General features: G+C 36.4%; 3 protein-coding genes across 4 annotated transcripts; 2 read left to right on the top strand and 1 right to left on the bottom strand.

The window, feature by feature from the left end:
* On the top strand, window positions 27,555–81,007 carry LOC109823752 (eIF-2-alpha kinase GCN2). Its single transcript, XM_020390121.1, has 30 exons — window positions 27,555–27,928; window positions 34,773–34,844; window positions 34,949–35,008; window positions 35,080–35,185; window positions 35,695–35,826; window positions 37,114–37,581; window positions 38,021–38,143; window positions 38,222–38,308; window positions 38,382–38,477; window positions 38,585–38,699; window positions 40,993–41,110; window positions 41,657–41,711; window positions 41,987–42,156; window positions 56,459–56,652; window positions 57,823–57,971; window positions 58,228–58,477; window positions 59,833–60,115; window positions 60,208–60,301; window positions 62,886–62,966; window positions 63,074–63,130; window positions 64,132–64,263; window positions 64,341–64,424; window positions 71,060–71,168; window positions 71,244–71,380; window positions 76,960–77,061; window positions 78,384–78,469; window positions 78,562–78,664; window positions 78,786–78,908; window positions 79,504–79,655; window positions 80,555–81,007. The coding sequence occupies exons 1-29, from the start codon at window positions 27,813–27,815 to the stop codon at window positions 79,615–79,617; spliced, it is 3,816 nt and encodes a 1,271-aa protein (XP_020245710.1). The 5' UTR covers window positions 27,555–27,812; the 3' UTR covers window positions 79,618–79,655; window positions 80,555–81,007.
* On the bottom strand, window positions 95,708–99,284 carry LOC109824466 (serine/threonine-protein kinase-like protein CR4). Of its 2 annotated transcripts, none has more exons than XR_002242652.1 (2): window positions 95,911–99,284; window positions 95,708–95,816 (listed from the first exon to the last, which is right to left on the bottom strand). XR_002242652.1 is itself a non-coding variant. In XM_020391070.1 (2 exons), exon 2 carries the CDS (start codon window positions 98,594–98,596, stop codon window positions 95,966–95,968), a length of 2,631 nt encoding a protein of 876 aa, XP_020246659.1. In that variant the 5' UTR covers window positions 98,597–98,771; window positions 98,861–99,284; the 3' UTR covers window positions 95,708–95,965. The 2 variants fall into 2 exon arrangements, 1 of the variants encoding a protein (XP_020246659.1); XM_020391070.1 differs by having other exon boundaries at window positions 95,708–98,771; window positions 98,861–99,284.
* On the top strand, window positions 128,993–129,451 carry LOC109823176 (glucosamine 6-phosphate N-acetyltransferase-like). The gene has a single exon (XM_020389462.1). The coding sequence runs from the start codon at window positions 128,993–128,995 to the stop codon at window positions 129,449–129,451; it is 459 nt and encodes a 152-aa protein (XP_020245051.1).

Below are 144,179 nucleotides of genomic sequence, written 5' to 3'. Positions count from 1 at the left end.
ACAAAATACCGAGGCAAGATCCCTATTCTTACTCAGTACAATTTTAGATTGATCACAGATTAACTATGCATAAGAACTCGTTACCCGAATAATTACTCGTTATAAATATAGAACTGTCGTGAACATATTGAACTGAGAACTATAACGTATAGAACTATTATGAACGAAATGGACTGTGAACAATAACATATGACCATTCACATTGTAATACATATACCGTGATGACCTGCACGGATTTATTTGACGAATGATATTGAAAAGTACTAAAAATAATATTTTGATAATAGATACTATAAAGATAAAATTATTTTAGATTAATTTATAATTTTAAAGAATTTATTAACAAAATATTCAATTTAAAATAATTACTATTTTGGTAAAAAATCATTTTTGAGTAATTATAATAAATTAATAGAATTTATTTGACAAAAGAATTATTTTAGAATAATTATAAATAATTTAAAAGAATTTATTTTAGAATAAGTATTAATTTAGAATAATTTCAATAATTTAAGGAAGTTTTATAAAAGGAATTATTTTAGGACATTTATAAATAATTGTAAAGGATTTATTTTAGAAAAGGGATTATTATGAATTTTTTATGATTTATGTTTCTTAATTTTAATTATTTAAAGGATTTATTTTAGAAAAGGGATTATTATGAATTTTTTATGATTTATGTTTCTTAATTTTAATTATGTGATATGCTATGATCTTGTTGTATATGATTAGTTGTATTTATTACTCTTTGTTATGTTTGAGAACCGTTAGAAATTCATGACTAGTGTGGCCTGGTGTGTCCTGTTTAAGACTTAGAAACTTATGCATATAGAAAACAAGAGAGTTGGGATGGGGAAGTTAATGTTCATGTGGTCGGATAAGACTGTTGATGTATCTTCCAGGCTCGCTCCCGTGGTTGGTGTCGCCATCGGGGTTGGTTTGTATGGCTAAAGTGAAGTGTGTACATCACTTTGGTCAGTGGGAATTTATTTCGTCACCCGAGTTCTGTTTGAAGTTCGGACCAGGCAGAAACAGATTGCGTGCGGTCCTCTAGGCTGCATGTGTAGCGGGATTGGATGCATGTAGAGGATTTGTGAACAGTCAGTTATCCGATGACAGGAGCGTTGACTCTGTGTGAGATGTGACCAGTGACCTGTTATAGAATGGCTAGTTACATGACCTTGTTTCTTGGCTAGGTATGATTTCTTGTGAGATACGGACCAGTTATATTTCTTTTCATACATAGATCAGGATTAATATTTAATTATTTATAATTCGAGACATATGGTATATACATGAGGGTTTTCTTGTTTGGATTATTTCGATCGACGTACTACGTCTCTTGTTGTAGATTTTTAAGTATTAATTCCATCTAGTGTATAACCCTGTACTTGGATGATTAGTCTGATCGCTAGCTGCATGACCTCGTTACCCGGTCGATTTTGGATTCTTCTGATTATTATATTCTAGTGGTGGATTTTATTTAGATTATTACTATTATTGTTATTATCATTATTGTGTTGGTCGCACGACCGTTCTATTCTTCCTTTTAGGATCTTGTCGTGTGCCATACACGCTGACGTACACCTGTTTCCTCTGGTGTACGTCAGATTTAGATGACGGACAGCTACAGTTCGGAGTAGTACATGAGCCAGAGGATCCTCCACATGAAGGCTTTGCAGATGGAGCAGAAGAACAAGACGAAGCTTAGTCACCTCTTTAGTTAGCTGATGATCCTAGTTTACCCTCCAGTACTTTTATTTCTGTTGGTCGATGTACTATTTTTATATTCCCCAGTATTCAGATAGTTTTGTATAAGGGCATGCTTGGCCCGAATATTATGTCTGGATGATCATTTCAGTTATGATATGTATCTTTTGGTTCTGAGTTGTTTATTATATTTTCGCCACGGTGATCGGGGATATGTGCCTTCGCTTTATATTTGCTTGACGCTTAGCGTATTAGATTGAGCAGAATGGGTTTAGTACTTATTTCTCCTCAGTCTAATACGTCGCGGGCTTGTTCACGTTCCAATTCCCTGGTATTTTGGAAAGCGGGACGTGACAGGTTTTATGTTACTTGGAGGAAAAAAATTAGATATTTAATTTATCCCTATGCAATATAAATTTTATTTAAATTTTTGTAGTATCTTATTGGTTTTAATTGTTATCAAAAAAATATTATTTTGTTAGGATCTTGATTTTTAACTCAGAGAAAAAATTCTCTAATATTTTACTTACAATCCAAGACGCTCCTACTTGGAGAAAGATTATTCTGTTATTTATTATACAACCCTCAAATAATTATTTTTAATTTAATATGTTTAATATTATTTATATTTAATTTATCTCGTGTAAATATTACTGTAGAAAAACAAATCGGTGATTTTTTATCTTAAACCCACGGCAGATTTTGTACTTGGAGAAAATAATTTAGTTATTTAACAGACCTTTATCATGATTATTTCTTTTTATTTTAATATGTTTAATATTTTTTATATCTAATAGTTATTTTCAATCTTAATTCAATCCATATTTTGATTCAATTTTCTATAATTGATTTATTGAATATGTTAGAATAAAAATATTAATTTTTAAAAAAATAACAATTATAAAATATTTTTTTGATATTAATTTTGAATTTTGGATTTATTTAATTTTATAAATTTATGAAAGTTCATTAAATTCAAAATTATTCATATAAATCAAGAGTTCATGAATTCAAATATATGAGAATTTTTCGTGTTTTTAAATATGATGACTAAAAGTAAATTTTTTGTAAAGATAATTTTGTTTCCTAATTTTTAAATATTGTGAGAAATATATTTTTAGTTTTTAAAAATATTTCTGCAATTAAAAACTTTTGCCAAGTAAATTAGTTTCCAAATTAGCATATTAAATTGAAATTTTTATTTTTTATTTTTAGATAGTTGTGAAATTTTATTTTCTTACCAAACAAACTGTGTTAAAAATAAAACCAATTTCAGTAAAGAGTGAGTTAAATACTACCAAAATTTAAGTAAATTTTAAATTACCAAATTGATCTTACTAAATATAAGTTAGGGATTGCAACTATCAAATCTTACTTTAATTTAACCGCCTAATTTTAATCATATTCATATTTTTAAAAATTATTTTAAATTATTTTCATTCAAAATATTTCTAAAATAGAACCAAAATTTAGTAAATTTTAATTATCAAACTAATCTCACTAAATACAAATTACTAATTTAAACTACCAAATTTTACTTTAATTTAACTACCTAATTTAGATCTTGTTCAAAAAAATTTAAATTATTTCAAATTATGATAATTTAAAATAATAATACCAAAAACTTTAGTATATTTCAAATTATCATATTAATCTTACCAGATACAAAGTTACTAATTTAAACTATCCAATCTTACTTTAATTTTACCACCTAATTTAGATTGTGTTCAAAAATTTTCACAAAAATTTTCAAATTATTTCAAGTAATTATATTTAGAAACATTTATTAAATAATACCAAAATTAAAATAAATTTTAAATTACCAAATTAATATTACCAAACACAATTTACCAATTTAAACCATAAATCTTACTTTAATTTAACTACCTAATTTAGATTGTCGGCTCAGTTTTGAGAAAACTTCACCGAGGTGGAGAATTGTGAATGCGTGAAATGATAGGGACGTGACATGAAGAGATAAAGTTGTGGTGTGGTCCACCTCTCACGTGAAGAGATAAAAACTGAGTGAAAGTTTTTCGCGTGGGGATTTGTTCAGCAGACGCGTTTTCAGCGTGTGGGGGCCACGCGGTTTATGAGCCCGTGAGGATCCCAACCCCGGTTTTTGAGCCTGAAGCTATAGCCTATAAATAGCTCTTTTAATTGTTCCTAGGGCTTTTGTGCAAGAGGATGCTTGGTGAAAAAGTACAGAGGGGAATTGCGGCTATCTCTCTCCATTGGGTTCGGTAGCAGTGCAAGATTGAGTAGAGGCGGGTACAAGGAAAAACAAAGCGGCGGCTGCAGCAAAGAAAGAAAAATCTTAGGGATTTGTGAAGAGAGTTTTGTGCAGTCTCTTGTGTTTTCTTTTGTGAGAGATTAGAGAGTTAGTTTGAGGGTTTATTTTGTGAGATTGTAAAACTATTGTATTTTCTCTCTAATAGTAGATCCCCCTCCTTGCCCTGTGGACGTAGGCAGTTTGCCGAACCACGTAAAATTGATTGTTTGAGTTTGTGGCCATTGTAATAGTTTTTAGGATCCCTCGACAGGTCAGTCCTAGAACTGATGAGAGGAAGAGCCGATATCTCACTTTGTTGAGATATCCGCTTTAGATTCTTGTTTCCTTGGTGAGACGGGAATTCTTTTTGATCTTTCTCTCTTATTGTGCACCAGAAACTCTGCCGAAATTTTCGCTACGCACAACAAGTGGTATCAGAGCCCAGATTTCAGATCTAGGGTTTGGTTGGAGAAGTAGATCAATTTGGAGGCTCGTTTAGGGCTTCGTTGGTGATAAAGGTGGGATCTTTTGGTAAAGACTCTATCTTTTTAGTTTTGGATCTATTCTTCGTTCGTTGGTGCGTAAGATGTCGGGGAAAGAAGGTGCTTCGGGTGTCGAGGGCGGTGCTTCTGGCGCGAAGACCATTCAAAGTCTGAATATCCATTCTATGAAGATAGATGTGGAGAAATTTAATGGCACAAACAACTTTGGATTATGGAGATGCGAGGTTTTGGATGCGCTGAACGCGCAGAATTTGGAGGATACATTGGAGTTAGATGGCAAGCCAGATGAGATTGAAGAGAAGGTTTGGAAAAAGATGAATCGAACGGCGTGTGGTGTGATTAGGTCTTGTTTGACTCAAGATCTAAAATATGATGTGATGAATGAGACTTCTGCGAAGAAGATTTGGGAGATTCTCGAAAGCAAGTATCTGACAAAGAGTGTTGAGAACTACTTGCATTTGAAGAGGAGACTTTATCGTTTCCAGTTGAAGAAGGGAACCTCCATTAGAGATCACATGAACCACTACACAAAGCTTCTTGCGGATTTGGCGAATGTGGATGTCAAGATTGAAGATGAGGACAAGGCATTGTTGTTGTTGAGTTACTTGCCTGACGAGGAATATGAGACCTTCGTTCTTACTCTGATTAATGGGAAGGCATCACTTTCGTATAGTGAGGTCACTGCTGCATTGGTGAATTATCAGCTTCGGAAGAAGGATAAGGAGGCTTCAGTTGAGCCGGTAGCAGAGGCGTTGGTCGCAAGAGGGAAGAATCCGAACCGGAAGAATTAGAAGTCACAGTCTAGAGTAGGGCATCCTACAATTGGAAAAGATCAGTATGCTTGGTGCAAGGAGACTGGTCATTGGAAGAAAGATTGCCCAAAGCTCGACGAATGGATGAAGAATAAACAGAAGGGAAAAGAGAAGCAACCATTATCAGAAGCAAACATCGTATCGGATGGTAATAATTCTGACTCTTCTATTTATTCGCTTTCTATCAGTTCTACAGATAACTATTCGGAGGAATCTGAATGGATGTTAGATAGTGGTGCGACCTATCATGTGTGCCCTAGAAGGGAATGGTTCTCCAGTTTTGAGAAGCTGGTGGATAGTGGTGTGGTGTACATGGCTGATAACCGTGCATGCCAGATCCTTGGGATAGGAAGAATTCGCATCAAAATGTTTGACGGGACTGTTAGGGAGTTAAATGATGTGAGATATGTTCCTTCTTTGAGGAAGAACTTGATCTCGATTGGAGCTTTGGTTGGAGAGGGTCTGAAGGTTCGTGTTGAGGACATGGTTCTCGAGATTGTGAGAGACTCTCGTATTTTGATGAAGGGCGTCAGGAGGAATAACCTGTATTACTTGACTGAAGGTATAGTGACAGGTGGAGAGCTGACGACTTCTGTTGATTCGACTAGACTGCGGCATTTAAGGCTTGGCCATTCCAGTATTGATTCCTCGCATAGATTGAAAGAGGGTGTAAAGACCTGCAATTTAAAGTCCAGTGAACGTGTTGATGTGAGCAAGAAGACCGAGGTGAAGTTTGACATCTCTATTCACCGAGTTAAGGGTCGTTCTGGAGGAGTTCACGTGGATGTTTGGGGGCCTTCCAAGGGGGCATCATTGGGAGGTAATAGGCGTTTGGTTTTCTTTGTTGGTGGCTGTTCTAGGCGTGTTTGGGTTGCAACCAAATCCCCTTTGGAGAAAGTCCTAGTAGTTTCCAACAGATTGAAGAAGTGTGTAATAGATAGAAAGGTGAAGGTATTCCATTCTGGTGGGAGGTACAAGATAGACCTATTTCTGTATTGGAGCCGAGCTCACGGCATTTCGAGATACTTCGTTAGAAAGGAAATCTTAGGGCAACTAGATAGGGTGGCAAATTTTGAGAACCGTGCCTTACTGGAGGAGGATCGGTGTTTGTGGTCGAGCAATGGTTTGCAGAAGAGTTTCTGGATCGAGGCTTCGACATATTTGGGTCATCCTATTAAAGAGTTGTCAACTGCTGTGATTGGAGGTAAAACTCCATTGGAAGATAGGTCTGGTAGTGTCACTTTGGTTGAGGCTTCGATGAGGAAGCCAATTGACTCTCAGCAGGTGGAGAGTTTTGGACAGACCTTAGATGTATCGCAGCGGGTGGAGAGTGATGCTACTCCATATTAGGTGAAGATTACTCCACATACTCCAGGTCATTCTGCATTGGTTGGGATTCCAGCTGAGGTGACACAGCGTGGAAGTCATTTGGATTCGGATGCAAATGATGAGTTGAGTTTTGATTCGAGTGTAGCTGATAGATGCAGATTGGATATGACCATTGGTTCGCCTCAGGTAGAGGTGTTTGAGGCCATTAGAGGTGCTATTAGCCGCAGAGTTGATGATATTGGAGAAGGGTTGCGAACTCTTCTATTGAATTGAGGTCATTTGCGGCCATTTGGGTGAACTACGTTCGGCTTGATTCCTTGGGCAAGAGGATACGTAGGCAGTCTTTACGATGCAGCCAGGTTGGATTTTGACGGGGTGAGATCGATTTGATGAGTTGATACTAACATTTGGAGAGTATTCGCACTCTCATTTGGGTCTCGACTTGTTGTGGATTGAGTCTGTTGTCGTGAATCATTTCACGGCGTCCTGGACGCAACGAATGGGACATTTGTTTTGGTTAGTGTCGGCTCAGTTTTGAGAAAACTTCACCGAGGTGGAGAATTGTGAATGCGTGAAATGATAGGGACGTGACATGAAGAGATAAAGTTGTGGTGTGGTCCACCTCTCACGTGAAGAGATAAAAACTGAGTGAAAGTTTTTCGCGTGGGGATTTGTTCAGCAGACGCGTTTTCAGCGTATGGGGGCCACGCGGTTTATGAGCCCATGAGGATCCCAACCCCGGTTTTTGAGCCTAAAGCTATAGCCTATAAATAGCTCTTTTAATTGTTCCTAGGGCTTTTGTGCAAGAGAAGGCTTGGTGAAAAAGTACAGAGGGGAATTGCGGCTATCTCTCTCCATTGGGTTCGGTAGCAGTGCAAGATTGAGCAGAGGCGGGTACAAGGAAAAACAAAGCGGCGGCTGCAGCAAAGAAAGAAAAATCTTAGGGATTTGTGAAGAGAGTTTTGTGCAGTCTCTTGTGTTTTCTTTTGTGAGAGATTAGAGAGTTAGTTTGAGGGTTTATTTTGTGAGATTGTAAACCTATTGTATTTTCTCTCTAATAGTAGATCCCCCTCCTTGCCCCGTGGACGTAGGCAGTTTGCCGAACCATGTAAAATTGATTGTTTGAGTTTGTGGCCATTGTAATAGTTTTTAGGATCCCTCGACAGGTCAGTCCTAGAACTGATGAGAGGAAGAGCCGATATCTCACTTTGTTGAGATATCCGCTTTAGATTCTTGTTTCCTTGGTGAGACGGGAATTCTTTTTGATCTTTCTCTCTTATTGTGCACCAAAAACTCTGCCGAAATTTCCGCTGCGCACAACAGATAGAATTTATTATACTAAGGTAATTTTTATAATTAGGTTAGATCATAATTCAATATATAATATCAATAATAATATACCGAAAGTAAATTGAGAGTATGTAAACTAAAAACTAGATACTAATCATGAAAAAAATCACAACTTACTTTAATAGAAAAACTCTAAAATTAAGGACTAGATATTTGATACTACAAGTTTTTTTGACTTATGATGCTAATTAAATGGTTGTCTACGATTATAATAACAACTTATATTTAGATATTACACAAAATCATATAAATAAAAACACAAAATCATAACTTACTTTATATAGATGAAAATGAAATTTGAGGAGTTAAGATTTGATACTACACAAGTGTTGTTGATTTGGATAGAGAGATGAGTTTTTTAAGAAAAATATTGGCAGGTAGGAAATAATATTCTAACTTGGTGGTAAGTGGCATATATTTTATAAGACTAGTATGCCACACGTGCGTTGCACGTGCCATAATTTGGCTTAAGAAGTATTAGTAAATAATATATTCTACGTTATTGATTCTCAAATATGTACTTACAATAGGATATTTACTTTTGGAATATTGATTCTCAATATATCATGCACGAAAGTTACAAACGCCATTAAATAAAAAAATTAATATCAAATATCTAGTATCTTGTTGGAATAGCGATAATTGTTATTAGATGTAAAATTACAAAAGCTATAGTAGTAAGACGGAATCACAACCGATATAGGCATTGTTTGGCAACAAGAGATTGTGTCTTATCTAAGAGATTGTGTCTTATTGACTTGGTCAATAAGCTAGTAGAGCTGTTTGGTGATCAAAAATAGGAGGAGATTATTTTGGAGATTGTGTCTTTTACAAGTAGCTTTTGGAAAGCTACCTCAAGTAGTGTTTGTCTTTGGGAATGAGCTGCCAATTTTTTTCTTCCATTTTTGCCCCTAATAATTCTAATTTTATATCAACAATATTGCATTTCCTTTTTAGTCATTTAACAAATTTAAGCTAGTTATACAACTACTTTTTCCAAACAGCTCTAGTCAATCGGCTAGCTATACAGCTATCAGCTTTCAGCTAGTTTTGCCAAACAGAGCCATAAATATATTGTTTGAATAGCTCGGTTAATGAAAATTTTATATAATTCAAATTAAAGAATCTCAATCAAGAGACAAATAATTTGGATTTCATATAAGAAATCAAAATATTTATGCAATTCAATCAAATATATCATATATAGGTTTTTGTATTTTGATTTACTTAATGAGGAGAAGAAAGATAGCCATTATGTTTTATTAGTTAATCTTTGTAGATAAAGTTGATAGGAATAAATAACTTATTGGTAATTAATAAAAAAGAAGACAAAGTTTTATGATTCAACATAATTATTAATGAAAGACCATAAAAGATGCTTAATAAATGTAAGAAGATCAAAATGACAAGAGATAGTGAAAGCATTGGATAAGTTGATAGCATCTCTGAACTTAAAGTGCATATGAACCAAGTAATTAGTTAAGAATTAAACCATGAGTAAATCTAATGAACAAGAAAGCACAACTTATGATCTATATTCAAAATAAAAAGCACAACTTATGATAAATAGCACGAAAATCTCCTTATAACATTGTGCAAGGAGGAAAAATATTTAAATAGTTTTTCATAAACTCTAAAAATAAGAGTATACATTCTTTCAATTCTAAGAATTAAAAGATCAATAAAAATTTTACCTAATCCACAGTAAAAAAACACACACATACACACACTAAAAACAAACTCTGGCTCCCAAATCAGATTTATGCATGCTCTTAAATATCAATACTTCAAAATAATAATCTTTCTATAGTCTATTATCCTCTCTTTTTCAAGGATCCAAGAGACAAAATACAAATCAAGAGCTAAATTAAACATGAGACATAGTCTTCAACTCCATAAAAAATAAATCTTTAAGTCTGCAAACTATGTAACAAATATTATCCAATGTATTCACGTGCACATACATATAAAAGCCACATACACTATCAATCATTTGGTAAACTTTTCATATAACATATTCCATAAACCATTACGTTGGTGTAGGAATTTGGCTTAGTAGGTGATGTGGTAGATTGAAAAGAATGGATGACCATAATTTATAGTGTAGAGATGAAAAAAGAGGTTATGTAAAGGAAAATGAAAGAGTGGTTAATTAATTAGATCCATAACATATGCATTTAATAAAGTTATGGAATCTCTAAGAGCCTAAGAAACTAATTAAATCTTGTTATTATGATGATTTTTAATTTAATTAATTTAAGACTTAATGAGAGATAAATTAAATAAAGAAAATAATTAAAGTAAAGTTGAAATTATCAAATTTAAGAGGGGTAAAAGGGGAAATCAAAAGTTTTAGCACCCCAATCCTCTTTTATATGTAGTATAGATATGTGTTAGAAGGTGTGGTGGTAGGTGTGTATATTTCCAATAAATTTTTTATTTTTTATTTTAAAATTTAGAATTTTTAAATAGAAATAATTAATTATTATTTCAAAATTTTTAATGTATTTATTAAAAAAACTAACCAATTATTCATTAAAATTACATAAATGACTATTTATAAATTCAAATATCCATATCTATTATCAAATATAAGATATTTTGAAATTTTAAAAACAATAGGAATGGTATGTTTTATTATTAAAATAAAATATTAAAGATATCTATTGTCAATAAAAATATTATTAAAATATAATTCTAAATGTAAAATTCATTTTAAATATTAAATAAGAGCTGTCTAAAATAATATAATATGATTTTGTTAAACAATCATCAATCAATTGAATATTTGATTAGTTGTCACATTACATGTAATTTCTAAATTTTTTAATTTATATTTACACAAAAATAGAATTTGTTATATTAAGGTAATTTTTATATTATGATTAGATCATAATTCAATTATTTAATATATAGTATCTATAATATCATACCAAAAATAAATTTGGCATATAATTTAATTACCATATAAATTAAAACTTCAAAAAAGTGGGAAATGAAAATATAAAGTCATGCAAAATATCTTGAAAATAATAATAATAATATTCAAAATATCTTGAATATAATAATTATTATTTACTTTTAATTTAAATACTATATAATTATATAATTATTAAATGATATAAATTCAAACAATAATGGTAAAATCTAAGATAATACAAATTTTGGTTTTATCATCCTTTATTAGTTAAGGTTATCTTATAATTTATATGTCATATGTGGTACAAAATTATATTTTGACTAGAGAATAATATATTATAAGAGGTATAAAATCAAATTCTAATGAGAGAATAAAATCTGAAACAAATATATAATATCCAATAATTTAAATTTAGTAATAATTTACATATAATATGTAAATATGTAAACACACAATACAATTATCTTAATCATATATTATTCAAGGAGATAAATAGCTTCTTCAACAAAGGATCTGCGTTTACTGTTTCTACCTGGCGTCAAAGGTATTTTTATTAATTAATTAATTTATTTGCTATTTAATTATTGCTATATGTGATGTCCCTGGGTTCACACAAGGCTGCAGTCCGAGGTGAAACCAGAAATGTTAAACCTACCATGCACCACACCGTGTAATAACATGTTTCACCATCACAATTACTATCTCTCTAGTGGAATCAACAACAGGTGTAGTACAAAGCAAGTAAAAGATCTTACAACAAATGCTTGATGAAATGATAGGACTCAAATTAATACATCTCATCAATCAAATAAGCTGAAGTACATAGTCAAAGTCTGAAATGAACAATAAGATCTGGAGACCTCAACATGTCTCAAAGTACATAATGTCTGATACAGGAAATAAGGCACACAGCCTTTATAACTCTAGAACATAAACCTCTCAAGTCTAAAATGTCTCAAGTGGAGTACAAAAATAAATACATCTAAAAAGAGGATAATGGACACTAGTATGGGTCGCCCTCAACCTGCGACTCTCCGAGCTCCTGGCTCGTTACCTAAAAGGGGGAGGGACAACGAGCGTCAAAGCGCTAGCGAGCAACATCACAACCAACCCCAAGGGATAGGGCTCGTTGTATATGAAAATACAGTTAATACATAATAAAATAAATCATTTACACAAACATTAATGGGTTTTAGTACTTAGGGAAATACAACACGAGCATAGGTACGTCGAGCGAAATAATCCAAACAAGGAAACCCTCATGTATATACCTTGTATCTCAAATTGTAAATCCCTAAATATTAAACCCGAGTTTTGTCACAAGCAAAAATAAAGAAATGAATACAACCCTATCTCTACCAATAAAAATATAAACCTGTCAAAGCTACAATAGGTGACATGTCTAGCCTAGGTAGCTATTATGTCCCAGCCTCATACAATATGTCGTGTACCCAAACTTGATTTAGTAACATGCTCAAGGTTTAGCAAAAGTCTAAAACATGGCAGTAATGGATTATAGTCCAACACGAGGACTGTGTATAAGAAGGTATGCATGTCTTATTCCTGTACGTACCTTGCTGTACTGACTTAAGCTTGTGTCCGAAATGTCATCTTACATGTACATGTGAAATCATAATCACTGCAATTAAATACTCCATAAACAAGGCACTCAGTCATGGGTCGACTCATGACTCATGGGTCGACTCATGATATAATGAGTCGACTCAGCAGAGACTAAATAACAACAGGACTCGATTTCGTGAGTCGACTCATGACAGTCCTGGGTCGACTCAACCTGATGAGTCGACTCATGATGAGTCGTGAGTCGACTCGCGGGCTGAACAAAGCATTTCTCACAACCGTAATTTGTTCAATTCGATCCACACTTCCATTTACTGATCTACACTTCTATAGCCATCGATTCTCGACTATGATACAGTGAGAAAAACATATTTATCATGAGAAACGATTTTCTTGTAGGTTAAATCTAACATTTAACTCCTATACATGAAAGAAAGCATTTAATCAATATAAAACTCATATTTTTATTCTTTAAATAAAATTCCAGATCTGGGTTTTCATCAAAAACTTGTTGGTGGGGATTTAAAATCTGAAACACATGATTTCTAGCATTAACCCTAACAAGGATATTGATTTATACTTGAAAATAAGTCTTAGGCTCAATAAAACTCATAGAAAAATAGTTGTAAACTCTTAAAAACATGGGAGAAAGATTGGACGAGATGTTACTCGCCTCAGATGTGATGAAGAACAATCCCCTTTGTTGCAGTCCACAAGAAGCTGCTGAAATCCCCCAAAAATCGCTCAAGAATGCCCCAAAACGAGCTAGGGTTTTGAGGGGGAGAGGGGGCTAGGGTTTCTCTGGGGTTAGCTGATGAAATGAGGTGTTTTCGGGTAGAGGAGAATATATACGAGTGGATAAAACCCGACCCGAAACCCAAACAAACCCGACCCAGAAAACCAGAAAAACCCCGATGAGTCGACTCATGCTCTGATATGAGTCGACTCATGACTCATGGGTCGACTCATAAGGTGATGAGTCGACTCATAAGGTGATGAGTCGACTCAGCAGAGCCATTTGACAACAGGGGTTGATATCATTAGTCGACTCATTGCAGTCATGGGTCGACTCATGAGCTAAAATCTGGGTTCTTTGACCCTGCTGTTCGCCGACTTGTTCGACGCTACTCCTGCGCTGGTTGACTTCCATAACTCATCAAAATCACGGGGTTTTACACTATAGATGATATTTATCCTTATTTTATAGGTTATTACATATTGTTAATAAAATGGATTAAATCAGTAAATTTGTATGTTATTTTTTCTTTTTTTAAACATATATTTTCTACCAAATTTTTTCTTTTACAATGGACACTATTTATTTTGAAATCAAAACTTTTTAAAAATTATTAGATCATTAAATTATTGCCTATAATAATGTGTACGTAATTTTTAGAAATTCAGATTAAAAGTGCTCAATTAACTATTTAATACATTTAACCTTAAATACGCAATTTTAGTGAAATAAATGAATAATCATGATTTTTTGTGGATAAAGTAATACTTATTTACTGATTTTCATATTAATATTAATTTACTTATTTAATATATAATTATGAAATTAAAATTATATTATTATTTATTCATTGATTTATTAAAAAATCTTTTACATCAATATTTTTTAGAATTTTTATAGAATTTATATATATTATTAGTTGTTATTCGGCAACATTATTTATATATTTAAAGATTAAAAATATTAATTTTTTAATATTTGTGTTTGAAGCATAATATTTTTGATAATGAAAAATTTGATGAAAAAATAGCTACTATTCAGTAAAATAATATAATTAATATTTTTTACATAATTAACTAATTAATATCGTAAGATTTAAAGTTAACTATGTATTTAATGTTTATTATCTTCATAATGATTTTGTTATGTAATATATTATTATGAAAATACATTATATTATTTATTACTTATTTATAGATTTGTTTAATGTTTCATGAAAATGTAATATACAGTATTTAAAATTAAATATTTTTATGGATTTATTATATTTTTATTTATTTATTTAAATTATTACTATGAAACTGAAATTAACTATTTAGTTACTGATTTATTGAATTGTTATTTATTTATTGTTTAATATATTGTTATATAACTGAATTTAAGAGGTTTAAATTTAAGTATTTATTTTTAGTTTTTTTATAATAATATTTATTTAATTATTTTAAATAATTAAATAAAATATATGTTACTTAGATTTTATAAAGAATAATTACGTATAATAATATGGATTATTATTGTAAAATTAAGTCAATAACTATTTTATATTTTCTAACTATTAAAATTAATATTTAAATCATATTTCATTAAATTATTATTATTATATTAAACTTATATTAAATAAATCTTATATTGTTTGAAAACTATATTAACCAAAAAAATGTACATTGTATGTGAACAATTTTGAAGGTAATCAAGATTTGTTTAGATAATATTTTTTTTCAAAATGTAATTAATTGATTACATATTTTCAATTATCATAATTGCAGATAATATCATTGTATAAATTAAGCTATGTTTAGGCGGTATTATAAATTATTTATTATTTTGTTTGTTATCATTTATCAATTGTTAATATGGGAAAAAACTAAATCTGTTATTGACATGGAATTTTTATAATTTTAGTAATTGAATACTATTTTTGCTAATTATTAATAAGCAATAAGATTTTATAAATTTATATTATGATATCTTATTAGTTATATACACTAATTTTATTAGTTCTCATTATCCAGTTGATGTAAAATTATATACGCATTAAATTAATTTGTGGATATATTATTAGGATATCGGGACAAAATAATAAAATTATAGCATATATGCCACTAAATAAGCTTTGAGTAGATGAAAGTAATGCCATCTTGAAAAGAAGAATCACTTGAACATGGGAAGGACAAAACACAAACATTGGAATCTCATGTGGTATTAACTTTATTCTCCTTGATAACAAGGTATATTTAAAAAATTTATATATACTGATAATTGTAATTTTAAATAATAAAAATTTACTTTTATAATTAATATGTATTTTATTTATTTTTTTAACAGAACACTCATGTACATGATTTTTACTGTAAAAATGATGCATTATGACTGAGAAATTAATACAATAAGAGAAATTTTATATTTTCTCAAACGTAAATATTGTCACTGCAAATACGATGTACAAACCAGTAAGCACTCTAGTATATATCCAGTTGTGTTGTCATACAAACATCAAGGTTTTAGAGGAGGATGATGATGATATAGAAAAATACAAATTTGAATTTCTTCCTTACAGAGAGATTGCAATAATCGATTCAAAAGAATTTCTTATAGGTATATATTAGTTTTATATTTCTCGTGGATTATCATGTATGTCAAATTATACTAAAGTTCAATTATTTTATTATATCAATCTCCCTTTAAAAGAGGGAGTACTAGAAAAAACCTTCCTTACCCCAGAATACCCTTCATCTATTGTAAATATAACAAAGTTATCCTTTTTTTTTCCGTTACACAGAAATCAGAAATCACGAGCCCTAAACCTTCGTTCGTTTCATTCTCCATTCTGTCGGTTACGACTTCACTCCGGTAACCATTCCATCAGTTACACTTTCGCTCCGGCAACGCCATCCCACTATCTTAATTCATCAATTGCCAAAGATAATTATTATTCTCCTCATCATCACCGCACCCCCTCTGCCATCATCTCCTCAATTCTCAGATTTTAGGTACCGGGAAGGATCACAAAGAAAATTCATTGACGAAGCTTTTTATCAGAGAAAATATTCAGGTATGATTTGATACTATTCTAAATTTTGCTTATGATTTTTAAATTTCTTTCTTTGTGCGCTTTATTTCTTGATTATTAGATTTCAAATAACATTAGCTATGATATTTGCATATGTGAATATTGTTACATTTCCTAAATTTCTTAATTTCGATCTGAAATTTTCGCATACATCCCCATTAAGGATCCAAAAGCATAGGGTTAGTTAATGCTTAATTTTAGTTAGGGTTAGGCTTAATTAGGCTAGGGGTTAGAGTTAATTAGGCTTCATCAGGCTTAATTAGGTTTAATTATCATTAGATTTGGATTTTGATCATATATGTTCTTATTGTATATGTCGGGGACATATAGGAAGGTTATGGGTTTGTTTTTGCTCACATGTTTCAGGATAAAGTTTCTATATTTTCTCTATTTTATACATTCATAGCTCTGCTTTCAACTTTTCTCGGCACATTTATAAATAGAAAAGGAAGAACTTATGTTAATAAGTATGCAAATGTTTCATAATTTCATTTAAAGATGATCAGAACACAAAAATCCCCAAGACTAGAAAGTGAAGGATAAAAAGAAGAACAAGGAGGGAGAGAAAACACAGATTTTTGATTTAAAAGTAACTATGTTTTTACCTTAGGTATTTATGTGACAATCATGACAATACCCACCACTAAAATCCATAAGTAAAAAAAAGGGGGTGATGGAGGACAATTACAAAGATTTTTGATGTTTTAAATTTAAATTGTGTTGTATCTAAGGTATTTATATGTCAGCTGTGACATATGCATGGGTTTTGAGAAGCTAGGAAGTATATAAGTTTAACTATGTCATACTATTCTTTCTTTAACACAGGACCTCTTCTACAACGTAAAATCCACATGTTCGTGTCAACAACGCACTCACAACATATAGTATTATGTTAAACGTTATTCATTCCAGTGAAGATGTTATAGTTGTGCAAAGAGAATTTCAGGTCATGGCTAGGATATTGGATAATAATAATTTACTGGGAAATTCTTGATGATGGATAATAACCTTGCGAAGGTATTATTTGCGGCTGCAACCATGAAAGAAGACTCAACCAAATAAGTTTCTATGTATGATTTCAATAATGCTTATGATTGTTAATAATATAATCCGTATACAATTCACTACAATTGCTTATTTGTCCTCCAAATTGTTTTGTTCCCCTAATATTTTTTTGTAACTTAACTAATAAAGAATCTATTAGGGATATTCTGTTGAATTAATTTAAGTTTTTAAATGGTTAAAGTAAATGTTATGGATAATGAACTTGAATGAGAGGATAACTATGAAAATTCAAATAAATACTAACTTAGGTATTCGAACTGATGCTTGTATATGTGTCAGACTAACTGCCTACTTGTTTTGAGCTTTGGAAATAAAAAAATATTTATATTTTATTATGTTTTATAAGATACAGTAAATGAGAGCATAATAACTATATAATCACACAATATGAACTCATGATAAGATTCAGTGCTTGAAGCTACAACTACACAATTTACTGTTGGAATTTGAAAAATTGCAGAGGTTATAGAAAAGGGCATTTAGGAGCTTGTAGCTTTCTCAAGTCTTCCCTTTATATACTGCACAACCATCCTAATATTTTCACCCAACTCTATTTGTGTTACTTTGTTCAATTAAATTTCATGAACACAAGCCGCTTTTATTTTCTTGATGTTTAGTAAAGAATTTATGATATTAGCTTTGAGATCCAAGTGCCATGATTGTTATGCAACAGATATAGAAACATTAAAAGTGCTTCTACCTTAATAATTACACGTACATACATATAAACTTGCATGAAAACACACACACACACACACACACACACATTCATATCTGCATATATACATACGTAGAAACACAAGCGTGCACACACGGATACATTTACGCATGCCAAATTACAATGGGTGTGGTTGGCATAAGTCTAGGAAGCAAATAATGGAGGAGTTTGGAGGACCGAAGATGTCCTATTATATGGATCCACAGCCACTGAACAACTGCGAATGACATCTCTTTGAGCATGAGATCAACATGTGTGATGTCTGTGCTTTATAGATATTAGAACTAAAGTTTGTTGACTCAAAAAAGAGTTCAAAGACAAAGGTAGCAAGTGTGTGCTTTATAGATATTAGAACTAAAGTTTGTTGACTCAAAAAAGAGTTCAAAGACAAAGGTAGCAAGTGATTCTCTTGTGGATCTTCAGCGTCAAATTTGTTGACTCAAAAAAGAGTTCAAAGACAAAGGTAGCAAGTGATTCTCTTGTGGATCTTCAGCGTCAAATGGGGCGGCTTAATACAGAGAATGCTAAAGATAGCACTCGATATTCAAAAGGAAGGACAAATGCTAAATAGAAGGTTGTTAGTGAAAATTTTTATTGAGTAGCTGACTTAGATAGAAAGGGTTCTTGGATTTAAAATTACAAGGAAAAAATTGAGATTGTCTTCTTACATTGCTGTGAAAAAAAAATTAGCCATGCACCAACTTTGGATTATGGAAATGATGTGTTTGAAGCTTGTGAAGTCTTAGTTTGTTGAATCCTTTATGAATGTTTTAGATTTTATATTGGATTGTGAAATTTTCATGGGTGAATATATGTACTCACACATTAGGTATTGCAAAGGCTTAGTCAAGGTTCTAATACCATGAGCTTGGATTCATATCCACATCATCAAACATTACTTTTAGGTATATTCTTATGACAATATTTGATTGATCGATCACGTTATAGATGTAACCAATGTACTATCGCCCAATCAATCACTAAATGTAATTTCATTGTTCAAATGTGAATTTTTAGTTTGTGTCTATATGTTTGATCAATTGTTTACATTCAATAATTTTATATCAAAATTTTCCCTAAATAAATTTATAAATTTAAAATAAATAATAAAAATTTTACCATGTGCATTGCACGATGCAATCCAAGTAGTAGATATAAAAACCCCACCTACAACCAGTGTAAAAACAAGGACACAAATCATGTTTTCTTATTTATACATTAATTAATTTTAATGTATAATTTTTTAAATATATTTTTATTTTGCAAAAATAGATAAAAAACAAGCTCTTTCAACTTTGAATAAGAGGATTAAGATAGATAAAAAATAATTAAAAATTATTAGAGCTTTTTTTAATATTTTTATTTATTACATCCTATGATTGGTTGATTGATTTAGAACTTTTTTTATGATGCATCATTTGTAAATAATATTTTTTGAACATTTAATTATTTTATATCTTAATTTCATTTAAATTTAAATTTCATTTATTATGAAAAATTTAGTTTAAATAATCTTAATTTTAATTATAGTTTTATATAAGTTGTTCAGTATCATTATTTCCATGCAAGGACATGTTATCTAACCTTAATAGAGGTGGGGGAGGGTGTGCTTTGAAGGGGGTTGAGTCATTAGATCTTTTAAATTATATCCGAATAAAAATAATTAAAACACGACAAAATATAGTTAAATTGCGATAAGACCATGCTTAGTAAGGCCAAAATACTAGTTATGAACAGTAACAGAGAACATATTGATTACTGAAAATCATCCCCCTAATAGCACAAAGAGAGACAATGAATAAGCGGCTCCATCATTTGATTGCATGAAAGAAATATGTTTTCCTTTTAACACATTCAAATTAGGAGTTAAAATATGAATAGGGAGATGGGAATTACAATGCTATTATGCAGATTTATCGATCTTTCATGTCTTAGTTCCATCTATCGTGATGTCTTCTATTTACTTAATGTTTCAGCATCGTACCCTGACATTTGCTATTAGAATTGGATGATTGTGTGCTGATTATTCAAACCAAGATTCTGAACTCCATAGCTATTCAAGATCTAACATTATGATTGCACTATTTGATACAATTGTGTATAAATTGGATCCGAAGATTGCCCGTGATTTTTACTAAATATTATTGAAAGTTAATTTCTAAAATAATTGTATATAAATTAAATTGAAAGATTGCATGTGATCTTCATGCAAGAAATTAAGAATCTTTTTTGAAAATAGAAATGTCATCTTCATCTAAAGTTCAACTAACCCATGAGAGAATCAAAAGAAATAATCATAATTCATAAGAAATTAAGATATATTATCGCATAATTCTAATTCTGGCATGCACGTTGTAACATTTACAAGATCTAACTCTGTTAGTGATTGTATCTCTTCTCATTGAAGACCGAGGAGATCTAAAAGATTTAAGCCATAATAAATAGAAAGATATAACATAAGAGAATTCTACATATTTCAGTTTTGTTTTTCATGTTGAAGAATTTGAGGGTTAGAGATGAGCTATAACATTAAAAAAAAAAAAATTACAACTCTCTCGAGAGTCGAGGACATATCACAAACTTCCTCCTTTGTCACAGTCCATGCCCCCAACCAGCAGAAATCTTCTGTGACTTTGTTGGATCAAGAAAATTTATCGAGTACAAACTAAACAATGTATTGATCATTTACCTTGTTTAACAATCAATGAAAAATTAATATGAACCAGATTTAATCCGTCAAGAATCTCTGTAGGAGACGTGTAGGCATGGAAGGAGGAGGAGGGTCCAAGCTGATTTTTTTTTCCCGCCACAGAAGGAAATCGATAGAAATGAGGCGTTCATGTTTCCATAGTAGAGGAGATTAAAAAAAATATTTATTAGGGCCCCTTTCAATTGCCATTCTGTTGCCCAGCAAGCAAAGAACATTTATAAGAGAGGAAATCAGAAGGGCATGAAGTCAACGAGATAGGAAGGCACTTCTGTTCAAATTTGGACCCCTTTAGTTTGAAGAAACAATGAGAAAAATTACATATGTATATAATTGACATGAAGGGGTGTAGTTCTATTGTAATTATTATATTAGGGGCAAAATGGAAAATCAAAAGTTTTGACATCCATATTCTCTTTTATTAGATTAGATTAGATTAGATAGATTAGATTAGATTACATAGAAAATAGACGCTAGGATCGGGAGGCTCACATGTTCCAAAGCGCAAAACGATCAAGTTAGGACTTCTACAAAATTAGTCGCTTTCTCCATCTCTAACAGAAGATGCATGAGGAGGAGAGGAGGCGAGGATTGACAGGAGATGAGGAGCATGCCAACAAAGGACCATTTTTATTCTTTGTCTTCTTTTCATCACCTTACCGATATAACAACAGATAAAGAGGACGTATTGATAAACGAAAGACAAATGGTCAAGGATGTGAGAAGTCAGTTCAAAATATTCTGAGGTTCGACTTGAGAGAGAGAGAGAGATGGATTAGAATTGGGATTGATTACTTTACTTTAAATTAATTAATTAATTAAAGTAAAATTAGAATTATCAATTTTGATAGGAGTAAAATTGGCGATCAAAAGTTTTCATACTCTCCAATCCTCTTTATATGTAGTATATTTATGTACTTTAATCCAGACTCCAGAACCACTTAGGATTGATCACGAACGAACAACTATCTGGATTTCTTTGATGTATCGTCCTATGGACGTACTAAACAGTTCAAAGATCTGTTCTTGGTATGAAATTTTGTGTTTGATATGCCAGTCCACTCTGCAAGTGGGCCTATATTTCTAATGTATATGAAGTACACAAGGATTTGTTTGTTTGCCTGCATTTCCTAGCCAAATACATGAGCATTTGTTAATTATGCTGCATAGAAAATTTTGTGTTTGAAATTTTCTCCTTCCCCTCACTTCACTAACCCCCTTCCGAACTATGCCTACCAGTTGTTAGACAATGACTTAAATTCTATAATATAATTATTTATCTCACAATCCACTTTCTTCTTTTCTTTCACTTTCATTGATTACAATGAGTTCCAAATAATATGTTATTAAAAATAATATTTCTAATTTATAGTGTCATTCTTAGAGTGAAATCAATATGCAAGATATCAAAATGACGATATCGCAAATATGTATAACGCAGCAACATTGTAATACTAGTTTCATGTATCGCGTGAGGTAAAACTAATTATAGGTACGACTTGATAAGGAGAATTTTTCCTCAGAAGTGGGGTTTCAGAGTTTAAACAATATACAAGCTATCAAAATGATGATGTTACAAATATGTTTCACACATCAACATTGTACTACTAGGTTCCATGTATCACACGATGTAAAACTAGCTATATATACAACTTGATAAGGAAATATTTTCCTCATAAAGGGTTTATTTTCATTTAGCCCCTTGAAGTTTGAATATTTTTAAAATAGTCCCTCAAATCATTGAAATTATTATTACGTTCTCAACTCTTATAAATTGTTTCAAAATCAGTCCCTCAAACCATTAAAATTACTAATATGTCCTTCAAACCTTATAAATAGCTTCAAATTAATCCCTCCAATCTAGTATTATTGATTGAAGGGGCTAATTTAAAAATAAATTCGGAATTGAGGGAACTCATAGCAATTCCATAGTTTTAAATGTTGGATTTAATCTAATAAATCTATTTGTGGGCACATATGATTAATCAATATGTATTGCTATCCTTTTAGGATAACCCACTAAAGTGATCAATTAAGTTGGGTTAATTTGGTATTTAAATAAGTCATGGGGTTATATGTGCAGATACCAGGTTGTAATTGTAATTTATTGAGGGGCTAAATTACAAAAGTATAACATCTATAAATAAGGGGTTATGGTCCCTAACCTAGGGTTACATTCTCTAATTCTCTTCACCCCCATCTAAGAGAGAAATTCGGCTATAGAGAACCCTAAGGTTAGAAGATCAAAACCCATCTCAAGATCAAGCAATGGATTCAGGTATAAGCTTCCGCTCTTTAGATTTTTGTTAATCTCTTTGAATTAATCATGGCTATATGGTTTTAGATCTCAAGTTTTATGATGTAGATCTAACAAGTGGTATCAGAGCCACCTTGATTAATTCTTAGGGATTTAAGTTTTATTGGGTTTTTGATCTTAAATCTCTGGTTAAAGATTCATTTTTTGGGTTCGGATGAACAGTAATGTTCGGTGAACAGTAGCGAAATTTTTTTTCGGATGAACAGTAAGGTTTTTTCCGGATGAACAGTAACTGAAAAAATCGCCGGTGAACAGTGACTTTTTGGAATTTTTTTGGGTTTTTCTTTGATTTTTTCTTCAATTTTTCCAATTCTGGATCTGTTTTGAAAATAAAAATCAAAGGTTTTTTGGGTTTGTCGGTGGCGGTTTCAGTTTGAAACCCTAAGGGTTCATGGCGAAAATTAAGGAGGTGATTACCTCAAACGAACCTCACGTTCGTTCAATTTTAACCGAACTTCGCGTTCAAACGAACTTCGCGTTCATTATCAAGTGAGCCTCGCGCTCAACGAACTTCGCGTTCGTTCTAAGGTGAACCTCGCGTTCAACTCAGGTGAGCGTCAAACTCAATTTTAAACGAACTTCGCGTTCGTTATCAAGTGAGCCTCGCGCTCAACGAACTTCGCGTTCGTTCTAAGGTGAACCTCGCGTTCAACTCAGGTGAGCGTCAAGCTCAATTTTAACGAACTTTGCGTTCGTTCTAAGGTGAACCTCGCGTTCAACTCAGGTGAGCGTCAAGCTCAATTTTAACAAACTTCGCGTTCATTCTAAGGTGAACCTCGCGTTCGAACTTCAGACGAACCTAGCGTTCGTACTTCAGACGAACCTCGCGTTCGTACTTCAGACGAACCTCGCGTTCGAACTTCAGACGAACCTCGCGTTCGTACTTCAGACGAACCTCGCGTTCGTACTTCAGACGAACCTCGCGTTCGTACTTCAGACGAACCTCGCGTTCGTACTTCAGACGAACCTCGCGTTCGTACTTCAGACGAACCTCGCGTTCGTACTTCAGACGAACCTCGCGTTCGTACTTCAGACGAACCTCGCGTTCGTACTTCAGACGAACCTCGCGTTCGTACTTCAGACGAACCTCGCGTTCGTACTTCAGTTGAACCTCGCGTTTATTTTTTTTAACGAACCTCGCGTTCGTTCCCAAGTTGAACCTCGCGTTCTTTTATCAAACGAACCTCGCGTTCGTTCATTTTCAGACGAACCTCGCGTTCGTGCTTAAGTGAGTCTCGTACTCAATACAGTCGAACCTCGCGTTCGAAGTCAAGCGAACTTCGTGTTCATTATGGTTAAGTCTCGGCTTTTCATGGGTCCACTTTGGTATACTTAATTTATTCAATTAAGTTATGGGCCCTAATTAAGCTGTAAGACCCCAATTAAGTTTTTGGAAATTCAGTTGATTTAAATTAAAATTTAAATCTAATTCGGTTTTTTAATCAATTATTTAATTCAAATATTATGACATTAAGGTATTAAGGTTGTCTCTCACTCCAATTGATTAATTGAAACAAGAAGTTGCCAAAGTAACCTCTCTTGTGTAGATTGTTCATGAGGAATGTGAGATGTTTGTGTGTATGCTTTCGTGTAAATATTTAATCGGCCCAAAGGAAGGTTAATATTTATTTAGACTGTATACACATCTGCGATGATAAGCGTGTGACAATTATAAGGTTTACATGTGAATAATGAATCGATCCAAAGATAGTTTCATTATTTGACATGAGTTATTGTCAATGTTTGATCATTGCAACAAGGTATCACTTACAAGTTAATATTACTGTCCAAAGACTTGATATTAATGTTGTGCCGGTATCTTGGATGGGGATTGTCATTATTTGAATTTTATTGATTATGGTTATTGATGTGAGCATTCTTTTGTTTTATTTCAGCTAATGCATCTGCTGCAACAATTTCTGCTAACATCAACTCAATTCCCATGCTAAATGGGACAAACTTCAAGGTTTGGAAAGAGAACATATTAATTGTTCTTGGCTGCATGGATCTTGACTATGCATTAAGAACTGAACAACCCCAACCTCTCAATGCGGATAGCACTCCTGATGCAAAGAAGGAGCATGAGAAGTGGGAGCGTTCAAATCGCATGAGTCTTATGATCATTAAGCGCGGCGTTCCGGAAGCCTTCAGGGGCATAGAATCCGAGTGCAGATACCAGGTTGTAATTGTAATTTATTGAGGGGTTAAATTACAAAAGTACAACATCTATAAATAAGGGGTTATGGTCCCTAACCTAGGGTTACATTCTTTAATTCTCTTCACCCCCATCTAAGAGAGAAATTCGGCTATAGAGAACCCTAAGGTTAGAAGATCAAAACCCATCTCAAGATCAAGCAATGGATTCAGGTATAAGCTTCCGCTCTTTAGATTTTTGTTAATCTCTTTGAATTAATCATGGCTATATGGTTTTAGATCTCAAGTTTTATGATGTAGATCTAACATTAAAGACTAATACTGGATAAATCCTTTTTATATATTACTCCCTTGCATCGTTAATAATTTGAAATTAGTCCCTCATGTTATTAAAATTGCTATTGGATCCATCAATTCTTACATCTTACTATTGTTGCTAGAACCCTAAAAAAATACTAGACTCGTAAGGGGGTTAGTCAAGTGGAACTATAATTAGAACTGAGATAATTTGTAGGATAAATTTATATGTTGCTAGTCAGTTAGAACTTTTACCGGGATAAAATTTTAAGGTGTTAGAACCACTACAAAAGTAGAACGGGGATAACTGTAAAAAATTATCCCATTTTTTATCCACCATATATAGTAAAGGTCAATTCTAGCCTCTGAATTTATCTCACTTTTCAAGAGTTGAACTAGACAGGAGCAATTTTACCCCTGTGTATATTACAAAAGTTTTTTTTTTGAAAAGACATTTTTTGCTAAATAATTAGCAAAACAGACCATTTTGCTAATTATTTAGCAAAAACGACATCTTTTTTACCAACATGCCAAAAAGAGGTCGGTTTTGCTAAACCGGGTGTTCGAAACATACGAGACTACTAGTCCCGTATGTTTAGTCCCCATTAATCTCCTACTAAATTACCCCAAAATCTACGGGACTAGTAGTCCAGTAGATTCTACTAAATCACATCCGCCCGCACATTCCACGACAACATCTCCCAGTTAATAAACAAGAGAGGGAGTAATCAATATTCCCCAGGAAGTTCCCGCTGCCTCCTCCCCTTTCCTTTCCTTATCAAACAAACCATAAACCCTCTCTCCCTCTCCCTCTCAATGGGAAATTCAAAACGTAGAAATCGCAGGCGCCAGCGAGGCGACAAGGATGCCACCTCCGACTCCGACTTCCCGCATAATCCATAACAACATCAAATCCTCCAACATCCTCCTCCGTTCCGATCCCGACTCCGCCGCCCTCTCTGACATCACCCTCTACCCTCTTTTCTCCACCTCCTCCCATCCCAATTGCGTCGCCGTATATCGTGCCCTCGAGGTCCTCGAAACCCGTCGACCGACCCTCAAGTTCGACATCTACAGCTTCGGCGTTGTGTTGCTAGAGCTATTGACCGGTAAGGCCCCGAACCAGGCCTCATTGGGGGAGGAAGGGATCGATTTGCCGAGATGGGTGCAGTCGGTGGTGAGGGAGGAGTGTACAGCGGAGGTGTTAGATGTTGAATTGATGAGGTTTCAGAATATTGATGAGGAGATGGTGGAGTTGTTGCAGGTGGCGATGATGTGTGTGCCGAACCAGAATCTACGGGACTACTAGTCCTATAGAATTTTTTAGGGTGATTTTGTAGGAGATTAATGGTGACTAAACATACGAGACTAGTAATCCTGTATGTTTCGAACACCCAATTTAGCAAAACCAATCTCTTTTTTGCCCATTGGCCAAAAAGAACAGGCCAAAAAGATGTCGTTTTTGCTAAATAATTAGCGAAAACGATTTATTTTGCTAATTATTTAGGAAAATAGGTCTTTAAAAAAAACCCATTACAAAATTATGCTTGTTTAAAATTGTTAAGTATAATGCTATTTGGTCCCACAATCCTGACATCTTGCTATTGTCGCTGGAAGCCAATAAAAAAATTCCAGAACCGTAGAAAGAAGGACAAAACTTCAAAACTGCCCTATTTACAAACTTAATCTAAAAAACCGACCTGTTTCTTCTTTATTTGCAAAAACCGATCTAGTTTCAGAAAAAGTTTACAAACTTCACGGGAGTTGAAGTCCCGTGAAGTTTTTTTCATAACAAAACTTCACGGGAGTTGAAGTTCCACGAAGTTTGTTATGTAAAAAACTTCACGGGACTTCAACTCCCGTAAAGTTTGTGAACTTTTTTTTTTCAAAAACCGATTTTTGCAAATAAAGGTGAAAGTTTTTGGGATTAAGTTTGCAAATAGGGCTGTTTTGAAGTTTTGTCCGTGTAGAAAGGAAACTCTGAACCGTATCTGAACCGCTACATCGAGCACGCCAGCGTTTTCAGCCGCCACTGTAGAAATCAGAATTTAGACCTCTTTGCTGTCAGATACACTGCTGAAATTATCCAGTAAAATCCAGAGAGACCCTCCGTCTAAAAAAATACCCTCACCAATCTCATCTCGCTAACGACTTCACATTCAAACTCAAGATCCATCGATCCGCGATCAAAACTTCGAGGGTTTCCTTTTCTTTTTTTTCCTATTCGAGAGGGTTTAGGGTTTTAGTCGATGCGTGGCGAGATTGAGATCGATGGGGCATAACTCGAAGAAGAAGAAGAAGAAGAGCAGAGGGAGGGCTGCTCCCAAGGACCACTCCTCTCTTTCTGCCGAGGATCAAGAGCTTCTCTCTGAAGAGCTCACTGCACTGTGAGTTTCGATTCTTGTTGCGGTTGATTGGATTAAATTCATTTCGGTTGATTCGCCTGCGTAATGATTAGGAGATGCGACATTTTGATAGCTGCTTGGGCATTGTGTGAGTTGGGTTTATTTGCACTTTAGCACGAAGTTTCACCCTTTTTTAGCTTCGAATACCCTGAAGTTCTATTTTGACATTTCGATATCCGAAGTTCTCAAATTTACGTTAATTTGATGAATTGATATTCCAAATCACTAACTTTGCTCTTCACCTTCCCCATATTCAAAAACTGGAATTTGGTATGAAATTTTGTTTCTGGTTCACTTTTCAACTTAAGGAAGGGTAAAACTTTGGGGTGTTGAAGGTCGTTTACTACCTGATGATCTTAACCCTGGCATGCCTTGAAAATGATAAAAATGGCACGACTTTGAAGGAAACTTAATTGGTATAGAACACAAACTATGAAGGTACATCACACTCTCTTTTACGGTAATTAAGAAAAATTGCCGTTGAAGAAGATGTGCCTTAATGGAGTCGATTGGAGAAAGCTTTGACGTAAAGAACCTGGAAATTGAGGATAAAGGCCTTCCTCTCATTGTAATTGGTTTCCATCATCTTAAAGGGGAGAACAACAACTTTATCCCAAAGAGGGTTATTCAGGTCTTATTTGTAGGTGAATAAATAGGATACAGTTACATAATCTTTCACAGTGGGACTAAACAACTAACTTACTATACTGGCTCATTCTGGTAGGATCAATAGCTTGTGTAATTAAAAGGAACAAACAAGCTATGAGATTTACCAATGATGTACCTCTGTTATTTGTTATTGAATTGAATTCATTCACTCCCTTGAGCTTCTATATCTTCAATGTGAACACTTTACTTGCACTAACTCTGTTATGTTGTCTATGGATCATGCTTAGTGATCATGGTCTCTTGGCACCATGTAAAGTGTCTTTACAAAATTGCTATAGAAATCATATGAAGCAGGAGACAATATCTCTCCTCCTCATCTTCTTTTTCTTTCCTCTTCTTTTTTTTTCTTTATTTACAAATTCTAATTTTTCTTCATTTTTTACATGATATCTAGCCATATTGAAATGTGAATTTTGCGGCATTTTGATTCAAGCATCAATACACTATTGTTTTTCTCATAAATTTTACCTATGGGTGTTTTGCAAATCACTCAAAACAGGGAAGAACTAATCCTAGCCTAGTTCTATCCTGAACTAGTTCTAGGTTGAACTAGGGGAGGGTTGGTCCAAACTAGAATTGGTTTAGTGGCCACCTTTTGGCCCACAAAAACTGGACCAATTCTGGTCCATTTATTTTTTTGCCAAAAACAAAAATGCTCAAAACCGGGCCAAGTTTAGTCCTGGCCCAATTTTGAATGGTTGCCAAACACATCCTAAGTTTCATAAATTATTCATATTTTAGGAGATAAAATTGCTAACTTGCCTAATTTGGATTGCATATTTTGTTTAAGTATAGAAGTTTGTATCCCTAGGTGACATATGCATAAATTTAACTTGAATAATGCCTGAAACTACTGGAAATTATTTCTATAACATAAGGCTTTGGATAACAGATCTAAACTATTGTTGAAAATAGGAGAGTGGAAAGGGTAATATAGCATGTACAAAAACTAGAAAGTCTATAACGGTAAATTTGTTCAAATTTCAAATATGTCACATATAAACACATGGCAATTTATCGTAGCTGCCATCAGGCTTGGTAGTTTAGTGAAAAGTGCATGATTGTTTTCTTTAATAAAAATGTCCGTAGTAGTTTTGTGCAAAATCTCCCAAAGTTCATAGTACTTTTGGAAATTTACCCATATTGCTAATAACGTCTTTTCACTTACACCCCCTAAATCTATCTTGTTTGCAGATACCCTTTGAATCTAATTATTTGCTAATCATCCCACATTATCTCATATTGGATTAAAATACCCCTCCTATTTCATACCATGACTTTTCAATCATAGAATAGTGTAATAATAATTTTACCTTTGCTCTCTATTACCCCTCTTTTTCACTGTCTTCATAACTTGGACAAAGACCAGTGATCTCGTCGGAAGCATAAGCTTTGACCTCTTGCCTCAGCGGAGTTGAACTCACTCACTCTTCTCCCCCCCAAACTAAATCCGCCGCTGTTGGATCGTGTCAATGACACAATGTGGGCCTTCTTGCTTCATCAGACTTTATCTTTACTCTTTTCTCTCACTCTTAACCTAAATTTGTCGCCACCTATCTCACTGACAATGACGGAATTGACCCCTATGCCTAGTTGGAGTTGAAGCACCCCCTCCCCCTTCCCCCCCAAAAAACACCCTCTCTCTCTCTCCCCCCTTATTCTAGATTTTCCATCCTGGGTCTTGCCGATAAAGACAAAGGCGACGCTCCTCCAGCCACTCTTTTTTCGTTTTCCCCTAGCCCCATCCCTTACCTGCCCTTTCCATGCCAATGACGACTGGGATCACGTCAAAATTTGTCGTCTCTTTCTCTCTCTTCCTTAACATAATTGTGTATTGACTTAATTTAGTTAATCAGAGATAGATTCGTCCCCTTTTAAATTTGTAATCCTTCCTACAAGACATAATATGGAGAAATATATTATATTACATAACTATAATTTGGGGGAAGGGGGCAGTAATCCAACCTCAGCAAATATAGAGGTAAATTTACAAATAGTTAGAAATCTTGGGATGAGTCTGCAAATAGGATTTGTTTGAGAGATATGTATGCAGATACTTCTATTAATATTATTATGAACTAAGGACCTTTGGTACATCGTTAGATTGTAGTGTAAGTTATTTACTAGCAGAAAGAGGTAATTGTGATGAAAAGCTATCACTTTCATGAGTTGATTTAATGCATCCCAACACTGATGTCAAGTAGAGTGGTCTCAACCTAATAGAATTTTATATTTTATGCTATGTACATTTACGTGTCTATACACAGTTGTTATGACATTGTAGGTTATTGATCACACTGCATAGGGCCTCATTATTTAACAATATCTAGTCATACTATTTCCATGCTATAGTCCAGGCTAGCTATGCTCATGCATAGGGACCCGTATGATTTTCCTTTATGCAAGGCTTTGGATGTGCATCCTATTTTTTAGATTATGATAGTTATACAAGGCTTTGAATACCTTGAAGTTCTATTTGACAATTTGATACCTCAAAGCTTTCAAATTGACGTTAGTTTGACAACTTGATACTCCAAACCCCTAACTTTGCCCCTCACTCTCCCCAAACGCAAAAACTAGAATTTGGTATGAAAATTTGTTTCCAGTTCACTTTTCAAGTTAAGAAATGGTGAAACTTTGGGGTGTTTAAGATCATTTACTACCTGATGATCTAACCTTAGGATGCCTTGTATTGATAAAAATGGCATGATTTCAATTGAAAATTTTAGTTGGTACAGAACACAAACTATGAAGGTGCATCGCTCTCTCTTTTACAGTAATTAAGAAAGATTGCATTGAAGAAGGTGCTAGGATTGAAGCTAGAGCAAAGTGAATCTGATATACTTGTGATAAGATTGGACCTAATGGTGCCGATTGGAGAACGCTTCATGTAAAGAACCCGGAAATTCAGGATAGAGGCTTTGCTCTCCTTGTAATTGGTTTCCATCATCTTAAAGGAGGGAACAATGCCTTATAACAAAGTGCTATATTTAGGTTTTATTTGTAGGTAAATAAATAGAATACAATAAAGATAATCTTCCAATATGGGACTAAACAACTAACTTAATATCCTAGCTCTTCTGGCAGGATCAATTGCTTGTATAGTGGTTAAAAGGAACACATGCTATGAGATTTACGAGTGATGTAGCTCCATTATTTGTTACTGAATCTGTTCATTCCATTGAACTACTATATCTTTAACGCGAACACTTGCACTTACTCCAGTATGTTGTCTATGGATCTTGCTTAGTGATCATGGTCTCATGGCACCATGTAAATGTCTTCACAAAGTTGCTAAAGAAATTATGTGAAGCAGGAGACAATGTTTCTCCTCCTTATCTTCTTTTCTTTCCTTGTCTTTCTTTTCTTATTTATAAATTCTAATTTCTAATTTCTTCATTTTCTACATAATATTTAGCTGTATTGGAAGTGATTTTTGTAGCATTTTGATTCAAGTATTAGATACACTATTGCTTCGCTCATAAATCTTACGTAAGTTTCATAAATCATTCACATTTTAGGAGCTAAAATTAATAACTTGCCTAGCTTGGGTTGCGTACTTTGTTTAAGGGTAATAGTTTGTATCTGACGTATGCATACATTTAACTTGAATAATGCTTATAACCATTGGCAGTTGTTGATACGATGTTAAGGGTTTGAATAACAGATATAAACTATCCTTGAAAATAGGAGAGTGGAAAATAGTAATGTAGCATGTATAGAAAGTGTCTAATGGTAAGTTGGTCCAATATATGTTATATATAAACACATAATCACTTACCCTAGCCGCCGTTAGGCAAGGTAGTTTGGTGAAAAGAGCATGATTATTTTCTCTAATAAAAACCTTCGTGTTAGTTTTGTGCAAATCTCCCCAAGTTCATTGTACTTTTAGAAATTTACTCATATTACTGATACTCTTTTCAACTACATCCTCCCTAAATCTATTCTATTTGCAGATACCCTTATAATCTACCTATTTGCTAATTCATCCCACATTATCTCATATTGGATTAAAATACCCCTCCTATCTCACACCGTGACTTTTCAATCATAAATAGCGTAATAATAATTTTACCCTGACTCTCTATCCCCCCTCTTCTTCTTCATGACTTGGACAAAGGGTAGTGGGTCTCGCTGGAAGTGCAAGCTTTGACCCCATGCCTCGGCAGAGTTGAACTCGCTCTCCCCCTACATTATCTACCTATTTGCTAATCATCCCACATTATCTCATATTGGATTAAAATACCCCTCCTATTTCATATCGTGGCTTTTCAATCATAGAATATTGTAATAATGATTTGACCTTTGCTCTCTATTACCCCTCTTTTTCTCTGTCTCCATAACTTGGACAAAGGGTAGTGGGTCTCGTTGGAAGTGCAAGCTTTGACCCCATTCCTCGGCGGACTTGAACTCGCTCTCTTCCCCACCCTAAACTAAATCCGTCGCTGTTGGACCGTGTCAATGACACAATGCGGGTCATCCTGCATCATTATTCTCTACCTTCGCCCTTTTTTGTCACTCTTAACCTAAATTTCTCGCCCCCTATCTCACCGATAATGAGGGAATTGACCCTATGCCTTGTTAGAGTTGAACCCCCCCAAATACCAAAAAAAAAAAGAGAAAAAACTCTCTCCCTCTTCTCCTTATCCTTGGGTCTTACTGACAAAGACATGCGACTCTCCTCCAGCCACTCTTTTTTCCTTTTCCCCTACCCCTGGCCCTATCCCCTGCCCACCCTTTCCATGCTAATGACGATTGGGATTGTCGTTGGCGTCAAAATCCATCGTCTATTTCTCTCTCTCCCTTAATATAATTTTGGATTAGCTTATTTTAATTGCTTAATTAGAGGTAGATTCGTCCCATTTTAAATTTCTAATCCTTCCTACAGGACAAGATATGTAGAAATATATTATATTACATAACAGGAATCTAAGGGGGATATTAACCCAACCTTGTTAAATATAGGGGTAAATTAGCAAATAGTTTAGAATCTTGGGATGACTTTGCAAATAGGATTGGTTTGAGAGGTATGTATGCAGATACCTTTGTTAATATTATTGTGAACTAGTGACCTTTGATACATCATTAGATTGTAGTATAAGTTACTTACCAACAGAAAGAGGGGATTGTGATGAAAACTATCACTTCCATTAGTTGATTTAATGCATCATCAACACTAATGTCAAGTAGAGTGGTCTCAACTTCATAGAAAATTTGGATTTTATGCTATGTACATTGTCGCGTCTATACACTATTTTGCTACAACCTTGCAAGTTATTAATCACACTGCATAGGACCTCATTATTTAACAATATTTGGTCATATTATTTCCATGTCATAGTCCAGGCTAGCTATGCTCATGGATAGGGACCCATATGATTTCCCTTTATATAAGGCTTTTGAACTGCAATCTATTTTTAAATTATGATAGTTATGTGCATACCTATGTTACCTTGGTACTTCTAATCTTAAGCCATTCAACTCGTACCAGTACTTGTACCCAAACTCTTTAGACACTCCTTGCATATATGCATACATTTATTCTGGCATGTACTCAATTATACAATACATGTTTTAATTTAAAACACTTGTCACACATTTTTTAGAATATATTCTACATTTCACATCCACTTCTTGAAACTCATTAGACATAGGTCAGGTTTCAAATTACAATTTCGAAGGGTAGTTTGGATATCTACTTCAAAAACTAGTGATTTTCTATAATCCACATAATAAAAAAAACATAAAAATAGGAATTACAATTCACATCCTTGTTCTCATATAAATGATTAATATTGACATGTATATAAATATTTATATAGCCATGCCCCCCACCCTACCTTTTAGAAATTTGCCGTGTTCTGTGCCCGTACTGGTACCCATACCTGTATTCCCTACCCATTCAACATAGATGCATACCTAGTTATAGATCGTCTGGTTTTAGTGCAAATCTTCTATAGGCAAGACATAATGCAAGCATTTCCAAACTTTTGTCCTGAAATTCATTAGTGTTTAAATATTGCACATGAAATGATTATCATCACAGAAGTCTGATCTTAGCATGTCTGCTTTGCCAAATATAAATAGACCTGCTTATGCCACCATAAGTTTGTATGCGCTTAGCAGGTTGGATGACTACATATTACTTCTTTTTCAGTGCTGCGATATTTCAAGATGACATCAAGATTGTTACAGAATCATCTTATACTCGGTTTGACATAAATCTCAGGTACTCTGGTAGGACCTCACTTTTTTGCTTGAGGTGTTTTATTTAATGCTTATGAGCATGGAGATGAATGCTTTTTTACTTGACATGATATGCTATTGTCGCAGGCCTTACTCAAATGACATGGTTGATGAAGATCTCAATGTTTCAGCCCGTCTTTCAATAAGGTAACAGTATGTTTGCACTCCTGATGTTCATTGCATTTTCCAAATATTGATCTGTCTGTTGTATATCTCAGATGCCTACCTGGCTATCCTCACAAGTGTCCCAAGATACAGATTGTCCCACAGAAAGGGTTGCCAAAGATGGATGCTGATAGGCTCCTCTCTTTGCTTGTTGATCAGGTCTGAGGTTAATAATTTCAACTTGCTTATATGATAGGATTTTCTTGTGTCCTATTTCTTTTCCAGCACTCCTGATGGAAATGAGGTGACATGCATTGTTTCAAATATTCTGCAAGTCTGGATTTCATTGTTAAATTCTGAGTTTTATAGTTTATCATTGGGTTATATTTTCAAGTGCTGGATTCAATCAATGTCTTGAGAGTATAATTTGGATAACAAATACTCATCTGACCAGGCATAATGTGGGTTTTACGTGGTAATGATATCCAACTTGCTTATGTAGTAGCATTTCTTGTGTGGTATTTCTTTTCAAACACTCGGGATGTTAATTTCCGTCGAGCAGAGTTTTTTTCCTTTCCTTTTTTCTTTGATATTGTTCTGCGCTGGTCATCAAACTTTTGATTAGAAACTTGCATTGATTGATTTCAAATGAATGCCTACTTTAGCACCATCCCAACGTTCTCACCTTGACACTAGATCTTTTTTAACTGTGTTCTTCTGTTCATCAGGCAACTATTAATGCACGAGAAGGACGGGTGATGATCTTCAATCTGGTGGAGGCTGCTCAAGAGTTTCTATCAGGGATTGTGCCTACTGAACAGTCACTTGAGAATGTAAGTTCTTTCAATATCGTGCAGACTGTAATTGTACTCAACTTTGGTTACTATTAGAACTTTTATTGGGATAACATTTTAAGGTATTATTCAATTAGTACTGGCACAAAAGTAGAACTGGGATAATTGAAAAAAGTTATCCCACTTTTCATTCATCTTATATAGAAAAAGTCCGTTCTAGTTTCTGATTATCCCACTTCTCAAACTAGAACTAAAGTAGAACTATTATGTTCTCTTGTATATTACAAAGCTATGCTTATTTACAATTGTTAAATGCATGCTTATTTTTTACTGCGAATATTTGATTTAAATCTGGACGACACACGTCACATTTGAGTTAACTATTGAATTAATTATATAATATATGTGGTCTTAATGTAGTATTTTGCTTTCTTAATTTTTTTCCATGTAATAATGCACTTCTTACATCTTCATACTATATCCTTAAGACTTGAACTGTCATTTGTTTTTCATTTTTGCTACTAAAAAATATATAAATTAAGGTATTACATCATAAAAATACACACATTATAACTTTTTTATTCTATCAAGTTATCCCATGCTATTCTACCAAGTTTATCCAAAAAATTATCCTTCATTATCCTACTAAAATATCCCACTTTCATAAAGTTATCCCACTTCAATATTTATCCTAATTCTACTTGACAAGCTCAAATTGACTAACACCCCCTATGACTGCTGATTCGCTGAAACAATCAAATGGTAAAATAATATTGTGCTTTTTTTTATCCATTTGTCGGCTCCGGTTTCTATGCAGTAGTAGTGAGTAGTTTGACCACTTGATTGGTATATTCTCCATCTTGAAAATTTGCTATTTTTGTGAGAATTGTTTATATGCAGAGATGTTGAGATGGCATTGCCTATCAAACCTCTATAACTTTAGTTTCATGTTCCAAATATGACTGAAGGTGAGTAGATTATCTAAAAGTGGGATGATATAAACCTGGGAATATAGGTTGGCGTCCTGCTATAGCCAAATTTTTGAACAGAGAAAGTAACTCGGCTTTTAAATCAGGCAAAAGCCGCAAAACTGTCAACATGTTGCCAGTAATCATGTTCAGAGTATGTTTCTTCAATTATTTTCTTCTATCCGAGTCATGTGCATTATGTGGGCTCACCCAGCAGAAAATTATCATTATGAGTCATGACACATGCACACACGGCACAAACCAGAGCTCATAGGTTCTCCAATTGATCTAATTAATTTGATTAAATCTATATCAGCTTTCGTGCATCTTCGAGATTTAATATGATTATTGATTATTTTCTGTGTTATGCTTCCTTACCTGACAGAATCCTGGTTTGGCCTCTACAAGGAAGGAACACTTAAATTATAAGGATCCTGCAGGGAGATGCTTTTCTGAAGGACCATATGTTTATGTATCTGTCGATCTTTACAATGATTTAAGTGGTGATGGAGCATCCTGGAGCAGTTGTGTTCCAAAAGCTACAAATACGAACTCTGGTATAGTAATCAGAGAAGAAACTCGATTCAGCCAAGTGGGAAGAAAGAATAACTTGTCAGATTCCTATGATGTGGGCAATTCTGTAAATATTGTCAAAGATGGTCAATTGTTTCAGCATACCAAAGCTGAAGTGTCGACTCCTGTAATACATGGTGCAATGCCACGGGTAACTAAAAACTTAAATGTTCTGAAAGAAGAAACTGAAAATGATGATAACAGTGTATCTCCCAGGAAACATAACCTTCAAGCAGCACTGGATAGTTTCAAGGGGGTTTATGAGAGCACATTGGAAGAGGTAGTCCTAATGTTTATTAATTCAGTATTTTGTTTCTTGGTGAAATTTAAAAAACCATGCGTGCCAATTCTTGTTACTTTAGCTTCCCCTTGAGTTGAAGTGATGGTGCTTGTGATGTCATTCTTTATTATCTTACAACTATCATTGCCAATTTTTCCATGCTAGGCTTGGTTGACAATGTTTTTCTTTTTAGTTTTTTGCATCCTTGATGACTAGATTGCTGACCATATGGTTTGTTGCCCTAGCATTAACAATGACAGTGACGACAACAACTATAATGTCCCTTTTTTTCTGGGTTGTCTAGCATGCATTCTTTTTTCCCCCATTCGTCTCTGGGGGCTGTTCTCACAGTATCAGCATGCATTACTCTTTTTATTAGTTGTCAGCTATTGATTCCTCATGCTTGAGCCGTAAGGATCTTTTTTTTGTTTGGTTGCAGCAAGGGTTCGATCTGGAGGAAGCAGCAGACGTTGGTAGTTGTGAGACAGAACATGAATATCTGACTTCATCTTCTTTTACATTTGATAGTGAATCACAGATCAGGAAAAAAGATATATTTATGGTATGTTAGTGTCTCAGTCTATTTTCACCTGTAGATATGTCATTGCTCTGAGATAATGTATTTTGATTTTCTTTCTAGATACATTTGCTTCGCCTGGCTTGCGCTTCCAAAGGATCACTGTCTCTTTCTTTCCCAGAAATATTATCTGAACTTTACAAATTAGGGGTATGTTTGCACCCTTCTCTCTCTCTCTCTCTGTGCATGTCTGTGGTGTTGAGATCCTTGTGTTCTTCAACAGTTATACTGTTTGACTGCGTACTTATTTCGGAACAAATCAGATGCTTTCAGAGCAAGCTATCGCGAAGCTTTTGCTCATGCTTTTGAAGAGCGTATGGTGAGCTTATTTTTTATTTATATTTATTTGCTTATCAGCTTGTCTTCTGCTGGGTTTATTAGAAACTGTTCTGATCTTTTACATTGCCTCTTGGATTTATCATGTAGACTTCTTCTAGAATTTCACAGTTCTGGAAAGCCATTAGCAACTTCAATGAGGACAGTGCTTCTTCTCCTCCAAACTCCCGTTATTTAAATGACTTTGAGGAAATCCGTTCACTTGGTAAGGAACTCTCCTTATTATTGTTTGCTCATTTTCATCGAGCCTGTCATGTTTCTCAAGTTTTTAACTTTCTGCATGCATGTATCTCCTGCTACTGAGGTCAACCTTTCTTGCTTGCTGGGTCATGTGTGTGTACTACACATAGCTACGTACAGAAACTATGAACTAATGATCCATATTTTCTTTTGTAACACACTTTTTATGTAGTCCACCATCTCAAAATGCATATGTTCAAGCAAGATTAAAATGATGTAAGTTATGGGTATATAATAAAAATTCTACATGTTACTCTACTCGAATGCTTGAAGATCATTCTTCTCCTTTGGCAGAGCGAAGGTCTATGGCCTGAAAATTCCTAGCTAATGAGCTACGTTATAAAGACACAGGTATGAGTACAGACACGGGACATTAAAGAAGAAAATAACTTTAAAATGAACTATATATAAAATTTACTTGCACGTATATAAGGTTCTAACTGCTAATATGAACTTGTGCAAAAGAATTACACTTTATGACATTGAAATACACGACAATAAAAATCCTAACAGAAACGATAATGTTCTTGTATGCGAGTGAGGTGCTAGGTATCCAGTGGATTCCATAAATCAAAATGTAAAAATTTTTCTCTGAGTGAAACTTGCCGAAGATCAAGCTTTAATCTAGAAAATCTCACAGCTCTCATTCATGGACAATAAGGAATCAACACAATCAATTGCTTACAATATTTTTCATAGAGGCCAAGCCTCTCCACATCACCTTATACTCATCACAGCTTGTCAAATCTCTTGAGTGTCAATGAAGCTTGAAGTTTATCAAAGTTGCTGTGGTGCATGGATGAAGTTATCGAGTTCTTATCATTGCTGCCAGAGCCTGTTTGCAGATGGCATGGCAGAGTCATCGATGTCTTAGCAACAAAAAAGGTCGAAGTTAGATCAGCTCAGGGTCAAGGGACTTTTGGTTCAGTAATAGAGGGGGAGATGAGAGGAAGTCATGATGGTGTGGGAGTCTCAATTCCTTATTGATATTTTGTAGTAGGTTTGAAACTACTTGATCTTGAACACAATACGTACCCAGGTCCATGTTCTAAACCATTTTGCGCTGGACACAGCTGGAATAAGTCCTACACTGTCCAGACATGTTGTGTGTCCCCATGTCTGAAACGTGTGGGACAGGAGTGTGGGGCACAAATTGGCGGCCATGCTTCATAGCTAATGAGTACTGCAGTGCTAAGCTCAGAACTTACAACTAGCTGGTTTTGACAAGTCATCACTTAGAGATTTTCTGAAAGGAGGAAAGCAACTCCTGTTCATTTACAATGCTACTATATCGAGTAAATGGCTTTCAAATCACTCAGTCAGGGAGGGCAAGTGATAGCTTGAGACTGCAAGTAACATGCAATAGCCTTGGCTTGTTCTACTGATGCGAACTCATGCAAGACTGAGCGAGAAACAATAAAGTTGAACACCTAGTAAGACAACAATATTTTCCATAAAAAAATACATGTCTGATGACTGTCACAAATGGGAATCATGAGATCTTCAAGAAAGAAGATAGCATGATAAACATGATGAAAGATAAACCTTGTTTCGTTAATCAAGATTTTCTTCTTTTTATGTGCCTCTTTTTATAGCTGATGATCTAAAACAAATTCTGATGTTCTCATGGTTCATGATTCGCAAGTAAACAACTATCTGGTAAGTTGTAACCCACATTCCCCATGTAGAGAACTGAGTTACCTAAGAATTCTGAGATTATTACTTCATGCGCTTTCACATGATGTTAAGTAATTGTGTTTTAGTCATTCATCTGCTCCGTCGACTGCTTATCCCTTCGTTTTAACAGTTCCATTCATTTCGAATTTGTTTTAAGGCCTTCAGTGACATTGCCTGCATAAGAATGATTCTTTTGCCTTTGTCAAAGAGGTTGCAAGAGAATAAATATCTTGAAGGACTCCCAAGTAGAAGTGTTTCAGATAACTCTTTCGACTTCTCAAGATATTTCTAAACTGAATTTCTTTGATGGCGAATGTCATTGCACGAGTGGTAGATTTTCTAACAGCAGCTTTACCCACGTATTTTAATTTCATGGAGCATGTTTTGGGCTAGGTTTTGTCACCTGCTGTTTGTGTTCTGTTGTGAGAGCAAACAATGACAATGATGGGCAAACTTGGAATTCATATAATTATAGTGGCTTTTCTCAATTTTCTCTAATTATAGTCTTCCTAGTTTTGTATGTATAATGTTAAGACATTTGTCATTAAGATCACAGCTGTCCTTTATGTCTTTACTTGCAGGTCGTGGAGGTTTTGGACATGTGGTATTGTGCAAAAATAAGCTAGACGGACGACAGTATGCAGTTAAAAAGATTCGACTTAAGGATAAAGATGTCCATGTCAATGAAAAGATTTTGAGGTGTGATTATTATTGTTACTATGCAAAAGGATTCTTTGACTACTAATATACTGAGAATTTTTTTAATAGGAAAGCCCGTTATGTAACTAAAAGTGGTGGTAGTTCTGTGGAGTTCTACTCTTCAACTTCACCTTTATGATTACTTAGATATTTGTGTAATAGGATGTCCTGTGATCATTTATTGGTTTTTCACTCTTGAGGCCGGTCTTTGGTTCAAATTAATAATCTTAATCTTTCTGTATATATCTCTTATTAACATATTTTCATAATCATTCTACTCAATTACTTTATTACATAGTTACAAATAAGTGTAAAATTCTTTCTTTGTTTCCTTTTCATTTTAGTAACAAGAGGCTTTTTGCTTATTCACTCGTTATTGTACTGTACAATACTTTTGTCAATGTCTTGTTTCAGTTTACTATTAATATTCGATTTCATCTGTGGTTTAGCTTGAAATTTTTGTTCTGAATCTTCTGAATTGTTTTCTGCTAAATTTGAATATATTGATTAGACTATTTATGTGCGTCATTATGTTTGAGTTCTCAGGGAGGTAGCCACGCTCTCGCGTTTACAGCATCAACATGTCGTCCGATATTATCAGGTGAACTCCTGCTGTTCTTTTCTTGCCATGTATGTTCTTTTTAATTTTTTGTTTTTTAAGTGTAGATGGTTAAGATGTGGATACCACACACAACCATTTGGGTTCGTTGTGGCTTGGGTCTGTCATGAATATTTGAGTATTTACTCTTAAACAGCTGAGAATTTCTATTATTCCCTTGCCTATGAGATTTTACTTGATTTGTTTCATAGAGTGACTTCAATATTATCAAGTATGATTTGTCTGCTTAACTGATTTACCAGAGATGATACATCTAGGCATGGTTTGAAACTGAATGTGGTAACTATCATGGAGGCACTATTTGTGATTCAAGAACTGCAGAGAGTTGCAGTTGGAGCTTCATGAGTAGCAGCATACCAAATGATATTGTGTCAGATAACTCGCATGAATCCACATATTTATACATACAAATGGAGTATTGTCCAAGGTATTAGCCTTTTCCATTTTCTACCTTGCCTTTTCAGGTTGTCTGTCTATGTCCCTTTTTGTTTGTTTTGAAATATTCTATAGTATATTCCAGTTTTTTAATTATGTATTTTGTATTATCAGGAACTGCTCACACTTAATTATTTTCTAGGAAGGCCTAATATGTGCCTAAAAATATTTAGAAAATTTATGTAATGTCTAATGTTATATAAAACCTATCCAGATTGAAGATGCTTTCCTCGAGTGCCTTAACATGTCCAGTGATTCAAATGAAAATCAATTAATCAGTGAATTTATGTAATACAAGCTCTAGCATTTCTTTACATAAATCCTGTGCTCAGAAACTGCATGGCACTGGTATAGTATTCTTATCTTATTCTGAGGTTTATTATCTTTCCTTATTCTAGTTGTAGCTTATGAAATGCATCTCCTGGCACATAGGTGCTTGCCATATTTTTTTGGTTTAATGATTTTTTGGGTGTAGTATTCTCTACAAAGCTTTCTTTATGCGAGCAAAAAAAAAAGTTTTAGTTTTCCTAGAAATAAAAATGTTGAATTTCTAAATCACATGAGATAGATGTATTCGATGTGCTATTCATTATTTTCTCACGCATATTCAAGAAACAATATCCTGTGCCTATTAAACTATTAACCTTTGAGATATTTCTTCATGTAAAAAAAAGCTATGATTTAATTATTATCTTTATTGTTTTTTTCAATTTGTGTTAAACTTGCATGTGACACCTCATCTTTTGTTATGCGTCTTGGTTGAAAATTTAAAAATCATAATACAATGTGCATAAATCATGCACACAGAATAAAAATATTTGGGAAGTTATGTTGCCTGGGTACTTCTTCTATTAAGCCTGATCTATACCTGACATGTATCCTACATGTACCTTGCACGTACCGCACTTTATCAGTATCCGCACTGACACTTCCTTGAACGCTCCTTAAATATTTGCATGCAACAGACATACACAATTAAATAACACAAAATAAGTTTAGGGAGCGTTTGGTAACTGAGGTGTTTTTGTTGTTTCTTAAAAAAAAAAAAAAATGCGTTTGGCAACTGGGGTGTTTTTTGACCTGACCTATTAAAAAGCCCACAAATAAACGCTTTTCTCAAAACATCAAAAATGTGTTTTGAGTTCTCGTTCTTTTTTTTCACCCAAGCCGTAACAGCTCGTCGCCAGCTCCTCTTCTCCCCCCCAGCTCTCTCTCCTCCCCAAACAATACCCGAGCCCAAAGCTACCGACGAGATCTTTGGCCGGAGGTTTCTTAGGTTGCGACTCGAGATGTATGTGATCCTTCATCGGCCTCTCCTCGACGTCGATCTCGCCGGAATCTGGGCCGTCACGAAGGAATCTTCGACGGTTGCGATCCTATCTTCGACGATCTCGATCTCGCCGGCTCCAATGACGACCGACGCAGTGGGCCCTAATACCGCCACCGCCATGATTGAAGAGGGCCCAGAGGGTGTTGCGCCCCCTGACATCGCAGGACTTGCGCTGAGGTTCGAAGGAAGCGGAGAGGCGGGGGCCGGAGAAGGAGAAGGACCTGCAGCGCCGAAGCTCAGGCTGATGAGGAATCGAAGAGGAGGGGGGTTAGTAGGCTTGAAGAAGATGGACTTGAGGGAGGAGGAAATGGTGGAAGTGGAGTTGCGGTGGGTAGTGGAGGTGGCTTCCAGGCCCTAACTTGTTTGTCCTCCCTAAATCCTCTCATTCGGGCACCTTCAATTCATGTAAATTTATTGTATTTTTTAGTTTTTTAGTTTAATTTCTGTTATTAAATCTCTATTTTATCAATTTTTATAATAATTTCAAATTTTATAGTTCCCATGAACAAAATGTTGTTTTCAAAACACTTTTGAAAAAAACACCATGGCATGGTGTTTTTTTACAAAAACACAACATGAAAATCACCTTGATTACCAAACACACCATTAGTGTTTCAAAAAATAAAGAAAAATTGGGTTCCCGCTTGGACCTAGCAATGGATATAGAGTGAGAAGAAGGGGATAACATGGGAGGTATTTTTAATCAAAAAAGTTGAAATTAAAATGGAACATCACGGTAAAATTTTTAATATTTTAGGGATAATATGATCATTTTAAATCATGTATTCCTTTGTCTTTAATTTTTTTAGTTTAGGGAGTTAAGTGAGAAAAATTAAGGGGGGATATGTTATATTTTGGAAGTTAATGGGTTTATGTGCAGCAACCCCAAAATTGAGGAGGGTTTTGCAAAGTTAAAATAGTTGAGAGGGCTTTCTGAGACAATCCTTTTAGTTGAGAGGAGTTTTCTAAAATTAAGCATTATTTATTTCAATATGATTCTCCAAAGTATTTCTTAACACATTGATACCTCAAAGTTTCAATTTTATTTCACTTTAATACCCTCATTTGATTTTATGCTACATTTGGATTATATTTATGACAAATTTATCCAATTGCTAGGGATCTAAACAACCAAATATGGCTACATAATCAGCAATAACTAATAGAATACAACTAAGCATAATCAATAATAAATAACAATTAAGAAAACCCAACTAAACTAAGATATCATGGCCTAATTACATAACAATTAACAAACAACATATATGCTTAAACTAATTAACAAATAACTAACAGAAACCAACTAAAACATAGTCAATAACAATTAGGAAAACCCATCATAAGTTTAAGGTGCACAAGCTTAAGAACTAAACTATTGTTGCATTATCATTCAGTTAGGCAAATGGATCATATGGATTAATTTAATTGATGGTATATGGATGTGCTCGTAGAAGCCGCATCCCTGGATGACCCATCTATCCTCGCGACATCCAACGATGATAGCTGGAAGTGTGGCAGCAGGATCCCATAAGCTCTGTCCCTCGAAAAGTATAACCTAATTTCTTTTAAAATTTTACCCCTAGGCTGATGAGGGTTATTCTGCGCCTTGATTATGACATGGTATTCTAGAAGGCCACTGATATATTCTTGCGGAAAATCTGCTCTAATTTTAGTGTGGAAGTAGGGTAGAATAACTTCAAGAAGAAACAGACTATATTCTTAGTGAAGATCTAGGGCTTTATTAATGTACTCATCTGCACCTCCCATCCAACAGTGAATACTAGCTCTCCTATTGTTTATCATCTAGTCATCCCACAGATCTATTATTAGGAGGTGGTAGAGGCTTCGCCGGCTTTAATTCAGACGATGTCACATCTAAGGATAAACGAAGTCGTGAATGTGAAGTGAGGGTGGGAAAATGGTGGCTATAATAGATGAGGCAATAAAACAACTTGGGAACCTAAGCGGCTGTTGATTAGGCTGGTTGATGTCATTTCATAGATCATGAACATATCCTTTAGTATCTGGAACCCCTGTTGGCCTGTGAATGCCACTCCTTCTGGTATGTAGGTGACCCACTATGTAAGAAGTAATAAATTAAAACATGATTCGAACATAAACTTAATGAGAGCGAGAAGTTTATCGTGAAGTTCAAAAAATAGCCAAAAACATCTCCATCACTCCAAAATATCCTTCCCTTGTACTGATCAGAGGTAACCAAATGCTGATATAAGCTCAGTTGGCCTTCAATGAGGTTGTCGCCGTTCCACATTAGTAGGGCAGGAGCAAGGTATCGGGTTAGGGTTTTTGGGAACGAGGTGAGGAGAGGAGAAAGGAAAGGGGTTGATCCGACCCTTAACTCAATCAAGCGATAATTTCTCAAACGGGTCAACCCGAACCGACCACCCCCCCTAAATTTGGGTAAATTGCATGAGAGGACGATCTAAGATTTAGATCCAATGGTCAAGATCTATACGAGGGCCTATAAGTATAACTATCTCTTATATTCATTTTTACATGCTTTTGTGGAAGAATTAGCCATGATTTTGATTTGAAGCTTTGTGGGGAAATAATACAGAAGCTTGGAGGACAAAGAGCAAGTAGAAATGGTGGGAGTGACAATTATTTTCACTCCAAAAAATGATTTCAATTTAATTTTTTTGCAGAAAATTTTGATTATGATGGTATTTTATGATGGTGATTGTGGTGTCGAACCACTATAGGAGCGAAATAGAATCGAAACAAAATTGAATTTGAGTTTGTATTTCTTAAGATTCGTGAGATATTCCTGCATATGATGTACAAGCTGAATACTATGTGACGCCTCTCGGATCCAACCGTTGTTTAACCTTGAGGTTGTGAGACATAGTGCAGTTAGTCATCAGTTTTCAGCTACCAATTTTAGAGCAGTATTCTTATTTTCAAACTCGTCCAAAGTAATACATATATCAAATGTAGTACTCAAGATCTTTCTTCCTCAATTCATAGAGTTACTACTATTCCAAAATTTATACATAATGTAGTTGCACCAACCCCATTAATGCACGCACACACATATAGAGAAAAATGATAAAATGAGATATTGAGATGCGATTCTTATCGCGAGTTAGCCCATTAGGCTACCCGATATGGTGATCGACATTGTCCATTCTGATTTACACACTACATGATCTGTATGTAGAAAAACTTTATCGTTTAGAAAATTTTAATCATTATTTTATCTATGTGCAAAAGGGACGCCTATTACGCTATCTCATACTTATTGTACTATATATAGATGTTCAGTACAATACAAATAGAAAATTGAAGCACCTTTTATTGGGTTCAACTCCTAATAAATATATTCAATCCTAATTATATTCTAAATACCAGATTATTAGTGTTCGATTAAATAGAGGTATTACATACTAATCCAGGTCAAGTATGATTCCCTTGAGGGGTAATAGAAGAATGTATATAGTGTTTGGAGTATCTTGTTAGAATTTTACTCATGAAAGAGTTCATGATGGAAAGTAAAACTATTGAAGTAGGGGATTAAAACATTCCACAAAGCAAGTACTCCTAGGGGATGCCAATTGCGGCTAGGGATAGATGAGACATGTTATGTGCAGTTTAACCTTCTTTTAATGCTATTAACTCTAATATCTCTTCTTGCAACACTCATGTCTAGATAACAGTTCAAAGCACGCGATACAGCTACATGGTAACACATAAGCTCCAAAAGTAAATCACAATTCCAAATAACCTTTGCATCATAGTTTATATGATAAAATTCAAACAAGATGATAAAAAACCACAAAGCAAATTCTTCATGAAAAGGATGCCCCACATAAATTCGACACAAGCTTCTTCAAACGACATCACATCTACGACTCCAAAGAGCAAGCCTTCTATTTGGAAGGAGATAACCTACAAAATTGATTGAAGAGAATATATGAGGAATTTGTCCCAGACTATATTAGCTTTCTTTTTACAGTGAGAAACGCAAACAAAAACTAAAAATCACATCCCAAATGCTCCTACTTGATCACATTAAATTTTGAACGTTTACCCTGGCTCAGATCAATGCATATAGACAAATTGTTCCGACATAAACAAATTGTTCTTCGGTCCAAGTATTCACTAATCGTACATCTCTTCCTTCTAAGGTGGGATGACACTTCTGCATTTAACTTCCAAAATTGAAGGTTGTATTTATGACTGTCAGAAAAACAAAAAAGAAAACTAAAATTAATTATCACTTATGCCCTCAATAGTGCTTTTCTTAGAAAATGTGCAAAAGAGCATGAAAAAGAACCAATAGTTTGCCAATGACCAATAAATCTCTTCTTCAACATCGTTTTTTGCAGGAGGAACTGTTTTCACCTTCACCTCTTCCTCTTCTTCATTGTCATCTTTCATGCATAACCTGAGTTGCTCGGAAGGGCTACTTCCCCTAAGCTTGAACTCCCGAAGCTAGGTACACGTTCACCTAGAATAGTTGTAAGCATAGGGTCAAGTATTTTTCATTGATCTTCATAGTTTTTTCTATTTGCAAGTTACACGAAAAAGGAAAGGCCAGTCAAGATAGTAGAAAAATGTTTTTCTTTTTGTTTTCTTATCTTAAAATTGCAGATAGATGCCTACTATCGCCAATTTGAACTTACTACCCTGTGCTTCTATTGTTGCAAATATGTACCCCACACCACCCCACCCAACCCCCATAATAATAATAATAATCATGGATATCTCTACAAGAATTGAACTTACGGATTGTAAGTTCAATTTGCCGATAATATAAGGAGCTTATCTGCAATTAAACCTTTTTTCCCTCTTTATAGGTAATGCCTGACGATAATAGAACTTCATGGATTGTATTCATTTCAATGAATACAACAAATGATAGAATACTATATCACTGTTATAAATAGATGAGAAATACGCCGCAATAACAGTGCTGCTAGTGTTAGCGCCCTATTCCGTAACGCTATCGCCCAATAGCGATGCATATTGCGGAGTATGCGCTTTCCGCTTGCAGAAGCGGTCAATAGTGCACCATAGAGGCAAATATCAGGCAATTGTAGGTAAAATATACCTTTTGACCACTATTTAAAAGAAGTTTTAGGTTTATTTTTTTAAATTAAATGCGATTAGCACCCACAAGACCCAATGTTTTAAGTCATTACCTGTCGTGGTTTTTTCTCTTCAGTCTCCCCCTTGCGATCCAACTCTAAAGAAAACCCTAACCCCAAGAACGATTGCTGCCTCCCACCACATCCCGTATTCCCGCTGCCTCCTGCGACTTTTGGTGTCTTCCCGCCGCCTCTCACAGCCTTCGGCCCCTCCCTCAGCACCTCCACAACATCTCTCACCTCTTGCAGTGAGCTCTTACTACAATCCTCTCTGCTCAGCTCATCTTCTCGAAAATGACAACTCTTAGACTCCTCCAATTGTCTTTGGTATTATATGATGGTTACATTAGGGGTGGTTAACGGGCCGTACTGACTCATCTGGTGGGCCGGCTCATGCGTCATGTGGGCTCAGTGACGAGGCGAGCCAACCTACGACGCGCAACGAGTTGAGCGAGATGTATTTTGGCTCTTGTTCCGGGGCCTAGAGCTCAGCCCGACCCACTCGCGGGCTCGAGAACATGCGGGCCAAGTCATGACACGGGTCGGCCCACTTAGCCCACTTAATTATTTTTTACTATTTTTTTAATATTTAATCTTTTATTCTTATGTTTTTTACTGGAATAATATTATGTTACTCATTGATGTAAAACGTACTCCAAACTGCATTAGATCTCTAAGTTTATGGTGTTTCTCTGTAATTGTATGCAAATATACATTTTACTTAATAAAATTATTTTTCAATTTTTGTAATCATGTCATTGTTAGTTTGCTATTACATATAATTCTCAAGTGTTAAACAATATTGAAAAAAACCTATTAACTTGTCATTGTTAGTTTGCTATTTACATATAATTCTTAAGTGTTAAACAATATTGAAAAAACCACGGGCCGGGACAAGCGAGCTATCCCGATCACATGTAGGCCAGCCTGCTTGTTAGGCCTTGTGGGCTGAGCGGGTTGTTGGCTCGCATTTAGCTTTGGCCAACCGAGCATGGTCCCGCGACCTGTTATTATAGCGGGCCGAATCAGGCCCGTCCTGCGTCGAGCTGAGCTCAAGAGCGAGCTGACAGAGCGGGCTTGTGGGCTAATCCGGCCCCGTGCCCGCCCTTAATAACATGTTTATTCATGCTTAGGATCCCTTCAAATAATCAAATATCCACTTTTAGATTTTCTATATTTTTCTTTTTTTTGAATATTTATACATATCTAAATTTGACCGCTATTTTTGCGCTTTTTGTCACTATTTTGTCATAATAGCCCCATATAGTCTTAGCAGTGTCTCATCGCTGCTTGATGTTATCTGCTAACAATGACCTTGTACTATATATTAATGCATGTTACTGAATAAAATAAAACCAACTCTTGCCTTAAGCAATGCCTGTTGAGCTGCTCCTTGCTCGAGTTCATGTTTGTGCTTAGCTGCTGCTGTAGCTTCTACCTCTCACGCTTACGAGCAGCATCTCTAGCTTTAGCTTCTGCTTGCAGCTGTTCTTTCTCTGCGTACAGCAAATAAAAGAGATTTGTAAATAAACACAACATCAGAGTTGTCATGATACTAAATTGGGTAAATTTCATAAAACCTCCCATCACTTTCAAAATAATACAAAACCACCCAGAACTATTGGACTTATTAATGTAAAGGGTAAAAGCACCAAACTAGCATTGAAAATAGGAGAGAGAAACAGGGTACTATGGTAGATATATCAAGTACATAGAGGTAAATTTGTACAGATGTGTGAGACATAAACTAACTGCTAAAGAGAACAATTTACCCATTAGATTTTCTGAAATGTCGAACACATCTTGAGAAAACTTTCGAGGCACTTGTAGAATACATCAATTTTCAGCAAAGTACGCGTGGAATACATCTATTTTCAGCAGTCTTATGATAAATCAAGTGATTATGTACAAGTTCTCCATGTGAAAGGTGATGCTTCATATGAATGATCTCAAGCCAAAACCATGTCAAGCTCAGTTCGAAATCGCTTCAGTCAGACATACAGTCTATTGGTCAAGTTGATTTATGAGTATATATACAAATTCACACATACACATATAAACCGTGCCATGTCAAGTTTATGGAAGGTTACTATGACCGCCAACAAAAAAAATGCTTCTACAAAAGAATAAAAATAAAAGGTTGTTGCTTTCTCTTTCAAGTTCCTATTGCTCCTGTCGCAGCCTTTCCGGATCCCCTTTTCACCCTAATCTTATAACAGATTAGACCAGTTTAGAGTCCAATTGTTGGCTTAAAACAAATAACAAGCAAACAATAAAAACATTAAAATGGTTACAACCAACCTGGAGGAGAGCCTTCTCTTGAGCTTTAAGAATTGTATCAGCAAATGGCTCCTTGACAGAGCTGCTTGATAGAGGTTTTCTAGGAAGATTCGTTTCTCAGGTGCAACATTATCCACTCAAATTTTATAGTGAAAAGATAAGCTGATTCGTGTTATTTGTATCAGCAAATGGCTCCTTGAGCCTTTTCTTGAGCCTTCTCTTGAGCTTTAAGAATTGTATCAGCAAATGGCTCATTGACAGAGCTGCTTGATAGAGGTTTTCTAGGAAGATTCGTTTCTCAGGTGCAACATTATCCACTCAAATGTTATAACCATATCCAGATGATATAAATAATGGAAACAAAATTATATTTCAACTGATTTTGATGCATATTCATAGGAACACCTCCGACAAATAATAAAACATTTATCTTATTCAAGCAATTGACACAACAAAAGGTAGATGATGTTAAATACATGTAAGGTGAAACTGTGCAACTCAAACAGTCAATAAATGATTGGTTGCGAGGTCCAAAATATTGACAATTCCATCTTGGATGTTAAGCACAGTTTATCCAATCCAATTAAAGCCACAAATAACGACATTGGTTGATAATGACCAATGCAGACCAATATTTGATAGTACAGAGTACATAACAGGGTTTTAGGCTTGAGATACCAAGACTTGGTTTGACAGTGCTGTTTGCGAATGAAAAATGGAATCAGTTGATATTAATCTTGTGATTAAATTAACTATATTGTCGCACTGTTATTTCCAACCAAAAACTACCAAAATGGACCTATACCAGGATTTCAAATATTTGTGGTTAGCACATTTTTAGACGGCCAATAAAATTTATGGAGGGCCCTCCTTGGGGGATCTCACTTCAAGAAGTACTTTGACCTTTTTCCTTTGTCCCTACACCAAAGGATTAAAGGACTTATTAGAAGATGATACATGAGACATGAGCTTATTATCACAATTAGACTAGGTTTCTTCAACTATATGACACACGCATGCACACACGAGCATGTGCAAACATGCGCTCACACACGTAATCTGATAGTATCAGGCTTGGTGAACTCAAAATACAATTGAAACAAGCAAAGGCATGGCACTTTTGAGGCGGGTTCCTAAGGTAGCCCCATTCTGAATGCGGGGAAACACATGGATGATGATTGAATAATTATTATGACCTATGTTCTACCCTTTTAATTATTTATGTTATGTGTACTTGGATTTGTGAGTTTATATTGTTTCTACTTATGCTTTCGCGTCATTTTGTCTGTGCACATTCTCCACCTCAGGTTCGAATACAATTTGTAATCAATCAGTTATGTAACTAGTTGGGCAAAGCAATTGTTAGGTTAGTTGAGCAGTAATGGAGAAAAACAAGAACACTTGAGGTATCCGGTTTGGTTAGTATTGATGCTTTGTTCAACATTAGACTGATAATGGTAACCAAAATCCATAATCAGATCTAACGATGTAGACATAATAGCATTCATAGTTCAATGAACCTAGAAACTTCTTTAGTCTTGGTTTGAATCTAGAAACCTTCTTTAGTCTTGGTTTGGCAATGCTTCTTCCCGAACAGGAATACCTAATAAGGATTAAGGACCTGATACAATACATGCAATAATTGCAATTCCCTGCTGTACTAGAAACATCGACGCAGTTAGAATTAGGTCGATCAAATTATAAAATCAAAACTCGATGCTAGTAGCACACAGAAAGTTAACTTATTTTCAGGCCCATGTAGACCAAATAAATAGCAAGCAAAGAATGTTGGTATGAGAGCAAAGTGTGAATTCTGACAATGTCATTCGATAAGATTATGAGTGTCACCATGGGAATTGTTTCCGTTCTTAAAATTGATAATCTTACAAATAAGAGTTACAATTTCATGAAATAAGAAACAATAAAATGTTATAAAGATTTGGGTTATTTACTGCCGATGGAAAATCGTTCTTATTTTTCATTGATGGTCTGACTTAAGGACGGTAGGTCTTTAGCTGATTGACGATCTCTGAGTAAATAGATGACTATTTATCTTGAAGAGATTCTAATAAATTCTCTCTTAAAGATTGTTGGTTAAGTTAGATGACTGGCTGATGAGGATGATATATGAAGATCAGTGTTGTCAATGCGCAAAACGCAATGCGAGGGGGGGGGGCGCAAAGCATCTTTATGCGCACATGCGCAAGGCGCAACGCGATGCGCGCGCCCAAGTGATGCGAGGCGCACACCGCACACATAATTTTTTAATATATGTAATCAAACGCGAAAAAACATGTTTTTAGAATTTACATGAAAAATATCATGATAAATAATATATTACTACAAAATCACAATATAATGCCTTAATTTCTAATGCTAACACCCAACGTAGTAGCAAAATTCATAAAATTTTAAATCAAATGTTAAATCAAGATTAATATCCAAGCAAATGATTAGTAATTGTCCTCAATTGAAGGCTATTAAAAAGGCCTAATGGATTTATTTTACTTTTTGGGATATGGAATATCAAGTATAAAGACTAGATTGAAATGTTAACAAATAAAACTATATGAGGATATGTACTATATGCACCCTACACAAAGTAAGGATGTACGCGAGGCGCAAAAGGCGCTGCTACATCAGATGTGGGGCGTTTCGACACCGCCCCGCATCGTAAGGCGCATGAGGCACAATGAGGCGCGCGCCCTTAAAAACACTGATGAAGATCAATAAGAATAGTCAACATTGCTCGTGCACGAATCGCTTTCTCTTCTCAAATGACAAAAAGCCTTGCCAAGAATAATGCAAGCTGTCCAAGATTAATCCCCTTCAAAATGAGCAATTCCCTCTATTTATCTAGGAGAGTGGGTTAATGGCCATTAAATCGGAGTTAGTGGGTTAACCCACATTTTCTTGAAAATAGCTCGTGAAACTGACTTGGGTGAAGTTCGCTGAATGAACTTCACCAAAAAGGGTAGTAATGGCTATGGGCGAACTTCGAACGTGGGTAGCCCACATTCTTGTATGGGATGGAACCGTGGCTGCGCGGCATGGATTTGAGTACACTTGGGTAAACTTTGCTTAGAGCCTCATATGGGCTTGGTTCAGATTGGTTTGGGCTTGGGCTCAGAGTGAAGCTCGCATGAGACTTGAGTGAACTTCGCTGTGGCTTGGGCGAACTTCGCTATGGACTTGTATTTAAGCAAGGCACTTTGAAAGTTACTAGTTTGACAATTTGTATTTTTTATTTGGCATAATATTCCACTGCTTCCCTTTAAGAAATGGAAAACAACTTATGTCTTAATGTTGAATATTCAACTTAAGTTGGATAAGCTATAATAAGACAAGTGTGTTCCATCTTGGTGACCAAAATTGAGTAGATATCCATCTGATATGACAATTCGACATTTAATACATGTCCCCCGATATATCATCGATTTTTGCTATCTGACATGAATTTTAGCCGTCTTACATGAACCTGACATCTGACATTTAAAAGCTTGCCTCTGCCACCTACACCCATTTCCATGCAACATAGCTGGGAAGCAATGGAAATAATGTGCCTACTTGAATGCATGTGCTAATGCTTTATTATAGAAGATGTGTTAGTTTATTTATTTTTCATCACATGCTTATTTAAGGAATCTGAAAATTATCATCTACCTTTATGATCTAGTGTCTTCATATATCGCAACCTATGTGGACTCTGCCATGTTCCAAGCATCATCTGTAGGGCATGTTATGTAATTTGTTACTTTGACAAGGTTATTTTCTACCATGTTGAAATTCGAGATAATGTGTATGTGTTTGCATTCTTCAACATTTTATATGATGTTTGCCAGTCGACTTTTCCTTCCTCGTGTGATCTATGTCTACAAAGATGATGTTTTTTTGCATTATCAGGGTTTCAGATCTATCTAGGGATTTGAAGGTGGAAAAGTTGGAAATGAATTTAGTAAATTGTGGGTTGCCTAGTTATATGCTATATGCTTATTTGTACGAGTATCATGAATACATAACAGATGAATCAATTAAGATAACAGCCACTTGATCATGTAATGTTTTCCTACATTTTTTGAACATGTAATATGTGTGCATTGTCAGAGGAGAACTTGTCCATACTTCAAACAACTCTTTGAAGCCTGCTTTTGGCCCTCTGCTCCTCTGAGAACTTCCATTCTCAAATGTTTTCGACTCTGTTGCCCATCTATTGAAATGGGAGACAATATGGCTGTTTTTCGCAAGCCTTACAGAACTGGCCAGGCTCAATCCTGGCCCCATTTTATCCTGAACCACACTAGGTTTAGACTAAGGGAGAGGTGGCCCGACAATGATCTGGTTTAACAGCCACCTTTTTCCCAAACAAAGTTTTTCCCCAATTTGGGGCCAACATCAATCCTGATCCTGGAGTGGTTGCCAAACACAGCCTATGTATTTATGCCCATGTGTATTCACATGGTCACTTTGGTATCTGTATTCTTCATAGAGTTGTTTATGTTGGTCTTTCACTTTGTCTCAACCTCCATTTTACAATCCTCCTTGAGGTAACTGTAACCATTTAGGAGGGGCCAATATGCGGGATTTATATCCATGTAGGCCTGGGCATATGAATTTCTTTTTAACCTAACGGACAGAAGAGTTTGGGCTGGGCTTTAACCTTAGTCTACAAGGAAACATTTGCTGGTCAAAACTTGAATCTATTATTAATTATTTATATTTGCATACCTTTTCATTTTAACACCAAAATAGAGTAGTGTAGTGGTAACATAATCTTTTGGCTTTCTCGGAAGGTCACTAGTTTAAATCCTGCTGGCTGCATGTTTTAAAAGCTAGAACATAACATTCACCTCAACACGTGTGAGAGCACTATTGTATTTTCAGTTAACTTTATAGTACAATTTACAAGAACTGTAGCCAGGGGCCAGCCTTAAACTTGCATTATCTACACATACAGGATAAATAGCTATGCCCATCAGGTCCAATTACTTAGTCTGAGCCTGGACTGTATTTCCCTCGGGATTGACAGCCCAAGTACATAAAGGGTTCATAGCTTACTGCTAGCAGGCTGAGGTTGGTGAGACCTGGTCCAGGATAGGGCCACATTGACTGTTACATGTCCACTTCAACTTCAACTGTGATTTCATGGGATTTTAAGATAGCAGCAGGATTTGATTGCAGCAAAGTGCATGCAGGAAACATGGAGTAGAGGTTAAGGGAGCTCTGTTGTAGACTTAACATGCGTAAGATTATAGGGCTATGCTGCTAGATTATGTATTGGCTGCTCCCTGTGTTGATGCTCTACTGACAGGTGATTGGATTCAAATTTGTGCCAAAATTTGGACTTCCATATCATAATCGATGTCGAAAAAGTTTTATTGTTGAATCTCTAAGTTTGTTTCGGAATCTAGGCCTTTCATATCATAGTGGACGTTAAAGTGTTCTATTGGATTTTACATCATCTTTACGAATATAATATTTGATTGACTTGTTTGTTACATATTTTATCCGCAACTATTTCAAATAATTAATTTAATTTTTCTTGCTATTCCACTCTATTTTTGGGTGTTTTGCAGAACTTTACGCCACGATTTTGAATCATTCAATGCATCTTTCGACAAGGACCAAACATACACTTGGCTTTTGTTTCGGCAAATTGTAGAAGGCCTAGCACATATACATGGTCATGGAATCATACATCGGGATTTGACTCCTAGTAATATATTTTTTGATGCTCGTAATGAAATTAAGATTGGGGATTTTGGCCTTGGTAAGTTCCATACGGTGGTTTATGCTTGATTTAACTACTACTAGCAAGCGAGTGCTTAATCTCTTCAAAGCTGGGATATGCAACAACCTAAGCTTATATAAATGCTGTCTTCAAATGAGAAAACTCCTTTACATGTTATTGTGTTTTAGGGTCAAAGTATATTAAGTCTGAGCATTTTAAATTGGGGTTCATGTTGTTAAATATCATCTCGCTTTTTGTGCAGGTCTTATAAATAGGACATTCTAAGGAAACATAAATTCTGTTAATTGTCCCACCCCCACCACCCCGCCTCTGCACCATGTCTTAGAAGTAGTTACACCCACCTTATGTCCTGGTTTGATTTTTAATTTTATTTATTTGCTTTTTGTTGCTGTTGTTGTTGTGTGTGTGAGCACTTAAGTAGTTATGGTTCTATTTTCCATGCAACTTATCTGTATGCGTACAGGTGTATTAATCAAGACACAAACAAAGTGCTTAGTAGTTTTCTTTCTACTTGTTTCCTTTTCTTTATGTAGGTAATTGCTTGATCATTGAAATTGAATTTTATTATAATTTTTATATGTTTGCATTAAGAGTCCTGCTTGTATATCTTTGGTTGGGACGTGACGAGCATGATTGTAACCAATAACTATAAAATCCAATGTACTAGTAAGAAAGTAAAAAAGTTCCAATAATTAAGCCTTATTAGCTTGCCAATTGCATGCTTGTCTTTCCTCTCTAGGCTGGGAATGTAGATCCTGACAGTGGCTTTGGTGCCATATCAACAGCTGGTGATAAATTTTGCTGTTTTTTTTATAGGGAAATTCTCATTTCCAAGTTATTCTCCGTTGCTTAATGCATTTTTTGTGAGAAATTCTAAAGAAAATGATGCCGTATGTAGGAAGCTCAATGAAATTTTTTCCTTTGATAATATATAGTTTTGCACTGGTAACAGATTAGAACTGGTTTCCAATGACATATTTATCATCTGATATTATATTCATGTTAGGAGTCATATCTAATTAAGAACTTTCATTTTCCTTACCGGGGAGCAATATGTTATATCTAGAGTTGTTCTCTCATTCTCAGTTTATATTTAAAGATAAAGATTAATTTATCACAAGAGCTATTCGTATCAAGCTTTTGTGTATTTGAAAAAAATCAATAGTAAATTTGTGGCATGACTTTCAGCCAAGTTCCTAAAGCTAGAGCAATTGGATCCTGATCAGTATTTCCCAACTGAAGCCACTGAAGTTTCAACAGACGGAACTGGTCAAGTGGGTACCTTTTTTTATACAGCACCTGAAATTGAGCAGAAGTGGCCACAGATAAATGAGAAGGTTAGGTTTTGTACCTTTTAATTCTTTTTCGCATTCAGTTCACAAGTGCCTTTGATTTTAATCTTTTCTTTTTAGCCCATAGCCCCATACATTTATATTGCCAAGTGAAATGAGCATCAAGTTGATTTTTTCATGAGCCAGAACTTATAAGTTTAGCTGGATGGCACTCATAATGTTCTTAATGAGATTTTCTCTCGTTGTCTACTCTTGATTGAGTCTGATTGTGTTATGGAACTTGCTGTTTTTAAATTTACAGGTTGACATGTACAGCCTAGGAGTTGTATTCTTTGAGCTGTGGCACCCTTTTGCAACAGCAATGGAAAGACATATCATTCTTTCTGATCTTAAACAGAAGGGTGCACTTCCTTCATCCTGGGTTTCAAAATTTCCAAAGCAGTCGGCAATTCTTAAGCGTTTAATGTCCCCGAGCCCATCAGATCGTCCCTCTGCTACTGAGCTTCTGCAGTTTGATTTGCCTCCTAGAATGGAAGATGAGTGGCTCAATGGTAAGTTCTCGTGTTGAAGGTTATGTCCGTTTTTGCTAACCTTAATATAAGAGTGGGGGATTGATTTTAAATGAATTAGAACTAAATTCTTTCTTAAATCTGGTAGCTCCTAAAACCAAATCTTTTCTTGAGGCCTATAGCTCCCTAGTGATCCTCTGAAACATGAAAAGCGACCTCTTCTTATATCTTCGGCTAGACCAATTCTCTAGTCCTATTAGGATGGAAGTCCGACATAGTTTCTACAGCTGCCATCTTTGACAGCATATGAACCAGCATTTGCCTAATTTTATGTCCAGCAGGTGCATAGACCTTTTCTAGAAGACTAGTGCTCTGTCTAGGTTCCAATCAGAGTGTATCTTTTCTTTATGTTGCACATCTAGGTTACTCAGACACAGCTTTTTGGATGCCGTGTCTGTGTCCGACACGTGTTGGACACAGATTCGCACGTGTTGGACACGAATTCTCTGCGGACACACTGTGCATACGCGTGGTTCAAAGTAAAATCCGATTTTCCTATTACTTATACCCTAAATTAGTTTCTTTGGTAATATTAGGTTCAAAACCAATCGGTTTTTGAATCCGAAAACTGAAACCCATTACTTAAATATTTGAAAAATACCCATCATGTTATCACATGTGATCAAAACTAAACTTTTGTTGTTAAACCTTATTCTTAGTTTGATTTAACTTCATTCTTAATTGTTATATATAATAGAAAGAAACATGCAAATGTTATATACTTGAATTCAATTATATATATATAATATCATTGTGTCCCGTGTCCTACATTTTACAAATTTGCCATGTCCCATGTCCCATGTCCGTAACTGTGTTCAGGTACATGTCTGCACCCGTCTCCATGCTACCTAGTCACACATTTTCTCATTTAAACTGATGTTTGCTTTTAATAAGCTTTGTCTCAAGCTTGTGTGTAACAATTTCTAGCAGCTTCTTTCCCTTCATCATTTGAGCTTGGATTCCTTGCTTCTGTAACTTCGTATTTTTCAATAAACCCTTTAGTTAAGAAAGTTGGATAGAGAGAGATTGATAGGTGCAGAGCTGGTAAATCGAAAAGGAACTTGGAAATTTTTTTTTTAATTTATATAAATCACTTGTTACTCAAAAGTCATATTTTTTTGTTATGGAAGTTGGAAAATAATACAAATGCAAACAAAAATCAAGATATTATTCGCGCGTTATAATTTTTCTTATCCTTTTCTTAGTTATAATAAGTAATATCATCCGTGGTACTGTTTACTTTCTGGCGTATATACTCTATGTTATTTGCATACATTGAGTCATTGGAGTGTTCTATGGAGGAAACAACCATTTACTTCATAAATGTTGCTGTGCAGATATCTTGCGAACTATTCAGTCTCCAGATGACACATATGTGTATGACCGGGTTGTTTCTACAATATTTGATATGAATAGACTAATTGCAAAAGATCATCATGAACAAGATGGCAGTACAATGATGACTGCAAATGAGTCTTCCTTTATACAATATTCAGAACTAGATACTGAACTTCGAGACAATGCAATTGAGGTTGTCAAGGCAGTATTTAGACAGCATGGGGCAAAGCGGTTGGAGATATCGCCAATGCGCGTGTTGGATGGCTATCGTCCCATTGACAGGTTAGCCTTATCTTCCCTCTTAGAATAATGGCATTATCATTTGTTAAAATTTACATGCCACGGCTGCTGACTTTTTAACTTCCTTCAAGAAGGAGGTCTGTAAAGGTTTTGACTTCTGGAGGGGATATGCTAGAGCTTTGTCGCGAGCTAAGATCACCTTTTGTTAATTGGGTTGCTAGAAATCAGGTATTTGTTGCAAGATCTCTGTCATCAACTGCTACAATGATTTCATTTTCTTTGACAGACTTCAGACCTTTTTGAATTGTTTCTATAGCAACCTTCTCCTCTGTGCAAATGATATGGACTGCTTTATGTTGACAATATGTTGTGCTTTATTTTAGAAGCATTGAAATTTACAAGAAATTTCATATTATTGTCAATTTCTTCATCAATTAATCGAAGGCATAACGTAAGAAAAGGCGTGCTGTGCGAGTTTTTTTTTCTGGTGAAGAGACTCGTTTGGTAGAGATGTGGTTAATGGGAAAAAAGATTGGATGCCCAAATGGGTTTATAGATACGAAGCTTATGCAACTTAGGATTACTAGTTAGTGGACTGGCATTTGATCATTATGTTTGTGCATATTTGAAGAATTTTGAACTTATTTTGCTTTTTTACTCATCTGCAAAGGAAAAGGCAGAAGAATGAGAAGAGAGGGAACTGAGATATACTAGGCTGCAGCCTCAAAATCAAAATCATTTAAAATCTGTTTCACTCTGATATTTCATCAATCTTCAGCTTTTATGTAGACTATTACATGATAAAAACTTGACCTGCCTCTTGGAATTGTATGACTGAACTTAGTTATTGCTTACTGATTTCATTCCACGGTAGTAACCAAATTTTACTCTTGGTTTCACTACCATCATATCAATATTGGTCCTCGGTAAGCAAAGCAGCTATTAATTAACCCTACCTTAAAAAGGGTTCAGCTCACTAAATTAAATGACCTAGTTAATAAAAACAGTGCAAGCACGGAAAAAAATGGAAATAATTTTTGAGTGTACATTGTGATGTGGAACAGAAATGATGGATTCTGGTTTAAGTCTGATTGGATCCAAGGTTTTAAATATCGGTTATTAGGGATTTATCAGACGATCAAAATCCTTATCGGATAGCGAAAATCGAGGATATATCTGGGATAAGTAGTATTTATCAGAGTGATATACTGGATGGTGTGTATATATATAAGATAATAACCAAAAAATGTAATCTAACCATGCTTAATGAAATATAAACGTCAATAGAGGTGAGCTTTGAGGTCGGGGAGGCGAGCGACGTCGGCGGATGTGAGCTTTGAGGTCGGGGAGGCGAGCGACGAGGTCAACGGAGTTAGAGGGGAACATATATCTTGAGCTCGATGGAGTTCGAAGAGGCTCGGAGGCTCAGAGAACGGCCGCACAGAGAGGGAGAGAGATTCACGAAGGATTAGGACTGAACTTGAAGTTAGAAACTTCATTTTATTGTCAAAAGTGGGTGGGGTCGGGTTTAAGAACTCACTAAGTAACAGCCCATTACCCAACAATTCAACTCAAAACTCACGCCAATAAAACCGATATTTCCTGCCTCCCTTATCGGCCGATAAATGCATTTATCGCCGATAACTCGCCGATAAACCCATAAAAACGATAACCGATTAAAAATCCTACTTATCCTCGCGGAAAGCCCTCAAATCTGATAACTCGGCGATAATACCGGATTATCGGCCGATATTTAAAACCATGATTGGATCGAATCTGATTGTTTCTGAATCTTAAATTAAACTCTTGAGGGATCACTGGAGAGTCAGAGTTGAACAAGGTTAGGGAAGCAATGAAACCGCTGCTTGAAATTTGGTGTTTTAACTTTCTGTTGAGGTTGGAAAGGAAAAAAACCAAGGGCAAGGACTTTGCTGATGTCAGCAATGAAGCTTTGCTGATGTCATCAAGCACTTGGAGATAAATTATGATGGCGATGGCTGTTGTTGGGCAACGGGGTCTGCTTGATTCTTTTCCTTGAACAAGATGCATTTGCTGGTTGTTTGGAGAAGGTTTGGGGATTTCTGATATTGTTTTTTTTATTGGATGAAAAGCTAGGATCTCCATGAGGGAGGAGATTCTAATTTAATAAAATAAAAAATACAGATAATTTGTCTCTAGGCCGGATTCACATACAACACCTAACCGGTTTGGTTTCACACTATGACACATCACACGCGCACTATACTCGCAAATGACGTGCTAAACTGTCTAATTACAATGAAAATCATAAGCCCGTATATATAAAGTTATAAATCTTATCTTTACTAAACTATTGAAATTCAAAACAAATCTTGTTCCCACACAATCTAAATTTCAAACTAGATTAAATCAAATACTCTAAAAGATGAAGTTAAATCTGTTTGAAAGCTAAATCTAAAACTTTTTAACAACTTCATCTATCCTAACGAGTTTTCCATTGAATCCAGACTCTTCAACCAAATCTTTATTTGAACTTCAAATGGTCCTACATCACAATGTCTTGTTATGTTTGCTACGGTCAAATCTACCTCCCTCCCTTTTTCCACAACCTGCAAGGCTGCTCTGTTGTTCTCATCTGCTCATTTTCCCACTTAGCTAGCTGTCTTCACCTATTGATAGTGGACGTTACAATTATTCTGGTAAAAATACCTACTTTTTGCCGAACTTCAGTTTCTTAGGTGGACTACACAGCTGTCTCATATGCTCAATTTACTTTCTATTGTTTTATTAAATATTTTTCCAATCTTTTTTATTAATTTTCCACTAACTGCAGAAATCGTCTTTCAAACGTTATGAAATATCTTGGGTATACAGGAGAGCTGTTGGCCACTCCACTCCTAACCGTTTCCTTCAGGTTATTTCATTATTGACTTGCATGCTAATTATGTCATTTTGCACTGTCTGGACATTGTTCCTTCTGTTTTTTTTCCTTCAGTGCTAACTGTGGATATTGTGTCTCAGGGAGATTTTGATATTATTGGAGGTGCCACAGCATTAACTGAGGCAGAGGCTATTAAGGTTTTTCCCCCTTTTATGCTACTTGTTTAGTTCTAAGTTTCCAAGATTCTCCCTCCTCCCTTCCATCCCCTCCCTCCCTCCTCCCTCCCTGTGTGTGTGATGTATTTTAAACTAGTTGGAGAGGATCAGACACACCCAGTAGTTTAATCCCTGCTCATTTGGTATTATGCACATTGGAGTCCAGTTGCAGGTGCGAGTCTTCTTCAGGATTGTATGATGTATCCTTCATTGATGCTCTGCTTTAGCCGCAAAACCAGTTATATTATATTCTCTTATGATCAACATGCGTTATAATATAAAATGTAGGCTGCGGACACCTCCCAACCCACCCAAATATATATAAATAATTAATCATGGCTGTTTTGATTTCCTGAATTTTTCTTGCTGATAATTTATGTACATGAGGGTTCTTTTCAGTGTTGCATTGTCTTTACTATTGATAGTTTATGTTCGTGAGTTATTCGAGTGTTGGAATTGATGTTAAAATTTTCTTTTGGAGCCATCAGATAAATGCAGTAAACCAGCCTCGATATTCTTGGAGGGTCTATTGTTTTTGAATGTACAAGATACTCTTTGATGCTCTTACTAATTCGATGCTGTACTTATAAATTAAGAAATTAAAGATCTGTTTCCTCACGGCGATGTTTCATTTAGTGTTATGTTTAGTTTTGAGTTTTTGGAATGCAGGTAAATGTTTCCCTGGAAGTTTGCTTACCAATTTGGTTTATACTCATAAATTTAGAGTTTCCTGCTGCAATTTATGTAACAATATTGAACTTCTAGCATCTCTAAAGAAATAGCTAGACACTCTTACTTGTTACTCATATCCAACTAAACACAATTTGACTCAGGAATCATGATCACATGTGCACTTATTTAATGATTGTGTCTAGAAGCTGTGGTAATTCCTTCCATGTACTTTGTCATAAGAGAATGGATGTAGCCTTTGTATATTTTAGATATCTTTCCAGATGATACTGAATCCATATGGGGAAAATCAGGTAGTAATGGACATCACAAACCGGTTTTCTCATCTAGATTCAATTGATATCCGTCTCAATCATGGCCAAATTTTGGAAGCAATATGGTCGTGGGTAGGAATTGCGAGTGAGGCCCGACAAGTTGTAGCCGAGGTATGCTTATGACTGACCATTAGATAGCATGTGCTTTCCGCTATGGATGATTATTTATTTGTTTATTTGGAGTTCAGCTTCTGTCTTCAATTGGGTCATCTCATCCACAGTCCACTAGACATAAATCAAACTGGGGATTTATCCGGAGGCAGCTCTTGCAGGTTAGGAAATAACCTTATGAATCATTTATGAATATCTTCTTACTGTCTTAGCCGATCCTCTACAATATCGCTGTACTTCAGATTTAGATTATGCTATCATTGCTACACTTTTCTTAATTCTACATTTATCTGACTTGTCTAATATGGAATTGCAGAAGGATGTTTTTTGCCTTTAAAACCTGAAAAATAAAATCTTTATTTATTCTTCTCCTCTCATCTAATCTACATCAGACTTCAACGATATGGGTTAAGGTTATGATGATGTTTGATTGTTAGGAGAGACTTTGGCTAGGTACAGTCTGCAAGACCTTCAAGCTAGGAGATCATGAGATTATGATTGTGCCTTCAAAGATCTATAAATTTAGACTAAAGGACAAGAGTTTCTCGGTGACTGAATTTTTCATGAAACCTGTAGAATGGAGGATGTGTTTGGCACTTGCCTATCTTGACTCTTTCACATTTTAGAATTAAAAACAAAACTACAATAATTCAGCTTACCCTCTGTTCTGGCCTCCAAAAAATTTAGAGTGGTGTGGTGTACATATATTTTTTGGACTTCTTGTTATTTCTCTTTGGCTCAGTGCAGTGCTTATATTGAAATAAAATATTAGTGTAGATCTAAGTTACCCCGACACCTCCTCTGGGCTCCCGTATCTGTGTCCAACATGTGTCAAACTCCGACACCCCTTGGACACTCTTTGATTATGCATACATTTATTCAGATATGTACTCAGTTATATAATACATGTATTAGTTTAAAACACTCATCTTACATTTCTTGGAAGAGTATATCTTTCACTTAACTTCCACTTCTTGCCACTCGCTAAACAGGATTGGGCTTATTTCTGCCCATACGCAATTCAAAAGTATGATTTTAAAGTGTCATTAGGCAGCGGTGGATCCATAAATATTATCTTTTTTTTTGGCGGGGGTGGGGGAGACGATAAGTATCCATGTTCCTAAAAATAAAAGATAATTATAAAACTATAGTACATGACGGGAACACACTCAGTACACCTTATCTACTTCATTGCATCATATTTTATCTGATTGTTTGAGTTTTTAGGGTGTGAATTATTTCAATTAAGAGGCGGTAGATTGTAGTTTTACAATAGTTTAAATATAATTATCAGATTTTTAGGGGTGAAATCCCCCACCCTCCCCACCCCCCAAAAAAACCCCCCAACCAACCCCCCCCCCTCCCCCCCCCCCAAAAAACCCCCCCAACCACAACAACAACAAAAAGGCACTATATTCATCCTTCCCCGTCGTTAGGTATCTTCTTTAAAAAAATGATTTTTCAATTTATAATCTCCTTAATAAATGAAGCATAAATGTTATAGAAATTTTAGTTTTTATAACATGTGAATGAAAAAAACAAAACCAATTTCTGAAAATTATTAATTTCAATGTGTATATATAACCATGTTCCTGAGTCGGCGAGTCCTGCCTTTAATGTTATAGAAATTTTAGTTTTTATAACATGTGAATGAAAAAACAAAACCAATTCCTGAAAATTATTAATTTCAATGTGTATATATAGCCATGTTTCTGAGTCGGTGAGTCCTGCCTTTTATAAACTTGTCGTGTCCGGTTCTCGTATCAGTAGCTGCACCTACACACATACCCGTATCACGTAAGGTGGATATAGGGGTGAAAATGAACCAAATACTAACAAGTAGTTCATTTATTATTTGTCTATTTATTCTGTTCATTTAATAGTAAACAAATAGTTTTTAGTATTTGGTTCATAAACGAATAGAGTTTGACCAGATGTACATTTACTCATTTGATTATCAAATGTTCATTTAAAATTTTATCTCTTATAAATTGTACTGTTACAGATGATGTTTTGTTTTTTACCCATTCATATTTTGTGATTTAGGTTCTATACTAAATTTGATAAACTAAAAGAGCTCTATATTAGTTTTTAAACCTAATTTCGTTAACCAAATAAAGTATCTTCTTTCTCACATAAGTACTTTAATATTCATAAAGTATGAATTATTAGTCAAATACACATACCATAATATTCGATAAATATTTGTGAGTATTTGAGAAAAAAATTGTATTTGATTTTGACTGCAATGAAATTCAGAGAATTATATTCGGATTCGAATCGTTTAAACGAATGTGATTATGAACACCTCAGTATTCGATTCAATTCGTTTCTAGCCCCATGTGGAGATAATAGGATTTGCTATCGTTGGTAGGTGATGTAATGATATTGCATGATATATTAGTGTTGAACTAAAGTCAATGATATCAATTATAGTGTATTTGACTTAACATAAGATTTTGTGTCCCTTCTGCATCCAACAAGATACTCAGGATTAGTATCACGGAATGTTGGCCTTTTCTTATTCACTCACTGGCTTTGACTTCTCCTGAGTATTTATCGTGTCTCTAGTGGAACATAATTTATTTAGTACATAACTCTGTCATTAGCTTTAAAAATCGATATGGTGAGGACGAGTGTAAGTTGCCCTTGCCATAGTAATGACGAGCTAAGCTCATATCTTAAGAGTACTTGGGGGGTAATTGGTTGGGACAAGTTTGAGTCAAGTAGGATAATTATTCCAATGGAACAATTTTATCCCTTTGAGATATTTTGTATGCGGTAAAATGAGATACGTTGGGATATTAGGATAATTTGAAGATTTGATTTGATAATCATGTGTGATAATTGATGATGTTGCACCTTATTAAAATATAGGGAAAATTTTTAAAAAAGATCATAAAATCGATCATTTTGCTAATTATTTAGCAAAATCGACATTTTTTTGGGCAACAAACCAAAAAGATGTTGATTTTAAAAAACGTCCAGCTCAGAACATACGAGACTACTAGTCTCGTATGTTTTAGGTGAACTAATCACCGATTAGTTCACCCAGAAAAATATACAGGACTAGTAGTCCCGTATGTTTTGTGCGCTCATTTGTTCTGCCCAACAAACCTACGAGACTACTAGTCTCGTGGGTTTACTGGGCACAACAAATAAGTGCCTGATAAATCTACGGGACTAGTAGTGCCGTAGAATTGTCGGGCTATATAAGAGCCAAGTTGTGTCCCAAATTAGGGCACAACTATTCTCTCTCACTCACTCACTCTCTCCCCCGATCTCTCTCTCTCTTGATCTCTCTCTCCCTATCTCACTCTCTCCCAAACCTGAACTCAACCTCTCCCAAACTCATCTCCCTTCCAAACCCGATCTCCATCTCTCCCGACCCCTCCATCTCTCCCAAACCCGATCTATCTCTCCCCCAAACCCAACTCACCTCTACCTCCCTCAAATCTGACGCCGTCGATTCTCTCTGACGCCGACGCCGTCGATTCTCTTCGACGCTGACGAGATCCGAAAGTTCATCAAGGTATAAATTTTTAATTTTTTCATAAATTTCTCAATATTTTAATTATGATTATCAATATGGAAATATTTTAATTATGATTATCAATATGAAAAAAAAATCTAATTTGTATATGATGAATTTTAATTTTTCAGTTATGACGAATGGAATACCGATTATTTGCTTATTCAATGAAAAACTGAGTGTTGGAATGAATAATATGCCTATATATGATGAGGGCTCTAGAAAAATGTTTCTGTTATGTAGAAATTATAATTTCGATAGAATGATGGAGCAAGTATACAAAGTTATTGGAATTAATCATGCCGAAAATGTCATTAAGGTCTTTTATAATTGTCTGATAAATAAAAATAGAACAATTGTTGTAGAGATCACCAATGATGAAGAATTGAATGACATAATCGGACTTGTGGAAAAACAAATCTCAATCGAGTTCATTGAAAATATTCTAATGTCTAAGGTTGCCGAAATTTCATATGCTCACGGAGAGTTCTCCCGCATGCTTGAAAATCAAATCTTGTTATCTCAAAGTGTCTTGCACTTAAAAAATAACTCGGGTGCAATGTCAAGTGACATGTTCCACAACGCGCCGGGTCATGTTTCAGTTAATTTACCGGGTGGTTCTATAATAAAAGAGGATGAGGACGTAGATGCCGATGATGATAATGAAGTAGTTAAAAGAGGAGGAACATCTTGATAGTATGCAGTGTGCAATTGGAGAGACTAATGATGACGTGTAGTCCCGTGCATTAAGCAGAGACTTATTTGCCTCTGCCCAACAAACCCACGAGACTAGTAGTCCTGTGGGTTTGCTGGGCACAAAGTTTGGGTGCTCAAAACATACGGGACTACTATTTCCGTATGTTTTCTGGGTGAACTAATTGGTGATTAGTTCATCTAAAACATACGGGACTAGTAGTCCTGTATGTTCTGAGCTGAGCGTTTTTTAAAATCGACCTCTTTTTGGCCCGTTGGCCAAAAAGAGGTCGATTTTGCTAAATAATTAGCAAAATCGACCATTTTGTTAATTATTTAGCAAAATTGGTCTTTTTAAAAAATTCTCCTAAAATATAATATTTATTTATCAATTAAGTCTAAATTAATTTATCCAGTTGGTTTAGTATATTATTTGGTATGTTATTATAATATAATACATTTATTTTACTTTATAGTGAAATATAATATGTTATACTTACTAATTAACTATAACTATGTTTAACGTTATTTATTAATATAATATACTATATTATAATAATATGCTATATTATAAAATAATTGATATAATATACGAATAATATATTTAATATAATACCTTATTAATAGCTTGAATAATACAATATTTAATTTAATATATCAAATCAGAGTATAGCTATAATAGGTTAATATGTAATGTATAAAATTTATAATATTTATTTTATTTAATTCAGTATAATAGTATTTAAAAAATTATTAATATTATTAAAACATAGTATAATATATATAATAATACTTAATTTTAAGTAGAAAAGATGGATTGCATGGCTTCACTTAAATAAAAATAATATAGTTAGTACATACGACCACTAAATTATACTATATGAATAACATAATTAGTATCAGTATGGATATTAATGTAATAGTATTATATTATACCTGTAATTTAGTATTATATAATACTCATATTTTAGATATATAGCGATTACATTACATAGATCTTTATGTGTAGCACCATAATAATTAATCTATTCCATATTATCACAATTAAATCTTGTCCGCCAAAACACAAAGTAAGGCACATATAATTTTGATATCATATCTATAAGACGTATTAAATAATTATATATTTATATTATTAGTAAATAGAAAATATTAAATTCATCTATATGAATAATAAATGTTCTATTATTACGAATAATATTTGTTCATATTAAATTAATTAAATTATAATCATAGATTAATTATATTAAATATATAAATACCCTCAAAATTATATATACGAATCATAAATACACATGCAATAATATATTTTATTTTAAAATATGAAAAATATATTATAATAGATTACAAAGTAACTATATATATCAATAGTAATGCTAATTATAATATATGAAATATTATTAACTAATATGGAATGATGATATTTAATAATGTTATAATAGATAATATTATATAATATTTTATTATCTTACATTATAGTAAAATTTTATAATATAATATAATTAAGATATATTATATATTATAATACAATTAACATATATTAGATACTTAATAAATGAGTGCTCCAAAATTATCCCACTTTCTCTATGATTGTTTCAAAGTTAAGAATAGGGCAAACTTTCGAGGTTGGGACAAGAAGTTTGTATAGATGTGTGATAATTTTGCGTAAAGTAAGGGTAATTGTTGGGACAAGAAGTTTGTATAGATGTGTGATAATTTTGCGTAAAGTAAGGGTAATTGTCCCAATCTCCTTGTCTCAATGAATAACACCTTAAAGTGGAGTCTCAATCTTATTATCCCAATGAATAACATCATAAAGTAAAGTTCCAAAAATAATTCAAGTTTTCCCACAAGTACACCAGTGGATAACCCCCCCTAGTGGTATATCGACATGCAGGGAAGATGTGTACTGAAGTATTTGTTGTTCTGTTGCTCTTACAGCTCGAAATGGACTGTTCATCAATGTATTGCTATTACATTAGGAAAGCAGCCTGTCTTTCGCAAACCAATTGGTCAACCTCTATTTATCTATCTCAAATTTTGTGGTTTGAGTTATTGGTACACCTGAGGAAACTGTAGATGATAGAATCTTATCTATGGAAAGCGTAGAGCTTACTTCAACATGTTTAAAGATGATATTGGTGGTCTAGTGTTTTTTTCCTCCTCTTCTTTTTTACATCGTCATCAGTGTTATTTCTGGAATGATTATATAGCCATCCTTTTGTCTAATTAGACTTAAACTTGTCAGTAATTTGTAGACTTCTAGCATGTTTTATGTGTGGCATGTATATCTCCTAAAATGGCTTAGACATGTGGAGCAGAAAATGAATTAATGTGAAATTGGATATTTCGTCAGCTCAAATGTTTCATTAACAACAAAAATCTAAGGTAAGGATTGACAAAATGAAATTTTCAAATGCATATAATCATGGATGATCCACTGAACATGTCATTGTCAAGGAAGAAACATATTAGGTGCAAATGGAGAAATTTCAACTTGTCCTCAGTTTTCAGAGTGTATTTTTACTTCAGATCAAAAAACTTTCTCACCTGTATAATACTGTGTTCCAGGATCTTAAACTCCCTGAAGTAGTTGTTGACAAACTACAGACAGCAAGTTTAAGGTTTTGTGGATCTGCAGATCAGGTCCTCGCAAGACTAAGAGGAGCCCTTTATCCAGGTAATTTTTACTGTCTCTCATTGATTTCTTGTAGGCCATAGCACGTGACTCATTTTTAGTTTGATCAAGTTACAGATAAATTTTCTCATAGAGCGCTCGAGGAGGTGTCAACTCTTTTAAGTCATTTAAGAGTGTGGAATATTGACGAAAACATTTCTCTGGATGTACTCATGCCTCCTACAGAAGATTATCACCGGGGTCTTTTTTTCCAAGTAAGTTTTCATACAAAAAATACTGTTTTCTTTTCATTTTCATTATTTCCTTCATCTACATTTGCTATCGTTAACTCTAATAGAGCGGTGAGAACATATTTGCTTGATTGCAATTCTGATGAAGAGTATTGTATATAATTCCCCACAATGTATAACTTTGTGAATGTATGAATATGGTGATAAGTAGTCATACCCATGATTGTGATTTTCATTTCTGAATTTAAGGTATTAAGCATAAACCAATGTTACAGCAAGCATAAATAGTAAAGCTTCTTTTGTTATATTGGGTGATTTGCCAAGCTCCAGAATCGATCTTAATAACCTTAAGATCAAAATCTGAATTCTTACACAGCTGTACTAACTGTGTGTAAGAATATTAACAGAAGCTTTCTGAAGGAGAAAAGATGAATCAATACAGTTTCCTTATTGGCTTTACAAGATGCAAGTGTCAATAGGAAACCTTGAAAATTAAAATTGAGTTTGTATTCATCTTGTCTATATCTGAACTCCTCTTCTTGCAGACTTTGATACACATTAGTCAAAGGAAGACCCATTGGATACTATGTGTGCCATCTTTAACTGGTGCCCCTGTTAGGATATTGGATTATAGATCATACAAGAATAGGATGCACCACAAATTGTACATCAAGATGCCTTCAATCTATGAGATATCAACTTTATTTTGTCTTATATTCCTATGATAAAAGTTGGGCAGACAATGTTTCCTACTCAAAGACCTTGATAGATTCTCATCTGCTACCATATGTGCGATAATTAAGTGCATAAAGGAGAGAAGTTGACTGTAATAACTATGTGAATATCTTCAATGATCCAATCTAAACCTATTTTTATTACCAGAAACCGACCAACAAGGGTCCTCAATCTACTATACTTTGCTCGGCTTGACTTTAAAACGGACAAGTAGCATTCAAATCTTTCTTGACTGGCGCAATTTATGTTGAGCGTCTTGATAGACGCATACAGATACACAGTCTGCTGATTAAACAGGGGACTACAATTAACTAATAATTTGATATTCTGCTAGTAATAAATTAATCATTTAGATTTCATAACAAAGTTCACTTATACATACATTATGATGAGCCCTCATCTACTTTAACGTCACAGCTTAGAACCCCCTAAACTCTCTCTTTTGGTAGATTTACTTATATCATAAAGTTGATGTCTCTTTTGGTTCAATGATAATATTTTATAAATTTATATATGTTTTGTTAAAGTTGGGATTTTTTCCCGACATTTTTACTGAAAATTCTCAAATCGAAACATCTGTTCTCTGAAAATTGCATGTTATTCTCAAAAGCCTTCCAAGTTGAAGGAAAAAAGAGATAATGGTTGGCTTTTAGGTTTACTGCTAACTTATGATTTTGGTGTATTTTATTTGGAGTAGATCCAAATCCTAAATTTTCAGTGCTTTGCACAAAAGAGAGTATTTTTTTTTCTATTAAATAAGGTATGATAAAATTGGATAACTAATTAAAATGAAACCCTTTAATTTTTATCCATAAGTTCAAATTGTTTTTTCATTAATGATTAAAGTAAAAATAAGAAAAACTAGGATAGCTTATAGGTTTTTTCAAGGCTATGTATGGGTTTTTACTAAAAGTAGATATAGATTAAGGCTTTTCTTAATTTACCAAAATTAATTTTTCACTTACTAGATTCAACTATATGCCTTCTGATTCACTTTTGTCCAATTCTGAACCAAGATATTTCTAGGTCGCTTTTGTTGCTTTAGAAGACAGTTACACTGAAATTGGAACATGTTGGAACATTAGTTGAGAAACTAAGTGTCAGGAATCACTGTCATTATTTTAAATATCGGATATCACATAAATATCAGATGACAATGATCCATATAGAATTGCAAAAATCGGGGTATATCAGATAGAGAAAGGGGTGGAGGAAGAGAAAGAGAGAGAGGGTAGAGGGACAAAGAAGAGAGGATTGAGAGAGAAGGTAAGAAAAGAAAGGAGAGAGAAGGTAGAGATAGTAGGAAGAGAGAGGGTGGAGAGAGGGGGTAGAGAGAGGGAGCTAGGTGGAGAGAGGAGGTAGAGAGAGGGAGCTAGAAAATAATGAGAGGCGAGCATTGAAATTGTAAGCGCTGAGATTTTTGCTAGGCAGTCTATAGCGCCTAGATGCCTGGGCGACATCTAGACGTTTGGCTATTTTTTAAATTATTTAATTATAATAATTAATAAATATATGTATTAAATTCATATAAATTAGCTAAAAATAGTAATCTTAGATCCACAGTAAACCATGCATACTTAAATACTAAATAGCCAAAATAATAACTAACAAGGTTATAGAAGGAGCTAGGAGGCCTAGGCGTTGACCCGATGCCTAGAGCCTAGGAGTTTTCTTTTTTATTTTTAATTATAATAATTGATAATAAATGTCAATGTTATAGAAAACTTAGTTGCTGGATTGATGTCTAGGTGGATTTCTTTCTTTATTTAAGTGCTGGTCTAGAAGGTTTTGCTGAAGGTCGGAGAAGATAATGGAGGTGTTCATATTTGGAGGTTGGAGGACGTGAATGCCCAACATAGAAAATCACGATTAAGACCTAAAGGGTGCAGTCCATGTAAGCAGACAATGCTCCCCTAAACACTCTTAAAATCTAGGTGGGAAACCTAGGTATCGCCCAGACGCTAGGCGCTAGTTAAGCGGCCTAAATATGCCTAGGCCTAAACGTATACACCTAGGCGGATTAGGCAGGGGCTTTTTAAAACAGTGTCTGGATCAAATTGAGGGTTTTATTTATTATTTGGGTTGAGTTGGAAACCCAAAGCTAAAACAGACCTTAAAAAAACCAACATTGATCGATATTGCTAATATTGGGATATATTGGATATCGGCCGATATATTGAAAAAAATTCTAAAAATCAGAAAACAGTATAAATTTATAAATATCGTTGTGGGGTATTATAGAAAGCGATATATTGGCTGATATTTTATACACTGCATGCCACTAAACCAAAACTCTAGAGTTATAGTGAGAGTTGAGGGATATACTTTTATACTCAAACATGCCCTTGCAGATTGAGCACCCCTTAAATAGGGGAAAAACTAGACTCACGGAGTGGTATCTTTTTTCTTTAAATGTGCTTTTAGAAATTCATGGTTAATAAGATTTGAACCTAGATTTATGGTATCATATCAAAGGTCTAGCCACTATACGAAAACTCCAAGGTTGGGGTGAGGATAGACTGATATAGTTTTATATTCTAATACTAAGGGGCATAGTAACTCCAGAATATATGGTAAACAAACACTTTGTCAAGTTTCCTGCTATTTAGGATTTGTGTATTCCAAAGATACTGTGCTGATTCTTGATGGAAATTCAGCCATATGAGAGTTCAACCTTGGATTAAGTTGCTTTTTCCCAATAATGAAGGTTCTTGAAAGAAAAATATAGCTTATGGCGTGCCCTTATTAAGACTTTAGGTCAGTATAATAGAGCGGTATTGCAGTGAATATGAGTATAATTTTTTTGAGGAGAATGTAATAGTTACCGTAGGGAAGAGGAAGAAATAAAAAGTGGTTCATAATATTTCAGTCTCTCAATTGTTATTCCATTTGCTTTGCCTAGTAAGCAATTCAGGTCTCATGTCATCACAACTTTTCTTTTTCTCTATTCTAGCTATGATTCTCTTCAAATCCCATTGACATCTATTTTTTCATTGATTCATTGGAACAAATCTTTGGAGTATTTCAAGTTAGGCTTCAATTTGAAATTGTGCATTCATCTATGCTCACATCCTGATTGAGCTGACCGTCGGTTCTCTGTTCTAGTAGAATTGTATAGATCCATGTCGATTACTTTTTGATCTTTCATTTGCATATTGTTTATAAGAAACCATGGGGATTAGGTACTGAAAATAAACAGGATAGATATAAGTGACCATATTGAGGTAGTGCTTCATTTGGTCGAGGAAATATTCTTTGAACATGATATCTTGGGGACAATGAGAGAAGGTTACAAACTCTGTAAAATTTTAGAAACTTACCTCATAATTAAGATAATGTGTATGCATACTCAGATTGAAGAACAAAACAGATGCAAAGTTTGCATACTCAGATTGAAGAACAAAACAGATGCAAAGTTCCTTGCTGTTACTTGGGACCCATCATATGTGTTCTGTGGTGGCAAACTTTTAAGATATTCTAGTTATTAGAGGATATAAGATTCAGCGTTATCCTAATTACATTAGGAGAATGAAAATCAGTTTTCCCATTTTTTTTATTGAACTTTTCAAATTCGACAAAAGTCCTATCTTCGACATTAGGCTATATTCCTACTCGGGTCAGTGATACGCTGTATGGAGAAATTGATTTACCCATTAATCTGCATATTCAACATTTACTATTTAGGACAAATTTTTAATATATTGTATATCTTTTCTTTGTTTCCGGTTTTTTAAGAAATATATAGGGTAATTATTATGAAACCCCCTTCAAGTTTGGCTCTTTACTATGAAACCCCCTGCCGTTATCTGTTGATTATGAAACCCCCTGCCATTTAAAAAAGGTTAAGAATCTCAAATGTTTTTTTTTATATTCCAAAAGTGCCTTCTTCTTCTTCCTTATGCTCTACTGTCATTTCATTTTAAACTATAGGTTTGGATTTTCCATAAAATGTCAGTGTTAGAGATTGAGGCAATATGAGCTTTCTCTACCTCTTTCTCTTCCTATTATTACTTCCTCTTTCTTCTCATTTCCTTTAACAATTTTATCATTTTTCATATTTCAAAAGTTGAAGCTTCATCTTCACTTTAGATCTCTTTTCTCAACCCACACAAGCCATCAAAGATATAAAAACTTTAGGTTCATAAGCATTGCAAATGCTTTAGCAAACCTAACATGCTGTGGATGGCGTTTTGTAGCAAATCTGTAGCGAACGTCAAATCAAGAAGCCTTTGAACATTTAACTAATTCATTACCTTATAACTATGTGTTTGCATACAATTTAAGTAGCCCATTCTTAATTGCTCATTCCTGGCACTAAATTAACTGGCACCAACGAGGACCTAGTATCAACATGTGAACACAAAAGTATATTGTGTAAAATGAAATGAGAGTCACAGAATATGTTAAAAGGAAGAAGAAGAGGATAGCTCTAGAATTTAAAAAAGCATGTGAGTTTTTTAACTGTTCTTTTAACGGCAGGGGTTTTCCAATCAAATGATAATGATAGGGGGTTTCATAATAAACAACCAAACTTGAGGTGGGTTTCATAATAGTTGCACAAAAAGATAATTTGTTGATAGGTCTTAATCTTTCAAAGCGTGGATCAGCAATTGGCGAAACATAACAGAATATAGCAGTAATGATGAAGTAACTTCTACCTATTATATTCTCAAAATTTTGGTATAAAGGCTTTATTGTTGTTGCTTGTACCCAATTCCAATATGAATTTACCAGAGATGTCATCTTCTATTTAGTTTCTTGTGATTATTCTTTTCCATTTATTCTTATTTAAAGGGACACCTTTCTAAAAGCTGTAGGCACCTAATGTTTTCTTTGATTTCTAACTGCATTGATCTTTATTTTCGCAGATATATTTAAAAGGAAATGCTCAAGAATCAGCATCTGAGGGCACTTTGCTTGCTGTTGGCGGTCGCTATGACTTTTTACTTCATCAAATGTGGCATGAATATGTAGGTTACACATGTGACATTTAGTTTCCTTCGAACACCAAAATAATCTCCTGTTTATACTGATTTCCTTAGACTAGTGACATTTACAGGTTGTCACAAGTTCACACTGAAATAAAATATTGAAGGACTTTCTTTATCCTTTTGATAGATGTTTAGAGCCTCTTGTATATTCGTCTATAAAATTGAGATTCATCATGATATATTACATGTATAAATACTTGTAAACAAAGGGACATAATCCTGTCTATCCGGGACAAAAAATGGTCCCTTGCACATTTTGGACTGCCTCAATTTCTATTCCCTTTAGCTTCTTGCTAATTGGTCAAGTTTAGCTCTAACTTTTATCTCCTCACCAATGAATATAACCTTCTTACAAATAGAGGCGAGGCGTGACTTATAATGTGCTAATATGCAAAGTTTTCTCTTCCCCGTCCTTAGATATTGTCATGTGTTTTCTTATTTCTGTACCTTCGGTTCACATATGGTATATTCCCTTTTTCTGTTGTCATGTTTTTCATTACTCAAGATCATCCATAGCACCTCCACTCACTTTCCTAGGAGATGTTATTCATCACCAGTGAAATACAAGGCATCTATATGGGAGAGGTTTTCAAAATAGACTCATTTACACATTTATTCCTAAAAATCAACCCACTTGAAACTTAATCACAAAAATTGTCCTAGTTTCGACCACGTTAGCAGCGTGGGTTGAAACTGGGTCGATTTTTATAAAAAAATGCTCTTTTTTAATTTTCGGGGTTTGCAACCCTAACTAATTAGAAATTAGTATTTTGGACTAGGTTCAAAGTAGTTTGGCTTGCCAACCCCGACTATTTGACAAAGATACTGAGTTTTTTGCTGGCAGAAATTTGGCGCCTATCTATTATACTTAGACATTTTTTGCCAGCAAAATACTCAAGATTCTCTGCCAAATAATCGAGGTTGGCAAGTCAGGATTTTGAACTATGTTCGAAATAGTCGGAGTTGGCGACCCCAACGTTTTTGAACATATTCTGAATTAGTTAGAATTGCCAACCCTGACAAGTTTGAACCTAGTTCAGAATAGACGGAGTTCCTAATCCTGTCTATTTTAACTAGTTTCTAATTAGTTAGGGTTGCCAACCCTGGCTAATTAGAAAAGTGTGTTTTTTCTAAAAATCAACCTAGTTTCAACCCGCAATGCTGGCATGGTCGTAACTGGGTCATTTTTGTAATTAAGTTTTCAAGTGGATCGCTTTTTGGGAATAAATCTGTGACTGGGTCTATTTTGAAAATTTCTCCATTCAATTCTCTGGACTGATCTTTTTGTCTTCATGGACCAGAAATTCAACCCTCCTGGTGCAGTCGGAGTCAGCCTGGCGCTGGAGAAAATTCTTCTTCGTTGTCCTATTGATGTCGGGCCCTCCAGGTGCAGCCTCAACACCTTGATAATTTGGTAATCTCCATTGATCATTTACTGGAATTAATTGAGTTCTTGCTTGTCCTTCCTTGCTTTTTCAGAATTGATCCCAGTATCAATGTGCTTGTTTGTTCAAGAGGTGGGGGAGGATTACTACACGAGCGCATGGAATTGGTTTCTGAGTTGTGGCAAGCCAATATAAAGGTTGGTATATTCATAATTTCTTATATTCAAATTTCAGCAAAGATCTGCATGAGGACTTATCTGTCGCTAATAAAATATAATTTTCCCAATAACTCATTCTAGTATATTGTTTTATCATCAGGCTGAGTTTGTTCCTCTCTCAGATCCAAGCCTCACTGAACAGTATGAATATGCAGCTGACCATGATATCAAATGCCTGATTATAATAACTGAGGCTGGTGTATCTCAAACAGGTCTAGTCAGGGTAATACTTCAAGCCTTTCATGTCATGGATTAATAGTGCAACTATTGACTTGATCATCAGCGCTACATAGACTTAGGAGGCCTTATACAAATTTCTAGTTTACTCTTATCCCATTTGCTTTTCTTTGTAAATATTAGTTTTCTTATTATCAATAAAATAAGACTGAAGAGCATAAGGGCAGGTTTACAGTCCTACCAAATAACCAATTTAATTATGACCCTTACTTTAGTGCATAGTGTGAGATGAAATTGGATGTTTTAAAAGATCATAAACAAAAACTTGTCCATTTTGAAGATCTATGCATCAAGTAATTGCAAAATATAGGGATTTTTTTGAAATTACTTATCGAGAGAGATCCTAACGATTTAGGTTATACCAAAGGAGGATCCATATTTTTTTTTCATCATAATCAGCAACGTTCAAAAACTTTACAAGATACATCATATGTTTTGGGAACTCATTAGTGCAGTTCACATTGCTCATGATCCATGTTAAGAATCATGTTAATAGCTTCTCCTCCTGGTAACTTTGGAGTAACATGTCTTCCAGGTAAGCTTATTGGAGTCTCTAATTAAAAAAACTTGTGTTTCTCTAGGTTCGTCATCTTGAACTGAAGAAAGAGAAAGATGTAGAGAGAGGGGAGATAATAGATTTTTTGTCAGAGGCAGCAGGTTCTGTACATACCCGGGATCTAAAGAAGTGGAATTGAGCCATTATCGTGTTACCATGCTGGAATATATTCTTCAGGTTTGTTCATAAACTAATTTGAGGGCAGGTTCAGAAAAGAGCTGGTTCTATGGCTTGATTGTTTACATAAAGTAAATATGCTTGAAAAGATTACATTGCTTTCAGAATACTACTTGCTCCAACTTAATATGTTAGATTTAAATGTTGAAATAGCACGTGAGCGTGAAGTATTTCAAGCATAATGTAAAATATAAAATGGTCACACTTTGGGTCTACTACATGCAATGTTACCTTGCAGTTTGGTTCCTCATTCATATCCAAATAGATATGAACTTTTCATATTCATATTTCTATGCTTTTTCGATATTAGTCCGCCAAATCTTTCATATTTTGGAATTAGTCCCCCAAATCTTCATATTATGAAATCAGTCCCCCAAATCTTTTTGAGTATTTTAACATAGTCCCCCTAAATGATCATGTTTTGAAATTAGTCACCTAATTCCTTTAAAGCATTTTGAAAGTTAGTCCCCCAAATCTTTTAACCAGGTGTTGACATGAGGGTCTAATTTCAGAACACTTATAAGATTAGGGGGCCCAATTTCAAAATGTATAGAGTTGGGAGACTAATTTCAAAAGATGATGATTTGGGGGACTAACATCAAATTATGAAAGATATGGGGGACTAATGTCAAAAAACCCCTTGATTCATTCTTGAGATGGATTGAGGTTTAGTGGTTTATATCCATACCCACTTGCACCCATGTAGGAAAGACCGTAAATTTTCTCTAAACCTTATGGCACCATTAGTGTCCAATTGTCCCGAGTCTTCTCTCAAAAATATTGCTTTTTTTTTGGGTGTGCTTGGGAGGGGAGTTGTTTGAATATGACCATATGACATTTACTGGTTAGTTTGTATTTTCACATAATTCTTTATTGAGGAAATGCATTTTTAACGGCAGCCATGAACGGTTTGAATACGATGGAAAATTCAGAGTGCTTGCTTATGATGGGATATACCATCCTTTCGATGACAGCGGGACATATATTGGGAGAATTTTCATCCTATTTCAAGAAGGATGGGAAGTATCAACGTTGTCATTCAAAGAGAGAGAGCAGGAGAAGAAAATTCAAGAGCAGCATGTACGTAGACCTTCAAACAGATATAAGGCAGAGATTAACATGTAAATATAAAAATTTTGCGGTTGATTGTCGAGTCTGTCAGCAATATAAACTTCTTGTTGTATAGGTGTATCGTGTATGCCTGTTCCATATGTATAAATTTTTTTTGGAACTACTGTATTCCTTGAAATGTCAATAAATAGGTTATTGACAGTTGGAGAGACGTAGTTCTCTCACTTTGTGAGAGTTTCTGTATCAATTATCTCAATAAATAGGTTATTGACAGTTGGAGAGGCGTAGTGATATTACTTTGTGAGAGTTTCTGTATCAATTTCCTCAATTAAGAAATCACTAAAGTTTCTTTGTTATTGTTTTGTTGTTCCCCGCACAATATTTTATCTTCACAAATCTAGATTGCTTCCAAAATAAATGTATGGACAACATAACTAACTCATCCTAAAGTATTGAGGAGCTCTCAAGTTTCCCCCTAAAATATTAATTTACCTATATTACTCTTTAAATATTCTGAAGTACTGAGGAGCTCTCAAAATTTTCCCCTAAAATATTAACTTACCTATATTGCTCTTTAAATTATGTTTGTGGTTTTAATGTTATCATTTTGTGATTTTATAGTCAAATATCTTACGGATCGATGACGCGACTGTCTTTTGTATTTCTTCATGGGTTTGTATCAATTTGTCTCATTTTTCTCTAAACTAAAAATGAAAAAAATGAAAAAAATGAAAAAAATGAAAAAAAAAGACTTTTTACTACTTTCCTCCAAATTTTTTTGACCTCAACCCTTTTTATGAATTAAAAAATTATTTTTTAAGATTTGCAAGATGTACAAGAACAGTAAAAAACCACTATCATGTCTTTAGTTTGTTAAATATTTTCATTAATTTGTTAAATATTTAATTGTAGGTTCAAAAAATGATTACCTTGGTCATATATGTATATGTATGTGTTTGTGTGTGTTGTATACATACATACATACATATATGAAAAATAAGGCAACTTGAGCATTCAGCAACACTTCGAGGAAGAAATGATCTCTTTGTCCTAAATATGTTGCATACTGGTGAAAAAAAATGTATCAGCTCTCAGCAGGTGCAAGCATGGTTGGATGGATATGCTTACTTTGGGCTGCTTCAAATTGATGTTGTTGGACTTTGTTTAGTTGTTCAGCATTATGTTTTGAAGCTTTCTACTTGTTATTTCAATATATAGATACAATAGTGTAAGGTCCCGGTGCGTCCCTACTGGGGGACGATTCATAAAGGGCTAATCCCGGGTTTGAGGAAACACGAGCAGAGATTAGTCCCATCCGAAAAGATGGATTACCTCATGCTAATCCCAGCTTAGATGAAAAACGGAATCTCAAAACACATTTTTGGTGTTTTGAGAAAAGTGTTTATTTTTTGGATTTTGTAAAGCGTCAAGTCAAAAAAACGCCCCGGTTGCCAAACACATTTTATTATTTTTGTTGAAAACAAAAACTGAAACGGTAAACACGCCACAGTTGCCAAATGCTTTCATGGCTGATGGTTTACAAAGTTATTTTTAGCTGCTGTCTTTGAAAGGAGTGTCGAGTACTTTAGCTTTAGGACGTTGAAAATTTATCGGAAGAGAGAAGCCCTTATAGCTCAGTGGTAGAGCGTCAGTCTTGTAAACTGAAGGTCCGTAGTTCGATCTGCATAACTTTTTTTCACTTTTTCTTAATAAGTAGCCGCATTTTAATTTTTATTCTGTTTAACATTTTTTAGCTAATTCTCCAGGATGAGGACGTCACACTTCTTACAAATTTTTAACTTTCGTCAAAGGGTGAAGTAAGGACGATTTGGACGTTAAGCGAAACTGCTAGTTAAATTTAAGAACAGAGCATTTTTCTTATAGTTTTTCACATCCTTAAATAAGTTAAAAATTGATCTTTTATCTGATCCTTTTCCACATGTAAGTGAAACCCCACTGAACTTTGGGGGCTGTTCTCCATAGATCCTTGACTTTGTTTCTCTCACATAATCCCCTAAATTATGGGGTGTCTCAGCGAGCTCTTGGAACCACTTGGTTGTGCCTCGAGAATTCAAAAACCAACGCCGGAGAAAAGATAAACCAACAACCCAAAATCAATAAGCACAAACAATCAAACACCAGTTTGACGTGGGTTCGGCGCAAGATGCCCTAAACGTCCAGGGGCAAAGGAGAGAAGGAGTTTCAATCTATTGAAAGCAAGAGGAACAAAACTAGGGGTTACACATCTCACAAAAAAACCCTCACAACCCACTCTAACCTCTCCACATTGCGTCAACAATAGGAAGCGCCCAAAACCTCACCCTCAATGTTGCAAACCCTTTGCTATCCAACCCTAAAACCAAGTTTGTGGTATTTATGAAACCCAAACGAAACGGGGTTCTGGAAACAGACGCCAGCCCAAAAAAACCGCTTCGGCGGTCGTGAACCAAACACGGTCGACTGCGATCCATCGCGGCGGACCGGACCGGCTCGACGCCCTCCACCAGTCGGGTGACTCAAACGTCCAGAGACGTTCGGCGGTCGATCCGCACCAGAGCCCAGAAATCTGCGGTCGACCGGATAGCCGAATCGACCCCCACATACACGAGCCCATAAGCCTTGTGCCACGAATGCGTCGACCGCGGCGCGGTCGACCACCACCCAATCTTGCTGAAAACCTGAACTTTCGGCCAATTCTAACAGTGGGGGGGGTAGGTGAGATAAGCTAAGAGTTAAGCTGAGACAAGAGTAAAGGTCCAACCTGTAAATGACAGTACTTATGGGGAGTTTTACTCAACAGACATTTTTGTTATTGTAAATTACATGTAGGGAGGGTATTGAGATCAATCTGAAAATTGGGGTTTGTGTGTGGGTTGTGGTGGTGTGTGGTGGGGGGGGGGGTGGTGTGGGCGTACGGTTATGTTTGCGTCGACCGGGCCGGTCGACCGGAATTGATCGCGGTCGACCGGTCCGGTCGACCGACGCTGTTTTGGGCTGGGCTGCCTGTTTTCAGACCCGCTTCGTTTTGGGTTTGTATAAATACCCTTTGGGTGTTTTTTAGGGTATGCAAGGCAGGAGTTTTTGAGCAGATTGTGAGAGTTTTCTTTGGGCTTCTATTCTAGGAGCAATTGGAGAGATTGAGAGTTGATTGTTGAGGGTTTATGAGAGATTTGTAACCCTAGTTTGTTCCTCTTGATTTCTAATAGTGAAAACTCTTCTCTCCTTGCCCCGTGGACGTAGGCATCTTGCCGAACCACGTAAAACTGGTGTTTGATTGTTTGTGCTATTGATTTTGGTTGTTGGTTTATCTTTTCTCGGCGATTGGTTTGAATTCTCGAGGCACAACAAGTGGTATCAGAGCTCCGGGCAACGCTTGGGCTTTTTTAGGAGGTGTAGATCAGTTGGGAAGCTCTTCTAGAGCTTCGATTGGTGATAAAGGTGGGATCTTTGTGGTAAAGTTTCTATCTTTTTCAAGTTGGATCTATTTTCTATCTGTTCCGCAATTGTTTATTTGGATGCTTTGAGATTATGGACGGAAAAGATAAAAGTGGGGAGGGTTCTTCTAGTGTGAGGGTCGTCCAAAGTTTGAATATACATTCTATGAAAATAGATGTGGAAAAGTTCAACGGCGCAAATAATTTTGGATTTTGGAGATGCGAAGTCATGGATGCGCTAAATGCGCAAAATTTGGAAGATACTGTAGGCGTCAAAAAATGCTGAGAGATATCCAAACATAATTCAAAAGGAAGTCATCCAAAAAAGTCAAAAGAACAGCCTTTGTTGTCTCGCCGTGCGAGACAGACTTTGCTGTCTCGCCGAGCGAGACAGACTTTGCTGTCTCGCCGTGCGAGACCGTGCGAGGCAGACTTTGCTGTCTCGCACAGAAGACAGCTTTCAAAAGATCAGAAATTGGTTTTGTAACTGCCCCACACGTGGCCATTAACTGCCAAGGGACGTGGGAAACATCGTGGGTGAAAATCACGTGAATAACTGCTAAAATAACGGAGTTTGAAACGTGGGAAGGCAGTTAAAACGAAAACTGCCTGCGGTTACTGTTTCCGAGACAGTGTTTACTGTCTCGCGGGTCGAGACAGCAAACACTGTCTCGCCGTACTAATGTCGTCATTTGTTGAGTTTTTTCAGTTGCAGACCCCTGAGGCTATAAATACCCCCCTAGGGTCACTTCTGACGAGGATCGAGCATATTTTCGGCAAACACTGTCTCGCCCGCCGAGACAGCAAACACTGTCTCGCCCGCCGAGACAGCAAATGCTGTCTCGCGAGCCTGTTTTCTGCCAACTGTTCCTAGGGGCTATAAATACCCCCGAAGGCCATTTTGAGAGGGGGGCTGATCAGAGAGCATCCACAGGCTGATTTCAGAGCAGAGAGGGCAGCGTACCCGAGCTTCTGTAACTCCTTGATATTCAGGCTTTGACTTGATTTCAAGAAGAACGACTATCTTACCTTGATAAGATATCGTTTCAAGTTCTCACTTCGATAAACGAAGTCAGAATCATAAACCCCTCACGATTCAATCAGAATCTGTGATTTGGTGGTCCACGGGCTAACGCACCCCCGACACAGGCAAAGATCCCACGCAAGCAGTGATCCAAACAACGATCCTGCGTTTGTTTCCCATGTTTCTCAAGAGTTGTAATTTTCATTTTGTTGTGTAAAAGAAGTCTTATAAAAAGGCTATTTCTTTGAATTTATTGTAATCGACCGAAGATATAATGAATTCCACAGCAAAACCAACTTTTGACGAAAACAAACTGGCGACCACAGTGGGAGCCAACGGTCTCGCTGCCGAGACCGTCGTGTCGCAGCCGATCAAGATTCCAGTTGAATCCATGGTCGAATACGAATTCGACCAAACCAAGTTTGAGGAATATCTCTCATCATCCTCTTCAAGATCTTCATTGTCTCGCAAGTACAAGAGGATCTCAACATTGAAGAAGACTTCCATGCCAAAGAAGGCACAGAATGAAGACTCTCGCCTAATTGTTGCTGAGGATTCTACTCACAACCTCTCTGCTCATAATGGCTCTTCGCCAAGTAAAGAGTCATTAAATCAAAGCCCACCGGCATTGACGAAAAGAGCTCGTCAGAGACAACGCCAACGCCGCGCTTGTCAAATAGCTAACCTTTAAACAGTTAGGACCAAAGCCAAAATCCCCTCTCGATTCGTTCCATGAACGAGAGGTCCACAAATTGAACGATCAAACCTTTAAACAGTTAGGATCGTCTCAAATTCCCATCTTGGTCAAACCTTTAAACAGTTAGGACCAAAGCCAAAATCCCCTCTCGATTCGTTCCATGAACGAGAGGTCCACAAATTGAACGATCAAACCTTTAAACAGTTAGGATCGTCTCAAATTCCCATCTTGGTCAAACCTTTAAACAGTTAGGACCAAAGCCAAAATCCCCTCTCGATTCGTTCCATGAACGAGAGGTCCACAAATTGAACGATCAAACCTTTAAACAGTTAGGATCGTCTCAAATTCCCATCTTGGTCAAACCTTTAAACAGTTAGGACCAAAGCCAAAATCCCCTCTCGATTCGTTCCATGAACGAGAGGTCCACAAATTGAACGATCAAACCTTTAAACAGTTAGGATCGTCTCAAATTCCCATCTTGGTCAAACCTTTAAACAGTTAGGACCAAAGCCAAAATCCCCTCTCGATTCGTTCCATGAACGAGAGGTCCACAAATTGAACGATCAAACCTTTAAACAGTTAGGATCGTCTCAAATTCCCATCTTGGTCAAACCTTTAAACAGTTAGGACCAAAGCCAAAATCCCCTCTCGATTCGTTCCATGAACGAGAGGTCCACAAATTGAACGATCAAACCTTTAAACAGTTAGGATCGTCTCAAATTCCCATCTTGGTCAAACCTTTAAACAGTTAGGACCAAAGCCAAAATCCCCTCTCGATTCGTTCCATGAACGAGAGGTCCACAAATTGAACGATCAAACCTTTAAACAGTTAGGATCGTCTCAAATTCCCATCTTGGTCAAACCTTTAAACAGTTAGGACCAAAGCCAAAATCCCCTCTCGATTCGTTCCATGAACGAGAGGTCCACAAATTGAACGATCAAACCTTTAAACAGTTAGGATCGTCTCAAATTCCCATCTTGGTCAAACCTTTAAACAGTTAGGACCAAAGCCAAAATCCCCTCTCGATTCGTTCCATGAACGAGAGGTCCACAAATTGAACGATCAAACCTTTAAACAGTTAGGATCGTCTCAAATTCCCATCTTGGTCAAACCTTTAAACAGTTAGGACCAAAGCCAAAATCCCCTCTCGATTCGTTCCATGAACGAGAGGTCCACAAATTGAACGATCAAACCTTTAAACAGTTAGGATCGTCTCAAATTCCCATCTTGGTCAAACCTTTAAACAGTTAGGACCAAAGCCAAAATCCCCTCTCGATTCGTTCCATGAACGAGAGGTCCACAAATTGAACGATCAAACCTTTAAACAGTTAGGATCGTCTCAAATTCCCATCTTGGTCAAACCTTTAAACAGTTAGGACCAAAGCCAAAATCCCCTCTCGATTCGTTCCATGAACGAGAGGTCCACAAATTGAACGATCAAACCTTTAAACAGTTAGGATCGTCTCAAATTCCCATCTTGGTCAAACCTTTAAACAGTTAGGACCAAAGCCAAAATCCCCTCTCGATTCGTTCCATGAACGAGAGGTCCACAAATTGAACGATCAAACCTTTAAACAGTTAGGATCGTCTCAAATTCCCATCTTGGTCAAACCTTTAAACAGTTAGGACCAAAGCCAAAATCCCCTCTCGATTCGTTCCATGAACGAGAGGTCCACAAATTGAACGATCAAACCTTTAAACAGTTAGGATCGTCTCAAATTCCCATCTTGGTCAAACCTTTAAACAGTTAGGACCAAAGCCAAAATCCCCTCTCGATTCGTTCCATGAACGAGAGGTCCACAAATTGAACGATCAAACCTTTAAACAGTTAGGATCGTCTCAAATTCCCATCTTGGTCAAACCTTTAAACAGTTAGGACCAAAGCCAAAATCCCCTCTCGATTCGTTCCATGAACGAGAGGTCCACAAATTGAACGATCAAACCTTTAAACAGTTAGGATCGTCTCAAATTCCCATCTTGGTCAAACCTTTAAACAGTTAGGACCAAAGCCAAAATCCCCTCTCGATTCGTTCCATGAACGAGAGGTCCACAAATTGAACGATCAAACCTTTAAACAGTTAGGATCGTCTCAAATTCCCATCTTGGTCAAACCTTTAAACAGTTAGGACCAAAGCCAAAATCCCCTCTCGATTCGTTCCATGAACGAGAGGTCCACAAATTGAACGATCAAACCTTTAAACAGTTAGGATCGTCTCAAATTCCCATCTTGGTCAAACCTTTAAACAGTTAGGACCAAAGCCAAAATCCCCTCTCGATTCGTTCCATGAACGAGAGGTCCACAAATTGAACGATCAAACCTTTAAACAGTTAGGATCGTCTCAAATTCCCATCTTGGTCAAACCTTTAAACAGTTAGGACCAAAGCCAAAATCCCCTCTCGATTCGTTCCATGAACGAGAGGTCCACAAATTGAACGATCAAACCTTTAAACAGTTAGGATCGTCTCAAATTCCCATCTTGGTCAAACCTTTAAACAGTTAGGACCAAAGCCAAAATCCCCTCTCGATTCGTTCCATGAACGAGAGGTCCACAAATTGAACGATCAAACCTTTAAACAGTTAGGATCGTCTCAAATTCCCATCTTGGTCAAACCTTTAAACAGTTAGGACCAAAGCCAAAATCCCCTCTCGATTCGTTCCATGAACGAGAGGTCCACAAATTGAACGATCAAACCTTTAAACAGTTAGGATCGTCTCAAATTCCCATCTTGGTCAAACCTTTAAACAGTTAGGACCAAAGCCAAAATCCCCTCTCGATTCGTTCCATGAACGAGAGGTCCACAAATTGAACGATCAAACCTTTAAACAGTTAGGATCGTCTCAAATTCCCATCTTGGTCAAACCTTTAAACAGTTAGGACCAAAGCCAAAATCCCCTCTCGATTCGTTCCATGAACGAGAGGTCCACAAATTGAACGATCAAACCTTTAAACAGTTAGGATCGTCTCAAATTCCCATCTTGGTCAAACCTTTAAACAGTTAGGACCAAAGCCAAAATCCCCTCTCGATTCGTTCCATGAACGAGAGGTCCACAAATTGAACGATCAAACCTTTAAACAGTTAGGATCGTCTCAAATTCCCATCTTGGTCAAACCTTTAAACAGTTAGGACCAAAGCCAAAATCTCCTCTCGATTCGTTTCATGAACGAGAGGTCCACAAATTGAACGATCAAACCTTTAAACAGTTAAGATCGTCTCAAATTCTCATCTTGGTCAAACCTTTAAACAGTTAGGACCAAAGCCAAAATCCCCTCTTGATTCCTTCCATGAACAAGAGGTCCACCTTCGATTTGCGCAATCAAACCTATAAAAGTTAGGATTGCTTCCAATCTCAATTGATCAAACCTTATTCAGATTATCTGAATAGAAATCCCACTTCAAACTTCCTTTGTACCAGGAGATAGAATATAAAATTCTTCCTCTCCGATTCCGGGTTTATCTCTACCAACAAACAAGAGACCAGGAGATAGGATATAAAATTCTTCCTCTCCGATTCTGGGTTCATCTCTACCAACAAACAAGAGACCAGGAGATAGAATATAAAATTCTTCCTCTCCGATTCTGGGTTCATCTCTACCAACAAAAAAAAAGAGACCAGGAGATAGAATATAAAATTCTTCCTCTCCATCATCGGGTTCATCTCTACCAACAAAAAAGAGACCATATTACTCCAATGGATACACGAGTCTAAACTGTATTCCTACCCTCAACAGGAAGTTTCTGGAGAATATTAATTTGGACATTCTTAAGGATAACCTGATGAACTCTCAATTGATATATCAATTCAGTGATAAAAGCTGAACCCACAAGAGCAAATACCAACTTCAATTCAAGATCTCGACGGACAACATTAGCTATTCTACAAAGAACTGAATAGACTAAAAGCAACAGAGATCAAGCATTGAAGCCATTCACAAGTCCTTTCACACGATCTACTCAACCAAGCATTGAAGGGATCGTAAGTAAAATCTATCTTATCCAAAGTATCCCATGCTCCTCTATAAAAGAATGAGTCTGGAATACTTTGGAGGGGGGATCTGTAGGCGTCAAAAAATACTGAGAGATATCCAAACACAATTCAAAAGGAAGTCATCCAAAAAAGTCAAAAGAACAGCCTTTGTTGTCTCGCCGAGCGAGACAGACTTTGCTGTCTCGCCGTGCGAGACAGACTTTGCTGTCTCGCCGTGCGAGGCAGACTTTGCTGTCTCGCACAGAAGACAACTTTCAAAAGATCAGAAATTGGTTTTGTAACTGCCCCACACGTGGCCATTAACTGCCAAGGGACGTGGGAAACATCGTGGGCGAAAATCACGTGAATAACTGCTAAAATAACAGAGTTTGAAACGTGGGAAGGCAGTTAAAACGAAAACTACCTGCAGTTACTGTTTCCGAGACAGTGTTTACTGTCTCCCCCGCCGCCGCCGAGACAGCAAATGCTGTCTCGCGAGCCTGTTTTCTGCCAACTATTCCTAGGGGCTATAAATACCCCCGAAGGCCATTTTGAGAGGGGGGCTGATCAGAGAGCATCCACAGGCTGATTTTAGAGCAGAGAGGGCAGAGTACCCGAGCTTCTGTAACTCCTTGATATTCAGGCTTTGACTTGATTTCAAGAAGAACGAGTATCTTACCTTGATAAGATATCGTTTCAAGTTCTCACTTCGATAAACGAAGTCAGAATCATAAACCCCTCATGATTCAATCAGAATCTGTGATTTGGTGGTCCACGGGCTAACGCACCCCCGGCACAGGCAAAGATCCCACGCAAGCAGCGATCCAAACAACGATCCTGCGTTTGTTTCTCAAGAGTTATAATTTTCATTTTGTTGTGTAAAAGAAATCTTATAAAAAGGCTATTTCTTTGAATTTATTGTAATCGACCGAAGATATAATGAATTCCACAGCAAAACCAACTTTTGACGAAAACAGATACGTTGGAGTTGGACGGGAAACCGGACAACATGGATGAAAAGATTTGGAATAAGATGAATAGAACGGCGTGTGGTGTGATTAGGTCTTGCCTTACCCAAGATCTAAAATATGATGTGATGAATGAAACTTCGGCAAAGAAGGTTTGGGAGGTCCTAGAGGGCAAATATTTGACAAAGAGCTATCGCTTCCAATTGAAGAAGGGGACATCTATTAGTGATCACATGAACCACTACACGAAGCTACTTGCAGATTTGGCGAATGTAGATGTCATTGTTGAAGATGAGGATAAAGCATTGTTGTTATTGAGTTCCTTGCCCGACGAGGAATATGAGACCTTCGTCCTCACTCTTATTAATGGGAATGCATCTCTTTCGTATAGTGAGGTCACCGCAGCCCTTGTGAACTATCAACTTCGAAAGAAGGACAAGGAGACTTCCATTGAGCCGGTTGCCCGGTTGCGGGGGCATTGGTTGCAAGAGCTAGAAGTCCAAACCGTGGAAGAAGGTCGCAGTCTAGAGTGGGGCATCCTGCAGTTGGTAGGAATCAGTGTGCCTTTTGTAGAGAGGATGGACATTGGAAAGCCGAATGCCAAAAATTGCAAGCCGTGAAGAATAAAGGGAAAGCTATTCAAGCTTCAGAGGTAAATGTTGCCAAGGCTAGTGGTGATGTTTCAGATTCAGATTCTTCGGACTATTCGTGCCCAGCTCTTCCGTCAGTTGATGTTGTCGACTCCACCGAGTGGATGTTGGATTCTGGTGCTACTTTCCACATATGCCCTAGAAGGGATTGGTTCTCCAGCTTTTAGGAGTTGGAAAGAGGGGATGCTGTTCTCATGGGTAATGATCACAGATGCCCTATTGGTGGTATTGGTACCGTTCAGATTCGGATGAGTGACGGGATGATCCGGGAGTTGGCTGATGTGAGGTTCGTTCCTCAACTGAGGAAGAACATCATTTCACTTGGGGTATTAGAGGCATCAGGCTATAGGGTGACCTTGGCGGATTCTCGCTTGAAGGTCACATCGGGGTCCATGATTGTGATGAAGGGAGTCAGGCGGAGTAACTTGTATTATCTGCTTGGGAGCACGGTAGTTGATAGGGCGCTGACTACTTCTATGGCTAGACTGTGGCATTGTTTGATGCTGGATATATTATTGGTTATACCGTGCACAGATTGTTGAGGAGTGCTATGACCTGCAGATTGAAGTCCTGTGAGCAAATTGGGATGAGCGAGGAGACCGAGGTGGAGTTCAGCACTTCTATCCATCGATCGAGAGGTCTTATTGGAGGTGTTCAGTCAGGCATTTGGGGGCTTTCCGAGGAGGCATCATCCGGAGGTAATCGTTATTTTGTTTCCTATGTTGGGGATTGTACTAGGCATATTTGGGTTGCAACCAAGTCCCGTTGGTATAAAGACCTAGTAGTCCGCAACAGTTGGAGGAGGTGTATGGGCAGAAAGGTTACCAGTCGTACTTATTCTAGTAGGAGTCCTTTCTTGCATTGGTGCCGAGCTCACGGCAGTTGGAGACACTTCAGAGGGAAGGAGACAGTGGGGCGACGTGATGAGATGGCGGATTTAGTGGGCCGTTCTTTTCTGGAGGAGGATCGGTATTGGTTGTCGAGCAGTGGATCTGGTATTCAGGCTTCGACACGATTGGGCTATCTTATGAGGTTGCCGACTGCTGCGTATAGAGTTGTTAGATCTAGTGGAGCTGCTTTAGATTTTGGTTAGCGTCGGATATTGGGCTACCCAGCACTTGGTCACATCGCTGATGTGAGATTGGATCCGATTGCGCATTTAGGATTCAGAGGCTCGTTCGGCTATCAGTGGGGAGCTTCTGAGTTTGGTCTGAGCAGGTTTGTCACTTTGGACTCTCGGCAGGTGGAGAGTATTGATCAGGTCAGAGGGATATCGCAGCAGGTGGAGGTTGATGCTACTCCACATTGGGTGGGATTTTCCCACATACTCCAGGTCATTCTGCATTGGTTGGGATTCCAGCTGAGGTGGCACAGCGTGAGAGTCATTTATTTATGGGGGCAGATGATAAGGTGGTTGACTTGGATGCAGCTGGTGGATATTTTTTGGATACGGCCATTGTTTCACCTCAGGTGGAGGTGTTCGGATCGCTTCAGTTTGGGGTCGTTGATGATGCTATCAGCCGCAAATTGGATTGAGGGCCTTTGGAGGCCCATAGGCTGAACTACGTGAAGGCTTGATTCCTTGGGCAAGAGGATACGTAGGCAGTCTTTATGATGCAGCCGATTTGGAGTGACACAGTATGTTTGGTGTTGATGTGTTCAACACGTCCGTTTGGTCTCACGTCGCTGTGGATGGAAGTCCGTTGCATTGAGTTCCGTTGCCATGACGTATTGGATGCAGCAGGTTGAGCACTTGCGTTTGCATCACTAGTCGGCCTCAGTTTGTTGATTAGAATCCTTCGCCGAGGGTGGGAGATTGTAGAATTGCCCAGAAAGTTCAGGTTCAGCCAGATTGGTGCGCTGTCGAACCGCCTGTCGACGCATCGTGCACAAGGCTTACTGGCTCGTGTTGGTGGCGTCGACCGGCGCGGTCGACTGCAGATGTTTCTGCTCTGGTGGCGTCGACCGCCACGGTCGACCGCCGAACTCTCTGGACGTTTGGATCAGCCGCTGGATGGAGGGCGGTCGACCGGTCCGGTCGACCGCGATGGATCACGGTCGACCGTGTCGGTCGACCGTCGAAGCGGTTTTGGGCTGGGTCTGTTTTCCAGACCCGTTTTGTTTGGGTTTTCTATAAATACCCAAACTTGGTTTTAGGGTTGGATAGCAAGGGGTTTTAGCATCCATTGAGGGTGAGTTCTTGGGCTTCTATTGTTGGAGCAATTGGAGAGGTTAAGAGTGAGTTGTTGAGGGTTTTGGTGAGAGATTGTAACCCTAGTTTGTTCCTCTTGATTTCTAATAGTGAAAACTCCCCCCTCCTTGCCCCGTGGACGTAGGCATCTTGCCGAACCACGTAAAACTGGTGTTTGATTGTTTGTGCTATTGATTTTGGTTGTTGGTTTATCTTTTCTCGGCGATTGGTTTGGATTCTCGAGGCACAACACCCACCCCCTGTTAGGGCTTTGTAGATGAATAAAATGACTTTGAGTAAAAAATTCTCAAACTTTATATTACAAGCTGCATAGTCATTCCCCTAAAGTTTGATTTTTTTCCTCTCAAAAAATTTTAGTTACTTGCAAATTATAGACAATGGGGGTTGTTTGGGATAATCAGGGGGTGTGGGGTGGCGTTAGGTGTGCTGTCGTGTGGTGGGTGGGGGGGCGGGGGTCTGAGACACCTAGTAATCGGGGAGTTATGGAGAGACAATGTTATGCGGCGTGTATGTGCAGAACCCCAAGTTGGGGGGTGTGGTGGTGGTGGTGTGTTGTTCAGTGAAATAAACTCCTTTTTTGTTCTTATAACAATGCCACCATTATACTTCGTATGTTTACTCTTCAGTGCTTTGGTGTGCGAACGTGTAAAATACTGACAATCTAATATCGAAAATGTAAAATGTGCGCTCCTAGTGAATGCATTCTTTTTCTCAATATATAATGAAATATGAAGAATAAAAATATAAATTATACCTCTTGTTGCTCACACGTAAAGAGTGCTTGATCAAATATAATTCTATGCAGTGTAGCGTAAGTTAAATATATAAAAATCAACATGCATCATGTGCCCTACTTAAAGTAGAAAGGTTTTAAACCTCTATAAACAAAATATGTTTTGTCCCCAGGATTCAAACAGCTATATTCGAATTAAAACTTCTTTGAAAGATGTAAGAAATAGAACAACAAAATTTGGACAAGAATTTCTTTTAAAGGCGTGCGAAATAGAACAGAAGTCAGACAACGGAATAAATGATTGTGACATACTTTTGATACAAAAATATTAATAGAAAATATATGCAGGGAGCAACCAACATAGCAACTTGCACCACAGTATCAATAACATTGACAATATCCCAAACATTACATGCATGTAACAAGAAATGTGCTACATCTTTGTGGATGTTGTAAAAGTTAACTAGAATCAATTTACTCCATCTCATTCGTTAAGTGATTTATGCTAAACTATAATATGGTGATGCATCAAGTTAAAAAACTCGTCACACGAGTTACGCCAACTATAATATGGTGATGCATCAGGTATAGAAAAACAAACGTCTATATTCTGAATAATGAAACCTTAACTACTATAAGTATGTGAACAACAACAATTGTGCTCATGTTTATCACATTTCATTATTCATGCATTCAACATGGCTACAAATTAATATCAACACTATTACACCATTATATAACCAGTCCAGATGTTAATCATGAAAGTAAACATGTAATGTGTAAAGATGAAAAGAGGGAACATATATGTTCACCAATGTGCAAAATGCCAAAAGCAAACATATTCTCACAAGAAGGAATGTGAAAGATTTAGCTATCCTGCTTCATGAAAAAGATAATAATGAAACCACACAAATCTATAATGAAACACAAAAAGAAATTTAATTGTTGAAAAAAGTTATTGTTTTTACAGTAATATGGTTTAATTCCTTTCTCACAAAGAACCTTTGATGCCACTGCAGTAACTGAATCCAAGTAAATTTCACATAAGAAAATATACAACCATTAAATTTGTGTATTGCAATTGCTAAAATCTCCTCCAACCTCATATAGGAACTAACTCTTTGAGCATACAAACTCTAATTGAAATGTTCATCAAAATCTCATCAAGAATCTAATAAATGAACAAACTGAAAATAATTTTAGACAATCATACTCGCGGATTATATTCATTTCCAACAGGAGGGTTGAAGGACATATACAAATACTACATAAAGCTACAATATACAGCCCACATATTTGATTTGTGCTAACGTAAAGAAACAATCACTATCTTCTCTCAAATACAAGTTCCTTTTCACATTTCTATGGAAATATCCCAATATCAAAGGTGGATGGTGAGACAGACTGCATGTTGTTAACAATGTCAATAAAAACAGGTTTCTTGAAAAACAAATGGCAAGAAATATACTTGAAAGTTAAACTAGTTTTCATCTCTGACCTTGATATCGATCCAAAGATGACCATTATCAAAGAAGCAGGTAACCCTTCGATCTTTAGAAGTTATGTTGCAAGAATAAATCCTCCTGAGGAGAGGCAGGCCCAATTTCTTCCTCCAAGCATCTCAAACTATCTCCGACAGTACTAATATTCCCCAAATTCCTCCCTTCTGAAATTTTCACATCTCCATCAGCATCAGAGACCGAAGATTTCCTCCTCTGGGACGAAGAGGTCACACTTGGAAATGTAATCCATGAAGGAGCTCTATACTCGAACCTCTGATCCTCTAACTCACTCGTCTCATTCTCAGAAACGGATTGATTTGAGGATCTTTGTGACGTTGGTTTGTTATGCAATCTACTGCTTCCAAGCACCACTTCAGTAGGCAATATCGGTTGATCATTACATGGAGTGCCCATTAACAAAGCTAGAGCTCTCTCTAATGCAGTTGTCACTTTATCCATCGAAGGCCTATCTTTGCCTCTCATTCTCACACATTTACACGCTATAGTTGCAATCTTTTGAATAGCTTCAATATCTGAAGGAGATTTTGGTGCGGGGTCTAAAATTGCTGAAATGTTCCCGGCTTTGATAAGTGGCACTGCCCATTCTACTATATTGCCTTCTTCAAATTGCATATCAATCGCTTTTCTACCACTTAGAATTTCCAAAAGGAGAACCCCGAAGCTATAGACATCGGATTTTGTTGTGAGATAGTGAAGCCTGTAATATTCCGGATCAAGGTAGCCAAGAGTTCCTGCAGGGAGTTCAGATAAAGGGGAGCTACTACCTGTTGGACCTAAAAGAGAGAGACCGAAATCGGAAACCCTAGCATTGTGCTCTTCATCAATTAGAATGTTCGAAGATTTGATGTCTCGATGAATTACAGGTGGGCAAGCGTACCCATGTAAGTACTCAAGTCCTCTTGCAGCTTGAACAGCAATTGTGACTCTCCGTACCCAATCCAATTGTTGTTTGAGGGTCGGATCTTTACCATGAAGATGTTGGTATAAAGAACCATGAGCCATGAACTCGTATACTAAGAGCCTCTCTCCGCCTTCTTCACAGTAGCCAAGCAAGTTCAGCAAATGTGCGTGGTTGAGCCTCGAGAGCAAGTCCAGTTCAGTCCTGAACTCCTTTGAAGTCTTCTTCACGTCTGATGATACCACTATTGATCTCTTCACTGCCACAACGGTTCCGTCCTTTAAAACCCCTTTGAAGACGCACGAGAAGCTACCCTTTCCTATTTGTGATTCTTCTTTGAAACCACCCGTAGCCTTTTCCAGCTCCTCATAAGTGAAAGTTCGAGCTCTCTGAATCTTGAGCTCCTCCATATCAGGCTGAGCTTTTATAGACTCCTTATGGAATGAACATGTTCGATTGGTCCTATTCATTAACTGACTTCCACTGCACCGACATTTCCTCAACTTACACCGAACATAAAGGCGAGCAACCAAGGAAACTGAAAATATCAATGCGACTGCGAAAACAATCTCTCCAATGAAAACTGGTAGCTGAAGTGCAAACCTCAAAGTCTTAGACTTGTTTCCTGAACTACAAGATGAAATGCACTCAGGTGAGTTACACTTTGAGCAGTTGAACTGACAACTAGGACCTGAATTGTTGCCACAAGGCAAGCAAACCCTAGCGTTAGGGGGCTTGCAAAATCGATAACCCAAGCTTTCTTGGTTGAATTCGAAGAATCCAGGGCTGCAAGGATTCGAAGTGCAGACTCCAGGAGATACTGCGATAGGCAATGACCAAGGACCACCGGTGCCCCAACATTGTGGTTTCAGTGATTTATTGGCAGTAATCCCACAAGTAAAATAATCTCCGGCTGCCATTTCATAAACCCTAATTTCTCTCGGCGGTGGCAGACTATTTGGAAGTCGTAAACCCCAACAAACAACTTCCTGACCAACGCGCTTAATTGCGCAAGCATGAAACCTTCCTCCGACAACTGAAAGCATTGGATCCATTGGTACAAGCTCGATATCATCTCTATTCCCTCCTACACTTCTTCCCCAACAAAACACTTGTAAATTCTCCAAAACCCCACAAACATGAAAACCTCCAGCTGAAATTGACCGAAAATTCAATCCTCTAGGTGTCAAGCTTATGACATTGCTACCGGTTTCATCCCCAAAGCAAAATGCTGATGAACTATGCTCAAATAGGCCACAGTTGAACACTGAACCGGCTGTGATCGATGAAACCCTACCTCCAAATTCATGTGAAGCAGTCATATTATAACCCCAACAATCAATTATAGAAGTTCCTTTATGCAATTCTTTGCTGTGTATTCTTAGTCCACATAAATGGTGGTCGCCCGCACTGATGGAAGAATAGACAGCATTTCCTACCATTGGTTGAGGAACACCCATTTTCACATAGAAATTGCTTCCCCAACAATAGGGCTGCTTTGAATCTAAGAGAAGACCACAAACAAAGCTATCACCCGCAGTTAGTCCTACCAGAGGGATTCTTGAAGGAGCACCATAGACTATCGAATTATCGGCGCCGAAGCAGTTCACAGAATGAGAGCCATCTGAGCTTATAGCACAAAAGACAGGTCCATTTTCACCATAAGAGACAGCAATGGAGGACATTGAGCCAAGAGAGGAAACCCTCTTGAAGAATGCCAAGATCACAACTTTGATCAAGAAAATGGATGCTCTAAAGACCATGATTAGACCCAACTGGACAAAATTGATGCCACCCTTGGGTTTTTTTCATAGATTGGTTGAGAGAACAGAGCTCAATTCTGATGGTAGGCGCCATGACACAACAAAGAAAGTAGCTTGATACAAAAACCCATCATCTTTTAGGCAAATATTGTAAGACCTAAATGAGAAACCAAGGCTGCAGCTTTCCAAACTTCGTAAGAACTCACCAAGATTACAATTTTGAGGGAGAGCAAAAAAATCAAGATCAAGGTCATAGCAAGCTACCCATTTCTTCTTCCATCTCAACAAACAGAAGAAAATGAAACAACAAGATGAGCAGTAACTCTTTGTGATCCTTCAAAAAAGGTTCCTTCTTCTTGAATATTTTGGTAGAGAGAGAGAGAGATGGGGAGAGAAGAATAGAAGAAAGATTCAATGAAAAGGTAAGAGCATTAAATGGTACTAATCCAAGTTCACAGGTGTAGGTAGGATTGGTAAGTGAGAAATAAATGCTCGCTATGTTTTTGTGCCTCGATCTCTGCATACTCGTCCATCAATCAAATTCCTCAGCATGATCATTGCTTCATCTTTGTATGCGAACTCAATATATTCTCATTTTATTGAAGATAAGCTACTCTCTCTGAAACATGCAAAGTACCAGAACCAGAAGCTCAGAGGTAGATGATGTATTATATCAGCTCCCTGTGGATCTTCTTCCCCGTTGCTGGCACTATTTGTGAATAGATTTTTGCTTTTAATACTTGGGGCCCATTTAGTTGGGAAAATTTGAGATGGAAAGGGACGGTTGACGTTTTTAGCGACTTTATAGCAAAATCGTCTCTTGACGCTTTTGGCAGCTTTACAGTAAAATCACCTCTTAAAAAGACGATTTTGCTGTAAAGCTTGGCAATTCTACAGTCCATTTCTCCATACATTTCACCCAACCAAACGAGCTCTTATTGAATCTTGTGTGAGTAATGTTATTTGTTTTATGTCATCTTCACCTTTTTCCTTAGAACTAAGGAAAAATTGTATCGAGGCCAAAATTTGATAAACCCATGTGACCTAGCCCCTCATACTTTTATTTACATGCTTAAACCCTTAATTACTGGAAAAATTATGGCTTAACAACTCCAGCTCATCTACAGCCCAATATTACGTGTATTTGACCTAAAAACTCAACTTTACCCCTCTCCCAAAAACTATATTTTATCCAAAAACCCAACTCATCTTCTTCCTCCTCTTTCTTCTTTGTCATCATCTCAAAATCCAAGTGCCAAACTCTCAACCCTCGCAATCCCATCTCATTCTTCCCCCTACTGCAATCACTCCTCCCCCGCCGTCACCCTCGACCTCCTAATCCTCATTCTCTCATCCTCTTCTCATGCTCCTTCCTCATCCTCTCCTCCCTTTCCCATTTCCTCTAAGTCCTCTCCCAAGCCCTAATTCTGACCCTAACCACCAACCCTCTCTCCTCCCTCCTCTTCCTCATCAGAATCTATTGATTTTGCTCTCACAAATGTAGAAACCCTAGATGCAAGAGCTTGAAGAAAGGTGCTTGGGCTCGATGTCTAAATTCAGACCGAGGATTGCATGGGGGAGAAGGTGAAGGAGTAGAAGGAGCTCAGAGATCTACCATGGAAAGGTTTGCAACAGGGGAGGAATCCCGATTATAAGGTTCTGTGTGCCGAGCTGAGAAAGATGACATCAGTCAATGACTAGACTATGCTGCTATTTTTGAGCGAGATGCAAGTGCCTGCTAGTGAAGTTGGAGATTTGGAGGCTGAAGAAAGGGTCGAAGCAGAATTGGAGGCTAGGGTTAGAGCTTTGGCACTTCAAGTTAGTTAGATGCAATAAAAGTGTTTGATGAAATGCCGCACAAGAATTTTGTTACTTGGAGCTTTGTTATAATATTAAAGATCGAATTCATCAAAAGAAGCAGCTCAAATTACTATAATTTTTTAATTTTATTTTGTTAGTCATTCATAGGATATTAGAGATATTGTTGAGAGGCCTAGTCTTTGTTTAATTTAATTGTACATAGGTCATTTTATTGGCTTGGAAATTATATGTACTTTGTACATAATGCGTTGGTAATTGAGAAATAAAAGCCTACGTACAAAAATGTTCATTTAAAATAATGGGTATGTAAATATTTAGTAGATTAATTGTTAAGTTTTACCTAACACACGTGAACTATAGCTAACTAACTGTTAATGTTTACATATTCCATGTTAAGTATAGTTGAGTGAGTGTTAACTTTTTTTCTTTTAAATGTTAAGTTTAGTTGATTAGCTATTAAGTTTTACCTAAAACATGTGAACTATAGTTGATTAACTGTTAACCTTCAGTTGTTCCATGTAAAGTATAATTGAGTAACTATTAAATTTTTTTCTTTTAAATGTTAAGTTTAGTAGATTGACTGTTATATTTTACCTAATACACGTAAACTATAGTTGATTGACGGTAAACATTTATATGTTCCATGTTAAATATAATTGAGTAATTATTAACTTTTGAATTATAAGAACCATAATGTACCAAAAGATGAGATCAGGATATTGTCACCAACTACTACTAAAAGGAAGGGGAGAAATAGAATAATGCTATATAATGTAAAACATCAATCACTTCCCTTATCCTATGTCTGTTAAAATTCAAAAGTAATTGTTAACATATGTATGTTAAAATTCACTTGAGAACCATAGGTACTTATTCTATGTCTGTTAAACTCAAAAGTAATTGTTTTCTCTACATTATTATTTACTTATGTACTGTCTTTTACCTACGGTGCCCGCGGGTCGAAATTCTGCTACAGTACCACGGGTCAGAATTCTGCTACAGTGCCCGCAGGTCGGATTTTTTGCTACGGTGCCGCGGGGTCGGCTTTTTTGCTACAGTGCCACGGGTCGGACTTTTACTACAGTACCACGGGTCGGAATTCTGCTACAGTACCACGGGTTGGAATTTTGCTACAGTACCCACGGGTCGGATTTTTCGGCCCGCGCTACAGTAACCGCGGGTCGGGTCCGATCCGACCCGCACAAGCGCGGGTCAGATTTGTGTCGCGCGCGCTGTTTCGACCTCAGTTCGATTTTTTGACGGTTTTTCTCAGGATTTGGTCGTTCTTGAGGTTCCTAATTGACTTGATATCATCCCCTAACATGGTTAATCAGTTATTAACTGAAGATATGGACGAATCATTCATTCTCATCCAAAACCCCCCAACTGAAGCCTATAAATACGAGCTCGGGGGCTCATTGTGGGGGCGGATTAATTATCAAGAGGAGGAGGTGCTACCGGATTGACGAGACAAAGGAGCACGAATTTCAGCGAAGGTTGACAGATCTTGGCGAATTCTTCGGCATAAAGAAGGAGAGTTCGAGAGATCCGACGCTCGTTTCCCAAATTTCCTTGAGATCAGGCTTGGTCTTGATCTCGAGAAGAGCTACTGATTTCGCTTGGTCGATCTCAGCGCTTTAAATCAAATATTTCATCGGTGAAGGTGAAGCTCTGCTGAATTTTCAACAACCGGATCTAATCAACGGTCGTCCACGGATAAACCCCGGCACAGGCAAAGATCCCACATAAGCAGAAGACCGATAAACGATCTCTGTATTTGTTTGACGAGAATTATATCTTTTTATTTTCATTGTGTAAAAGTCTTCTAAAAAGACTATCTTTTTGTTTTCATTGTAACGACCGAAGTTGTAATGAATACCGCAATGAATACAACAATTTTCGACGCAAACAGGAAGGAAGGAGGAAAGGAAGGAGAGAGGGTTGGTTGGAAGAGTTAGAATTAGGGCTTGGGAGAGGACTTAGAGAAGGTGAGAGAGAGAGAGAGAGAGAGAGAGAGAGAGAGAGAGAGAGAGAGAGAGAGAGAGAGAGAGAGAGAGGAGAGGAGAGGATGAGAAAGGAGCATGAGAAGAAGATGAGGGAATGGGGATCATGAGGTCGAGGGCGGCGGCGGGGGGAGGACTGATTGCAGTAGGAGAAGAAGGAGATGAGATTGTTAGGGTTGAGGGTTTGGCGCTTGGATTTTAAGATAAGGACAGTGAATGAAGAGGTGGAAAAAGATGAGTTGGGTTTTTTGGTAAACATGTAGTTTTTGTGAGAGACGCAAAGTTGGGCCTTTGGGTCAAATACACATAGTATTAGGCTGTAGATGAGCTGGAGGGCCTAAGCCATATTTTTTCGAGTAATTGAGGGCTTAAGCATGTAGATAAAAGTAGGTGGGGCTGGGTCACATGGGTTTATCAAATTTGGGGCATTGACATAATTTTTCCTTGAACTAAATATACAATATTAATGTATACTAATACTCCTTCAGCTGATCTTTGTTGTTGATCAGCAGAGTGATGGTTTTACTTTTGGAATTAATTTAATCCAGAGTAGATTGGATTAAATGCGGCTAAATTACCAGATTGGTACATTAACTTGATTTTATGTTTTAATATGATATTTATTTTTACTCTGGTGTCAATATGATTTTTTGTGCTTTGATGACAATAAAATATTTTCGAATGAATTTTCTTTATAAAAATTTATTCCATCACCCCAGTCTACAAAAAATATTAAATTCACACCATTCTTTTTTTTTAACCACCCCCAATTTAAATTTCTTCTATTCTAGTATCCAGTAAGATCCTCCTTCACTTTTTCATTCCCTCTTATCAATAAAGCCCTCTTTTTCTCCTTTATACTCACCCAATTTAAACGTAAAGTCTAATCCAACTCCAATGACATTTTGATTAGGATATATGTTTGAATTGGGGAAGGTTGAAAGAGAAAGTGGAAACTCAAAAGAGGATCTTATTGGGTAAAAGAATAAAAACGTTTTGTAAATTGGTGTAGGTTGAATGAGAATGACGGTGTAGATTTAATAATTTTGATAGGTGAAGGGAATGAAAGAATTTTCCTAAAAAAAATAGTTCACCGGAATTCTCATCCCTTGCCAAAATAATCATTTATTTTCATCGGGGTATAAGTTAAAATATCATATTAACGCTAGAGCAGAAATAAATATCATATTAGAAAATATAGTTAAATTAGAATATCAATCTAGTAGTTTAGCCGATTAAAGGGTGAGATATTATTTTCTAAAGAGTCATTCTTCGATTTTCACTCAAATTGTTTTCATTAATGTTCCAAATTACTGATAAGTATCTTAACATGTAACCTGATGAAGGGCATATAGTAACTAATAATCTAGTTACTATTATTTTCTAAAGTCATTCTTCGATTTACTATTATTTTTCTCTACGTTGTTATTTACTTATGTACTATCTTTTACCATTCTCATTAGCCCCCCCCAACTATCCAAAAAGGGATTGCAATGAGGAGGAGTGTGATCGATCATCCAAAAGAAGCCATGCAATTATCTTTTGCCGCTTTTGACTGAAGCCAAATTTAGAAGCCAAGCCCTGTCTTTTTGGCTTCATCTTCAAGGATTATTTGTTTTTTTGTTAGGACAAGGGCAATGTTTGTCTATTTGCCTGCAGCCTCTTTTGACTTTTTTGGCAATGTTTGGTTCTCTCACATCAGCGTATGCGACATATTCGTCTGGGTTGTGACGAGTCATTAAGCTCCCTCGTTATTGTAATCCATAAAATAATCTCACACCGTCCTCTATTATAACTAAAAACACTGTCACGTGTCTTTTGTTACGGAACAACATATTCATTTTACAATGGTACAGCACTCTAGGGTTTATTTGACAACTTACCTACTACATTGAATAAGTCCATCAAATTGGATAAAGATTTAAATTGTGTTTGGAAAAAAATTGTACAAAACTGGACAAGTTAGTTTTAGTTTAAAAAAAAGGGTCTTACTTAGGTAATTATGTTTGTACCACTCCTAACTTAGTTCGATCCTAAACTAATTAAGATCTTTAATCGAATTAGCATCAAGTGCTGAATACAAATCTGAATCTCTGCAGGTATGTATGAATATAGTAATAACTAAATACTACGGAACTTTATTTTAGTCACTTGTGAAAGGATGCCTTCGGCCAGCACAATTAATGAATGCAACAGTAGTCTTCACGCGCAAAAGCACAATAATGAAGAGCTACATTAGTTTGTCCCTTTCGGCATTTATTTTGTACATATTTGATGTGGTGTGTTTAATATTTTTCCCCCTGTTTGAGGGGAATAAATCTCTTCTATAGTACTTTGGGGAAAAATAATAATATACGATTCTGGTACAGATATAAACATAGGTAATTGTAGTTACAAAATCGTCTAATTGTACTAAAATAATATTGTTGATTTGATGTAGAACGCTTAACAGATAATTTCATGGAGGATGCGGACAATCACAAGCTAAATACAGATTTATACGTATTATTGACTTCCGCAAAAAAACAATCATATCTTCCAACCTAGAAGGCGGATTCTGACATATTATATATGTAAATCGCCTATCTCGACGAGACAGAGCCAACTAGATTGTCAGATTTTTAAAATCTCATCGGTAATACCCAGTTTTGACTAAAATCAAAAAATAATTAGCTTTTTGTTTATTTTTAGTAATAAAGTTGGAGTATATTTAGATTAGGAAATAAATTCAATTCTAGAGTCAAATTAGATTAGGAAACAAATTCAAATTTGATTCATGATTTGTTTTCTCTATTATAGGGAGTCTTTTTAGGATAGAATTTGATACTTTCTATTTTTTCGTAATTCTAGTCATACTAGGAGTCTTATTTGTTTTTCTATTTAAGAAGAAACATGTAACCCCAAAGGTCGTGGATTCGAAGTTCTTCGTGAATTCAAAGATCGTTCTTTGTGGATTTAGAGAACACCCCTTGGTAGATTCCGAGGTTATCACTTCCGTGCTACGTCAATTGGTATCAGAGCTTTGTTCCTCCGATCCGATAGCAGCTGATGAAGCCCCTTTTTCTCGAACTGAGTTCGACGTGCTGAAGACCGATGTTAATCAGATGAAGACTGTCATAGAATGACTTGCGTCGACAATGGAGCATCTGAACACGGGACGAGTTCGAAATCGCATTGATGGTCGCCAACGACGTGATTCGACTCCACATGATGAATTCAATAGTGATGACTATGAAGCCTCACGCTACGGTTATGATCGCAGAGACCACCAAAGACAGGACAATTATGACACTAGAAGATTAAAAACACCATCCTTCAATGAAAAGCTTCATGCCGACGATTTCCTTGATTGGATTGATAAAGTTGGTAAGTATTTTGAGTATAATACAATCCCAGAAGGTTGGAAAGTTAAATTAGTGGTTTACAGGCTTAAAGAAAAAGCATTTGCATGGTGGGATGAAGTACTGATAAATCGATCCCCTCAAGGGAAGGATATGGTTCGAACGTGGGCAAAGATGAAGAAATTATTGAGAGACAGTTTCTTAACTTCTATCTACAAGCAATATTAGTTGTCTTTAAAAGATTCTTTTACCTTAGCCGCTACGGTCCGTCTAGCGAAGAAGGTGAATCGAGAACTTGAGCAGAACGACATACGGGCTTTATCATGGATGTTTTTAGAGAGTTATCAAACTAGTTATGATTATGGGAAAATTAAGAAACCTCAATTCATCTCTGAGAAAGAGTCTTGATTTGTAAAGAGCATCGAGGAAGTACCAATAAAGAATTCATCAATTATGTCAATCATAGAAACGAAGGCATTTAAGATAGAGATTACTAAGGAGAAGGCTTCTCTAGTGGCAAACAACAAGACGCTCACCCCTGGAAGGGAAGATTTTGCTACTATCAAGATTCATCCTGAGGTTCCTGATGTTGATGATGATATGTTAATGAAGATGAATATTCTATATACATGATATCGTGAGTGATGTTATACATATTGATATTGTCCTAATGGATGAGAAGGATAAAATAGAGAGTGAGACAATTGATGGTATGCGTACATTGCTTGGTGGAGAGCTTGAGATGAAGGGGATGAAAGAATTGCGTATGGAGTATGAGAAAGAAAATTATTTTTTGGAAGCAATAGTCATCAATAATTTCAACAACGGTGAGATGATACCGTCGACACTAGAATATGGGAAGCAACAAGAAAAATATTTGGAGGAGTTTTTTCATGTCGACTACAGAGCCACATGATGCCAGTTATACACATGGCATGGAAAAGATTCATACACAAGTTTGATAAAAAAAGTCCTAGCAGAGGAGGTAAAAGAACAAAAAGAGAAAATCAATATTAAATACAATGCGGATGTTGATCGTTACAAGAGAAGAAAATTATTTATCAATAAAGCTACTAACAAAAATAAGCTCGGGGTCGAGCTTCTTTCAACAAGGGGAGACTGATGTAGGATGCTTAACAGACAATTTCATGGAGGATTCAGACAATCACGAGCTAAATACAGATTTATACGTATTATTGACTTCCGCAAAGAAACAATCATATCTTCCAATCTAGAAAGGCGGATTCTTGACACACACACCACAACACACACTACACACACACACACACATTATATATAATAATTATATATATATATATATTATGATTAGTATCTATATATATCTACTATATATCTATAAATATAATAATATATATATTATATTATATATAATAGAACCGGATGTGTGAGCTGCCCGTTAGAATTTCCTAACGGCTGCAAGTGTATGAATGTGAGCCCCTACTAGCACATCGGTGTGCGGGCTCAATGTCATACCTTGACAGCTGTAGGAAATTCCTACGCTGCCAGCTCACCTCCGTCTTTCTATACATATATGCTAGTATATATCTATATATATATATATATATATATATATACTATAGAGAGAGATGAAGCAGACGAGAAGAGAAGAACGGCTGAGGTGAGCTGGCAGCCGTAGGAAATTTTCTACGCTGCAAGTGTATGACATGATGATATATATATATATATATCGCCTATCTCGACGAGACAGAGACAACTAGATTGTCAGATTTTTAAAATCTCATCAGTAATACCTAGTTTTAGCTGAAATCTGAAAATAATTAGCTTTTAGTTTATTTTTAGTAATAAAGTTGGACTCTATTTAGAAGGAAATAAATTCAATTTTAGAGTCAAATTAGATTAGGAAACAAATTTAATTTTAATTCATGATTTGTTTCCTCTATTATAGGGAGTCTTTTTAGGATAGAATTTGATACTTTTTATTTTTTTGTAATTCTAGTCTTACTAAAAGTCTTATTTGTTTTTCTATTTAAGAAGAGTCATGTAACCCCAAAGGAGAATAATAACTTTTCATCAATAAATTTTATCTTTTAATATTTTCTTTGTGGATTCAAAGATCGTTCTTTGTGGATTCAGAAAACACTCTTTGGTGGATTCCGAGGTTATCACTTCCGCGTTGAGTTATGATTGTACTAGTATATTCAATTACATAAAAAACTAGTTCCATTCTAATACTTATGTTATATATTAATTGCACTTATTTGTAATTGATAACGAAACACACGTACCATCATACGATTCATACCTTCCTCCTTCATCTTTATGCATTTTACATAGAGATCTCTGTCTAGAATTTTTGCACGCTGAATCTGGATTTGGATGATTGTTATCTTAATTTCCCATAATTAAACTTCAACTATATTTGAAAAGATGCAATACTGTTCAATGAAAAAAAATACACAATACTGTGAGGTAAATAAATATGTTAATACGGCTGAAACATGGTTGCTCAAATTAAGTTGAAAACTAATTTATCTCAAAAGTCATATTTATATTTGTAGGCTGTTATGAGTGATTCAAATCCTAATCTTTAAATAGGATATGCAATCCAATTAGAATTACTATTAACTATGCCTTGTACTAAGATAATGACAAAAGAGTTTATTTATTCTATTAAGGTTAACATTCTTATCTTGTAGAACTTGGTGGCTAGCAGCAACTCTTTATCTTTACTTTGTCTAAATAAGGTAGAAGCTTTTTGATGAGGATTTACTCAAACTAGGGTTGCAGGATGTTTCTTTACTAAGGTAACATGCAATTGATCTACCCAAAGGCAACAACAAGTATTGAGACGGGCTCTGCAGGCTGAAGTGAGATAGGCTCTTTCAGGCTGAAGTGATAGATTCAAGAGATTCTTGATTTGTCTCTCTATTTGACTGGTTTTTCAGATGTTAAGAGATTGTTAGAGAGATAGAGTGCTTTTTGGAGTGTGATTTAAGATCGAATGATTAAGAGATCTCTATATTGTATTCATCATAAATTTTTAGTAAATATATTCTCCTCATTTGCCTGGGAACATAGGCTATAAGTGGAACCACGTATATTAGTCGTTTATTTATTCTTGATATTTTTTTGCACTTTCGTGCGATTGATATTGGTATATCCTGGGGATTTGTCATAACATAGGCTAACAGTACATATCAAAGGTATTTAAATTGCATAACAATAGTACTACAAGTAATTAATCTCACAATCGATTTCTTTATATATAGCAAATTGGGTTTAAATTTTTAAAAGTAACATTAAGCACCAAAAATGCTATAAAATATGGCTTATAGAATACTAGCTCCAATGAATTATGAGACAAGATCTTGGGAGAGAGTATGTTGCTTTCATATTTTAAGGAGAATACAAGCAATTATTTGACTTGATGTGAAAAGTTGAGCTCAACTACCCACATGTCACAATAACGTGAGAGGCAAATGTCCGTGACATGATTGCCATTGTCATGGTATAATGTGTCAATTTCAATCACTTAAGCTAATATGAGCTCTTCCTTATATATCAATGGGGGTAACAAGTTAAACTAATATAAGCTCTTCCTTGTATATTGTTGTGCTCAGCGGAACTCGAAAGCTAAATAGTGCATGAACAAGAACGAGAAAGATCACAACAAAAATCACAAGCACAAATCACAATCACAGTAAGACAAACCAATTTACGTGGTTTGGCAAGTTGCCTACGCCCACGGGGCAAGGAGGGGGGAGTTTTTATTATTAGAGATAAAGAGAATTACAATTAGGGTTTTAAATTTCACCAAAAAACCCTCAAACAATGCTCTTTAGATCTCTCACAAATCCTCCAACAAAGGATGTAACAATCCTCTCTCAAAGACTTCTCAAATCGTCCTTACTTAACCCTAATTAATCAGGTTTAGGGTTATATACCAACAGTAAACGAAACGGGTCAGAAAACCAAGCACAACTCAAAACCCGACTGGCGGTCGACCGTCAAAACCATCACGGTCGACCGTGGCAAACGACAAAACCCAAAATCGATTATAGGGTTTTGCGGTCGACCGTCAAAATCATCGCGGTCGACCGGCCAAAAATTCAGAATCTGTACTAAGTCGTGCACCTTTCCGGTCGACCGGCCCAAAGCTCATGATCGACCGGCAAGCACTCAAAACTCTGCCTGCTTCAAAAAACCTATTCTTCTCCAATGTTTACGCCGTTTCTACAATTCTCCACCTCGGTGAAGTGTCTTCCAAAATTGAGCCGACACCAAAGGAACCAAATGTTCCACTTGTTGCGTCCAGTACGAAGTGGAATAAATCCATGACAACGGACTCAATCCACAACAAGTCGAGAACCCGAACGCGAGCTCAAACAATCTCCCCCTCCCCCCATTGAAATCAACAAATCCAACCGGCTGCATCGAAAAGACTGCCTACGTATCCTCTTGTCCAAGTAATCAAGCCGAATGTAGTTCATCCAAATAGCCTCCAAAGACCCTCAACATTGAAGAATGTTCAAGAGCTTCAAACAATGACCAAATTTCACATCTGAAATAACTTTGGTCAACATATCCGCAGAGTTGTCCTTCATGTGGATCTTCTCCAATATGATGTATTCATCATCCAAAAATCACGAACAAAGTAGAATCTGACATCAATATGCTTCATGTGTGCATGATAAACGTGATTCTTTATCAAATAGATAGCTGACATGCTATCACAATATACATGATGTTAGACCCTAGAGGGGGGTGATTAGGGTCTTATGCTAATCTAATCCGATTAAATGCCAATTAAAATTAATTAACAAGTTATCCTAGCAAATATGAAATACCACAAGATATATAGGCTAGGATAAGCAATGCAAACAAAGAGATATATCCTATATGATGAATATATATATGCAAGGATATATAAACTACACAAGGATAAACAAGGATTTTATTGGGATTAGATTAGCATAAGACCCTAATCACCCCCCTCTAGGGTCTACAATTGGTATCAGAGCTTGGTGCTCTTTGATTTAAGGACTAACCGCCTTGAGTTAAAGATCCAAGTTATTGTATTTGTGCTAATCTAATTTTGATTACATTGTGCTTCTTGCATTTCATCTCTATGGATATGAATGATTCATCTTGCTTAGGATATGCTATTAATATTGCTCCTCGTTTGGATATTTTTCCCTATGCTCAATGGCGTATTAGATTCAAACTTTTCGTTCAATCTAATCAATTTGATTTATGGGAAATTATTGAGGATGCCTATGTTGTTCCCATTTTGGAAAAATCAAAATGGTGTGAAAATGACAAAAGATTGTTTAACATGAATAAGCTTTTGTTAGAATATTTGATTAGCGCTTTTCACTCATCGTTTTCTAACAAATTTGCTAATTTTGATAGTGCTTACGCTCTATGGAAACTTATTGAAGCACATGAAGGAAAATTGGAGGCTATTCAACAATAGTTGGAAAATCCCGCTTTAAGCTCTAAGGAAGCCTCTGTTAGACCCTAGAAGGGGGGGGTGATTAGGGTCTTATGCTAATCTAATCCGATTTTATGCCAATTAAAACTAATTAACAAGTTATCCTAGCAAGAGTGAAATATAACAAGATATGTAAGCTAGGATAAGCAATATGAACAATGAGATATATCCTATATGATGAATATATATATGCAAGGATATATAAACTAATACAAGGGGTAAACAATCTAAATAAGATAGTGGATGATATAGATAATGAGCTAATGACAATGGCGATATAAGATATGAACATAAATATGAATGAACACCAAAGCACACTCAAACAAGCAATATGATCACGGGGTTCGGACCTTCCGTCCTACGTCTCCGCTCCCCACTCCCGGGGAGAAATCCACCAACACAATCCGGTTTGGAAGCCGGAACTTCTTCTACACACTCGGTTTTCTAGCTAATCGAAAACTCTACAACTCACACTCTTGAAATCACACTCTACACCCACTAAGTGTTGGACCTAGCTATGTCTCCCTCAAGTGCTCGGTTATAACCTCTCTCTAGGCACGTCAACCGACGCCACTCCTCTTGGGACGATCCCCGACTCTCACCACACACTTCTCACTCGGTGTACAAGTGTATTACAAAGTGAAGGTTGTGTGTGAACAAAGAGTATCAATAAAATGATTTAAACTAAACTCAATATAAATCTAGCTTATGGAAATTATAATCAAAATAATAAATTGCTAGATGAGTTTAGAAACACTTCTCTAGATCAAGATGGAGAGATGGAGATTTGAGGCCCAAACAAGAAGATAATCTCCTCCACTTGTGAAAGCTAAACTTGCTTTAAACTAAACCCTTAAACAAGCTTAAACAAGCTTAAACAAGCTTAAACTCTTTTTAAAACCCTTGTTTAAAAACTTCTTTAAAATATTCTTAGGTTTTTGAGAAGAGATCAGCAATGGGGTATTTATACCCTCTCACAACTCAGCCAAAAACCCCAAGCAAAAAGACAGAAAAGTCCCCAGAAGACAGCTCAGAAAAATAGCCGTTAGTGTCTAACGGATCTATTGTCGGTCGACCGATCGACCGACGGAAAAGTCCGGTCGACCGCTATCCAGGTCAAAACGAGAAGAACAAAAGCTGACTTATCCGGTCGACCGGTGCGGTCGACCGAAGGAAGCTCTCGGTCGACCGCGGCGGTCGACCGACGAACTCTCTGGAGCCTACTGTCGAAAGAACAAACGAGCGGTCGACCGGTGCGGTCGACCGAAAACTGATATGACAGGTTCTAAAAACTATTTTGCTGATTTTAAAATGCTGTTTAAAAATATCAAATAAATTCCAAAAAATGTAAAACTTTGGGGAATGATTGTAGACATGATAATAAACATGCCACAGCGACTGGTTATCAGAAAGGACTTCCCAAATAAAAAATATCATCATTTTACAAAATAGTCCAAAACATGAAAATATGAGATACTTGAATTTTGATGTTTTGACATAAACCAACTTTTGAAACTTTGTAAAATATTTTTATAGACTTAGTAAAACATGTATAAACTGATATTGAAGTCTATAAACTAATAAGACAATATTTTCACAAAATTACATATTCTATGTAATAAGTACTAAAAACACAATAGAGTATGTAATATCATAAAAACCAAAACACATGTATGTATATATATAAACTATATATATACTATGAAACCAATAGATGTGTGTGTATAGATAATTGAGCTTAGCGTACTTAACACACATAATATAAATCCTAAACTAAATTACCCAAGCTTGATCGTGATCTTCAATGAGCTCAACTTGGTACACGTGCGGATGAAGCTTGAACTTGATCTTTAACTTGAATTGTACGTTGCTTCACTCCACAATTCCGCCAACCTCCTCTTGATATGAACGTGTAGGCTCAATCCATCCAACCTCCAACAACGTTGTTTGTCTACAATAAATACAAAAATACAAATACTAGACAAACAACATTAGTGGTAAATTGTTTGTTAAACATCATCAAAACAAGAAGGCCAACATATGAATGGTCTCCTGTGCAATCCCCAAGTCCTCCAATAATCCATGCAACTAAAAACCCTCCTTAAAAGCTTCAGTCACTACCATATACACCGCCTCTATAGTAAAGAGAGCTACTGTAGACTGAAGTGTACATCTCTAACATACCGCTGCTCCTACCAATATAAACATATATCCTGAAGTAGACCGACGCTTGTTAAAATCTCCCGCATAATCTGAATCCACGTAGTCAATACAATATTGCCCTATTTTCTCATTCTTCTGAAAAATCAAACTAATATCCATAGTGCCTTTAATATACCGTAGAATCTACTTCACGGCCTCCCAATGACCCTTTCTAGGGTTGTGAATGTACCTCGATACCATGCTCGCAGTCTGCGACAAATCTAGCTTCGTACACACCACCGCATACATCAAGCTATCCACCGTACTGGTATATAGAACCTTTAACATATAATCTCTATCCTCAACCAAAACAAGTAACATCAAAGCTGAAAGCTTGAAGTAGGGAGCCAATGGAGTACTCATAGTCTTTGCATTACCATCAATGCTGAATTTCTTCAACATCTTCTATAAGTAACTCCTCTGTGTAAGCTTCAATCTCTCCTTCACCTGTCTCTCTCGATCTCCATATCCAAAATTTTCTTAGCTTCTCCAAAATCCTCCATCTCAAACTCGGATGACAGCTCCTTTTTTAACTTTCGAATGACCGAAGAATTCCTGGAAGTAATAAGCATATCATCAACATATAATAATAAATAAATGTACTCATCATCCTATAGCTTATGCATGTAAACACATGGATCATATGGGCTCCTCGTGTATTAATAACCAATCATGAAGCTATCGAATCTCTTGTACCACTGTCGTGGTGATTGCTTCAAACCATAAAGAGACTTTTTTAGCTTGCACACTGTAGACTGTAAACATTACCTTTGTAGAAAAGACTGGAATCCGCCTGCGTATTCGAGTCGCCCGCACAACTTAAAAATCGGGCTCACCTGTGTGATTGACTAGCCAGCACAAACCAGGTCTACGCGATCATCAAATTCGCATGCACTTGGACAATCCGCCAAGCGACTAGAGACTCGCCCGCAAACCTAACTCGCCTGCATACCCAGACAATCAGCCAGATGATCAACATCCTCGCCAGACTCTCCAGGGTACTCGGCAGCTGCTATGTCACGTACAGGGATGGGCCTTCCCACTTCCCACGACGTGAAGGGAAAGATCACAGTACTCCGAGCCCATCAAGTAGCCGCTCACAGTACGAGCGACCAGTCAAATCCATGCAATCGCCAAGTCCGCTTGCATGCTTACGGCTGAGGCTCGCCTCGCCTGCATGAGTTAAGAGCTGAATTCGCCTACAAACGATAAACTCGCCAGACTCGCCAAGGTACTTGGCAGCTGCTATGTCACGTATAGGGATGGGCCTTTCCACTTCCCATGACGTGAATGGAAGGAGCACAGTACTCTGAGCCTATCAAGTAGCCGCTCACAGTATGAGTGACCAGTCAAATCCATGCAATCGCTAAGTCTGCCTGCATGCTCACGACTGAAGCTCACCTCACCTGCATGAGTCAAGAGCTGAATTCGTCCGTGATCAACAAGCTCACCGAGCTAACCAGAGTACCTGGCAGCCGCAATAGCATGTACGAGGATGGGCTTTCCTACTTCTCACGACGTGAAGGGAATGAGTACAGTGCTTTGAGCCCATCAAGTAGCCGCTCATGGTACAAGCGAAAGGCATGGTATCTCCTAACAGTACATGGTCACATCCCATGATTCAAGGGAGTGACCATGCCTTCTCTCCTTTATTTAAGAACCTCTCCTGGCTACAGAAAAGAGGTTCTCTCATAGTTAATTGATTAATTCGATCAGTTAGCTGAACCACTAGCTCTCGACTCTCGACTGAGTTGACGACAAGCTCTTTGCATGACCTTTGCACTGTAGCATCCTCTCCTAGCTTCGGGCCCTAATCGCCATCGAACTCGGAAACTCGAACTCAACCAGCACGAGCTTCTACTGCATACTGAAGCTTACCAGCAACCTCGATCGAATCGTCCAAGGGAAGCAGACTCGGTGCGAGAACCGAGCGAGGCGTCTTATCGCTACCAAAGTCCCCACGTTAAACAATGAGGGCCTTCCCTCCACTTCTGTTGTAATTTTGATTCATTAGTTTGTAATAAGCTATTCTTATTAATACAAACAATACCTCCATTTTGGGAAATCAAAATTTACACCTACAGAAGATGGCGACCATAGTGGGAGAAACTATTTCTTCAACCGAAATGGTGGTAGCGTAGTTCAACGAGGTTGCTGTTGGGACGACTGTGGAGTCCCTAGAAATCGAGTTCGACCAAACCAAGTATGAAGAGTACTTGTCTTCCTCCTCCTCTGGTGGCGATGCGTCCCGCAAACACCACAGAGTCATGTGTAGAAGCCGACCTCAAACGGTCAAAGCCTTCATGCCTGAGGACTCTATCCGAGTCACGCTAGGGGAGTCTTCTCCCTCCGAATTGATCAAGGCCAAGCCAGAGGTCGAGAGCACGGGGCGAAAGGCTGCCAAATGGGTCGCCAAACGACCCTCGCAGGCCCCCGCTCAGGAAGAGATGTTGGTTCAGCTCGGCGCAGACCATGCCGTCACAGCCCGCATGGACGCTCCTCCTTCTAGAAGAGCCCGCCACGGCGCAGACCATGCCGTCACAGCCCGCATGGACGCTCCTCCTTCTAGAAGAGCCCGCCAGCGGCGATGACAGGTCCTCGCCCGACAGGAGGCCCGAACCTTTGCCTCATACGACGGTCCGAATTATTATTCGGGTCTGAAAGGTGTCAAACAGAGAAGCAACCCTCCTAACGCTGGTGGGCTCGCCAAATCAGGCGAACCCTTCCGTTCGGGCGGACCTCACTCTGATACCCTCCTAACGCTGGTGGGCTCGCCAAATCAGGCGAACCCTTCCGTTCGGGCGGACCTCACTCTGATTGTAATATCCCCCATTTCGACAAGTCCGGTATTTCTGACGAACTTATCCACTCAGGCAAGCCTGTCAGAACGGGCGAGCCTACCTCCTCAGGATAGTTTCGCTTCTCAGGTCATATCCCTGATGTGAACAGACTGCTCAGAGTAGGCGAGCCCTCGAAATCAAGTGAGTCTCACCAAGTTCGCTTGGCGGATAAGCGTTGCGAGCAAACAAGCCTTAATGACAAAGGCAAGACGGTAGGCGATACCTCACAAACTCACCTGCATGAACAAATGGTTGAGTTTCGCCTGCAGGCAGAAACTCACCCGAGCGCGAAGACTCGCCTGTCAAGGCGAGCTCGCCTAACTCCAACACTTGACCATTCCACCCAGTATACGTGGGAGAGTTCGTCCGGACCTCTCTCATGCGACCGCTCGGTCGACCCTTCTGATGCCTGGGGTTGTCACCGGCTACCCGCAGAGGACCTCCGGAGTTACCTAATTTGCAAATGCACCATACATAAGGCTAATCCTCAGTGTTACTATGAGAGGCTTATCCAAATGGTACTCGCCGACTGCCAATGTATAGAAACGGCAAAGCCTTTGGTGTTCGGGAGGCTTGCTCAAAGACCTTCCCAGCCGAGATCTTCTCGCTGAAGGCGCGGCCACCAAAGAAGGCGCACCCTCGATGATTTAGAGCTCTCGTCTGCTACGGTCAACCTGACGGGGAAGAGTAAAAATGTACTTCTAGATCCCCCAGATTTGGATTCTTTCCTGGAGTCCAGTCACCTGCTGGTTCAACGCGAGCGTGACGATATATCCCTTGTAGACATTTAATTGCAAAAACCAACCTATTTTGTACTTATTTGCAGAAACCGACCTGGTTTTAGCCCTGACGCTGAAACCAGGTCGGTTTCTGAAAGAAAAAATTTACGAGACTTCATGGGAGTTCAACTCCCGTGAAGTTTACCATAATTTTAAACTTCACGTGAGTTGAACTCCTGTGAAGTTTAATTTATTAAATAAATTTCACGGGAGTTGAACTCCCGTGAAGATTTACTTAAGAAACAGACTTCATCCCGTGAAGTCTGTTAGAGGATTAAAAACTCCACGGGAGTTCAACTCCCGTGGAGTTACAGGCCAAATTTCCCAGAGAATCGCTCTCTGAGAAATTTAGACTACAGCTTCATGGGAGTTGAACTCACGTGAAGCTGCAGGTTTTACAAAACATGCATAGCAGGCTGTGCATGTTTTGTATATATCTACCTGTTTTAACTCATATATATAACTATTTACCTGTTAACAACATTTACTATAATATATATATATGATTTAAACACACACGAAGCAAACAATACTCAAGAAGAATACATAAATGAACAATAATTTATCCACAAAAGTATAGTATTTGAAAATTCATACAAGTAACAAATTTTAACAAAATAAGTTCAAATACAACCCAATATAGCTCCTCTCCTTCCTCTCCCTCTCTTCCCCCTCCCCCTCGCTCTTCCTCGCCCCCCGCCCTGATGAGCCTCGACTATCTGAGTATCCGACTGTGTATGAGGCTGAGAAGTGCCATTCCATCAGCATACGAAGTGCCGACTCCATCAGCATATGAAGTGCCGGCGTCATCGTCACGTGGCCGTCGGCGCCGAGTGTATGCCTGCCCAAATGATCGAGACCTGTCCTCACGGCTTGCGAACTCGTCGACGTGAGTCTTAAGAAACACATGCGCTATGGTCTTCTTAATCCTGCTAAGGAGTCCTAACGCCGCCGAATCCTAAATCTCAGGCACGATGGCATCAATATCAGCCTCAATGCTATCAAAATCACGGACCTGTGAGGTAAACAATTTATTAAGTACTAACTCAATAAAAAATATTATAATTTAACTTAGAAACTTACGTAATCTCTCTCGTTCATCCCACTAGGGATGTAACTGTCTGTCGGTGGTCGTGGCATGTGTCCAGCTGATGGCTGTGGGTCACGCGTGATCCATCTATGTGTGATACCAACACATATACGCGATATAGTCAATAGCTGTGGGCCTCGTATCCTGGATAAAATCCTACCTGTGAGCCTACCTGTCTATGTAGGCCGCACGGACTACGACCCAGTCGGTACGGTACGAAGTAGGTCGCCGCCGACGATCGATCTGCTCGACAGGATCTGACACATGCTGAGAGAGCGTAAACTATCGTAGCACACGATCAGGGACATGCATCTCCACAATCTCCCAACAAATCAATGGAACTCGGGCTCTCCACAAGTCGGGAGTATCTTGGCAGATGAGTGCAAGAGAATGCATATCGAGCTCCGGCGGTGTATAGGGTCTCCACTTGAACTGAAATAAAATAAAACATTAGTCAGTATCAACAACAAAACTATAATATTCATAACGACTTGAGATTTATATTTACATGTTCGTGTTAGAGGTCATCAAGCTCATTTCGGTAAAACTCATGATGGCACGTCACTGATCGGTACTTAGCGTACCACACGTTATACCTATATGCAGAATAGAGAATATATAAGTACAAATTCAGTACGAAAAATAATTGTGTGTACAATTATATACCTGTACGCTAAAGGAAACTGCCCCTGTAGGTCATGGTGCACAAGTAAAGTAGGGCGACCAATATGAATGTGCTCCCATGACCAAATCTGTATCAATGTGCAGCATCCCTTAAATTTTTTATTCTGCATCAGGGATACTCTACCCAGTTCTCGATACAAGTATGCCAACACTGTTAAATATCATGTCTCCATGATATTATTTTGATGATAACAATTTATACAATGTGTGTTATACAAATACACTAACTTTTATATGCAGTTTTCAATATCAAAATATGAATAAGTACAAGTTGAGTTCAAGGCATTATGAAGTGAAGAAGATGAAGAACATATGAAATAATGTATTTTACATTTTCTTTACTTAGAATTATTGTACAAGCCTTGATCACTCTCACACACACACACACACACACACATAAATATTAGAACACACTAACACAGGCTTAGTGTGTTGGTTAACTATAGAAATCCCCTATGTTAACCATTAGAGTTATAGTTAATAATTGAGCATCAAAACATTTAATTCATATCATTTTTAAACTCTTAGTAGTGTTAGGAATCTTGACCCCAAGATTAGTTTATTTTGATGATAAAAAATATTATATATTGTGTGTATTATGTGTTAATATTTGTTTTGCAGTATTAGAGCTATATCAACAATTATTTTCAAAGAGATACTCAAGACATAGATGAGTTCAAGGCAAAATGAAGCAAAGAAGAAGATATACTTTATTGTCAAAATGTAATTTTATATTTTCTTTGCTTAGAAATTTGTACAAGCCTTGATCACTCACACACATGCACACACATAGTGTTAGAACACACTAACACATGTATAAAAGGGTACCAAAGTGCTTAATATTTTTATTAAGGTACCCAGGAAAAGAAAATTTTAACTAGAATCATGTTTATTTCCTTTTGCTAATGACAAAGGGGGAGTTATATAGAAAATTTTAGATTTTTTACTAATGCTTTGATGCAGGGGGAGTAAAAGATTTTATTTAACGATTTTATGCAGGGGGGTTAAAAAATTTATATCTTAATAACATATATTTGTCATCATCAAAAAGGGGGAGAATGTTAGGAATCTTGAACCCAAGATTAGTTTATTTTGATGATAAAAAATATTATATATTGTGTGTATTATGTGTTAACATTTGTTTTGCAGTATTAGAGCTATATCAACAATTATTTTCAAAGAGATACTCAAGACATAGATGAGTTCAAGGCAAAATGAAGCAAAGAAGAAAATATACTTTATTGTCAAAATGTAATTTTATATTTTCTTTGCTTAGAAATTTGTACAAGCCTTGATCACTCACACACACTCACACTCTAGTGTTTAAGTGTAAAGCTTCCGCAGATTTTTATAAGAGCGCACTCTATTCTTAAGGGTCACGATCCTACACTTGGTATACATAAGCAAAATCAGACCCTACAAGTAGTCGACTAATTTGAATAATAGTCGACTACTCAAGCTTATGACAGAAATATAAGTTTTTGTTATTTTATAGTATAGTCGACTAATTGACTTTATAGTCGACTACTGAAGGCAAAATACATTTTTTAAGTTTCTGTCTAATTACAGTATAGTCGACTAATGACCTTTATAGTCGACTACTGAGAAATTTTCCGACTTCACAGAGTTTGTTTAAATTCAGTGTAGTCGACTATTCTGTCTTGTAGTCGACTACAGATACAGTTTTTTCAGATTTTAAAGTTTGAATTAATGACTGTTTATAGTCATCTTTAAACGTTTTTAAAGTTCAAATAATTGTCTTTTCAATGGCTATAAATAAGTTAGTTGTTCATAAAAAATGCACAGCCTTACATACCCATAAGCTTTGATCTTTGTGCATTTTTCAAGTGTAAAACATTCAGATTTTGAGAAAAAAAAAGTTTCTGAAATTGCCTTTGAACATCATTCAAATACTTATTGTGTAGGCAATTTACAGAAGTTTGAATCATTCCTAAGCCACTACTACACTACACTACAAATCAAGGCTTATAGGAATCAAAATTGTTGCTTCAAAAGTTCTCTCGGTTTGTGAGAGGTGTTAATTTGTTGGTTTAGAGATTGGTGTACAAATTGACAAGGTGTTTTTCAATTGGTGTTACAATTTACAGGGACTTGCAAATTGGTCAGATTTGCTTTTGATTTTGTAAGTTTATTCAAAATCATAGTGAAAACTCTCAAGCGGGATTTGTTTGGGCACTGGATGTACACCGGATTGGTGGAACCAGTATAAAACTTTGTGTTTGTATTTGTGAATTTCTAAGATTACCATTTTCCTTTGCAATTTATAATCTACTTTGCATAAATTTAAAAAAAAACACTATTCACCCCCCCCTCTAGTGTTTTAGTGTATCTATTTCAGATCCTACATTTGGTATTAGAGTAAGGTGAAAGATAACATCTACAAATACATCACAATTCAAAGAAGGTCACTCTACAAATCGTCCACCAATGTTCGATGGATTGAACTACAACTATTGGAAGTGCCGAATGAAGATTTACCTTCAACCTATTGTCTATGAACATTGGAACGTTGTGGACACAAAATATGAGAAGCCAATAACCCCTTTCTCAGAATGGACTACATCTCAAAGAAACAATGCAAATTTGGACTCCAAAGCCATGAATGCATTATTCTGTGCACTTGACAAGAATGAGTTCAATAGGGTGTCAACGACCACATCTGTATATGATATTTGGTATACACTTGAGGTAACTCATGAAGGTACAAATAAAGTTAAAGAATCTAATCTGTTCTTGTACACAGATTCGAATTATTTAAGATGAAGGAAAACGAGACTATTGAAGAAATGTTCACAAGATTCACCGACATCACAAATTCTCTCATTGGTCTTGGAAAAACATACACACAAGTGGAGATGGTAAGAAAAATACTTCAATCACTTACTCCACAATAGGAAAAGAAAGTTACCGCAATCGAAGAAGCCAATGATTTGTCTACTCTTACGGTTGAAAATCTTATCGGAAATCTTATGAGGTATGAAGTTCAAATTGAAGATAGAAAGAATGATGAAGAAACAAAGAACAAGAAAGTACTTGCATTCAATACTACTTCTGATAAAGAAGATTCAGATGATGATGATGAAGAAATGAGCATGTTTGCACAAAAATTTCAGAAATTTATAAAACAAGGTAATTTTAAATCTAAAAGTTCAATTTTAAATAACCCTCTTTGTTTTAAATGTAATAAACCAGGTCATATGAAGAAAGATTGTCCAATGTTGAAGAATAAGCAAAAATCAAATTATTTTAACAACTTCAACAACATTCAAAATAACAAGAAAAGGAAAGCAATGGCTTTCACTTGGGATGATAGTGATGAGTCATCTTCAAATGAAGATATTGAAGAAAATAAAAAGTGCTCACATGTGTTTTATGGCACAAGATGAAGTAAGTGACAATGAAGAACTTTTAGATGCTTTCAATGAATTATATGAAACTTTTGTAAGATTAAAGACTTCACATAATTTTCTTAAAGGTGAAAATAAAAGATTACTTAAAGAAATTTCTGATTTTAATTCCTCTACTATTTCTAATTCTCAAGTAATTGAATTAAAAGAAGAAAATTATTCTTTGCTTAAAGAAAATGAATGTTTATCTAATGTGAATGTTTATTTAAAATCAGAATGTAATGATTTAAAAATTCGCATTAATAGTTTAGATAAAGATATTTCTTCTTTTAAATCAAAATATGAGGATATATGTTTGAATGTTTGCAAATTCAATAAAGGTAAAGAAAATCTTAATAATATAGTTTCTTTTAAAAAAAATCACAAAATTAAATATTCGTATTAACAGTTTAGATAAAGATATTTCTTCTTTTAAATCAAAATATGAGGATATATGTTTGAATGTTTGCAAATTCAATAAAGGTAAAGAAAATCTTAATAATATTCTTTCTTTTCAAAAAGAATCACAAAAGACAAAAGGATTAGGTTTTTAATTTAATAAAAATAAATCAAAGAAAACAATTTTTGTAATACCTTCTTGTGATTTGTATAAATATAGAAATAAAAATTTGTGTAAAAAGAAATAAAAATTCTTTTCTATTTGGGTTCCAAAAGAATTAACTTCTTTACATAAGAATTTTTATATTTCTGATTTTATTAAAAATATTTATTTATCAACTAACTATTTAGGCAAATCAAACTCTTCATGGGTTTGGTTTCCTAAAGGCTAATTTAATGGACCTAACATAGTATGGGTACCAAAACTGTAAATGTTTATTATTTCAGGTTCCCAAGAAAGATAGGTAGATTTTGGATAGTGGTTGCTCCAAACATATGACTGAAAACATACAATTGTTGTCATCTTTTCAAAACAATGATGGTGGTACCGTTACTTTTGGAGATAACAACAAAGGAAAAGTCATCGGTATTGGATCTGTCGGTAATCCAAACAAACCTATCATTGATAATGTTTTATTAGTTGATGGTCTTAAACATAATTTACTTAGTATTAGTCAACTTTGTGATAAAGGTTTTAAAATTATTTTTGAAAAAGAATCTTGCTTAATTTATGATATTGATTTAATTACTATTATTTTTAAAGGTCATAGAAAGAATAACATATATGTTTTATCTATGAAAAATATTTCAAATGAATATTGTCTTATTACATCATCTAATGATTCTATTTTATGGCATAAACGTTTTGGACATGTTAACTTTAAATACATTTCTAAGATTTCTAAGAATGATTCAGTAAATGGTTTACCTAAGATTTCTTTTAAAAATAATTTTTGTGATGCATGTCAACAAGGAAAAATGCGCAAATCTTCTTTTAAATCTAAAAATGTAATATCTACAAGTAGACCATTAGAATTAATTCACATAGATCTTTTTGGTCCTTCTAGAGTAACATCTTTAAATGGAAGTAGATATGCTTTTGTTCTTGTTGATAATTATTCTAGATTTACATGGGTAATATTTCTTAAACATAAAAATGATGTTTTTAATGAGTTTTCTATATTTTGTAAAAGAATTCAAAATCAAAAATCTACTTCTATTATTTCTATACGTAGTGATCATGGAGGTGAATTTGAAAATGAATTATTTACAAATTTTTATGATAAACATGGTATATCACATACTTTTTCTTTTCCTCGAGTTGCTCCATAAAATGGAGTTGTAGAAAGAAAAAATAGAACTTTACAAGAATGTGCTAGAACCATGTTATGTGATAGTAATTTACCAAAATATTTTTGGGCAGAATCTGTATCAACAGCTTGTTATGTATTAAACAGAGTTTTATTAAGACCTATTTTAAAGAAAACCTCTTATGAATTATTTTATAATAAAATTCCTAAAGTATCTTCCTTTAAAGTTTTTGGTTATAAATGTTTTATTTTAAATACAAAGGATAACTTAGATAAATTTGATTCAAAATCTGATGAAAGAATTTTTGTTGGATATTCTAATCATAGTAAAGCATATAGAATATATAACAAAAGAACTTTAGTTATTGAAGAATCTTTACATGTTTCTTTTGATGAAAATTTTTCAAAACCACCCATTATTTTAAATAATGATGATGATATAATTGATACTATTCATGATACTCCAATGTTAGATATTACAAAAGATGATAATCTACAAAATGACTTACCTAAAGATTTTGTAGAAGTTAAAAATCATCCACATGATTTAGTCATTAGAAATATTTCTGATTAAGTAACTACTAGATCTTATTTTAATTTGATTGCTCATACTGCTTTTATTTCAACTATTAAACCTAAAAATATATTTACTTGCATTTGCATGCTTTATGAATTTTAAATTATTTCAAATGGATGTTAAAAATGCATTTCTAAATGGTTTTATAAAAGAAGAAGTTTTTGTAGAACAACCTCCAGGTTTTGAACATGAAAGTTTTCCAAATCATGTTTTTAAACTTATGAAAGCTTTATATGGTCTTAAATAAGCACCTCGTGCTTGGTATGATCGATTAAAGAAGTTTTTTTAACTTCAGGTTTTGAAATTGGAAAAGTTGATTCAACATTATTTATTAAGAAAATAAATAAAGATATTTTACTAATCCAAATATATGTAGATGATATTATTCTCGGTTCTACTAACAACAATTTTTATCAAGAGTTTGCTAAGACTATGCAGGATGAATTTGAAATGAGTCACATGAGTGAACTAAATTTCTTCCTTGGACTTCAAATTAAACAATTAAAAGAAGGAATATTCATCAATCAAAGCAAGTATGCAAAAGATTTACTCAAACGCTTTGGAATGGAAAATACAACAAGCAAACCAACACCAATGAGTACTACTACATCACTTGACAAAGATGAAAATGGTAGGAATGTAGATCAAAAGCTTTATCGAGGTATGATTGGATCACTTCTTTACATTACTGCAAGTAGACCTGATATTATGTTTAGTGTATGTTTATGTGCTAGATTTTAATCTAATCCTAAAGAATCACATCTTAAAGCAGTGAAAAGAATTTTTAGATATCTTAAAGATACTACAAATTATGGATTGTTTTATCCACAACATAGCACATTTGATTTAATTTCATATAGTGATGCTGATTTTGTTGGATGTAAATCCGATAGAAAAAGTATAAGTGGAACATGTTATTTCTTAGGACATTCACTTGTATCTTGGTTTAGTAAAAAGCAAAATTCAGTATCATTATCAACGACTGAAGCTGAATATATTGCTGCAAGTCTTGCATGTGCTCAAATTTTATGGATGAAACAAACATTAGCTGATTGTGGCATAAATTGTCCCATATCATCCATAATATGTGACAATTTTAGTGCAATTAATGTATCTAAAAATCCTATTCAACGATTTGCCCAAATTCCTCTGATGTTTTTCAATGAACAATTCGATTGTCCTCTTCTCGCATGTAAGACTCCAATGAGACCCATATCGTAGTCTCTTGATATTTGAATGTCGCCTGTCTTGTTCCCCACAACAGGATAATTGCAAATAATATTAAATTGATACTCACGTGAGTTGGTTAATGCAAGTTTGTGTAATTTATTAACCAACTCATCGAAAGTACACGATTTTGTTATAAACAACGGTCTCGTCGCACCTCATTCATAAACGGGCATATTATTTTTGACGTAGTTAATCCTCCCATCATAAGAACAAAGAATTATGATTCGATCGTTCATCGTTACCTCTGAAAAGATCAATATTACACAAAAAAAACTTTAGAAATTAATTGTTACTAACCATTAAATCCTATATCAATTTTAGATGACCATAATTTAACCCAAATTCATATATCGATGTTCATCAGTATGTAGTAACACTAATTTTTATATTTTTTATAATCCCCCCTCTAAATCCACAAAATTATCCCAATTTTATTCACAAAAATCATCAACAATTCATAATTAACACAATTAATTTCTAAAATCTAATTTTTTACATGAGATCACCATGAAATAAGTGACAATATACAAGAAATAAAGAAAAAAAATTAGAAGAATTTACCTTCAATTAGTCGATGCTCTAATTTGCAGTGAACTCCGGCGACAACGACGGCGAGAGCGCTAAACTCCGGCGGGATGGGAACTGGCGGTGGAGGCGGTCGGAAACGGGGGCGGCGCCGGCGGTGGGGGCCTTGGTCGACGGCGGTGGTGGTTGGGGACGAGGGAGAGAGGGGCTAGGGTTTTCGTTTGAGGAGGAGCCGTGAGAGAAGTGAAAGGATCAACTGACTTGCGCCTTATATAGGCAGGCCAACACTCCACGGGAGTTCAACTCCCGTGGGGTTGCAGGAGAAAATTGCCAGAGAATCGATCTCTGGCAATTGGGGACTGTAACTCCACGGGAGTTCAACTCCCGTGGAGTTTTTGCCCTTACAACAGACTTCACAGGAGTTGAACTCCCGTGAAGTTTGTTGAACGTTAAAAATTTCACGGGAGTTCAACTCCCGCGAAATTTATTTAACAAATTAAACTTCACGAGAGTTGAACTCCCGTGAAGTTTAAAATTATGGTAAACTTCATGGGAGTTGAACTCTCGTGAACTCTCGTAATTTTTTCCAGAAACTGACCTGGTTTTAGCGTCAGGGCTGAAACCAGGTCGGTTTCTGCAAATAAGTACAAAATAGGTTGGTTTTTGCAATTAAATGTCTAAAAGGGATTGTTTTGAAAATTTGTCCATATTTGATATGAAGCCCAGTAGTTACATACTCCTACTGTCTGTATTTGGTAATCTAGGGTGGATGCGCTTTTTTTGTGCCCCTTTTTTTCCGATGTGGCTTAAAATGGGTTGAAGCTTTTGTTTGTAGCTTATAGATTGGTTCCTCTGTTCATTTCTTCCAAAGTTTTAGCCTTCTTGGTCTTCTATATATAATGCCATATGTGAAAGAACATATGTTTTCTATTCATAATAACAGCAAAGTTTTTATTAGGATAAGAAACTTGTAAAAATAGACCAATTCTTTATTTATTTCTTATATGTGTTTCTCAGTTTTAAAACCCCTGAAAAGTTTGCAGAAAATCCCAAAAATATCTGCAGAATACCCCCTAAAAGTTTGTAGAAACCACCTGAAAGTTTACCAAATACCCCTTGCACGTTTATAGAAAACCCGCTGTAAGTTTACAGAAACCCCCTGAAAGTTTGTAGAAAACCCTTAAAAGTTTACAGAAACCCCCCTAAAAGTTTACAGAAAACCCCTGCAAGTTTTTTTACAAAAACCCCCCTAAAAGTTTACAGAAAACCCCCTTGAAAGTTGCAAAAAAACCCTAAAAGTTTACCAAACCCCCTGCAAGTTTATAGAAAACTCCCTAAAAGTTTGCAGAAAACCCTTGCAAGTTTACAAAAACCCCCTAAAAGTTTACAAAAAATCACTAAAAGTTTGCAAGTAGATCCCTAAAACTTACATATATATAAAAGCATCATAACTAAATGGGTTATTTGGTCACCTATGAACCACACATTAAGTAAATGAGTGGATGAGAAGTGATGCTAAATGGGTCATAAATGGCCAAGTGGTCATAAATATGCCCACCCATTTATGACCCAACCAAGACCCAATCAAAACCACTCATTTGACAACCCTGTTACTCGTCCAATCTCTTATTATGATCTTGTGAATCTTCCGCGTAGTAGGAAGTCTTATAACTGTTTGTTTGCCTAAAAAAATGGGAAATCAAAGAATAGGAAATCAAAGAATATGAAATCTTGTATTATGGTTGTTTGGTTGGCTAAAAAAAAAGGAAATCAAAAAAATAGGAGATGAGATGAGATGAGTTGTCACCATATTATTGGATGATGTGGGTGATTTTTTAAGAAAACGTGTTTTGAGATTGTTTGGTTGGTTAAAAAAAAATAAGAAAATGTATTATAAGAAACCTATTTCCTATAATAGTTTCTTTCTTGTGTTTGGTTCATTCTTAAAAATAACTATAATAGTTTCTTTCTTGTGTTTGGTTCATTCTTAAAAATAAGAAAATAGATGAGATGAGATGAGTTGTTTGTATATTATTGGATGATGTGACCCACACTTAAGAAAATCAATTTCCTTATTTTTTTTTGAGGAAATTGGTGGAAATGAAATGTTACTGAGATGAGATGAGTTGTCACCATATTATTGGATGATGTAAGTGATTTTTTAAAATATGAGATGAGATGAGTTGGATGATGTGACATATTTCTTGTGTTTAGTTTATTTTTAGGAGATGATATGAGATGAGTTGTTGGATGAAAATAATATTTTATTGGATAAAGTGGATGAGTTGTTAGATAAAAATAATATTTTATTAGATATTGGATGAAAATAATAGATATTTTTATTAGATATTTTTAGGAGATGATATGAGATGAGTTGTTGGATGAAAATAATATTTTATTAGATAAAGTGGATGGAAATGGAAAAAATTGATGTTTTTGAGATTTCCATGACCCAATTTCCTATTCTTGATTTTTAGGAAACCAACCAAACAGCCCTTAAAGTGCTATTCAATGAATGGGCCGGGCATTAAAACCTTCATCTGGCTTCGGCTTGCTTCATGCAAAATTAGGGCCCAAAGAGACCGCACATCGCGTTCAGGTTCCCTACCGCCTCCAGATCAAACGCATCGGGACGCCGGAGCCGATGGCGACCAATCCCCAACCAAATCAAGAGACCGCCTCCAGATCAAACGCATCGGGACGCCGGAGCCGATGGCGACCAATCCCCAACCAAATCAAGAGCAAGAGTCTCAATTTTCAATCCGAAGACTCGAACCCGCCGACAAATCGAAAGGATTCATCGATCTCCTCTCCCAGCTCAGCTCCTGCCCCCAGATCTCCGACGCCCGGTTCGATCTCCGGTTCAACGAGGTCGCATCTCTCGGCGACGATCATGTGATCTGCGTCGCTGAGGACCCGGTCTCCAACCGGATCATCGCCACCGGCTCCGTCTTCATCGAGAAGAAATTCCTCCGCGGTTGCAGCAAGGTCGGCCACATTGAGGACATCGTCGTCGATAAGGAAGTCAGAGGGAAGAAATTAGGGCAAAAGATGATAAGATACCTCTCAGACCACGCTAAGGGGCTCGGATGTTATAAGGTTATTCTTGATTGCGAGCTGTATAGTAGGGGTTTAAATCCTATTGCTAAGGAGCCAAAATTCAAGTCCTAGTGTTGGAAAGGGAAGTTAGTTAGTGCTTACATTGCCGTGTGGAGTGCTTTAGGATGGTTTGTAATGAGTGCTGCTACGGGGACCCAAAATATGAGACCAATGGAGGGGACAGTTTGTAGCAACCCAAAATATGGGACCAATGGAGGGGACAGGTAAGGTGTCCCCTCCCTTGGTCCCATATTTTGAATCCTTAAGTTATTTTCCGTTTGTAATACAAGGTTGAAGTATTTCAAAAAAATGTAGGTAAAGAGAGTAAAGGCTAAATGGGTTTGTGTGCATAAGACACAAAAAAATTCAACTAGCAAGAAGGAACTTTCTTATGCATAAAGTGAGGATAAGGACGAAAAGACTGATTTTCAAGATTAAATATTAGAAAATTTTGGAGGAAACAAAGAGAACGAAATAGGGACATAGGAATAATTAATCCTTGAAATTAAGAGCTCTTATATATAGCCTTAAAAATCTAACTTACAAACAACCCTAAAAATCTAAAATTATAAATAGCCTCTTGAAAATTTTGAAATTGAAAAAACCCATCAAATATTCAAAATCTATAAAAACAATAACCACTAATTTTCAAAACTAACAAGCCAACCTTAAATATGAAATTACTATAAATCCTCCAAAAAAAATTTAAATTTATAAATAACACCCTAAAAGTTTAAAAAATTATGAAAAAATACAATCAAAATATACAAAAAAAACAACCAAAAAAGTTTAAAAATTACAAAAATCATTCTAAAAATGAAAAATAGCAAACAACCCCATGATAAAAAAATTAACAACAAAAACCTCCTCAAAAGTTTCAACTATTAGAAACACAACCCTCAAATTTTGATATTTAGAACAAACCGTGTAAATTTTAAAATTACAAATATGCCCCCTAAAGATATTGAAATTCCGGGGTGTCTCTTTATAATTTCCAAATTTTAAGGGTGCTTTCTGGAAATACACCACGCAATCTACCATTAATTAGACCAATGCTAGCTTGAAAATCCAACTTAGATCTTTCATTTCCAACATGAATCTCTAATGGAACTTTGAACACTATGATTTGATCTTGGAACATTTATGTCATGCCGTAGAGACTGAAGACATGTCGATTATGGCCAGCTCAATAGAATATTTATCAGAACAAAGGAAAACTCTCTATAAATGCTCCTAAGCCTATTTATTACATCCACATCCATTTACCATTACATGTATCTAAGACAAGAATGTCAGAATATGTCATGCCCCAGAGAACAAAATATATGAGAATATGAATTGGATAGCAGAGTATTTATCGAGACAAAGGAAAATTCCCCATAAATAACTCTTAAGAAAATTTTGTAAATCACATACGTAAATGCATGTTGTATGATTAACTAACAACTCAACGTTCGATCAAATTTCGCATTAAGTAATAAACAGATAAGTTAATTTTTGACTCAGACTCGACAGGTAAGAAAAGATTGCTCCAAATAAATGAGTTGGAAGAAATTAGAAATGATGAATACATAAACTCAAAAATTTACAAAGAGAAAACCAAGATTTTTCATGACAAATCAATTTTACGAAAAAATTTCTCTCCAGGACAAAAAGTTTTATTGTACAATTCAAAATTATATCTTTTTCCTAGAAAATTAAGATCAAGATGGACATGTCCATTTTTTGTCAAACAAGTTTTTTCGCATGGGGCTGTAGAGATAGAAAATCCTAAAAATGGTAACATTTTTAAAATAAATGGTTAATGTCTAAAACCATTTTTAGAATTTTCTACGCTCGGAGAGGAAGAGGTGTTGGTTCTTCATGAACCTTATTATATGTAAAAAAAAATAATAATAAAATAAAAATAAAAATAAATAATAATAATAAAATAATATTTTTTTCTAGAAAAAAAATAATTATAATGTTTCTCTCTTATTTGATTTCTTCATCCTCATACTAACAGTAATTGCAGATCCTTATCATCATTGTCAACCGAACAAATGTAAGTTCTTATCTGCTTTACTTTGTGCATCAACGAATTTGCATTGAGGACAATGTAAAATTTAGGTGTGGGGGTGGGAAGTACATATCTTATCATTTTGTTGCATTTTTTACATAGTTTTTATAAAAAAAACTATAAAAAGATTGTCACTTGCCAATTAATAGAGTTAAGTAATAATTGATTTAATTGATAGATTTTAAATTTTCTAATTCCTAGTTAGTGATATACTCAAGTTCACCTTTTATGATAACTCCAAATAAATGTCTTAAGAAATGATTTTTCAAGTAGATTTTTAATTAAAAATAATGAAATTTTTGCATGCTTAACTTAGAGTTGAAAATATTTTTTTCAAGTTATCTTGATTTATACATTTTTTTTTAAAGACTATATATACTTACACATATATATATTAAAAAAAACTAACCTTATAAAAGAAGAGTGCGAAAAATGGGCACCACTAAAAAAAAAATTTCTTAAATTCAAGGTGATTCTATCTTATAAAGCCTAAGTTGACTGAGCAATTAAGCCCAAGGAGTATTTTTATACTTAATGACCTAAGCCCAATTGGGTTGGGATTCATTGGCCCAAAACTCGTTAAATGGTCACTTAGAAAGCCCGTTAAAATAGAAAACAATCACCAAGAATTAAAGAGTGAAGAAAAAAAATTATATAGATATAACACTACCCATTTTTTTATATATATTGTTGTTTTGTATATATGGTTTTGAAAAACAATTTTTGATCAAGAGACTTGATTTGTATATATGGTTTTGAAAAACAATTTTTGATCAAGAGACTTGAAAGTTATTTAAAACAAAGAGTTAGCATGTTCTTTTCAAAACTTTTTTGACTTGGTTTTGTATTGCTATAATGAAAAAGATTTTCTAGGAGAGTTACATTGGAGTTATATATAAAAACGTTTTCTTGATTATTAACTAGCTTCAATTAGAATGTCTAAATATATCAAGGAAAATTAGTTATTTACTGACTTATTTAACTTGGCAAGTTGACCGAATTTTGTGGGTATATTCACTGCAAACCCTCACGAGACTACAACTTGTTCACTAGGGTAACCTAGGGGTTTAAAGGCTTGTTGTATGTGCTAAATATAACTGCGATTCCTACGAAAGTGAGTTATGATGTTTTTTTATTTTCTTTGCTAGAGGACTAGCAAAAGTTTAGGTGTGGGGGTATTTGATAATCATATTTTATTATAATTTTATACCTTCATTATCTATTTTATATGAATAAATATACCACTAATAACTGTTTTTATCTTTAATTGCAGGTTAATGAAGAATAAATCTCAAAACTCTCATCTCTCAACAACAAGCCCTTTATTTAATGAAGAAATTAAGCCCATGAAGCCAAATGGATTTTTTCAAATATTTAATGAAGAAATAAATCAAAGCCTAGTGGAAAATTAAGAAAAAAATGCCAAAAGTCCAAGCAAAAGCCCAAGGCCCAAGCCCAAGAGCAAACCCAAGAGGATTCAGCGGATAACAACCAGAGAGGATAAGGCATCGATGCCAGCATCGATGCCCGTATCGATGCCAGCATCGATGCCCGTATCGATGCCAGCATCGATGCCCGTATCGATGCCGGTATCGATACCCCTATCGATGCTGGTATCGATACTATCGGCATTATGTTACAGATTAATGGCTGAAATTTGTTATTTTTGGATAAGATTTTAATCCAATGGCTCTCATTCACTGATGTTTACTATAAACTGAAATTTGTTATTTTTGGATAAGATTTTAATCCAATGGCTCTCATTCACTGATGTTTACTATAAATAAGGGTAGAGAGTGAGGGGTTAGGGGTGTAAAAAATTTTATAACTCTATTTGGAGAGGAGGGCTACTCTTAATTGAGAAGGCCTTCCAAAAATTATAACTTTTGTTGTAATTAATAATAATAATTTTTCTCCACTTTAAATTTGTCTTTTCTCCTCTTTGTTGAATGATGAGGATGGAGATGAAGAGCAATTTGAAGGTTTGCATTTCTTTTTTTTCTTTTTTTTCTTTTTAGTAATTTCTTTATTATTGCTTAGATTTACATTCATGCTTGTAGTGTAGAATTATTTTCTTGTCTTTTTATTTCTTTTTGCACTTTAATTTATAGAGTAGATTTATTTTCTTGCATTTAATTTTTGTAGTTTAGATTTTAATTTTTGTAGTTAGATTTATTTCTTGTTCATAGTTTAGATTTTTCTTTTTTTTAAATTTTTTAATTAGTCCTTTTCCTTCTTGCTTTTATTTCTTAAGATGTGAAATTAATTCTTGTAGGAATCTTAGAATTGTATAATGCTAGTCTAATTTTTTTTATATTATGCAAATTATTCTCTTGCACTTAAAATATTTATGTTTAGGATAATCAACTAGAAAACTAATCGGTAGAAGAAGAATTTGATAATCTATGCTTATCTTAAATGATTTGATGGATTATGCTTATGAATTCTAGGATTACTATCTTGTTGTTGTTCTTATCATGAATAGTAATTTTAACTTAGATGATAATTTGATAGGTTATACTTTCCTTAAATGGTTTGATAGTCTATGCTTAATAAATCTAAGTTAAAATATGTTAAAAAGAGAATAGTTTGTATTTTGTAATTGAGATTAGCTAGTGGATTAAATTCTAGATTTCTCATATCTTAATTGAATCCTCCATCTTGACTTTCTTGAATTTTCTTTTCATTCTTGATTTTAATTCTTGATTTTATTCATTCTTCTTTCTTGCCTTGTGATTTCATTTATTCTTTGATTCCTTCTTCTCTCCTCTAAAATTCAATTTATTATCTCTTGCATATATTCACAATAATCACTTATCACAATCACACTTATTCTTTAATCCTATTTTTATCATGCACAAAACATAAGAACCAATTCTAATAATCTCTTAAAATCACCTTCCTCGTGGGATCGATAACTTTTTATACTATAACTTGATCAATTGTGCACTTGTAATTTTGGTACATAAGTATGCCGCATCAAGTTTTTGGCGCCGTTGCCAGGGAAGGTGCTAAAATAGGATTTTATTATTTTGGTTCTTTAACTTGTGTGTTTTTCTTGTGAAGGAACCGCTTGGAGTTTGAAAATCTTGGATTGAAGATCAAGAATTTGGAGCATTGCTTTCGGGTAAGTCTTCTTTCTAGCGTTTTTAATTTCAGCCTCTTTAGTTAGCTTCACAATTAGAGACAAATAGGATTTAAAAAAAGATTTTATTTTTATTGACCATAATAAAATCCATCTTTCACTTGGACATTAACTAACAAGATAATAAACTCAAACAATGTTTTCCCTTCTCATAGTTGTTTGATTATTAACCCTAATAAAAAATATAAAGATTTTCTTTTTATCATCCTTTTTAGTCGCTTTTAATTTCTAGGGTTACATTTCATATAGTGTAGGAATTCACCAAAGTGATTGTAGCACTTGATTTGACACATACTTAAAACATTCTAAAACTCATTAGACGTTGGCCCCTAAGGATTCGAGCTCAATAAGGAATAAGAAATCCTTAAGTAAACCGGTTTAAGTTTTCTCAGATTAGTTGGTGTCCAAGGCAATGTTTAGGGGTTGCGTAAAGCGCTCCACAAGGAAAGAGATACTTAATTGATCTTTGATCACCCTCTAGTACTATCCTTACCTGGCTAACTACCCGGGTAAAACTTTAATCTTTTCACTGTAGGAGTTTTTGGTTAGGAGCTGGTCTAGTTGAGTTAGGCTAAACCCTAGAATTAGAGTGATTGAAAAGTGATTGTTTTGATTTGTTTTAGTTAGGATTTTTCTTTATCTTTTTCTTCTCATAAAAAAACTAATTTTCTTTCTTTCCTTAAAAAAATTGTTTTGGTGTATGCAAACTTGGGTTAGGGATAATTCTTATCGTTTAATTCGTGTTGAACCAATCCAAGAAATGACAAATCAATCCGTTCTCCAGGATATGTGTTACCCTACCAGAAATGCAATTCCGTCTTGCATAAGGCTCCCCAAAGCAAATGGAGCAAATTTCGAGCTTAGACCGTATTACATAAACATGCTTCCCAAATTCCTAGAAAATAAAACAGAAGATGCATATATTTTTATCATGGAATTTGAGGAAGTGTGTATTATGATTAAAATGAGAGAATTAACCGAAGATGCGATTAAACTTAGATTTATTCCATTTGCTCTTAAGGACAAAGCTAAAAAATGGATGTACAGCTTACCGATAAATTCCATCTAAACTTGGGAGGAATTTATCACCGTTTTTCTAAAAAAAATTTCATTTTCATAAAGCGGTAAAGCTTAGGAACAATATTTAAAACTTTAAAATTATCTCAGGGGAGCCATTCTGGAAATATTTTGACCGATTCAAAGATTTTTTTAATCTAATATCATCATCATGGTCTAGAAAAATAGCGATTGTGCCAAGTCATATATGAAGGATTGGACTATTCTTCAAAAACATCTTTAGAATCGATGTGTCAGAGAGATTTTATGAGGAAAAACGCAGATGAAGCTTGAGAATTTCTAGAGAGTTTATCCGAGAAAATAATGTAGTGGGAACACTGTGATGATAGGGTCTAATCAGTTCCCCAATCTAAGTCTAGTGGTCTTTCCCTGGAGTCAAACATTGCTTCTGAAGCAAAGATGACGACGATTCTGCGGAGGTTAGAAGCCTTAGAAGTTAAAGAACGAGCTCCAGCTCAAATCAATCATGTTTCTGCCCCGGGATGTCATAACTGTTAGTCTTCTACCCATGTTTCAGAGGAATGTCCTCTCCTAGGAAACAACCATGCTTTAGAACAGATGAACGCTGCATTCCAGCGTCCTAGAAATGATCCATTTTCTCCAACGCCACAGTGAAGAACCCAGAATTAAACAAATAGGAGAATTCAGATCATTCTCCTCTCTTTTGTAATCGGAATTCAAATTATAATTAAGATCGAGAGAATGCAAGTCAATTTTTTTCATTTTATTTACTACAAATTTTCCACCAAACAAGTGTGTTTGGCAAATAAGTGAATTATAATCCATCATTGTTGTTAAAATAACTAAATTGCCCATGACTCTAAATTTAAATATTGGATAGACTTTCAGGGGCAAACTTGACATTTACTTGGTCAAATTATATAGCTTATAAGCCAAAATAATAAGATGGATTAAGAAAATTTAAACTTCAGGCTCATAAACCAAAATAAATCAGTTGCTAAACAAGCTAAAGTTGCTTATGAGCCACAAAAGTGGCGTATATACCAATTTGAGGACAAATTTTGAAATTCGACCTATTTACAAAACTTATTGCAAAAATTGACCTGTTTTTAATATATTTTTCAAATTCGACCCAGTTTCAGCCATCTGGCGCCCGCTAATCCTCATGGGACTTTAAGTCCCGTGAAGTTTAGCCGCCCACTAATCCTCGTGTTAATATTTTGGAGAATTTCACAGGACTTGAAGTCCCGTGAAATTTTTTCCCCCTCTGCGTTAAGTTTCACGAATAAAGGGTCTATGCACCATGAACTTGCCATAGATTCTATGAAGTATAGTCTTCAAATACTCCCTCTCTCGGGGGTCCTCAGAATCAAACAAATCAAGAAGCTGAAGTACAAACGAGTGTTCTCGTGGGACGCCAACGGCAGGCATTGGAAGATGTCGGCGGAGATCGTGCAGACGAGCTCCTCTTGCACGTGATCGGAGAGGCAGCCGGAACCGGACTGGACAAAATCGACGAGCTCGAAGGAGAGGGAGCAGATCTGGAGATTACGGATGAAGAGCGACTGTCGATCGCTAACGGGGACGTCTCTAAACAGGGGGAGGGCCTCGACAGTGGTGAACCCACCGCCGACACCGGAGGAGGAGGGGAATAAAAATTTTATGGGACTTAAAGTCCCGTGAAATTCTCCAAAATTTGAACATGAGGATTAACGAGTGGCTAAACTTCATGGGACTTCAAGTCCCGTGAAGTTTTAGATATTTTTTTCAAATTTGACCCAGTTTCAGTCATCTCAGTTTCAGTTAGATAGCTGAAACTTGGTCGAATTTGAAAAATATGTTGAAAACTGGTCGATTTTTACAATAATTTTTTTAAATAAGTCGATTTTCAAAATTTTGTTAGTCTAAAGCGTAAACCCAAAGTTGAAGCCAAAGTTGAAATCGCGAAGAAAACAGTCCAAAAAGTCTAGGAGAACTGCCAGTCAGCCTGGCGGTCGATTACGAGACAGCGGCGGTCGACTGCGAACGTGCACAGGAGTCAGGGAGAGGCTGGAGCTAAAGGCGATCGACCACGGCGGTCAACCACACCAGCCCTATAATATTTTCTGCTCTCAGGTTTTGGTTCGGTCGACCGTCACGGTCGACCGAGATACCTGGCAGCGGTCGACCGTACGGTCGACCGTCACGTCGACCGCGCCGACGGCTGTTTGCCAGATTCCTTGATGAGTTTCAGGAAGATGCTGTTTTTGGGCTTGGGGTTTTGATATTAAATAGACCGAACGTTTTTAGGGTTGTTTTAAGCATTCAGAAAACCAGTCAAAAGAGAGAGCTTCCTTGGATGAGACGGATCTGCAGAGAGATAAACGCCTAGGTTTGAGGAGCTTATATTTCTTCTTCAAGTCAATGAAAGAATTGTAGTGGGTGGTGGCTCCCCAGAGGAGTAGGCACGTTGTTTGAAGCTCGTAATCTGTGTGTTGCGTCTGCCTTTATTATTCCTTCAGTTTGATCTTATATTTGTGGGTGAATTTTACTATACTTTCCTACTTTCAAAATACAAGGTCGGAGGGCAATGGTTCGATTGATCTGTTTTCGATTCCCAACAGACTGGGCTCAACTGTCGTTCAGGTATTTGTGTGCAAGAACCATGGTAGAGGAATAATGCTAAGGAGATGAGAAGTTTGACGGGCTCAGGCTTGCGCCTACTAGAAAGTCACAGATGAGGACTATTTGTACGCCGAGAAGAACTTGTATCGACCGTTGAGGTGTAGGCCCAGGATATGAACAAAAGAAAGAGGAGTGTCAGGACTGTGCTAAAAATCACAATAGATAGCATTATTCCCTCGCATGCAAGACACGGATGATGGAAGTTAGAGAATCTGACGGACTTCCAGAAGGCTAGCAATTTGGAAGAACTTATCAGCGTAGGATTCGCGTGGAAGGTTACAATCTGAGGCGACGCATTCAGCGTGAGACAACCGAGTGAGAGTGCTAGTTAACAGCACATTGCACAATCAAGCATCGGGAGTTTAGCAATCTGATCAATCTCATATTCTCAAGGAGGGCCACAGACGAAGATTACAAGACGTAATGGAATCTTTGGCATAGCGCTAAATGAGAGAAAGAGATTACTTTGTGATAATGCTACTTCTGAAGACAAGCACGGAAGCGGAGGTGCTCCCGGCGTGTGTCAACATCAAAACGCTGGGGTCGAACCCGCGTTACAACATCAAAACGCCGGGGTCGAACTCGCGTTACAACATCAAAACGCCGTGGTCGAACCCGCGTTACAACATTAAAACGCGAGGGTCGAACCCGCGTTACAACATCAAAACGCCGTGGTCAAACCCGCGTTACAACATTAAAACGCGAGGGTCGAACCCGTGTTACAATATCAAAACGCTGGAGTTGGACCCGCGTTACAACAAGCGAAACGTGAGCGACCCTCGCGTTCTGGATGTTCAGTCAACACCCAACCTCGCGTCTCAATACTAAGACGCGAGGTTAGGGTTCTGAACGCCAGGTTGGGCGTTTGACTCATTCAAATATGAGTCGAACGATTTCAGAACCGTTTTCCCCACGATCTGAGGAAATCACGCCCACTTAGGAGCGGATTAAGGGGGCGGTTACACCCCCTTAATCCCCTATAAAAGCGAGTAAACTCAACTGAGTTCGGGGTTCGATTTTTCTTGGCTTGAATCGACCATTGAAGGCTGGCATTTTCGGATCTGAGAATTGGCAGCAAGGTTGGATTTTTGGCATCTGAACCACACAGGTTGGATTCTAAAGATCTAAACCGTACATGTTGGAGATTTTCAGTTCTAAAACAGAAGAGTTAGCAAAGATCGGATTGGGAAGATCTCAACCACTTAGGTTTTGGCGATTCAACAGCAGCAGCGAAATCCTTGGAGATAGGATTTTTGAATCAAGCTCAGAAGATCAAATCTGAGAGGATTCTTCAACAACAGAATAGACGGTCGGATCGTCAACGGAGAGCAAATTCGACGCGAGCAATCGAAGGAGGCATTCCATCGCTACCGAGAAGAACCCAGTTTTAAACAAAGGAGAGAATCAAACTCGTTCTCTTCTCTTTTGTAATCAAGTTGTAATCGGAATCAAAGAAATATAAATCAATTTTCTTTATTCTTTTCATTGCAATTTTTCCTACATACAAAAGATGGCGACTCTGCTGGGGATGAGCTTCTCTGATGAAGAAGTGGTGGTGCAATCCGATATTCATCTCACTCGAACAATCGTCGAAACTCTCGTGGTAGAGTTTGATCAAGCCAAGTTTGAGGAGGCTATCTCCTCTGGATCTCTTAGCCCCAAGGCTATGCGCAAGATCCACAAGGTCTCCAAGGAGAATAAATCTCCAACTGTTGCTGGAGTGCCAAAGAAAGTCCTCTCTTTTGGCCACAATTTGTCGAACAGCCCCTCTGCTTCAGGAGAGAGCTTAGCCTCAACCGAACTCGCCCAGCGAGTTGAATGTCCCACATCCGCGTCAGCACGACGTGTCATGGGAGGTAAAAGGCCTACGGCGGAGATAGATCCAATCAACGCCAATAATGCCCCTGCAAAAGCCTTGAAACAGGCCAAGAAGAACGCTGCTCGTCGAAGAAGAAGGTCTCAGCGACGAGCACAACTTCGAAATAGTCGATCCTCCAACCAACGCGAGCTTCGCGTTCGTGAGCCTAAACGCGACCCTGAGCTTCGCGTTTATGAGCCCAAACATGAGCTTCGCGAGAACCAGACTGAACGCGGCCCTCAATGGCGCGTTTTACAGCCAAAACGCGGACCTCAAGCCTTCGTTGAACGCGAACTTCAACTTCGCGTTTCCCAGTCAAAATACGACCCTCGCGTCGACACTGAAGAACGCGACCTTCGCGTTGCCAAACCAAAATGCGGACCTCACGTTTCAAGTGCCGAACGCGACCTTCGCGTTTCAAGTGCCAAACGCGATCTTCGTGCCAAACACGACCTTCGCGTTTCAAGTGCCAAACGCGACCTTCGCGTATCAAATGCCAAACGCGACCCTCGCGTCCCAAGTTCCAAATCCAATATCAGCGAGACCCCCGAATACTCTGCGTAGCGCGACTAGATCGAGGGGCGGATATAAAAAGTTCATGGATTCAAGTCATCTCAACCAGATCCATGTTTACCAAGAGCCAGTCTTGTCTAATCATGGACTGGGGGTTCCAATTCAAACCTCACAATCAGTGAGTAATTCTCCTCGAATCTTTATAACAGATTTGAGAGAGTTCATATCGAGAGAAAGACCGATGCAACAAGTCATTCGTTCATTCCAATGTGAACGGCTGATTCCTATGGTCCTCTCGGGATATCAATGCTGCTCATATACGGCCAAACCATTGGTGTTCGACCAATTTACGAATGTTGCTTTGCCCAACCAACGACGACGTTCTCATAGGAAGAAGTCTCCAGAGACCGAATATCCTGAGGTCACTATCAATATGATCGGCAGAGGGAAAGCCTCAGGTCCTAGTTCCGATGACTCTGAGACAAGTCGTTCGCCGACCGTCAGAGAAATTGCTAACGAGTTTGAAGGAATCTACCAACGTACTCGAACTCGAACAGGAGCTATTCCCCCTATCAACTATCGGAGATTAGCTAGAGGAACTAATTCTGATGATGAACACTCAGCCATTGCAGAGTCCCAATCATCAAGCTCTTTTGTTGAACATGAGAGCTCCGCTTATATGACGGGAAACCATGAAGATCTCGCAAAGAGGCTTGATGAGCAGGAGGCCATGCTCAAATCTCAACAGGAGGCCATCAATGAACTCATGGCCATGTTGACTCAAATCGTCGCAGACAAGGCCAAATCTCAGGAGACAGATTCGCCGCTTAGGCAAGAATCTTCCCGGAGAGGAAAAGCGTCTTCATCCCGCCCTCACACAAGCAAAGGGAAGGGAAATGTGGTTGATGACACGACTTCTGACCAAGAAGCCCACAACCTGGAATCTTCCTCTGATGAAGGAAGAGAGACTGAGAACGAGTATAATCTCCAGTCTGCCAAAATGGAAGAATTGGAAGCCCGCCTCAATGCCATGGCCAACAGAAGCGAGCTCCAAGACGAGGGAGTTGTCAGACCCTATTTTGCCTGCCGGATGTATCCAAAAGTGGACAGATCTAGAGAGACTCTTCCTGTCAAGATTCTTTGAAGAGGATACAGAAATCTCCATCCATACCCTTCTCGCCACTAAACAGAAGAAGAGGGAGTCCGTCAAAGCCTTCGTCAAGAGGTTCCGAACTATGTCTCTCCGGTGTTCGTCAGGAATGACACAGTCTACCTTAGTAGAGACCTGTCGACACAACCTGCAGACCAACATCCTAGCTCGAATAGGGGTTGCAGAATGCCGTTCCTGGAGACAACTGATCTCTCAAGGCGAACAGGCTCAAAAGATTATTGCCAGGATCAAAACTGAAGAACAAAGTAAGAAGGATCAGTCCGAGCAATCGGACCAAGCCCAATCTTCTCCTGAGCAATCGGACCAAGCTCATTCTTCCCAATCAGAACCGGAAGATACTACGACCACTGAAGCTAATCCTCTTCAGTAGGATGCCGGGTCTCCAATAACTATCACGTTAACAATTACCTCTGATAGTCAAACTCATTAGATAGTGGCCTACTCCTTTTTCCCCCTGCACTTGTTCAAGACTGGGGGTTGGTTTATTTGTAGTTCATTGGATTACGAGTAATAAAGTTTCTGAGTTGTTATGTTTAATAGAATACCTCTGTCAAACACAAAATCTACCAAAACTATCACGTTAACAGTTACCTCTGATAGTCCATCAATCTGCCAATCCACTTCAATAGGAGGGCAGGTCCACAAAACTATCACGTTAACAGCTACCTCTGATAGTCCCTCAACTTGTCAATCCGCTTCAATAGGATGACAGGTCCACAAAACTATCACGTTAATGATCACCTCTGATAGTCCATCAACTTGCCAATCCTCTTCAACAGGATGACAGGTCCACTAAAACTATCACGTTAATGATCACCTCTGATAGTCTGCTTTCTCCAAATTCCCCCACCAATCCTCTTCAAATAGGATGGCGGGTCTATCAAAACTATCACGTTAATGATTACCTCTGATAGTCCATTCCCTCCAAATTCTCTTGCCAATCCTCTTCAAGTAGGATGGCGGGTCCACAAAAACTATCACGTTAACAGTTACCTCTGATAGTCAAACTCATCAGATAATGGCCTACCAGGTGATGTGCCTCTATTTCGACTTCATGGATAGTGCCTCACTAGGCGATGTGCCTTGTCTACCTCTTTTTTTCCCCTGCTAAGTCTTAATCAAGACTGGGGGTTGGTTACTTGGAATCCATTGGATTAATAGTAACGAATCTTTCACATCGTCGAGTTAACATTACACTTCTGACGATCATCATCCCCACAGAGTATGCATTCAACTTGCATCACTCCCAATTTGTCACGTTAACAATATACCTCTGACAACAATCAACTTATCAATCCTTGAACATAGGATGATATCTCAAATCTCAATCTTCCCCAGTAAGACACTAAGTCTTCAAAATCAAATTCAAATCACAGGTATCAAAACTCATTGTTCCTGATGATAAACTCACCTAGCAAGTCTCCCCAGCGAGACGCTAATTCCCAAAATCTTGTGCAAGTCACAAGAACACATTCCTGTCACGTTAACACTAAACCTCTGACAAATTCACTTATCAATCCTCTCCAATAGGATGATGAGTCTACAAAGTTGCTCCAATCGCAACACACATCCTGTCACGTTAACACTAAACCTCTGACAAATTCACTTATCAATCCTCGTTAATAGGATGATAAGTCCACAAAGTTGCTCCAATCGCAACACAAATCCTGTCACGTTAACACTCAAACCTCTGACAAAATCCACTTATCAATCCTCATCAATAGGATGATAAGTCCACAAAGTTGCTCCAATCGCAACACACATCCTGTCACGTTAACACTAAACCTCTGACAAATTCTGATAACTCCACAAAGTTGCTCCAATCGCAACACATCCTGTCACGTTAACACTAAACCTCTGACAAATTCACTTATCAATCCTTTCCAATAGGATGATAAGTCCACAAAGTTGCTCCAATCGCAACACAAAATCCTGTCACGTTAACACTAAACCTCTGATAAATTCACTTATCAATCCTCTCCAATAGGATGATAAGTCCACAAAGTTACTCCAATCGCAACACAAATTTTCGTCATGTTAACACCAAACCTCTGACAATCCACTTATCGACTCTCCTCAATAGACGATAGGTCCACAAACCTGTCATATTAATATCACACCTCTGACAAAATCAACTTATCGACTCTCCTCAATAGAGCGATAGGTCCATAAAATAATGTTAGGTTAACATCACACCTCTCACAGTCAAACCCTCCCTAATGAACTTGTTAATCATTTTTCAACAAGAATAGCAAGTTTTCATTATGAAATCCCCAGCGGATTAAGATTTTCTAGAATTATCCTAGTGATAATAAAGAAAAATTTTGAATTTCACTTTAAGTGAAAATTCAT

Source organism: Asparagus officinalis, chromosome 9, assembly GCF_001876935.1.
Source record: "Asparagus officinalis chromosome 9, Aspof.V1, whole genome shotgun sequence".
In the NCBI taxonomy this organism is placed as follows: domain Eukaryota; kingdom Viridiplantae; phylum Streptophyta; class Magnoliopsida; order Asparagales; family Asparagaceae; genus Asparagus; species Asparagus officinalis.
This window is presented reverse-complemented; position numbering and strand designations above follow the sequence as displayed.

Excerpts from the sequence above, each read along its gene's own strand:
- LOC109823752 (XM_020390121.1), top strand. The coding sequence starts at position 27,813 with ATGGGGCATAACTCGAAGAAGAAGAAGAAGAAGAGCAGAGGGAGGGCT. Across the intron at positions 41,712-41,986 it reads ATGTCGTCCGATATTATCAG|GCATGGTTTGAAACTGAATG; the intron begins GTGAACTCCTGC and ends TGATACATCTAG. Across the intron at positions 42,157-56,458 it reads CAAATGGAGTATTGTCCAAG|AACTTTACGCCACGATTTTG; the intron begins GTATTAGCCTTT and ends GGTGTTTTGCAG.
- LOC109824466 (XM_020391070.1), bottom strand. The coding sequence starts at position 98,596 with ATGGTCTTTAGAGCATCCATTTTCTTGATCAAAGTTGTGATCTTGGCA.
- LOC109823176 (XM_020389462.1), top strand. The coding sequence starts at position 128,993 with ATGGCGACCAATCCCCAACCAAATCAAGAGCAAGAGTCTCAATTTTCA.